General features: G+C 41.9%; 5 protein-coding genes across 6 annotated transcripts; 2 read left to right on the forward strand and 3 right to left on the reverse strand.

The window, feature by feature from the left end:
* Positions 1–1097: 1097 nt before the first annotated feature.
* Positions 1098–4784, forward strand: LOC128708081 (choline transporter-like protein 1). Its single transcript, XM_053803039.1, has 8 exons — positions 1098–1163; positions 1229–1342; positions 2527–2646; positions 2863–2969; positions 3033–3519; positions 3603–3971; positions 4040–4420; positions 4521–4784. Exons 1-8 carry the CDS (start codon positions 1098–1100, stop codon positions 4782–4784), a joined length of 1908 nt encoding a protein of 635 aa, XP_053659014.1.
* A 1839-nt stretch (positions 4785–6623) lies between these two features.
* On the reverse strand, positions 6624–20804 carry LOC128710254 (nucleoprotein TPR). The gene is made up of 8 exons (XM_053805300.1): positions 20639–20804; positions 14524–20315; positions 14261–14425; positions 13243–14168; positions 8191–8555; positions 7106–7512; positions 6850–7015; positions 6624–6784 (listed from the first exon to the last, which is right to left on the reverse strand). The coding sequence occupies exons 1-8, from the start codon at positions 20802–20804 to the stop codon at positions 6624–6626; spliced, it is 8148 nt and encodes a 2715-aa protein (XP_053661275.1).
* A 1099-nt stretch (positions 20805–21903) lies between these two features.
* On the reverse strand, positions 21904–22876 carry LOC128719796 (15-hydroxyprostaglandin dehydrogenase [NAD(+)]-like). The gene is made up of 4 exons (XM_053813433.1): positions 22784–22876; positions 22598–22718; positions 22091–22520; positions 21904–22018 (listed from the first exon to the last, which is right to left on the reverse strand). The coding sequence occupies exons 1-4, from the start codon at positions 22874–22876 to the stop codon at positions 21904–21906; spliced, it is 759 nt and encodes a 252-aa protein (XP_053669408.1).
* A 26608-nt stretch (positions 22877–49484) lies between these two features.
* On the forward strand, positions 49485–55117 carry LOC128718856 (serine/threonine-protein kinase par-1). Its single transcript, XM_053812472.1, has 9 exons — positions 49485–49705; positions 49782–50000; positions 50099–50274; positions 50352–50493; positions 50597–50806; positions 50884–51021; positions 52352–52475; positions 52546–54447; positions 54656–55117. Exons 1-9 carry the CDS (start codon positions 49485–49487, stop codon positions 55115–55117), a joined length of 3594 nt encoding a protein of 1197 aa, XP_053668447.1.
* Positions 55118–67706: 12589 nt separating this feature from the next.
* LOC128719865 (uncharacterized) lies at positions 67707–109058 on the reverse strand. Of its 2 annotated transcripts, XM_053813503.1 has the most exons (18): positions 108208–109058; positions 103488–103559; positions 96779–96885; positions 95581–95874; positions 93070–93997; positions 91925–92549; positions 91713–91858; positions 91093–91227; positions 90176–90315; positions 89076–89111; positions 87933–88095; positions 87689–87830; positions 87542–87598; positions 87164–87241; positions 68856–68977; positions 68623–68782; positions 68356–68525; positions 67707–67842 (listed from the first exon to the last, which is right to left on the reverse strand). In XM_053813503.1, exons 1-18 carry the CDS (start codon positions 109056–109058, stop codon positions 67707–67709), a joined length of 4362 nt encoding a protein of 1453 aa, XP_053669478.1. The 2 variants fall into 2 exon arrangements, with proteins under 2 accessions (XP_053669478.1, XP_053669479.1); XM_053813504.1 differs by lacking the exon at positions 89076–89111.
* Positions 109059–144179: the final 35121 nt, after the last annotated feature.

Consider the following 144179-nt stretch of genomic DNA (forward strand, 5'->3'; position numbering starts at 1 on the left):
GGTAGGATTCTATGTCTCAGAGTCGTGAAAATAGTTAGATGTTAGAAATTTACGAATAAATACAAAATTGTTTAAAATAATTATAGTTTCTTGATGAACAACTACGACCTAGTGTAAGGATTTGTAAGAAACCCAATAGGTTAGAATTTCTTAACTCACTTTTTTTCTCACTTAAAGGGACAGCCAGTAGTCTTCTACAAAAAATAACATTTTAGTACAACATATTTGAAATCCTATGATTGCATTAGGAAATGTATTTTACTACCGAATGTTACTCACACTCACGCATGTGGCAGAATAGTTTCGTACTGGTTCGGAAGTTTCCATACGTACTAGTAACGTCGAAGGGTTTGTTTGAAAGCATTTAAGTACTAGGGTGTTGTCATAATAAAAAGCATTGCCCGCCCCCGGAAGTGTATATCGCTGGAATCAAATTTCGTAGTTATTTCATGCTTTTGTTTGTGCTTAGTCAATCGCGTAGATAGGGATATCGGTTGGGACGGTTGTCCCTTGTTCCTACACCAATGCAACTAGCACCTACAACTACTGAGGGACCAAAGCGAGAGACAATCAGGCAATGTGTGTACGTCCTTAGAAACGCTCATGTTTGTGCCTATATTGTTCTCCGTGCTCATTGATAGTCGCGATTATGGATAGTCACAAGCCATCGTTAGACCTGCGTCAGTCAATTTAGGAATGGTGCATACGATGGTATTTGTGTCCACCGTTATGTTACGCTCGTCGCAACCGCGTACGACGCCCTACCAGTTTTAAATCCCCGAAGGGAACTCGAAAGTCACGATTGGTATCCTTGCAGGAATTAGTTTGCCTTACAGTAGTCGATTCGACACGATGGGTTCGAGTTAGTATACGATGAATCGTTGCAGGTGTATGATCAATGGGTCGCGGCAGAATATGTTCTCCAAGTTGGGTTGATTCACAGAATGTAGTGACTTTTCCTCCAAATTTGTTCATAGTACAGCACATCCAAAATGACAGAGTGAGTGCTCAAATTATCGCTGTAACATTAGAAGAACGTCGTAGAAAGGTTACCAATTCAAGTGTATCGGTAAAACCCTCCACTATTGCCTGAAGAAATGCAACAGTTCTGTTGCTGTTTGACCAGCCGTACGGATAAAGTATCACCCGGCGAATCGTTCGATGTAAGTATTTCGGGATTTCGATAATTGAACAATTTTAACTGAATGTTTTCTCCTTCTTCTTCAAGCATTCTAAATCACCTTCACCAAGCAGCCATGAGTCGATTAATGTATTCCGATCGGAGCGTCAATGTACGGATATACTGTTCATTGCCGTCAAGGCAGCGTTCATTCTGATCTTGGTACGTACAATTCTTGCAGTGCTAATTGGACCTTAAGTATAGAACCTGTGTTTTATTTATTTTTAAATTTCACTTCAATACATTCTTTTAGTAAAAGACCTACTATCTAGTAAAATTGCATTGCACATTCTTCAACGTAGTCATACAATATCTATTCATTCCATGGCATAGCGTATACTATCGTTATTCATCTTCTAAACAATTCACATGTAAGTGTTAGGTTATTTACTTATCAAACACAAAAAAATACTTTGCATTGTTTGTTTGCTGAAGAAGGTACTTCATTTAGAAAAAAAAACAGTTTAGACCCGCTTTAACATCATCAAGCGATTACAAATTGTAACTACCCAACAAACAAACTTTCTCAGTCTATGTGGACGGTTTGATAAAATCGTTCCAATGTGGGTCGTCTGATGACCAATTCTAATAAGGCCAGTCTTCCAAGGGGAGATTTAAACAGAGCCAATGTCCCTATGTCGTATCAATCAGAGCCTCAATACGAATATTTTATATAGCCTGGTAAAATTCATGTTTACATTCAGATCGGCATTATATGACGCTATTTTCTATGAACTATTTATAGTTCAACTAGAAAAACTTAAATATGTCTTCACGTAAAAAAGGTGCTTGAATTTTTTCAATATATAAACAACTACATTGGGATTAGATTTTAAGTCATAAAGCAGTACAGTCTACTGTTGTGTGTTTGATGATTTTTTTAGATGAGTGTCATTCATATGAATCATTACAGGTAATTCAAAACAGAAATCGACTCTCAAAAGATGAATCCTCCGAGCAGTGGTGAATCATGTCCCTTGAAGAAATAAAGTTAAATGGTAGATGGAGGGGAGGGGTCGGACAAACTCATATGTGAAGGTTACACTTGTTGTATGATTGATGAATCTTTGACATAGAGATTCAGATTTCAGTCCAAAGATTCATGGTTCTGAATCAGACTCACTCAACACCAATAAAACTCGGGTTACTTAATGTAAAGGAATTTCACAAATCGTTCGTTTCTAGTACTTTTACACCGAGCATATTTACAACGCGAAGGGCCATAAACGTACTATTTAGTTGAATACATTGTGTGCATAACACCTTTTATCCACTCTCGTTCCTCGTACTACTTTCCTGCTATTTCTCTCATGCTGTATATATATTTGTTATGCCTTTTACCACAGCTGGTACTCATTATCTACTGCATGGCGTTTGGAGATATCTATCGCATAATAAATGGCTACGATGACTGCGCCAATGTCTGTGGTCGCGACAACAAGCCGGACCAGAATCTTCCGTGCAAGGTAACATACATGCATCGTATACAGGCACCGGCAATTGCTAACCTTGGGATTAACACATTCGTTCAACTAAGTGGTTAAAGAAACGGTTAATGACAACGCATCAACTGAAACTTACGTCAACATGTGGGGTGCCACGATAGCGATGGTAATGGTATACCGCGCTGCTCCCGGTACTAATCAATATTTTGTTGTCTATATCTTGTTGGATGTTCACAGGGAGCCGATAGGACGGGCGAGCGATTTTTGCTGGTTGAAGGATCCGGTGTGACGGAAAGCGATCTACACCGCATGTGTGTCGCGAGCTGCGACGAAATCGACGGGTTGTAGGTTACTGTCAACTATTCCCTAGCGACACGATCTCAATATCGGCCTTCCCTTTTCCGCAGTAAACCATTCTTAAATCGTTGCATTCGGAAGCACAACCCAACGGATGAGGTGGCCACACGTACCGGGCTGAAGAACTTCTTCCAAGAAGTATCAGAAGATCTGGAAGCCTGTCATCAGGAAATGCTCTGGCTCGCTGTGATATCGTTCGCGTTTTCCCTTCTCACGCTCTTGATGCTGCGTGTAATACCGGGTCTGATCGTATGGTTGGTACTGTTAGCTGTCGTGCTGGCCTGCACCGCCGGTACCATCTGGCTGTGGTTACGGTGGCAGTACGAATCGGAACAACTGTCAGAAGCCGCGGCTGATTCCGCACGGACGCGAATGAACAGTTGGCTCTACTATGCCATTGCGGCCACTATCGTGACGCTGATCGTGTACCTGGTGATATTGGTGATGCGCAAACGGATCAAACTAGTCGTCCAGCTGTTCAAGGAGGCGGGTAAAGCGATCGCCAGCATGCCATTTCTGTTGGCGGAACCCATTTTGGTACGAGTTTTTTTAAAGATCTAACGCTGTCTAATATCACACCTCGAATGTTACGCTTATTACATCTGCTTTTCTGCCCGCAGACCTTCACGACCATTGCGGTGGTAATTGCCCTGTATGTATACTTTACTGTGTGGATCGAGAGTGCTGGCATGCTGGTAGTAGAAAGCAACAATAGCGCCAAATACGTAAAGGACTCAACCATGCTATTTACACGTTGGTACAACCTGTTTGCCTTCCTGTGGTTTTGCCAGTTCGTTATCGGTTGCCAGCACATGGTGATAGCGGGAGCGGTTGCCGGTTGGTTTTTCACCCGCAACAAGGCTCACTTAAGCAACCCGATCGGACGTAGCTACTGCAATCTGATGCGCTACCATCTCGGCACCGTGGCACTGGGTTCTTTCGTGATTGCACTGGTACAGTTTCTGAGGACGATGCTGAAGCTGTTGATGGTGAGTACACTGCGGCAAATCGGCTCGCATTCACGCATTGATACATCCATCTTGCTTTTTATTTGCAGCACTCGGTACGCAACCCGCAGAACCGTATCACCAGCTTCCTTTTCGACTGTTGCCAGTGTTGCCTGCAGTGCTTCGAGCGGTTTTTGCAGTACCTAACACGCAATGCATACATCCTGACGGCGATGCACGGCGATCCATTTTGTCAGGCCGGCAAAAACGCATTCCGGCTGCTGACCAGTAACGCTTTGCGTGTGTTTGCCATCAACTCGGTCGGCGATTTCGTGCTGGTGCTGGCTAAAGTGTTTGTCGTAGTCGCGACTGGACTGATCGGGGTGGAGCTGATACAGAAAAAGGCAGGCCTGCACCATCCGTACGTGCCGTTGATATTGATCGGTATCTTTGCCTATCTGGTGGCGCATTGCTTTATGACGGTGTATGAGGTAAGCCAATGATCCATAGACCTTGCTAGGTCCCCAATATTATAGCACTTTTCATTGCCTACATGCATGTAAAACATTAATTGTTTCCCTTTTTCGCCAGATGACGGTCGATACCATCTTCCTATGTTTTTGTGAAGATTGTGAGAGCAATGACGGCATAAGCCGCCCATACTATATGTCCCGCGGTCTCATGGAGTTTGTACAGAACTCGAAGAAAGCTCTCGCGGTCGGTGAGAAAGGTTCCAGCAGAACCAAACAGTCGGTACAGGACGGAAAGGCCTGGATGGCCGCAACAAAACCGACCGGCACACCCGGTGGTACGGCTCAACAACGAGCTACGACCATTTCTGAAACGGTAGACTGATCTAGTTGTTTGGCTTACTCGAGCTTAATCGAAGGAGTATCGGGCTGGTTCATCGCGGGATAGTATTTTGTAACGGAGTATGTTTGTGTGACGACCGACTGGATCTCGCCTAGCTAAGTGTTTGCTTTTGCTTTTCCGAAACCTGCACACACACACAATTTTGTAACCATTTTCGAATTTACTTGGCACGTTTTGGAGGAATCAATTTTTGAAACAACATTATTCAATAAAAAGATCGCGTGATGATACAAATTACAATGAATCTTGCCGACTAATGGTTGATTAGAGCACTATACCTGGTTAGTTCACAATTTTCATCCACACCAACTGCCCCATTCATCATTATCTTCTTTGCCTCTGCGAGATTAATGTCCGGCCTTTCCTGGTTACTTCGCTGGTTTCGTTCCACCAGAGACCCTGCTAAAAAATCCTACATCACATGTTATAGATAGGAGATGACCCTTTTGAAGTCGTACAAAATTTCACATCCCTTTGGTCAAAGGTCAACACTGAAAATTACATCCATGATGAGATATGTGCTAGGGTGCTAGCCGTCAATCGATCCTTCTTTACAGTGACTTTCTCACTACAAAACATCTGTCGCAATGGCCAAAACTGGGATTATATATAACCTGTAAAGTCTATTGATGGACGAGGTGTAGTAAGTCCAAATGAAGTGGTTTGATGGTGTTAAGGCGTCTCCCAGTCGTAGTTGTTTATGTTGCCCGAAGAAACGATCGGTGCACGATTCGCTAACCGCCCCGGATATGGCTCCTATCATGTCGATGTCACTCGCGAACCCAAGGAATTTAAGAGAACGGGAGAAATCGTGCCCAGGACCTCGAAGCCTACACTCGCCTCTCACTTTCCAGAGCTATGTTGTGGTCCAAATACAGATGTGAAAAATGCGTCATCGGTTTATCCTAGACACAAATGGAGGGGGGGGGACTTCTACAGGTAAAAGAATCTGTCACGAGTTGTCACCGTAAACAAAATCTTCACCGCTTTGGCAGTGCTAGTCCATTTGCTTATGTAGCTGCTTTCTTAAGCATCAATCTAGGTGGAACTAATAGAAAAGTCCTTCACCATTGCCACGACTTCCATTTTTTTGTAGTCGTTGGATCTGATAATCTAATTCAGGGGTCACCAAATTTTTCTGCCCACGGGCCGCATTGGTTGAAACTACCGTACCATGGGGACCGCTTACATATTAACTTACTAAAGGTGATTTTTGTACCGCAATTTGTAGTGTTTAATGTTTCTAACTAAAACAGTAAATAATATTTTAATTTAAGAACAAATATTATAACTTCACAATCCCTTTATATGGTAGCATTAGCAAAAGTGTCGTGGGCCGCATTGGAGACTTTCTAGGGCCCGCGGGCCGTAGTTTGAAGACCCCTGGTCTAATCGATTGAATAAAATCTATTATAAAGATTACGAAGCCGGGGAGGTATTTTAAACCATGCTTTTTTTCTTTCTCAACTTGTTTGGCACAAATAGATAATTGAGAGTTTGCTTACGCTTCGCATAAAATGTTTTATGATCCAAATATATTTTAAGCGAATCTGATTCTCCATTTTACCATCTAGCAAGTTCATGTATAAGGAAAATAATAAAAATATAATAATGGATCATATAATAAATGTCGAACTAGGAGCTCCTAAGAGAACTAACACTTCTTCTGTGTAATTAGCCGTGATAATCATTCTGATTAGAAAGTGAAAAAGATTTGTCTTTTATTTCGCTTGCTTAATTTCATTTGTGAAAGTTATCCGAGCTCAACATATAATCTTAATTCATATGGTTTGGTGCCTACCTATTGTAGCTGCATTATGCTTATTGATATCGGTACGCGTTATTCATACGTCTTCCACGACCGGTTCGTGGATTCCGGCCTCGACCTTGTTGATGATGTTGTTGTTGCTGTTGTTGCATCATGTGCGGAGGCTGGTAATGCATCGGTCCCGTACTTTGTGAGCCAGGACGGTTGTGTGAGTCTAACAAGAATAAGGATTGATTAGGTAAGCACTGCTTCGAAAAATAATGGTTATACAAAGCTTACCGCTCCCTTCGTTCCACGTTATAGGGGAACGGTTTGCCCCACGATGATTGTAACGTCGACCGGCATGGCGCCCCGAAACATTTGGTGTACCTCGTTGTGTCAAGGTACGCGAACGCGTATTGCTGCTGGGAGTTTCCAATACTTCCGCTTCACTACTCTCTTCCATCTGCAAACAATTTATCAACGCAGTACGATATTAAACTCACGCCACTTACGTTACTTAATATCTCATCATTACTTCAGTCATGTGACTTACCGGTCGGGAAGTGGTAGACAATTTTTCTCCTTCCGAACTGATTCTATCGTCGCCAGTACCTGTATCGGCTTCATTGTTACCGGAACCAGAGGATAATCCACTACCACTGGCGGATCCGGACTGTTGCGCTGTCCGTGACGATGCTCCTGCTATTGCAGTTTCTATATTTCCTGAAGTAGTTGGGGCTGCAGTCGTAGTCTTAGAATCTGCCGTTCTTGTGTCATCGTCCGCTTCAGCATCCATCACTGAAACATCTCCTGCCACACCGTCGTCGACGAGGACATCTTCGTCTTCCCCTAACAGTTCTCGTTCACTACGATCGAGAACTTCCGAACTAGCTGCATCAGTCGCAGCCAGCGCTTCGGAGGAATATGTAGTGCTGGTAGTAGGTTCGGGAATGTAGCCGTCTGCTCGTTTGCCAAGTAAATTGTATCACAGTAATAATTAATTATTAGATAAACACATAGGAAACTAAGGTTCATGTGCTATTTAATGAGTTTTAAGTTACCGTAGAAGGGTAAAAACTGAATTCCGCTTATATCTATCTCTACGAGTACCGGGGAAATGAAAATACGTACTCTTTCCTTCCTTATCAGCCCAACCTAAATCTCATCTTGACCTGCCATTTATGGCTTTCATAGACTTTTTTACCAGTAGCCGGACAATCAATCCTGTGACCGGAGGATTTATCACGATGGGATTTTGGACCATTCCTGTCGTATAAAGATCGGCACCGCTACCAATAAACCACCGGACCATCCCCATGAAAATACGTACTTCTTTAGAAATAATAATTTGTTTTCATTTCTGTAGAAAAAATCGTGAAAAATGCGAAGTATAACGCTACGCTATTCCGTGCATTCGCCAAATTAAAGTTTAAGCGTTGCACGAATAAAAAATCCGTTACTGAAATGAACAAATCATACGACGGATAACCGGACAATCGAGAGGTAAAAGCCGGGAAAGATGGTAGAACCAATAAGGAAATGTATGTACCATTCAAGTTAAATAGAACACCAAATAAAAAGACTGGTTATCGTGTGATATCTAACAGCTAACACTCTTCATTCTACAACATAACTCACCTCCAATACCAGCGCCCGGGACGAGAATATCGGGGACTTGACTTTCGCCACCACCAGGAGATGAACGTTCGATATTATTGGATGGGCCCGCTGCGGCCATTCCTCCCATTGCGATCTGATCGGTACTTGTGGTATGTTGTGGTGTCGTAGGCACACTGCGTCCACCTCCACTACTGCCACCAGCCGTTGCATCTTCGAGCTGTGATAGATCGATTCTGGTGTCATCAATCCCCTCGGGAAGTCCTACACTGCCACTAACCCCACCACTTGTTGGTACCACACCGACTGATTGACGACTGGTGGACGTTTCACTGAATGTAAATCGTGCAGTAGGTACTTGTGGATGGGGCGAACCTACACTGAAACTAAAAACACAAAATGCCGCTGTTAAACATTCACTCAAAGCAGTAAAGCATCGCTATTCACTCAAATGAATAAAACACACAGTAAATAAAATAATTGTAATCTAGATTAAATTAACAAAAAAAAATGCATTCTGCATTGCATTATTACGGCAAGCCGTGCAAAGTCTATAAAAAAACGCATATTAAATATACATTCTCATTCATTTGATTTAGATATTCAGTAAATGGTTTCCTTCATATTCATGGCATTATTATTATCGCATGATCTAAAACATACCCATTATATGGGTTTAAATTAAATTAAAAGTACATTATACCATAATTCTGTTGCTTGGAATGCATTTTCGGTTAAAAGTAAATCGATAAGGCACAATTAACCAATAGCAATAACAATAAATAGTACTACAAAACGGTAAATGACAAGACACAAAAAGAAATAAGACAGCATAATGGAATTATGATTAATAAAGGATGATCATTTTCAAACTTCTCTTGCAAAAGTTAATTGCATGATTACTTGTTGTAAATCTTTGAATCTCTCTCAATCAATGTCTCATGTATATACATGCAAGTTTAAAACAAAGGTTGTAGCAAACAGCCAACATCATAATGCATGCGTTCGGATAACGTTTTTCTTAGACGTTCTGTGGTCAGAAAAACAAAGGACTGTATCATTCATACCTGTCGCGAACGATGCTGTCCGTATACATTTAAGCTATCACACTAATTTTTCTTTCCGTTTCAAAATGTCCCATTTGTATTATTAGAAGCATGACGATTGTTTATGTATATTGTAGCGATTAATTAAACCTGTGTAATGGCCTAACTTAACAAATATATATCTAAAAATATATATACAGGTAGTCCCCGAAATACACTATTATAGTGGAGCGCTATAATCCGTGAAAGATCCGATTCGCTCTAATTTCCGCGTAAGTCGAATCCTGGTGCAATATCGTTTATATTCCATAATTAAAGATTCGACTTTTTTCTCTGCTCTTTATTAATTTGAAAGACTTTTCGAAAAAAAACATTAACAAAAAATAAAATCAAATGCGTTAAATGACGAAGGAAGAAATTTCCAAACAATTTTCTACCTTTTTGCCGGAATTTTGGGCTAAAAACTAACTCAGCTTTCAAATTTCCACAACGCGCGTATCTCCAAATCTGCGTGTAAGAGGAACCGTATATCTCGGAGAATGCCTGTATATATTGCTGCTGTTTGTTCCTGGACTTAGTTCGCACACCGCTCCATCTAACTTTAACAAGATCAGCTATAGACATCTAAAAGAATTAAAATTATGCGCGCCGTTATTTACAGCAATGCGCTTCATTTACTTGAAAGCGCTATGGTAAAACGAAGATTTACTCAAATGTGGATGGTTGAGCGATGAACGTCTGAATAGTTTTTTTTTCTGTGAATAAACTAACTATTTGTTATATACAGTAAACCTAGTATAAACCAATAGTTAATTGAGCTTACGCTTATTTCTTTGAATTATCATTTAAGCCTAAGTTATAAAAACCAAACAAAATAATATACAACAAAAAGACTGTTTGGTAACAGTTTCATTGATTGATAGTTATATATAACAAAAGGTATGAGGTTTAGCCGGAAAAAAAATTCTTCCTGCTCAGACACTCAGTTTAACCAGCCGGCAAGATCACTTTTGTTTTGAAGATTGGATAACATTGATGCCAATACTATTGCCTATCATTGCTGAAATAATCTAAATTTTTCCGCCCAGTTTATCAAGCTTGACTGTTCTAATAGAATTCTCTCTAAAGCTGAGTTGAAATGTTTACATTTCTTTTGCCAGTTAGTATCAAACACTCAGCGTATACTTGGAATGCCAATATCGTTAAGTAATGCCTATTAATCTCAACAATAAAGAGAAACTTTACAATAAGTAACGGCGTTCAGGTTTTCTCAAGTGCGTAAACTATATCAAGTGGCTTATTATAATTTAAAACTACTCTATGGTGTGTTTCCCTCTTTCCCGTGGGCGATGTGCCTTTAACTATGGCCTACGGCGAATGCGAAATTGCGAGAACAGAGAAAGAGAGAGATATATAGTTAGAAAGCAACATATTGATTTAAATAAGATAATGAAAAGAACAGGATATTTTTGAACAGAATCATGATATAATGCATTTTCCATAGAACTATCAGTAAGGTTCTTTAAAACATTCATTTATCGTGGCGTACCGACGATATGGTGACGAGTACAACACGCATTAATTGTAATTAGTTTAATTCATTTTCAATGGGAAATATATGCACTACGGAATCTGTAGTCCATAAAGATGAAGTAACCCTAATTGGGACAAGCAATCATTAAGTCACTATCACATTACATAAACAAGATATTAATAATGTACTGTGTATGTATCGCTAGTGTATTATTGCGCTCCGTGTAAAACTAACCAACATGATGAGGTTTTCACTGCATGCAAAATTTATATAGATTCATTGCCAACTGATTATATTATGCCAAATATACTATGATATTATTCCGATTTTTTTAAACAATAAAAATAATTACTTTAAATTTCAGAAAAATATATAATATATAATTCAATCGTATTGATTATTAATTTTTTTTTTCTGTGCTGCAATCAAGACAAAAAAGCATGAAAGCCTTTTTGCACACGAAGGGCATCTTCATGCTTTCTCATGTCAGCTACAGAGCAAAACAATACAGTCTATTGCGATGAAATTGTAGATGGATGTCGTATTTCTGTAACACTAGCAGACAACGAACCAGTTGTTAAAATACGAATTATAGTTGTTAATTTGTATTTTGAAAAAGGTTTATGTTCACAACGGCTAAACGCAAGTTCATCTTGATTATTGCTGCAACGTATTTTTTGTTTCTTTTCATTTAGTAATGCTCTAAGATTTTGTTGATTGATGAATGATTGTGTTGCCGTAACCGACAGCAGATCTAGTCGTGGTAACATATTGCATATGAAAATATATGAGTGCTTATAGTCCAACATAGTACAACGTTAACAACGTAAATACAAACGTTTGTGATTCGAATGTTCAGATTCCGACACCCAAAAAAAATGTGCTAAAAAACGTATTAACATGTTACATGTTGATAAAACTATTAAAGCGTAAGGATAGCGTATATAAGAAAACAAACCACCCTCGCGATTACCCAAATTGTAATCAACAATTGCATTGAGTCAAAAAAAAACGTCTTGAAAACAAACTAGAAACATTACCACCTCTCGACATTTAACTTTAACGCTAGAAGTATCAGGAATTAGACGCATCCAATTCTCCCATGACCACAAGCAGTCAAAATTATAACCTATTACATAATAAATAAAAAACCTTGGTGAAATGATAATATTTGCAAGAGTATTGAATATATACATAAATATCATGCATTAACTAGAATTACTCAACCAGAAAAAACATTATTGGAACGTACCGGACTAGTCAAAGTGACTATCCCAGTTGGTCTGGTATTAACTACATGTTAATTATCACTCAATAAATCCAATTCCATGCAATAAAAATATCATGAGAAACATTTACCCATTCTTAACAAATAAATAGGCAGATATTGTTGCTTTGTAAAATGAATATTGTATGAATTGAATTTAAATCATTTTATGATTATGGATAAGAAACCCAATTATGACTAGACCCCTAAACATTTTCAGTATTCAGTATTAAAATATCATCTTGGGTAATACTGGGCGATATTATATGTTGTTAACAATCAATCCTACGGGAAATTGATCCGGATGGGATTTTGGACCGGTCCTGTAGTGTCGTGTGCGCTGCAACCAATGCACCACCGGATCGTTCCAATATGACGTTTATAGAACACGTACGTATTTATAAGCATCTAATTTCAAAATTGCGTCAAAAGGTTCCTATAATGGTAATACTGTTCGTAACATTTCGCCGTAAGCGTTCCAATTATGGCTATAGTCTGTTTTCAAAGCAAAAACTTGATTCGTGATTTTTAGTTAACGCAACTCGGCTGTGAGAAATGTATCGTTTCAAGCAAAGCAAAACATGAAGCAATGCCAAACGTCATACCAACTATGCAAATTTCGCATAGTGTCATAAGTGGACCTCCGAAATTAAATTATACCAATTATGAACACACGAAAAAAATGCTCTTTTACGATTGAAGTGTGCATTTTTTTTATGTGAACCGATACCGAGAAAATATAATAATTTACGTCCTGGTGTTCTTTTTAAACCAAAAAAAAAAGATCCAAAATCGCTTGTATTTAACTGTGTTGTTTACAGCAAAAAGTGAAGAATTATCAGTCATTTTGTCGGCAAACATTAAAAGTGGATTATTCTACATATATAAGTGTATAGCGTAGAAATAATGATGCAAAAATGTTAAGAAAAGTCAATACTTTATAATTAAAATGTATCCGTAATTGTAAAATGAGCATTTCTCATTTTAGATGGAATAAAAAGCCCATGTCATACTATTACCATAATTGGATCGCTTACACTAGGCATTTTACACTCCATGACAAAATAAACATCATCAATAGATTCACTTTTCATTAACTAAATAAAATCATACATAAAAAATCAGTGTGTATATATGTGTATAATGAAAGAATATGATCATGGCAAATAGGGTCATGCTGGAGGCTACTAAAAAGTGAATTGAGGCTTACGATTCAGGTGTCTTACCCATCAGTTCGACGAGGAGCATACAATGTCGGTGTACTCGGCACAATACGATCGTCCGCACTTTCGTGATGCTCATAGTTCTGTTGCATCAATATGAGGTGTGACGTCTGCTGCTGCTGGCGACCCAGTGGATTTACTACTTGGCGTGCACTACCACCGACAATACCACTAGCCGCAGCTCCTTGCGATTGGACTGATGCAGTTCCAGTTCCTGACGATGACGCAGCTGTAGATGGCAGTGGTACCGAGGAAGAGGTAGACGATTGTTGACCGGAGGAAGCTTCACTGTGATTAATACCAGTAGTGCTTTGAATCTGTGGCAATTGCTGTGCATCGTTCGATACATTGCCACCGATGCTGGAACTCGTACTTGCGCCGCTCTCAATAGGAGATGACGACGGCATGGATGTGGATGGACCGGCAACAGCAACTGAACTTACTCCGGCAGGCACTGTTGTGCTGCTGGTGCTGCTAGTGTCGACATCTTCCGTCGTATCCATCGGGGTCGTGTGTTGACCTGACGTCTGTTTCGCTGGCTGCGTAGACGATGATGTGGAGGATGTCGACGTAGAAGTGGTAGAAGTTGTGCCACAAGGATTCGGTATTTCATTATCTTCATCCACATCAACCTCATTATTAGCAGACTGAATATTGTTATCCTCGTCAATGTCTGGACCTTCACCCTCGTCGTAGGCTCCAACACCACCGGCAACGCCCAACTCTTCTGTCTCATACACATCGAACGGACCATCGTCCGCTTCTGCCATACCTTCGTCAGCCATGCCGACGTCTTCCTCCTCGTCTTCCTCCTCATCGTCATCGTCATCTTCTCCCTCGGAATCTACCACAATGATGTCGTCCTCTTGATCGCGTTGTGACGATGTGGGTACTTGATATTCAACATCCAACCCAGATTCACTGACACCCTACAATAGGAAATATATTGTATCAATAAATGACTTTGGCCCACCTTAACCTAGAATGATTTTATTCGCCATTTACTTAAGTTTTCCATTACCTGAAAACCATCTACTGCTACTTGCACCATACGGATACGTTTTTTTGCTGGCGTTGGTTTAATAGCCAACTGTTGCCCAGCGTTATCTGTTGAGCTGTCGCCTTCTACATCGCGCGGACGTTTATGGCCGGCCTGCGTAGTGGTTACCGTATTGCTAGATGAAGCCTGATGATAAACGACACGAAAGAAAAAAAAAAACAAATAAGTCCAAGTTTGCTTCTGATATTATTAATGCTTCCGATTATAGTATAATGGCAACTTACTTGAGGAGTTGATTGCAGTTGCTGCTGCTGCAGTGGTTGTAATTGCAGCTGCACATTCGCTTGTTGCTGTTGCTGCGGAAGATGTGGTTGTGGTTGCTGTGGTTGCAGGGATTGTTGCTGGGCAACTCCACCTTCAACATGTGGCAAAACCATGGCTACAGCGGCTAGCTGCACCTGTTGCTGCTGTTGTTGCGGAGCCTGGTCGTTACTACTCATTTGCGGGGTATTTTCTCCCTCTGCGTGGGGGGACGTGCTGGAAGACGATGATGAAGAACTTTCAGCAGTTGAAGTCGAAGCTGTGCCCATCGGAGGCACCGCAGCAACTGCGACACTAGCTGAACTCGTTGCTGGCATGTAGTCCGTATGCGAGCTGGTTGGCGAAGATGCTGTGATCTGTTCGTTTAATCCTAGCACATTGGTAATGCCAGTACCACCACAGGTGCTACTGCTGCTAGTAGCCGTCACACTGTGCACTTGCTGCTGTTGTGGTGGAACAAGAGCCGTTGTGAGGCCACTGGTCGACGGCGTTCCGGACACACTAGCGGATGCGCTGCCTCCGCTGCCTGCTACCGATGATCCGGAGCATCCCGATGAACTGCTTCCTCCTGCAGAAGCAGCGCTGTTGCTCGTCGCTGCTCCAGCAGATACACCAACACCGGGCGCCGGTGATGTTGATACGGATGCCGATGCTGAAGAACCCTGCACTATGGCAACGTTCGTGCTACTGGTTTGGCTAGTTGGTAACACAGCAGCTGTACGACTACCCACAGCCATTGGCCGGATGCTAGCAAGCGGTGTTTCGCTTACTCGGCGTGGTGTGACCGTAGCCGACTGCTGTTGGCTTGGTCCGGCCATTGGTTTAACGTTCGCTGTGCGTAGACTTTCACCTGCGGGTTTCTCCGAAACGCCGGTGCCGCCTGCACTCGTCGTTGGTTTGGCCACAGCCTGTTGCAGTCCTAGCTGTCGATTCAATTGGTTCAGTCGAATCGTAAGCTGCTCGTTTTCTCGAGTCAATCGACTGATTGTATCCTTGCTTTCGCGATCTGCATCTGCAGTCTCTTTTTCACAACGCGTCACACGTCCTTCATACTGTGCCTTCAATATATCTGTTTCCTCGCGCATTTGATCCAATTGCTGTTGCAGCTGGCCCTTCACAGTATTCAACTCGCGTGTCGCATTATTCTTTTGCTCCGTAAGTGTTAGGATACGTGTTTTCGCTTCTTTAACAACGTCCATGCTACGTTCAGCCTTCTCCAGTTTAGCACGCAGCAACTCGTTCTCTTTCTTGAGCGTATCGATTTCTTCTGCAGCCGATTCAACTTGTTTCCGCATATCTTCCACGTCCACAGCATTCTCTTCGGTCGCTTCAGCAGCAACAGCTCCGGATGCGCTTGCATCAAGCGTAGAACTTCTCGAAACATTAGCACTTTCCGCTGTATCCGTTTCCCGTTCATCAACCTGTTTCTTCAACTCGTTAAATGAATCCTTGTAACGTTTGGCAATCTTTCGAATCTGACTTTCCTTGAGTCGCACCTCGCCGAGTTGTTCCTCTGTTGTCTTCAGCTTTGCTTTAAGCGTATCTAATTCAACAGTTTGGGCCGCCGTTGCCTCCAGATCGTCAGTTAACTTCTTCACCTGCACATTGCAAGCGTGCAATTGCTTGCTGACCGAACTCAGTTCACCTTCGAGCCTCGCCCGCTCAACCTTGTGCGTATTTAGTTCTTCGTTGGCGTGCTTGAGCAAATCCTTTTCGGCAACGAGCATTTTGGCGAGATTTTCTCGTTCGGTCTGCATACGTTTCCAATCGTCTGAATTTATTTTTGATGAGCGTTCTACCAGCGACGTCATACGTTGCCGCTGACGGGCAACATCCATTCGAAGGGTCGTGTTTTCATTTGTAGAAGATTCCAGCTTTACTGTCAGCTCTTGCACCTTCTCCTCCAGCGGGAATAACTTATCTTCAGCGTCGAGCAAACGTTGGGATAACTCTCGAACCTTCTGATTAAGACCGTCCCGTTCATCCCGTAGTACCCGATTGCTATCCACTATCGCGTTGTATGTATCGAGCTTGCGCAATATCTCCTCATGTTTGGCCGCTGTCACAGTAACGGTATCTGTTTTCTCTCGCATTTCCTTCAGCTCAGCTTGCACTTCTTCGTACTTCTTTTCTAAGATCATTAGTTCTGACTGTATGCGGACATTCTCCGAGCGTAACATGTCCGACCGCGCTACCGCAATATCCTTTTCTTTACGAAGGTATTTAATAATTTGCAGCAATTGTTCGACGGATTGTTTTTCTTCATCGTTCAACGAACGGTTCAGAATGGAAGCATCTTCACCCACCATAGAATTATCCGCATTCGTTGATTCCGCTTCAGTAAACGTTTGGTTCTGTGATGCTGCGCTGATCGATAAACGAGTACCTAGGTTTTGTATCTGATCGTGCAATGCTGCATTCTGCGAGTTGAGGTTACTGAACTGTTCCTCCAACTGGGATAATTCAGTGCGGAGCTTTTGTTCTCTGTTGTTCCAACATTCTTCGCCTGTTTTCAAGTGTTCTTGTGCTTGATCGCGTTGTTTTTGTAGTTCTTCGAATTGTGTTTGCATCCGCTGCATGTCCTCTTTCAGTTGAGCCAATTGCTGAATATCGCTGGAATGTTCAACCATTTCGCGTGCATACTTTTGTTCCGCTTCGTGCAACTTTTCTGCTAATGCATTGCAATTTTCACGAATCTCACGCAGTTCGCGGGCTTGATCGGCTACCTTTTCCAAGGTAATCTTAAGTTCCAGCTGTACCTTATGCAGCTCGGAATCCTTGTCGCCGGTTGTAAGCTTAGCACCAGTTATTTTTAAAGACAGTTCTGTTTTCAGCTCATCTATTTGGGTGCGCAGATCTGCTTCACTCTTTCGCAAAGCCGATATTTCTTTTTCGCTCGATTCCTTTTGTTGATTGCATAGCTCGGTCAAATCGCTTAGCTCTTTTACTGTGGAATCGGAAAGTTCAGCATACTTTTTAACGTGCTCTTGCGCTGTCGCTAGCTGTGCTTGTAGCGAATTCACTTCCACGGCGCTCTCAGCCAGACTGTTCTCTAGCTCACGAATCTTTCGTTTCGCTTGAGTCACTGGATTGTCTTCGTCGTTCGGAGACAATGATTCCTGAAGCTTGCGCTGAAGATCATCGACTTTACGCGATTTGATTTCTAACTCATTACGCGTGTCACGCAATTCTGCTTGATGTCCCTCTGCGATGGCAATTTCCTCTTCCATTCGTTTCTGCGCCGTTTCCACCTGTCTCTGCAGACAGGCCAATTGCTCACGGTATAGATCTTGCTCCTCTTGCAAGCGTCGACGCAAGGCTGAACACTCGCGGGATGTTTCATCGAGGCGTGACTCCAGCCGCAATCTTCCTTCGTTCTCCGAACGCTCCATGCTGACCTTAATCATTTCGAGATTGTTAAGCAACAGATTTTGGTTGCACCGTTCGCGGTTTAATATTTCACGTTCCGTTCGCAGCCGCGTTTCGCTATCCTTCAGAATTCGACACTCCTGCTTTAGATTTTCCAACTGTACTTCGGCGCGTGCAAGTTTCGTTTGCGCGCTCAACGCTTCTTCCTTTAGGTACATGATAGATGCTTCATGTTTCGCAATAGTGCTTTCATAATTACGATTGCGTTCTTCAAGCGCCGTAATCTGACTTTTATACGTCGTGATATTCTTCGATATTAGTCGATTCTGCTCGGAGTTGAATTCGTTTGTGCCCATCAGCTTCACGTTGTTGGCCGACAGTTCGCGGATTTCAGTGCGCATTTTATCCAGCTGCTGATTTGTTAGCACGTCATTGGAGTGTTTCTCCCGTCGGTATGACTCAAATTCTTGTTTTACAACACTCATTTCGTGCTGCAAATTCTGATTTTTGCTTTCCAGTTCAGCAACCTTACGATCTTTTTCTGCCACGGCTGCGGCTAAACTGCCGCTATTGTTATCGTTTGCTGTACTACTGTTAGCCAAGGGTACCTCATCCAAACCGTCCATTAGCGTATCGCCCTGCAAGTTACTTCCATTCATGCTAGCTGATTTGAACCCAGGATTATAGCTACGCATCGCATCATGATACATTTTCTTGTAACGATCTCGTTGCTGACTGCATTGCTCAAGCAAATGATAATGTTTGTCCACTGTGTCCTTTAGCTCGTGGATCCGATTGTTGCATGCTTCCAATTTTGCCTCATACGTCGCTGCATTCATCGAGTTTTGGACCCTTTCCAGTTCTTCCACTTTTATACCGAAATCTCGAATAATTAACAGCAACCTCATATTGTTACTCTGAAGAGTTTGAATATTGCTAAACGTTATCAGCTCCTTTTCGACGTATGGATTCAGGTTAAAAGTATGATCCGCGTCTTGCGTAGCTACACCATGTTGCATTTTTTCTACTTCGTTCAATAAATGACACACTTGTCGGCTGAGATCGGCGCGTTCTAGGTAGAATTTTTTATTTTCTACCTCCATCACGCGGATCTTATTCCGCAGTGCCGCAATCTCCGCATGTAGCTCTCCGCTTTGCGTGATCAAATTATTGAGTTGTAACGTTATTTCTTCGTTCGCCTCCTTTAAGTTTTGGTTCTCGGTCTGCTGGCGTAAAATTTCCGGTGCGCTTTGTTCCAACTCTTGCAAGATAGTCTGTGTCTGTATTTTCAATTTTTCATGCTCTTTCTCCTCTTGTTGCAGTTTTTCCATGGTGCGCACGTACAAGGTGTAAACTTCCGTCGATGACATTCCGGTCTTCAGCATGCGGCTGGTAGCAGCTGCAGACGGTGCAAGCTTTTCCACGGCGTGTTCCACATTTTCTTCCCGAGCTTCGGCGAGCAACTCGTTAGCATGTTTAAGCTCTTCTCGCATATCGCTAATCGTCTTGTCTCGGTTTGCAAGCTCATCAGCATGTTTCAACTCGAGTTGCTTCTTCTCGGTTTCGATCGTACCGCAGGATTCCGTCGCTTCGTTAAGCATTTGGCGCAGGGCAGTAATTGCGGATTCCAGTTCTTTAGTTTGTTGCATATGGTCGTGTTTGTCCTGCTGCAGTAACTCACACAAGCGGTTCTGAGAATCCAGCTCCTTGCGATAATGCTCCATCATAGTGGACATTTCGTTGCTAAGCTTCATGTTCTTAGTAGCTAATTCCTCGACCTTTGATGACAGCTCCACATTTTGTTCCGAAACAAATGAGTTCGTTTGGTTCGCAATTTTTAACTCTTCATTTTTCTCCGTCAGCTTAGCTTCCATTGTGAGGAAATTTATGTTCTGATCGCGTCGAATAGCTTGTAGTTCGCGTAATGTCTGATCCAGGTCCTGGGTTAGCCGAGCGATCTGATTGTCGCGCATCGACAATTCCTGATCCATACGCTTTTCCTTAAACTCGAGACTGTGTTCTTTGCTTACAATCTCCTCCAATTTGGTTAATGCTTCACATTTGGCCGCGTTGGTGGATTTAATTTTCTTCTCCAGCTCGAGCACGTCATAGTGTAACCTGTCGACTTCTAGCTCTTTGCGCTTTAATGCACTGTCCATGGTGTCACGTTCGGCCAGTGCTTGATTACGCTCCTTTCGGAAACGGTCATTTTCAACTTCATTTGCTAAGAGCTTTTCCTTCGATTTTATAAGCTCTTGTTTTACATCTTCCAGCTCTATGCGCATTTCTTTGACGCTCATCTGCGAGGAATGGTATTTGGCAGATTCATCTTCTACTTTCAACGTCAACTCTTCTATTTTCCTCTCATAGTCGGTTTTCATGATGTCTACAAAAATAAAATCAATTTACACATGCATTAAACGTTTTGTATTGATACAGCATCGTAATATGTACATATTCAGGGTATCATCTAATTGACAGTGTACAAAAATTGGCATACACCAACTTAACCAAACAAATTTGCACACGTCAAAGCGCGTCCATCGCTACGCATTTCTAGCGGGATTGCTTTGACAGTTCAAATAAAGGGAGGAGGTAAGAGGTAGGGGAAGAATTACGATATTATGGGAGTATAATGTGGATGCTGATACCGAAAAAAAAAACCTTTATTCTAGGGCAGACATTACACCCAAACCTACAGTCACTTACCTAAGTCAGTCTTGGTAGTTTCACATATCGCTTTAGCCATGAGGAATTCCTCAAACTTTTTTTCCAACGCGTCTTTGATCTTTTTAGCCGACGCTTCCCCGAGCTGCTCCACCTCTTCGGAGGTCAAAATGGTGTGCAAAACACCTGGTACTTGATCGACTTCCATATTTGCACAGTAAACTGTTGAAATATGGCGTCACTAGGGTACAAAACTATGGAAATATGAAATTCGGATAGAGAAACGATTGTTCGTCGTCACAGTTCTTGCTGCTACTGCCGCGCCGCTTTGACAGCACCAATCACGCACACATTCACACATCGAACGGAAGAACAAAGGTAGCCAGGTTGACCGGCATCTTACCTGGGTTCGTCCCACAGAAAATTTGGTGTCTTTAGGTAAAACTTTTATTGAAACGCTGTTATGTTATGAATCACTTTTCTGAAATTAACACTTTAATACTTTCACCACCAATGGTGCATATTCCGTTTGATGATTCCGCACACACTTACACACATATACAAAACAGTTCATAGGATGCAGGCAGTTTTAATTGGAATCTGTACAAATCGTACTGAAAAACACAAGCGCCGAACCGAACGCTTGCTCCGACGTCTGTCGATGGAATGAACGGATCATTTATTTCCCAGCAGCTCGCAACTGTCAAAATCTTCCGACATCGATCAATCGACGATCGTAAAATCGACGAAAGTGGAGAAAAATTAAAATGTGCGCGGTTCAGTATGCTGGGTAATGTTATGGCTGATTGTAGGTTCAAATAAACGTATATCACATGTTTCGTTAAAGCTAAACTATTTCAAAGAACCTATTCGCAGTTATAATACTAATTACGCATTACACTTTATTTTACGACAATGTTACCGATTGAGTCATATCAATTTTGTCTTACAATATTGAAATTCGTGTCGGTTGTTCGTCTTGCTTGATAAGTATGTATATCAAAAGCGTTAGTTTTTCTTTTCAATAATATCCTGCGCAACATGATAATGCGTTTGAACAGCATTTGTCCCAAATCAATGTTGTTTCGCTACGGATGTATGCGCTAATGTGAGAACTGAATGCACGATGGGTCAATCATCGGTATAAGTACAGTTTGAATGGATGATGCATTAAGGATTTTTTTGTTAATTCGGACTGGAATTGCTTATGATAATATGCTGTCGAGTTTGCCATATGCTGCTTGTAATCATGGTACTGTGATACGAATCGAAAGCGCTAGTACGAAGAATGTGTTGTAGGATGAGCTTTAGATGCTACTGTAAGGAATCTCTTTCGCTGGTTTGCCTCCTGATACCAACCAGATGGAACCGGTAGGTGCATTTTTTAACAACGGTATCAATTCTTTGGCCACATGCTCCATTCTGAAATGTTAGGAACGATTACAAACTGTAGAGTCGAGTTTTAAAGCACTCATCCGTATGGTGTTTACTTACCTTTGTAACTGCACACCATTCATATCCAATTCTTTGGCTTTCTCAAATGCCGGCGACATGAAACGTTTGTTGTGCGATGATGAATTCTCGATTGGTCCTGGACAATAAGCAAACGCTCGCACGTTGGTGTTGCCATAGTGGAATGGATCTCCACACGCCTTGGTCAGACCAAGAATGGCATGCTTAGTTGCGGTATAAATAGGGGTAGATAACTGTGGCTTGACGCTGACTCCAGATCCAATGTTAACCAGGACACCACCCTCTCTACCTCTGCTTTTGCCCATAAACTTTTGGGCTAGAAGTGTGCCTCGGATGGCACCGTTCAGGTTTACATCGACCTCGAGCTCCCAGAAGTTATCATTCATGATTTCTGCGTTGTTTATCACAATGTTGACCTCCTGGAACATGCATACAGTGTACTCGAACGCTTCTGCGGATGGAATGACAAACCCCAAATGTGTTAAGCATTTCATTATCGTGTACTTGTTTCAATATTTAACACCCTACCTTCGAACTGCACATAATCAGTAACGTCGCAATGACAAAATAACACCCTTTCTCCATATTGTTTTTCGAGTTCCTCCACGGTCAATTCGCCGGCGTCAGAGTCCAAGTCACATACAACAACCTGTGCGTAGTAGTATTCATCTGAATGTAGAATATTTCCTAATTAAAAGTGTACGCGTCGTTTACCTTTGCTCCATGCTTTAACAATTCCTCGCTGAACGCTCTTCCGAGCCCGGTGGCAGCACCAGTCACGAGCGCAACTTTATTTTTCAAGTCCATGTCTTCTCAAACGCTGAAATGCACTACTTTCTTTCCACGAATTGTTGCTGCTTGGACTGGTTCACTCAGAACGGAGTGTAGCGACTGTGTAATGATTCACGGAACTGACCCCACTCCCGGGAAAATGTAGACACACCCCACACGGTTTCAGCGCAAACCACACGAAAAAAACCCTTTGATGTGTGTCCGCGTTTTGAACGTATTAAGAAAGATGAATATTGGACACGAAACTTTAGAATGCAATCGGAAGGGCCGAACCGAAACTAGCAGGGAGTGAAATTGGAGAAGGTCGTTTACGGAAGGGTCTAGCAAAAGATATCCTGTGTCGTTCACTCCACACAATGTCTATATACCTGCCGATCCTTGTTCCTGTCGGTTGTGCGAAAAACAACACACACAGAACAATCTACAAGTCGTTTGCCACCCACCAATACCAATGCAGCTAGTTGGGGTAGGATAACGTTTCTAGGATACTGTGCCGCAAGGGGAAATCTTGTAGTGCCTGTGGTGTAAATAAAATTCACTGTAGTGAATTTAATTAACTTTATTTTCCAGAGTAATGCGGATTAAAGTTTGATATGATATTCAGTCACGTATAAAGTTCTTGCATCGGTTGCATATGAGGAACATCGAATTTTTAGTAACATTCATTTTAAACATGTTTATAAATCATTTTGTGTACCAAACACGTTTATTGACGCACACGCATGCGCCTTGATTGTGCAACCATTTCCTTTGAATGTTTAACATTTTTTCCTATTGTCAGTTGGGCATAAGGACAAGAATTGGGCAATGATTCTTTAGCTATAACTACATTTGTATGAGCAAAAACTTATCTTAAATATATTGTAATCAAACATGGAAATCTGAATACAAATTTTCCATGTTTGAAATCTCGGATGCGTTAAATTTGCTTGAATTTTAATCGCGGGCACAAGTTTGCTTTAACGTCGAATAAATCCCGTTGTTTCTCTATGGACAGGATCGGATAGATTCACATTGGATTGTGGTTGGTGGGCATCCGACAGATGGCAATTTCATGTTTTCAATAATTAATTATAACATGCTTTTGCATGTTTCATCGGTTCTGAAGCATCTTTACGTTACATAAATGTGTGTTTTTACGCTTAATCGACTTTTCTACCAAGGGGAACTGATACGCTGATGCTCCGATTGGATCTAATCTGTCAAAATGAATTCAGACAAGTATTGATACAACCTCTGATTTGACAACGCTCGGTGAAAAGCGTCGGAATCCCAAGCAACGACCACACTGTGCGTCAAGTTTCGGCTTTGTCGGTTTGTAGATCAAAAGCGAGAAAACGGTCGTAAATAAAACAATTTCCAGGAGTTTAATAGCGCTATAAGAAAATTAAGCACCTTATCTGCAGTCAAAAGCAATGAATTTGCTCATCATGGAACATGACGAAGAGACGTAAACAGCGCACGAAGCGAACTGTCATGACGGTGAAGCAAAACGCACAGTTCGCTCATTGTGGTCGTTCCCAGACGAGCGATGGTTCATCAACGGAACGCTCGAGCATAGTTTTGTGGCAGACTTGCGTACACACAGTGGCTGAAAATCGGGACACGAAAACAAAAGCGGCTAGCATCAAGCAAACTTCAATCCGGTGGAAGTGATCCTGCTCCGGAATTTATTTTCCTTTACCCTTGAAGATTGCAACGCGTGCATACGTGGTCGTTGGGAGTTTCCCTTTTTTAATGCTAATCTGCATTATTTCGCCAGTAGTTGGTGTTCGAAAGCCAACAGAAAAGTAAAGTGTACGCGTTTGCGCTTCCATTTGGTAGCCAGTTTGGAAATTGGCCTCTAGTGTAAGTGTACATGTGTGTGTGCGTGCGTGTTTTGTGGTGGTTCGCCCTTTTTCCGATTGGAAAATTGCGTTTGTTTTGATCAGTATCACAGGCAAGTGCGAAGGCGAACGTATAAAATTCTTCGTGTGCGTGTGCGAGGGATTGAAACGATCGATGGTGTAGTTGTTTGCATGTGGTGTATACGCGTTCAGCAAAAGAATAGAATTAGCAGCACCTACCGCGTTTTTATGCTGGATCAAACGAAAGGGCGTTTCGACGGAAGTTGTAGGCAAGCTTTCTGCGGCTGGCGTCATCAAACCAAGTGTTGTGCTTTTGTAGTTCCAATCACGAATTTTGCTGGCTGAGAAGTAACACTACGCCCAGGAGCAGAAGATGCTTTCTGTGCATGCCGGAGCATAATGCAGTGCTACTTGGCTTATATAATGCAGTTAAATTAAACTAGTATGTCATGAGAAGGATTACCGACATCAACCAGCTTCGATAAACAAGTGCCTGTAAGCTGGTGGGCGAGAAAGTGTGGAATAACAGCAGCAGCAAATCTAGCTGACGATGGCGCGTGGCCTGTAACAGCGTGTGTGAAGAACCTTTATCGAAACGCGGAAGCACATTTGGGGGTGATCATGAAAATAGCCACAACACGGCAACCGATGACGATGGTTACTTTGATGATGACACTGCGCTCATTGGAGACATCGAAAGCGGCTGTCAACTGGTCCGTTGCTGTTGCTCCCCTACGGAAAAGTTCGCGGTTTTGCTAGTGCGTGAATCTGTGCAGTGCTTGTGTTGTGTGTCAAGAGTTTAGTGCAGAGAGCAGTGGGCTAGCGAAATAGAGTTTGTCTACCGTAGCGCGGGTGTTGTGCATCGAAACACATCCAATATCGTGTGTAATCTTGGTGGTAAAATCAACCTGCCTTCAAGTGAAAAGGTTATAACGTAGAGGAAAAAAAAGGTGGTAACTTCCAAATTGATCTAGTGTGAATGAGATCCCCAAAATCTTCCGAAAAGATAGATGTCGGTGTTGTGTCAGATATTTGTGCTAGGTTAGCTTCAGCATCATTGTACCCCACGTCCGAATTGAATTGATTCTGGGCTGGGCACTGAGCACATTTCAGATTGGGCATTACGGCGATATCTTTATTCGTGTACTGTTGTCATTCGAAGTGGTCGGTGTCCACTGGTGTATGTTTTTTTTCAAGATCTTGACGCCCACGCCAAGAAGAAAAACATAAACCGGCCCCATTCAAGGTAAGCTTGCAACGATGGTACCGGGGAAAGAAAGTACATATCAGTGTGTGTCCTTCGGCCATCTTGTTGCTGCCAAACAGTAAGAAAGCACGCTCTGGTGTAATATTTGTGAATTGTATTATCCCTAGCCTAGAAAGCGTGGCAAGCGCGTTTTACTGTGTGATAGGTGTGTTGCCAGTAGTTATTCTTCCTACGGGGAAAATCGATACGATGAAATAAGGTTTCTAATTTTCTCCCTGCTTTAGACCCTCGCTTGATTCTACGCTCATTCAGGTTGCTCTCTCACTCTCTCAGCTATTTGGTGATCGCCTTTCTTTTGGCCCCAATGTGTGTGAGATGCGGTAGTCTGGACTTCCGTACAGAACAAATGTTAGCAAAGATAATGAAGCTATATTTATTAGTGATAGGAAAGCTATTTGAGTTAGCATCAAAGTTAGATCAAATTTGGCTTATTCTCGTTTGAACCATTCATGCTCGACATGATGATATAAGTTTTGTAATTGAGGTTCTATAAACTGCTTGTTGTCAAACAATAAATTGAGCATTGCACTGTAAAACTATAAAAATAGAGGTTTCAGATAGAATATACATTGTTTAACGGTGTTAAAAATATCTTGAAGATATTAAATCAATGGGAGACAGTATCAGAACTAAGCTCTGCAAATTATCTACCTGGTTCAGTGGATATATGCGTAAAGTGTCTCTTTTACTCTCTGCATTCCCTCGGCGAGGGGAATTGCTGTTACGTGGATTTCAACACAGAATCTCACTCTCATTTTACAAGCACCCTAAGCAAAACTGGGGGAATCGCGCGATTTCGAAATATTGTTGCATGTAGGGCAAAAGTAATGTTTTGCAAAATAATCCAATCCGCACAAGATGGGCATTTGAAGGATCTTTTGGTGGTTGGGAAAAAGTTGTATCTTTGCTTTAAAACATGTTTTGTCCAATATATAACAAGCTTTATTCACAATATGATGTGTTTGCGGTGATTATTAATTATTAATCAGATTATTAACCGCCCTGAAGTGGGCGGTCTGGGTGTGTATTGTGTAGTGACGCTGGTCCCACGCAACAGGACCCAGACAACATCCCATCCGGACCGTTACCTCGTTGAGGATAGAACTTACTATTCGGCTACGTGGTAAAATAGGTTTGGCAAGCCAGAAATGGCAAGCATGATCCGGTAGGGTGTTACGCCAAGAAGTAGTAGCCGAATCATTACAGAGAAAATGTTGAAAATTAAGCTCTGTAATGTTTTTTTTTGACAAAAATCCGAAGATCGCCAGGAATGTATAGCTCGTTGGGACGGCCTGGTGGTGTATTTGATAGAGAAGCGAAGATAGATAGCGAAGGTCCCACACGATAGAGCCGATGCAAAATCCCATCCCAACCGGATCAATTCGCTGTAGGCAGGTTTTGACTATCCAACTACGGGTAAATTAAGTTACAGAAAATCAGAATCAGAAATTGCTGGCCTAGACTTTTTAATTATTTTTGTGCCTATAAAGAAAATGAGAACAATATCGAAAAGTTGAACATAGTTTTACGAAATAAAATAAAAAAACTTTATGTTTACAGACAAGAGCAAATCTCTTCTATAAACATTGCAATATTAATGGAAAGGCGTCACGTTGATATTGCCAGTAGTAACTGTTGGAAAAGATCTGCATATCAATAATTCAGTTAGTTACGGCGAAGGTTTCGAATAGCACCGATCGTCCTACGTCAATGTGTTGCGAGATAAGCCGTTTTGCATAGTAATCTCGTACATCTTTAATGGCATTAGTCACGTTGTGAAAAGGATGACTTTTTATTGCTGTTGATGGGACAGGAGTTCTGCAACTGTTGCAACTGTCATCTTTGTTTGTCATATTTATTTGTAATTTTGCAGGTTTAAGTTGAAGAATAAGTAAGCTTATTTAGATAAGTAAACTTTAAATTCATATATATTTTACACCACCTTGTTCAACGGAATTTAGGTATATTTATATTCATTCATACTCGAAAAGATAATATGTATTAGGAAGTAGTTCATATCCTGCCTATGACAACCCACTGAGGATTCAAAAGTCACGTTACTGAAAACGAAAAGAGAGCGTTCATATGTTTTGCTGTTGCCTGTGGATTCACAAATAAGACAAAAAAATCGCAAAGGTACAGTTTCGCGTGAATCATAATCGACGCCAGTGCCATAGCAATACGACAAACACCTGATTTATTTCATTTGAACCATTGGATGGTGTAGTTTTGTAGCGTCTGGTGAAAACGAATGAAGGCAGCGTGCTAAACGATCGATATCAGATTAAGGGCACCCAGAATAGCCATGTTTAGGTACTTATGGGGAAAGTTTTTTCATCATTTTGGCGTGACAGCTTTGTGATAATTAAGGTTAAAATAAAAGAACTATAAAAAATTTAAAAAAAGGAATCAAAATCAGTAGCGAAGCAAAAATTGTGTAGTGATATGTGTGTATCTGTAGGTATATAAGCGTTTAAAAAAATATTTATTTTATTATTATTATTATTAGTAATTTTATTATTATTAGTAATTATTTGAACAATTTCAGCTATTTAATTATTATTCAAGAATACCTATTCTACATCTTTATTTCATTGGTTCGATTTTTCCGTTTCGTAATGTCCGCTCTACATTCTACACTATGGTAATGTTAGCCCTTTTATCTAAAAATATATCATCATCACCAAGCAGCATTTAGAACTTCTAAAAATATCATAAACATAAAGAATTCATATCCTTCCCATGGATTACCTGCTATCCTCACACCTAATATTCCTGTTTTGGAGGAATGTTCCGTTTGAACAATGTTCCGATTTGTCTCCGACAGGCGTGTGGTTGCAGTTAGTGTGTAGGGTTACTTCCTGGACTTACAGTGGTAATGAACTGCTTTATCGATTGGACGATATTTCGTGTATCGCACCAGAGAGAAACCTCTCCACCGGATACGTTTGACCTAGGGATGAGTTCGTTATCACACTTTCATTCATGCTTCGGAAAATAGTTTCGACTCTAAGCCGTTTGTCGCTTACGTAGCTTACGGTGCGGATCTTTTTTTCTTTGTCCAACTTGTTTCACTGTACTTGCCCTTGGGTTGCCAGCGATGCTCAGGAGAAATGCCAAGGAACCAACGCAGACTTGACATTTAATGAGCCCAAAGCTCTCACGCTTGATAAGAGGATGGCGTGCGTTCCTGCCGACCAGCCACCAAACGCACTTGAAGGTTATTTTTCTGGCACGAAGGTTGTGGTTTGGTCGGTGAGACACCCGCATTTTTACACCATTTGCCCTTTGCGTGAAACAGTGTATTTATGTCCGTATTGTGCTCGGATATGTGACAGGGGTGGAAATGAATATTCCATCCAGTTTTTCAACAAAAAATCCGTTGCTAAGGATAAGTGGATGGTAATTATGTGCCAAAAAGCTACGTTATTGAATGAATTGGGGTCCATTGGTGGTTTACTGTCGCTAGATCGGGTTAAAACCAGCATTATAAGTGTTATTTATAGTTCTTACGGCATATATTGCTTAATAAACGGTTTAAAAATTGATTTATTATGTATGAAAACATAGTTAAAGCAAACTGAAGATTAGATCCAACCAAAACTAAACATAACCTTACGAAAACCTGATCATTCCATCATAAGATCGAATGGGTTGTAAGCGCCAAAACAATCGAAAAAAGAGGTCGATACAACCATGATCGGATCCGACCTTGCTGCCAACACTGTTACTATACAACTTAAAAAATCTTTAATTTTTTACTAATATATTAGATTATTTTAACATTGCAAATACGTGAATATACATTGCGCAAACATGATACCATTATCTTCTGCAGCAAGGTCCAATCTCATTGTGTATCCAGGCTTTGTTTACGGTGATCTTGACCGTATAGGCCTTGTTGCATGCATGTTTGGTGTGACAATGGCATGAATATAATTGTTGTCGATTCATCAAAACATTTGTTATGCAGTTGTGCAGATGGTCCACTTCCTGTCTAGTAAATGTTACTGGTGCGTTGATGCTGATAGAATCCACGTCAACGAAGAGGCTGTCTTTTATTTATTTATTGTCATGTTTAGTTTAAACGCTTCCGTTTGTGAGGTTGAAACCAATGTAGTGTCATCCATTTTATTTTCAAAAGGGATGGTATTTTGTTGGGTCAAGTTCGTCCGCGGTTGGCCAAGTAGCCACAAACGGTTTCGAAATAAAATCAATATTTATCTGTGCACCAAATGCGAACCGGTTTAGATGCTGTCGCATAATTCAATTAACACAATTTTAATTCGACTGCATGCGGCGTAATGGCTTTAATCAAACAAAGCGGACTGTTCATACCTTCGATGTACAGCATCCTCTTCTTGCAAAGTAGCAATGAAAAGTGACGATGCTTCCGTATTTCACTGCTGATGATGTAAAAATACATACACTCTTTCACTCTTTCGACCAGCATACGCGTAATCGCGTAGAAAAAACAACAACATAATAACATAGTGCCATCGGTTCCCACCCATTATCATTGGCTAGTTTGCGGCAGGTCGTGCGGTTTATCATTTCGCTAGAACGTGTCGGAAAATGGAAAAGAGGCATTGGACGCGAATGGGATCGCGCGTAAACGGGGTGTCATTAATTGGCTGTAATTATCTTTCAATTACGCATCTTATCGCGCATCCGCCAGATGCTGGACTGCTGGACGCGAAATCATGTTACATTGTATCCATGTTCACTTTTGCTCCTAGGCTGCATCTGGTGGTGGTGAGCTCTTGGTAGCGACCGTCCAAAATGTGGTTTTCATTTGCACATCGTTGCTGTCTAGTGATATATTCTAAGGTGAGCTTTGAGATGGAGCGTATTCCAATCAATCTTATTATCGAAAAGTTCCTTTTGTTAAACAAAGACATGACAAGTGCTTACGTCTTTATAAATTCTACACTAGTGGTTCCAATAATATAACTAATATTAATCACTAATGGACGCTGCTTAATGTAAAAAAAAACTATACTGATTAATAGGTTGTTCAGTCAAAATTCTGTTAAAATACGGCTTGTTGAAACCGTGCGATTTGGATTTGATTTGGTCAGTCTTGTGTACGGCTGCATCTCTATCCATTGGACCTCTGTACTTCCAGGCGGAAGCAGTCCGTGATGTGTAAGGGGTGTCACGGTTTACTGAAGATTTCAAGCGAGATCTTTACGTTGCGACAATATTTTTTATGAAGCTCATTTTGGTGGGTTGACCGTTACGAGGAATTTTACCGGTGCAGCCATCTGACCGGCCCCCTCGTAACCGGTTATTCAACTGTACGCAGCACGTTACGGACGCAAGCGCGTTCCAAATCAGCACGAAGATAATTACGTGGATCTCAATGGAATCCAATCCCACCCCTTCCGGGTAGTAACAACGATCAGATGGTGGAAAATGAGCGATCGCTTGGGAAAATATGTCTCCTGCCCAACGCTTCTTCAGTGTGGCCATCTTCTATTAGCGGTTTGTGCGTTACGAACGATTTTGTCGATTGCACTAATTAATGCGAATGTGTTACGATTATCAAGTGTTTTATGCTGTGGGATTAACTCTGCTGGGGGAAAACAAAGCCCCTATTTAATATGAATTCACTTTTCTTTTTCTAACTACAAAACTTGTTTTAACTAATTATTTTTGTTTTCTTATCTCCCATAACATCCATCAACTCCCGTTTATCGGAGGTAAACCGCCTTGGAAATTTGCGCCGTTGATCTCTTTGGTTGGATCCCATTTTAATTACAGACCCTCCCCGCGTATCACAGATGCATTAAACATACCATCGAAATTGAAACGTGATGCAGATGCATTATTCACGATAACCGGTGCATTGGTTCCTCTCACTTTTCTTATCAACCGGCTACGGTGCTCGGTTTGCTTTTTCGAGCTTCACTTAGCCGCTGCCTAACTAATCCGCTGTCGTGTATGGAATGCAAAGGGAAAAGTAGTCTACTACAGCCCGTCTCGTAGGCTAGTAGGTGTCTACTACCTTTCTCCTGTTATCCAACGGCAGTGGGTATACCAAGCAGCAAAACCTTCCCAACGTTACGTTCATCCCCGAAAACCGTTGCACGAGCTTCATTCGCTCTTGGCACCCCAAGCACCACGGGTTCAATCAACCTCACCGCCGATACGAGGCGCCGCGCCAGTCGGGTGGGTAGCTGTTTTTGCTCTGACCGCGTTTACTTAGCTGCTGCCTGCGCATATGGTCGGAGAAAAACGGGACCCCCGGGTGTACACACGTGCGTGCACGGAAAAGAGAAACTGTACTTTACAACGCCAAAGTGGCGAACAACCACGCTAACAGTGTTATGTGATAAAATGGAAGAAATGTTTGTGGAAAGCACGAAAATGGATCCCTAACTAACGCATTCTTTGCAGCGGGTTTCGGACAAATTGTTTAAATTAACTTTACCTCGATGCCAACATATTTGCTATTATGCTTACTAACTTCCATACATTTCTGCTTTAATCTCCTTTTTATTAGCTTATGGAGTGCAATTTTAGTGCGCAGCTCGGTGGTATATTGATAGCGGTACCGATCTTCACACGACAGGACCGGTCCAAAATCCCATCCGGAACAATCCCCCGTAGCAAACTGAATGACTGAGCTCGTTACATCAAGATGAGAGAGGAGTGCAAATTTTGGAATTTCAAAGCTTACGGTGGATGCAAAATAATGCAGTTTTTATAGCTCTTTCCAGAGGTTTTGCAAAAACTGAGCGTTGTAAAAATCCTTTGGGACTCTCATGAAAAAGCCCTGCAAAATGCTCTTCATGTGAATTTATATCAGTCCCATGGTTCCATACCGTAAGTGCTAGTATGAGTTACCGCTCGTGCAAAATTTAAGAATCTGGCCACCAACTCTCGCTTGCGAAAGTGATTAGCAAAAGCTTACTATATACAATTTGCACATGCTAATGCCGTCGTGGGCCCGAGAGGCATTAGAATTGTAGAGTTATAATTGTGTGTCATCCAATGGCAGATTGCGAGAATCTTTACGCGACGCATTTACCGATCTGTGTTTGTCTGTGACCTTTTGTGGTCACGTTCCGATGATCACGTTGTGAATGACCGCTTTCGGAGGGGAAAAAAGTGCCACCATGCTGCCATGTGCCGGTGATCGCATTTGTAACGATCCACGAGCATTATCGGCTGTGCTTCGTGCCGCAATCTGTTGGATGCGAGTTCTGGGCGGTTCGAAGCATCGCTTGGTGATTGAGAGTTAAAGGTAGAAAAGTTCAGCCCAAATGGCGTAAATTCGCAAATAAGTGATGTAGCTGAAAAGCATCAAACCATCGAAAAGGGAGAGGAATTTCTTGGGTTTGTGTTTAACATTTTTTCCAGACCATCATGAGTTGATCTTTCTTGCGAATATTTTGTCTATGATATTTACAAACAAAACATACTCAAGAAAACAGATTGGCTATGTGGATAGCAAATGGGGTATGGCAAGCGGTTCGGGGAAGGAGGACAACTGAGACTAATCATCGTCATTATCATTTGAAGAAGCGCTGAAACGTGTCGACGACTGCGATCGCGTCTCAGGCAATGTTAGCGATCGCAAACACGTGTGCCTCTGCGTTGTTGCACCGTGCGTGACCAGGGGAATGCTTTGTTGTGCTTTCTTACCCCCTTCTTTAGATGCACCGACCGATAAGGGTAGATGCATGCATGGCGGATGTTTTTGTTTGTGTGTGTGCTTGTGAGCATTTCATAATTAATTTTATCGTCGTAGCTCTATTATTACCAGTAAAACTGCCCGGCCCCCCACGCTTCCCTCATCTCCCAATGGCGCTAAATGGAGGTAACCTTACGTTTACTGTTGACAGTGGCGAAGGTAAAAACAATGGCTTACGGTACAATTGCACCGAGAATGGGAGCACAGGTGCATACCAATACTGGCAGCAAAAATCCTCTGTAATCCGCGTACATGGATGGCTACGGTCGATTTGTTCATCTGAGTGATCGGATGGTAGGATCAAGTGTATGTATTACCGAACAAACTGTTCTGTGTAATTGCCGTTTAAATAGATTTCAAGTATAAATCAGTGCGCTCGCAGTTGTATGATTGATTTTGTTGTTTAATTGTTTAATTTTTGGATCAAAAGGAATAATTGGTTGAGATCCTATTTATTCGCTTAAATCACTATTGTTCTTTTTGAAACGATTGTGCCATGTACATTACGATATAAATGTATATTTTTCCGAACAGTATTCAAATCGTTAGGTAACATCATGACTGCGATTAGAACTTATGATTTTAGGGTTGTGAAGTATTTTTTGTCCACTTTGGTCAGACCTCAAATTAGACCTTTTTTCAGAGATGGCTTTATAAGGTCGTCTCCGTCGGGACATCCACTGGGCTTAGCATCAACAAACAGGAATCAGCAATACTTTAATTGGAGTCGAGCGAGCTCGGCGCAGACTTTTATCAGTAAGTCAAATCGAACTAGCGATCCAGTTTTTTCGCTAAATTTTGACGTTTATTCCGGTTGTATTGCCCCAAAAGACCAAAGGCCCAAAGGAGCTCAATTTTTAAAATGAATTATACGCTGCCAAAAATGCAAAATGAACTGGCATACATGCGGGCCGTTAGTATGGAAATCCGCGAGCTTTTTGGGTCAATGAGGCCAATGGCCAATTCCAGTTAATTTTGTGAATTAATCCAATGTAGGGTGAGACTGCTGTAATGTTCCAGGAATGTACGATCATGTCCCGATTTATGTGAATAATGCGTGCAAGAGAAATTCGCATACGTCTCTTTTATAACATCGTTTATATTTCATAAATCGGGTTCGAATGCTTATTTTCACCTTACGAAGCACATGCAAATTTGATAGTTATACGTTTGTACCGAAAATTAAAGTAAAATTTTACCAAAAGATATTTTTTATTAATAAACTGAATCTTGTTTTATTCGAATTGAGATCAGGTATTTGAAATTTGACAAATTATAATATTATTACATTATTTATTATTATTTATTAAAAATCAATATTGTTTGCCTCGAGGGCTGTACAATAGCGTCAGAACGGAGAAAAAAAAACAGACAAAAACAAAGACGAGACACACTAGAAAGAGGTAGACATGACGCGGGAGACATGATATAATACATTGTATTATATTATTATATTATTTTATATTATTATTATAATACTATTATAATGTGGATCATATTATATTATATTATTGATATTATAACATTGAAATCTACCGATTGCGTACATCCGGAATAAGTTGCTCTTTAACTGTTCGCAGAAGGAAATGTCTCCAAACTGATATGAATTGTACTTGAGATGAATTTATCAATAGATTTAAGCAGTACTGGCTGGTAATTATTCATGAATGGAAAAAAATTGAATGTTGGGACATTACTCTGGAGACATACAAACATTTTTTTTATTCATTTTGATTCAAATATCCCAGTAGCACCCTTCATATACTGCTACTAGTAAAATTACTGCTCGTTTTGAAAAATCATTATTACCAATCCATCGCACTGGAAGTTCGAGGGAATTCGAGCAGAAGCAGGTCAATAGGATAATCATTCATCATGCACGTACTAGTGCGATCGACCGACCTCCACGAACGAATTAATTCTCCTCCGGAACTGCTCTACTTACGCGTCCGCAATCCGTACAACACTGTGTTATTTTATTTATTTATCTTATTTTTTTTTTCGTTTAATTTTCAATTCCAATTCTGGTGCTTTGAACATCGATCCATCCATGTGACATATTGCGGTAGCGTGCTTGCGTACACAACACTTCTCCTGTTTGGTTCACTGTGGCGGGCTACTGCAGTGCCGCCACAGCTCGCAACGACCGCACCATACGGGGAAGGTTTATTTGTTTTTCTATCCCCTAGTCGCCACGACAATACTGCATCCGACCTGGCTCCAAGTATACACGTTGCTGCAGCGTTCTGCACCGCTCATCGAAGCGATTGAAACATCTTTTCAATTGATGTTGAGCAGCAACGGCAGATGAAAACGCTGCCGGGTCCCAGTCCGCCGGATGCAAGCGATTGGTGGTAACGAGTAATGGCATCGAAGGCACCAGTCCGACGACAGCGTACCCGTGCCATCCCCCGGACATAACATCGTTTGCCAAGACGCATTCCAAACGTGGCGTTTGGTCCACATGGAATGCGGAACTGCTCGTTTTGTTTTCTTCCTTCAGGAGTCTCCCTTAAATCTCCGTCACCGATGGTGTTCTCCAGTATGAAAGCGAATGACAAATCGGGTTACGGCGCACAGTTGCCAAGTTTCGCATCGAAAGAAACTTTATCGAAACGAGCGCTGCAGTTGAATGCATTGTATGGCAACGGAACATGTGATGCGTTGTCCCCGTTGGGACGCATTTGATTGAACATTTTATTAGCATCGAATAGGAACACGACGACGCCGGCTGGACTATGGGCATTGACTGGATAAGTGATGTTCTTATGATAGTATCTAGAGCAATATTCTTTAGGTATTTCGTATAAAAGTAATCCTTTTTTATATTACACTTTTTAAATGAAAAGTGTAATATTTGTCTTTATTTACTTTAAAAAAACCCAAAATTCATTCCTTTTAAGATGGAAAACTCATTTTTCTCATGCATGACCCATCTGCTTCGGCTGCACTGTTTCATTACTACCGCTGCTAGATAAACTGAAAGTAAAGATCTTGATGATGTGAAAGCGGTAGAAACTGGTTGTGTTGTGCCCTTATGTGTCCTAAAATAGATTTCGCAGCACGTTGTTGTTATTTGGCGCTCATTATATGCAGCATTGTAAACTCCTTATGTTGCGTGAGTCGTTAGGCTGCAGTATGATTTGAAGTGATTTTATTTATTAAGATGTGTAAACGTTTTATTTATAGACCAAATCATTAGGCAGGCTCGGACGGAGGTGTGTGATTTGGGCTATTTTCGTTATGACTACAGTCGTTACGGCCTGTATGCCATCGGTGCGGCTGGTGTTGGCGCTTGCGTTGGGTCTACAATACAATCGAATGCAAACAGAAGTTCTTCACGGTGTGAAAAACAAACTCTCCTCTTTCAAGGGCAATTGATAGGGAAGAAAATGATGAACGAGTGGAATAATCATAGCCTAACACGATGGTAAAATCCAAATTCAAACCAGCCCAGTGTGTTTTCATGTTGCTGCTCGTCCGTTTACAATTTATTTATATATTAACGCATTTTTTTTTGTTCTTCCCTGGAACTATTTGGGTATAATGGTATACTTATTTGCACTATAGTTTGAATGTATGAAAAACTACGCGCACAGGGGAAAGGAAGGGACTTTTCAATAAAGGTCCGGGGTATGTAATTTTTATTCCATCATAAACTTAACCCCCGATTCGATCAGAGCCAATCAGTAAAATTAGCGAAAGTGCTAGAAGTGCTTATACTTACATTACGAATAATTTGTTTTTCATCTGTGAGATCGATAAAAAAACATAAAAAGCGTGAGAAATTAAGGTACAGCGATAGAAACATGTTGCTTCGGCGGTAGGCGTCTAAACAAATCCAACATAAAATGTGTAGAACCGCTATTCAACACCATTGGCCCAAGATGGATGGTGCCTTCCCTACTCCATCCTTCTCACCGATCCCGTGAACCGTTCTTCTGCCGGAGGGAGCATAAGTGTAGTATGGCTCAACTTGAAACGCTCATTTATGGACGTTCGGGTAGTGCGGAACCTTATCGAGTCCACGCTTCAAAACAGCTAATGATGATGGGTTTTTACTTGATTAGCGATATCGGGGTCACCAAATGCTGCCCCCGCCGCTCGTCCATTCCATGCCGCTTCTCTCTGTTTATCATGCCATTTAAAGAGCACCCATGTGCACGGTCATCTTTTTTCCTGACCAGCGGCAGTCGTTTGCAGGCTCTTGAATACGCTGCGAATGTGGTGTAGTGATGTGTTACACGTTTAAAGCACATAATTGCCGTTAAAGGGATCCGTTTGATCGACTGACCGGAACTAATTCGGGGCAGCGATCAGCTTACCATGGTTACAGAAATAGCAAATAGGGACCAAAGGCCAGGAATACTCGGGTATGGTTGAAATCGATCAAATCGATTTATTGCTTTTTAAAAGGGTCCCGATAGCACATTATTTAACGCTTTGGAAGTAAAAGTATGCGCACTACAGTGTTTCAATCTTAATTAGCCAGGTAAATTCCCGTATAAACAGTTATTAAGATTCGGTACATAAAAAGGGATACACGCTCTCTGAATCTCTCTGCTATCTGAATAACATTTGTCATGGGGGATCAATACAATTTGTTTGTGACAGATGATTACCACATTAGGAAGGAAATATCGTTATGGTCATTCCTTGAATTAATTGAGAGCCTGAAACTTTTGCACATACGATAACTACTGAATGACTTGGTGAAATATGCATGCAATCCCAAGAGAGAGAGTTCGCGCATGTTGGTTATGGTGTACATACGAGGTACATATCGATGCTCTACTGCACGGCAATTGAGATTACGTGCGTAGTTTCGCGAGGAAGTAAAGTGGATCTTCTAATTAAAAGTTTTCACCAGCTGGTGGGGAGTCTGATGAGCGCAATACATCAACGAGTGGTTTCGATGTTGGTTGGACATATTTTTATGAGTACCTGGAGTTTTTTGTCTCTGTGGTTGTATTTATTTTGTAATTGCAATGGTTTTTTTTCTTTCTATTTAAATTATATTATTTTTTAAGAAACCCGAAATTTCATTGCATTTTTTCATTTACCTTTCATTTCAGATACAGTAATATCTTCTGGACTTGGATGTAGACACATAGAAAGAGAGATTGTGTAAGTAATCATACGATTTGATATGAGTTGAGTGGATTAGTTTTAGTTCAGCTTTCTCCCAAAAAAAAAATAACAGTTTTGCTCTCATTTAATATCACTAGAGTTTGATGTATTAGCCTTCGTTCTTATGAGGTTGAAAGTGATACTCTTTAGCCTTAAAACCATCTTTGTGCAATAGTACTTTGAGGATTGAGCTGTCCAGTGATATTGTAATGACGGAACCATCCTTATAATGTACGCCTATGGTTTCCTACATTTTTGTAAGGTAGTTCTGTCTCATTATTTCAATATAGGATATGATAAAAAGGCTGTCAACAACCATTGTATTACAGTGGAAGTTTATGGTAACCTTGATCTACCGGTAAGAATTTGACGAAAGAGATCATAAACGGGCTTAAAAAAGACACTTCCGGTTTGGAAGTAGAAAAACGTTTCAAAGTGGTCGCAAAACTCAGAGAATAGACAACTAGAGGCAATCCCCGATGAAATTAATTTGCACAAGCATAAGAATAACTCGTACTTTAAGACACTTGGAGTAGCTCAAAACCCCATTTCCCATGGTTTTATGAATGAATCTGAAGGTGAAACATTGAGTTTTCATTAAACCGACATTCATCCAAGCGACATTGAACGCCGTACGTTCACTAACGAGCGACAACTCTACTGGTAGAAACAAAATTGTTTTTATTGGCGGTGAAAAGTGGATCCTTCACGACGTCTTTCAATCCTTTATGACCACAACGTGAGGCAATGTATGGATTTCACGTCTCATCATCGACAGCCAAGCCTAATAGCTGTGTATTGGGTGGGATCAACAGAATGTGGGCAATTATGAGCTGGTTCCACCAAATGAGAAGATCGCCGAGTAGGACTACCGACAATGGTTGATGCATCACATCATATCAATCAATTATTGTTTTAGTACTCAGAATCGTTGAAATGTGAAATTTACTCGCATTACTCCTACTATCTTGAATATCATCTGTTCCCGTCGATGGAGCATAATCTGAGTGAGTAGCATTTTCATAATTATTAAGAAGCGAACAATTGGATGAGTAATTGATGCTTCACGCCGCTATGCTCTTGGGCATCTTGTAAATTGATTCCAAAAAAATCTTAAAATTATTTAAATTTGAACTAATGTATGGTGCTTGAAGTTTGATTCAGGAAGCGATTGTTTTGTTTACGTTTATTACATTATCTTTGGCGTAAATTTTGTCACGAGGATCTTGAAGAAATTTAAAGCAAAACAATAATTTTGAAAAGTACTTCGCAGCAATGAAATTTGATAGCAACTTTCCCTTGAACTCTCCATCACCGTTCAGCCGATGACAAATCGTCTTTAAGCACGTAAAGAGATGCAAAGAAACCCGATATAAATACCCACGGCCCGTTGCTGTGTGCGGTGTGCATGAACTTTGGCATTGACGCAAAGCGCGCGTTGTCTGTTTGCCGTTCCGGCAATGGAGAATGCGAACGGTTATATGTTCTAGGGGGAGGGGAACTAAAAAAAAATGGATCGAAGGCAAAGGTGCTGCGCTTCCTTCCGCCATGATCGGATGACCCGTGCGTTATGGAGCATCGCCGACCGTCTGTGGGTCAGCTGGCTGCTGGCGAAACACTTTCCCGGTGCAGGAATGTCTGTCGCGCTCGGGTAGTGTACGAATGCCACAGCCCAATGTTGGAGGTCGGTGAGGGCGGTTTGTTTATTTTTAAATCTATTTCTCCACCCTCCTTCTGCGTTCGAAATTAAGAAGTGAGAATGACAGTAGCATCTTCTCATACCCGAACACCAGAGCGGAGGGGGTTTTGGGAGCCTAGAGACCAACAAAAAAAAAAATCATAAATGGTGTGCCACACTCACGGCATCGAAATCGTCACGCGCAATCCCGATGTCGTCGTTTGCAGCATTGCATACGCGCGCGGTTGTTGTTTATGTTTGCGTTCATGATGGGGCGTGGGACTCATGGTTCATTGCAGACGGGCAAAAGAAAAGAAAGGCCAGGAAGGAGGTTTCATCTTTGTCGTACGACTTTTTTGTTGTTGCTGTCCATGATCATTGTCCCACTGTTGTCAAGATCAAGTTCGACAAAATCGAACCGTCTGGAGGGCGTCGGGTGTGAAGTGTTACAGCAAGCAAATGTGGCCGCGTCACGGACACCATCAGTCACTTTTTATTTTCGGTAGCTAAAATATGTTTCACGTGCCAGCAGCACCGGATAAGTTTGCTGCTAACGATGCGCTTGCCTTATCATTCGCTCTTCCGTTAGTAATAACTTGTGCGCACATCACATCTTCCGGGTTGTCTAATCGTCACCGACAATGGGTCGGGGATATAATTCACTTCCGGTCACTTGTACAGCGAAGAAAGGTAGTTCCTCCATACTGCCATCATCAATCAATCAAGTAATCAATCAATCAATCAACCCCCCCATCCCCCGCCCCATCTTGCGTTTGTTTCATTCGCAACCGGCCACCGCCCTGATGCGCTATTTCGCCTTACCGGGGGCTGATTGCCATTTTTGTTGTTGTTGTTGTGGTGGTAGGAGTTGGGGTGAAGACTTAGGATGGGATGCACACGCGACTGTCCCACTAGTTACGCCCCGTGGCCAGGAGATGCACATGTTGCTTTTCGCTTATTAACGCTGCGATAGCGTTGTGATCGAAGCGGTTTCACTCCGGACGCCACTTTAAGGTTGGGAATGCTTCCTTCTGTTTCTCGTGGGGATCTAAATAATACCACCCACCTACCGTCCCGAGGACTTTGCTCATCACGTTGCTTAATTCATGTCTCTCCCGAGTTTTGAGTCGTCGAATCAGGCGGGGATGGTTCGTTTGTTAAAGTGAGCTTGCTCGATCGATTCCAAATTTAGAATAATGCTTTCCATCGCGCTAAGTGTATGATGTGAGTGTGTTTACGTGTATAGAGCAGTGTGCACGAGAAGACCCCGCCAGTATCATTTAGTTCATCGAATGTCGTGTACTCTGTCTGCTTTTTTTTTTTAATATATAAGTTGCTTAAACTTGCGTATTTTTACTAGCGCATGGCAAGGCAGACGGCACCGTTGTACAGTTGCTCCATAAAGGCATGAACTGTTAAAGAGGCGTTCGGATTTACCTTAACTGTTATAAGTTCAGTGCTCAAAGTTGCACATTTTCAAATAGCCGATTGTCTATACGGCATTGACTCATCGGTTCCTCCATGCACGAACCGTAGGCAACGGGATGCATGAGGTGTCCGATGAAGCTGCAGAATGCATCCGCACGGTTTTTGCACTTTTCATTGAGCGACGGCAGTCGGTTCATCAACCAGCTACGCCCGACAAATTGAAGGACTTTCAGTCAATTACGGAACAGGGTACAATCAACGGGGATACGCCGATTTCTCCGATAGTTGTGAATTATGGCATTATATTTAAGCATTTAGTCAGATATGTTTATTCACTCGCTATCACGCCCCGGTGAATGTTTGAGGTAATTCACCGAAACGTTTCACATTATTTATTTGCCATCTAAACTCGTCAAACCCCGCGTTGGTAAAGCAGCATTTGGAATGGTTTTTATCAAATAATGCCATATTTTACTGGACGGTGGATTTTATTTGTCACTTATTCTTCCTGTTTGTGAGCATACTAATAGTATCATAAAATATCGGCTTATATGAATAATCGATGACTTGAATGGATCCTCGGGCAAAGCTGTAAAGCTTTTTTTTCGGTATTATTTCTGGAGTAAATGTCAACTCGCGACCCCGACTTTTGCGTGCGGATGCGGATTGGCGGCGTCCAGTGTCCGGTGAGACACCCACATGTGTGTGTGTGTGTGTGTGTTGTATGTGTGCTTGACGTGGCAGGTCCGTGTTTATTCGCGTGCATGTAACCATCAGGAAGGTCAAACGCGTGGGATAGGGATGGTGGGGGTTTTCCTTTCTGCGTCGAACTATTGCAATGCACTTCACTGTCTCTGTTTGTTTTGTGATTGTTTTTATTTTATTAAATTAATAATTTGTTGTCTGCCGCTCGTTTCGTCTTGTAGATGGGGCCATAGCTAGCGAAATTCTGTCTCTAAAATGAATGAAATAGAGCAATGGTGCCTCGCTAAACTGGTACTTCCGTTGTTACGTGCGTGTTTATCAATGAACTTCACGGAGACGACAGACGGTCTTCGTCGAAAATAGATACTGGGTTGTGATTTTGCTTCTACTGGGTGTCTTTTGTAGGTGTTCGTCGGACCATCCAAACAGTGAACGAAACACGTCAGAAGGGGGACGAGCGTGCTTCAGGAAGGATTGATGATTAACGGGAACCACGGAACATGACGCACATTTGGTCGTCGGTCACGCAACAGTCACTCGTTTAGGACGCGGGTTCTATCGATCCATGCCGCTAGAAACATATTTATATATTTTTGTTAAAGTATTTTAGCACACAACACCCGCGCAATTGATGCAAAAATCGATTCGTTTCGGCAGAGATTGGATTTAAAACAACAAAAAAAAAAGGCATCTCGGTGACCAACATACTGGCCCTTTTTGCTTCTTTTAAACGAGCGTATTTTGACGAATGACGTAAATCTGTCGAACAGGCATTATTCGCATGGTTAAGAATTTTGCATTAAAACAGACACATTTGGTTGGGTGGGTCTGCCGTCAGCGATTAAAATTTCAACCAAACCTGTTGAACATTTGCCCGGCTCGTCGCCCCCAGAATGGGAACCGCTCTGCTGGAAGGAACGTGCGGCAATACTACGCACGAATTCGTACCGTCCTCCGAGTGGCTACAGATCTTTATTTTTAAGAATTTGTTTTGATCTTGGGCTGTGAGCACACTTTGGTGCAAGTGGGATTGTGCGAAGATTTAAAGCTTTGCCGTGTGTGCCGCGGATGGGGTGGAAATTAATTGAATCAAATCATATTTACAAACAATTTCACGCCCGCACACGGTGTTCGACATCGTGGTTTTTAGTTTTAGTGCGTACAGTTGGATATGTCGCTCGGCACACACACGGGGCCTATCGGATGAGTCGTTCCGGTAGAGTTTGCTGTAACCCATGTCCATACGAGTGCCGGTGTGTAAAATTTCGGCTCGGAAAATGTGTTAGCTGCATCGTCTCAGGCGGGACCGAAGGATAGATATCGTGTGTTTCTGTGCCACAAAAACGAAACTCTCTTCGTCCTTCGGACAGTGTTGACCTTCGGGTGCCGCCGCCCCTCTTGCCGCCCGTTGCTGTCGGTCGCTTTTCTGTGACAAACTTTGCGGTTCGGCAGTGTCGGATTGCGGGATGGTTTTTATGATTTTATTAGTATAATTTTATTGTACGTTGCGCCACTTTCGTGACTGAAATGTTCCACTTGACGGTACGATGGGCGCGTACTCCGAGGCAAATGTTGATATTGCGTACCTTTTCTTTTTGTTTTTGTTTTTCTCTGAACGGAAAACGGTGGACGGGCAAGCTCGCGTGGAACTAGCATGGAAGGTACGCTTAGCGCTTCACAGGCACAGCAAGTGCGAAAGTCAAGCACTTTGACCTAAATTTGTGGTGGTTACGATTTTCTTTTAGGCTAAAAAGTGTAGCAGGAATGTTTCACTTGCTATATGTTAGTGTAAACGGTGTACGGGAGATGTATAATTGAATGGTTTAATTATTTATTTCAAATGTGTGTTTTTTATTATTATTGTTAATTATACATTAGAAAGATGAATTAGTAACTTTTATATTAATCAAACTCATGAAAACATCCTCCTCGGTTCTGAGATTCTTTAATATATAGCCCCACTTGAAGCTAATGGCTGAAGCAATCATCCACTCGAATGACTTTGTATCTTGTGAAAAAGCTATCCAATTATCTTTACGATAGCTGCATCTTTTTTATCTTCTTAATTTGCAAAAAAATGAATTGCTTCCTTATAAAGTAATTTTTACCCTTAGAACTCCCAAGCGTATTAGTATTTTTTTTGTAATGTAATTATTATTTGTTATTTATTAAACATGTTTTGCCTTAACGGGTTATACAACAAAAACTTAATCTAGTATTACAATTTCAAGCTCGTTGATTTGAAGGAAATTCACACATATTTTTAATACAAAAATAAACCAAATTACCACGCAACAGCTTCAAACCGTACAAATAATGTCCATTGGAATTACTAACCAGTATTTGTTTATTAGATGTTTTCAAAACCCATGTGTACCTCGTCTCTTACTCTTCCTCTTTTGTCATTCTCGCATTCGACCGGTTTAAGTTTTATGAGCAATTCAATTTTGCCCCATTGGAACAAAGAATAGTTGGCGCAGTAAAGAACCTTCCCCTGAATTACAGCCCGATTGTCGATAAATACTTTATTCGCTGTGTACGCCCATACGCCATCATATCGAAAGTCTAATAAGTTATCTTATTGTTTCTTTGATATATTGTTCTGTTTTAGGTTAATTAAAAATTAGCTTAAATTAGCAAGGTCTCTACTCTTTCCTTCTTTTTACGATACATAAGGATATGCCTTCAAATCATAGGTTAATAAGAAAGTATATTCATACCTTTTCCAATGACTAACTTTGACGTGCATATCTGAGTCATTTTCAGAGTTAATTATGTGCACAATATTTAAACGAACGGAAGTCTTGAAATGTTGTAAGTAAATAAAGGGTTTTACAATAGATTGAATATGGCGAGCCAACCTTACTGAATAAGATAGGAAGCGAATGAACGAACAAGGCAAACAAATAAGATAAACGAGGAGGTTGATAGTGAAACACGAAACACTTTACTGACTCACAAAAACTGTGTATGAATTCGCGTGCACAATTTAGTGAATGCCAAATCGCCTAGGCTGTTTACGTGCAGGCGGATTCAAGTGTTGTGATAAAAGATATAACTAAAAGCGAAAGAGATCATTTAAAACATGAAGATACTTTCTGGATAACTTAGTGTAATGGTTTATTAGACTTATTCGGATCGAATCGCTAGATGCTTGGTTTTCTCGGGTGAAGACCAGCGTTAGCGTTACTTACCACAAGTGCAGATTATAACGCGCCCAACCTCATCGTCCGTACAGCTGAGATTTTGCCTTGTATCCCTTATCAGATACGGATAACGCAAGGCAACGCACTGCGTTTGTTTATTAGTTCATGAACCGTGTCAGCAGCTGCTGTATGGATTGGATAGGGAGGCATGGTGAGTTGATAAAGCGTATGAAGGATCTTCTTCAGCGCTCCCGGAAGCATGGAAGCATTGTGCACTTCGGACACCGGCACGGGAGTGATAAAAAAAATACTACAAATTAAACCGTAGGGTCATGTACACCGTTCGGGATGTGTAACTTTCCGGCTTCATTCAGTCATTGCTACGAATTGTGGTGCTTATCGGACGGATAAGCGTGACAGACCCCACTACATGGCTGATGAAGGTCAATGTCTGACGGGCATACGCTCGTGGTTCGAGGCCTTTTCGTTCGACTAAGCGTGTGACTGTTTTATGCAATAAACTGTACAGTGTAGCAGCTAGTATATAAAGCATACAGTTCGCATAACGAGCAAGAAGCCACGAGCGGAACCGCTTACAGAAAGGAACGTATTTTTAGCACTAGAACGATCCATATCCCATCCGGTTTGATGGATGCGAGGAGCTTTCATGATGCGCCGCAAAATGGCAAATTGGATCGAAGTACCGCAGATTCGGCTGTACCAGCAGAGCAGCCCGGTTTGCTGAAGCTCGTGGGTGGACATGGTTCCGTGCTCCTGCACCCTTTTCCGGTTCCCCATTCCTGTCGCTTCATTTCATCCCAGCCGCTAACGTTGGTCCGGAGCCGAAAAACCCTGCGTGTTCGTATTGGCATGAAGTTAATTTTAAAATGGAAAACAAAAACATTTTGTTGCCAAAATTAACCTCAACACACACCCCCCTCCTTCTGTTTCTGCGAAAGGTATCTTCAGTTTTATTTTATCTCTTCGGCCAATATTTACGCCACCGGTACGTAGTGTGGGTATGTGCATCTTACGCCTGTTGGCATGGCAGCGCTATGTGAAGCAAGAGGCCATTAGGCAAGGGAGGAAACGGACGGTTTTGTTGTGGTTGGAAAATGCGAATGAAAATCTTCGAATGAGTGCTATTTTCATTCAGTAGTTCCGTGCCGTGTCGTTATTTTTCCTCTTTGTTGTTATAGCGTGTCGTGTTGTCCAATGTGATCGTGTTTTGTACAGAATTAAACGATCATCTACACTAGTTGTAAGCAGAATGGGAGAAAACGGAATGAAAAGCGAAAGGAGAGCGTTTGTGTTTGCGATAGATTTGAAAGTACTAATTAATGTTTTTAAATAAAGGTTAAATTGTATCATAGCTTCGAAACCATACTTGTAAATTACCACGTTTATAAGGCACGACTTACCATCATGGGAAATTCCTTAAATCTCTTAACTTAACAGTATAGTAAACACACACGACATTTCTTCCTCGATGTGTGGATTGAATACGATCCTCCCCGGGGATAACACAAAACACATAAAACGGCGGTGTGTGTGTGTGTGGGTATGTGTCTCTTGGGGCAGGAAACGCACCGGGATTCCGGCTTTCGGTTGCGTTATTTCGTCAACCGTCATTTTATTATTATACAACGGCAACTCTCCCGGCTCCGCCGGGCCCACACAGCCATCCGTCCTTGTAGAAACGTTGTTCTGTCTCCCTCCTACGCTACATTTGCTTGCGTTCTGTGCCGTGTTTTAACCAAACCGGCGTGCGTCTGTCAACCACCGGGCCAAGAGGTCAAGATGGCGACGGTAGTATCGTCGTGGTTTTGCTCCACATACGTTGGGCCGACACTGACCGACCGATCCGAGGCGACATTGGGAGACGGTTGCGTTTTTCGAGGCCGCGATCCTTTTAGTTGGCCGTTAGCGTTTTTTTGTCTTGCATGGGTAGAAGTATTTGTGGGGAGCAAGTACATCAAACGTATGTATTTTGTCCCGACCTTAAGTCAGCTGTACTGAATACGATCGCTTCGTGTGAGAAAGATACCACACGGGGTTTTCGGGTACCGTGGGATCGACTTTTTGGCAAATGTGTAATTCTGAGGTGTTGCCAAAGAAGACTCGACATCCGTCATCAGATCGGAAGGTTTGGGGCCGAATTGCATTGATTGAGACGACGCTAAAGGTGGAGGTTATGTAATGTTCGTCTCCCTTTTTTTGTTGTTGTAAGTTAATTTAGAATTCCCTCGCACCGTGCAACAGCTGAGAGAATGTGTGAAAACCAGTGATTGGTGGGGTAGAATTAAAAAAAAATGTCTCAAACTTGTAGTACAAGATCATCAGCTACATTGTTGTAGTAAATGATAGTTAGTAGATGGACAATGTGCTCCACCGTTTTCAATATTCTGATCAACAGCATAAAGTTTTCGACCGGAAATACCCAACCAAGGATGGTAGGAACTGGCTTAAGCAGACTAGCTTCAAAGTGCGGTAGGCAATCGAGTGGGCTCAGATCAGTAGGTTTTTGCAGATGCCTATTAGGTGTGTCCAGCATCTGGCAGTGTGGTGGTTGCTACCTACAACGTGTTTTCTGAATATTATGACTATCAAGTTTTGCCGTTCAGCGTCGGACCAGTTTAGCTCGGTAAAGATCTCGTTTGTCTCCGTACGATCCGCGGTACGATGCCCGTGGCCGATGATTATTCCGTAGGTTGCATTTGTTGGACCGATTTGGTATCGAAGAGTTGTGCTAAGGGGCCGGTCTGAACCTGTCTACCTATAAAAGGGTTGCGTAATGCACAAACGTGCCCGGCTTCTATTCGTGTTTCAGCCATTTTACTTCTGCGTAAACACATGGATAAAGGTAGCAAGGATTGTCATGCCACACATGTACTTGTAACATTTGGCGAGTTATGGTGGGCCCCGAGCAGGATGCGCATAACGAGCGCTTCTGTTTAGTTTGGTCAATAAAGTTATGTATTTTTTAAAGTAAAATTTGAATGTTGCTCCAGTAAAACAAAATACAACACAATTCCATCTGCATATGGTTTTCTAGAAAGATAGTAAAAGGAAGGACGGCTTCTTTTCGGCTTCCGTTGGGAGGGTGAAATACTACACCGATGTGCAACTGTGTTCCAGCAGTTCTTGGATACAAATCATCAATTTTGCGCCTCAGGTTCTCAAACAATAATCCCATTTGAGGCGGAAATTTCACACCGCTTGATCGGATCGTATGACGTCGGACCGGGGTCCGTGCCTTCCTTTCGGTAGGTTGCCGGTTGGAGAAAGAAGCCTTTTCAGTAGTGTGAACTTCCGCCACGTGGCGTGTGGCGATTGTTTTCTATTCTATCGCTCACGTGGCTTGGAGTGGGCGCAAACCGATGTACTGGCCGCATTCATGAGTGCAAGCGTAGAGATTTGCCAGAGGATAGGTACCCCTAATATGTAGGTTTACAAGATTTAAGATTCCACAATGATCGAACGAATCGTGTTATTCAGCAAAGTGCATAGTGGAATTCGTTTGAAAGAGTATGCTAACAATCTGTTTTATGTTCTCCTTTTTAATTCACAGTAAATGACGCGATATATTTCACTATTGGCAAATATCGGATGCCGCTACGGAAGGAATATCACACCACAAAGGTGGACGGAAAATATCTAACGCGGTTTCGCTAGTACATCTGCTTAAACAACCATTTGGGACGATAACTCAGCGCTACGATGCAGCGAACGTTTGGTGGCCTTTCGGCGGCTAACCGAGCGGGCGTTTACGATGGCAAAATAGCGGGCTTGTATGATCTGGAGGAAACGCTCGGTTCGGGTCATTTTGCTGTGGTGAAGCTAGCCCGTCACGTGTTTACCGGCGAGAAGGTAGCGGTGAAGGTAATTGAAAAGACGAAACTGGACGACATCTCGCGTGCCCATCTGTTCCAGGAAGTGCGGTAAGTGTAGAGGCTTAGAAGCGAAGAGGGGCAGTTTCTACCATTGATCGTTCCTTTTGCCTTTTTACCGCCGTAGGTGCATGAAACTGGTCCAACATCCAAATGTGGTGCGACTGTACGAGGTTATAGACACGCAGACGAAACTGTACCTCATACTTGAGCTGGGGGATGGCGGCGATCTGTACGATTACATTATGCGTCATGAGAAGGGTCTGTCGGAGAACGTCGCCCGTGAATACTTCCGACAGATTGTGCGAGCCATCTCCTACTGTCATCAGTTGCATGTGGTGCACAGGTTCGTTTCTTGGGTCCAGAATGCACAGCGATGAACGTTGACGAGTCTTCTCTTGATATCTTCCTCTATCTCTTTGTTTTGTTTCTTCCGGCGGATAGAGATCTGAAACCTGAGAATGTGGTGTTCTTTGAAAAGCTGGGCGTTGTCAAGCTAACTGATTTTGGTTTTAGTAATAAGTTCTGTCCGGGCCAGAAACTGGAGACCTCCTGTGGAAGTTTAGCATACTCGGCACCGGAAATTTTACTCGGCGATTCATATGACGCACCGGCAGTTGGTAAGTTGAAGCTATTCCCCTGCCTTGCGTTGGTTCAGTGCGATTTCTAGTGCAAATTTCCTACTGTTTCTTTTTAGATGTGTGGTCGCTGGGTGTGATACTGTTCATGCTGGTTTGTGGACATCCGCCGTTTCAAGAAGCGAACGATTCGGAAACGCTGACCATGATCATGGATTGTAAATACACCATGCCAGCTCACGTGTCGGATGGTTGCCGGAAGTACGTATTGCATGCAATCAATTCGCACAACTCTCGTCGTAATGATGCTGGTGCCATTTGCATACTGATGCGAAATTCTTCCCTGTTGCATGTATGCTTTCAGTCTCATCAGCAAGATGCTTGTGCGGGAACCTGAGAAACGAGCCACACTGCAACAGATCGCCGTAGACGAATGGCTGATGGAGGGTAGCTGTGAAGAAACGCCGGAAAATTTACCCTTGGTCAGCCGGGAGCAAGTGAGCGAGGAGGATCATACACTGATCATTCAGAAGATGATCAATGGCAAAATAGCTACCAAAGAGGAAATTTTAGAGTGAGTAGAGCTCTCGTTTAATCTGATCCTAGTGCGGTGGTTTTCAACGATAGCATTTTGGTTTCCATCAAAAACAGGGCTTTAGATCGTAACGAGTACAATCACATAACGGCGACATACTTTTTGCTGGCGGAGCGGAAACTGCGTGCTCACCGGCAGGAAGAGGCGCAGAAACGGAAACCGGAGCTTACGTTGCCGGTTTCGAACACAGCGCGGTATGTTGTTTTTCTCTTGTTCGTTTTCTACTTTAAACTCATGTTTTAAACGAATACTTTATCAATACATAGTCCATTCACAGTATGTTATCATTTAGTATGTGTATTTGATACTGTTGTGCAATTTTGTATAATTTCATATCGCTTCATTTATTGCACATTATTTTGTTGTACTAATGTATCGTGTATTGTATTTTTTGTTTCATTTACATGTTCAAGTAATGCTGCTTGGTGTTACGCTGGTCTAACGCTTTATTAATTCAATTCAATATGAATAGTTTGAAAATATTTTTTTTTTAATCAGAATTTTAACTAACCTTTTTTACATGATTGACTTAACATGTTTTTGGTTTTGTTGTAATTTTGCATTTAATAGTGATATGTGTTTGAATTTTTTAAGTAGATTGCACTCGGTTTCGACACGGACTTGACTATATGCTGAACATAAGCTTCTAGTCCGTCATTACACTGACGTTAGGGAACGGGAACATTTTAAATGATAAATTGATTAAAACCAACTTATTGGAATTGCATCAAAGCTATTAGAAGGCATTTTATAAAAATAATATTTTACATTTTATATGAACGAATTGCTTCTGGGGTTAATTTTTTTGTATTTTCCATTAGTACGGCCAGACCAAATATACTTGCCAGTACCAAAAGTATCAGTATTAAATTGATATAAAATGAAGTTGAAAATATGTTAAACACATTTTAAATATATCGTAAAGTGTCATTTTGGATGCTTGTCCGTTCGTTGCTCAACGTTGTAAGTGTTAGATCATCGATCATTAAATCGCATGGACGCGGATGCATTATTTCGGAGCTATTGCCATATCGAAATTCATACCCGGTCGTGACTGTCGCTCTGAATAAATCACTAACGAGGTGTTTTCTTTAAACTTTTTAACATTATTTTTCAGGAATCTAACAGTGCTGGGAATGCACGTTTAAAGCACGTTTGCAAGAGGGATAAGTGTGGGCATGTAGTTTGGTGAAGTTCATTGGAATTTGATTGTCTTTATTGAGGGAGCTTTAAGTGGAATTCCTTTTAACATACAATGAGTGTTGTTTGTTGTACGCTGTTTAGCTGATTAAAGCAAAGCAAAACGAAAATTTTGCACGGTGTCTGAATTTGTATTGTTTATGTCGTGTTGTAGTGGAAAGCAACTAATAAAATTTAATTAATGTAAGCGAATGAAAATTGGTGTGCGAGATTATGTTTGCATATTTTGCTAATCTTTATTCGGAAAGGATTTGCTTTTAAATGAGATGGTTGAGACTGGACTGATCGAACGGATCGTGTGTTGATGTCGGTTTTAATTTACAGGTTGCTTCAAAATTATAAGAAAAACGAATCAAACGACGATGAGGATTCACACGATGGACTATTATCAACGCGACTGGGCATGCATTTAAGCGTTCCTAGGACACCGGGCACAGAAACAGGCCAGGTAATCTCACAACAGTGCATGATATTTTGTAGTGCATTATTAACTAATTACTACTGTGTAATGTTTGCAGACTGGTCGTAGCCGAAAGTGTAGTATCGTGCAGGAGGAGGAAGACGACGAGGATGACGTTCATTGTGCTGGCCACGAGGAACTGTCAACGCCTCTGAACAGGAGAGGTTCGCGATCGGAAGGTCGAATCAACGTAACGGTGCAGGATCGAATAGCAGAGTCAGAGCGGTTGAAGCTCGAAGCGAAAAAATATCAACAGTCAGAGCAGCACCAGCATGGACGAATTAGCGTCGGGGATGATCACGCGAAATCACCCCATACGGTTGGTACTGATCAAGTGGATTGTGGCGTTGGTGGGGATCACCAGCGTGGATCGGTGTTGCAAAATCCACAAATTTCGCCTCTTCTCGGTGGCATTGGCAATGTTACGCTAGTGACAAGTGAAAACAGTAGCACGAAAGATCGTCTAGGGATGGCCGGCGGTGGACTGCAACGGAAACCTATGCCGGAGTTGAAGCGACATGTCGGTGGTAGTATCGATTCGAAGAAGTCGTCCATACTGAAACCAACATTGGTAAAAATTACGGACGGTGTTGGCGTTAGGTCGGGATCGTTTGATCAATGCATGCGGGGTATTGCTAGCGGTGGTGCAGGAGAACTAGTAACGACGAAGATAATCACTGACAGCTCGACGATAACGATACCGATTCCGACGCTCAACATCGTTACCTCTTCCACGATACCAAAGTATAAGACAATGCCGTCGCCCACGAGGTCGAACGCGATCCTTACCTCGACGACGAACTGTCTGAATGAAATATTCGAAGAAGGTACAGATGTTGGCAGTTCGGACAGTACGAGTACCACACCGCGACCCGTCATACGCAGCCAGTTTGTGGCGGCTCGCCAACAGAGCCAACCGACGGGAAATGGAAATAGTGCCAGTGTGGGAGGTAGTGTTAGTGCCACGGGTTCGGTGCACCGACGAAGTAAGTTTAACAAATCACGCACGGCGTCCTGTAGCAGCTCTGATGCGTCAGACGATGATTCGGAGAATCGGAAGAAGCGTGCACACAAAATTGTGGACGCTACCATTAAACCGCTGTCACAGCGAAGAGATTCGCATGACGATTCAAGCGACTCCCAAGATCAAGGCAGCAATGTGGCAGGAGGTGGTGCGGGAAAACCACAAATAAAAGGTATATCAGGAGCCACTAATGGTAGCACTAGCAATGGTGGAACGGCTGGTGGTGGTAGCGGTAGCAGAGGTGGTACCGGAGCGCAGACTTCATCGACTGAGGACAAACACGGGTCAAACAGCCGACAGAAAACGTCACAACAGGTTGACTTCCGACGGCACCGTGGTCGAAGACGACCAGTCGAAACGCGATTACGGGAAAGTCAGTCACTCAATCGTATTACGGAGGTGCAGGAATCGGAAGGGGGAGGTGGTGGTCATTCGCTGACACAGCAGGTAGCCAGTAGTACAGTCGTTAGCACACCTTTGGTAACAATGGTTACGTCAAATGGTGCCGTCTCGAAACCAGCAGATCCCTCGACGAATGGAGAATGTAAGGACCAACCAGATGGCATATGTGATATTTCGTCATCAGACCGTACATGTGAAGCAGAACCCGAGACTGTTGTGAATAGGGAAACCAGTACAGCGAGCAGTACGAAAAAGGCACAGTGTGCGAAGGGAACATCGTCGCGGCAGCAGCATCATCACCATGGGTCGTCCAAACCGAAAGGATTGAGTGCGAGAATATTCCACACTTTCAAGAAGCAACCGGCAGCGGCAACTCCCGTCAGTGCGCCCAGCGCAATGGCGGATCCGCCCTCTACCGGATCCGGTGATGACATAGAAATTGTGGTGGAGTTGGCAAAAGCGCTAAATGCATCGGCGGAAAGTGGCAAGACTGGCAACACGAAGAAAATTAAAATACTCGGTCGCTATTTTCAGGTAAGCAACATAATAATATTTAATTGTTTAAGATAAAATCGCTCGAAAATAATGTGGATAACATTATTAAGAACTTTGGTTGTTGAAAAAAAAAGTTTCCAGCCGCCGAAAAAGGGTTCATTCAGATATAACTAACCATAAAAATGTATGTTAAAAACGAAATTTTTTGTGTGTGTTATATGTTTTCTCTTGGTTTTGTCCATTGTAGGTGCACAAGAAAATTTATGTTCCACTATCCGGTTTGTTTCAACGAGGCCGTCTATATAAAGCGCAATCGTGTGGTTCGATCGTCCGTGACAAGGTGAACGTAAACCCGAATGGTCCGGGGGGAGGATCGCATGCGAATACTACCGGCCGTCACTCGACGATATTCAACGAAAAGAATCGTATCATAAAAAATTGTCTCAGCAATACCGGTGAACCAGGCGCTCGGCATCTTGGAAGTGACGGTGACATCAATCACAACGGAGGATCCCACCATCATCATCACAGTAGCAGTGGTTTTCTGGCCTCCCTTTCGGCCAGCGCACCGTCAACGGACGTTATCGTTCGTGGTGCTTCACCGGTCGAGCTAGTGTCGAATGGGCGATCCAGTATCGTCGAACATACGGCCACAGTTCTCAATGCCGCCACCGTTACAACACCGCCTGTTCCAATCAAAACGGCGTAGTAGGTCGGATGGTTGCCGTGGCATGAAACGCAAAATTCTAAAACCCGCACAGCTATTAAGCCAAAGAGATTGTTCCAGGAGGTAGTGCACAATCGGTCCTGCGCGTTTTATTGGTCCGGTATGACAATTAATGCAACTTGTTAGCATAAGAATCACATGCAATGTTAACATTGCTCAGTACTGTTTAATCGAAATCTTTTACTTAATTGTTCCTTCTCGATTCGAAATATTTACATACACATCTAAACAGTCTAGTTGCTTGACCGGAGGGAACCCGATTCTCACAAACATGAAACAGTCGTTTAGTTTATTAATTTGAAGCTAAAGTGTGCAATATTTGGACTATATCATTAACAAGAAGAGCTAAAGCAAATAGCTTATATCCTGACCGTGTTTATGTGCACTTAAAACGGTAACTTGTAACAGGTTTTGTTAAACTACTGACATACTCGAGAATAGCGTAACGAAAATCGAATAAGTATGACATGGAAGTATTAGTTATGTTTTAAGTTATGTATCGTCGCACGGTGTTTGTTAAAAAAATATTGTTTATCTATTTTTGTATCATAAACACATTCGTCCAATCGGCTACGTTTTCCCGCTCGTATACGTATGGGTTGGAATGAATTAATGTTTTATACGATATGTGACACACACGCACTCGCAAACCAAAGTTTGATTGTGACACGGTGTTTAGCTAAAGCTTATGAAACTGATATAATACCGTAAACGGGACTTTACTGGTTGAACTGAGTAAAATAGTACGAAATTGAATGTTAGACACATTAGAACACTCGAAACCATAATACAATAACAGTATATTGCATAGAAGTTAAAACACGGGAGAGAGCATGTGTGTTGGAGGGGAAAGAATTGAATCAGCAGCAGGAAAATGGGGAAATATTTTCCATGCGTGGTCCAGAAACCAAAAGAAGCTAATATATTCACTATGGTAGATGTTTCTGTCCGTAACGGTTTAGGCACATGTGCAAATCTAGACACATAGTCAGAAGACACACACACGCAAACTACAATACTAAAACTATTTTTGTAGATAATTTACCACATTTTAAAGCTATGAGTAACTTTTGATAATAACCTTACCATTTTGTCGATTACTTATACGGTTTGCGTGCGCGCCTGTGTGGGTCCGGGAAATGTAGTTTTCATTTCCGGGTGTTTCCGGGCAGATTGGAGCAGTATGAGTGTGCGTGTGTGTATTGTTGTTGTTTACGTACGATTATATTTTGTGTATGTGCTGTGCACAACCATTTTCGAATCATGCGCCATCCGATTATTAATGTTGAACGGTACAATTCGCCCGAAGCGACCAATCAATGGAAGGTGCTTAACCAACCTTTGGGAATATGATCCATAACTCGGTTTGCGGATCATAGCGTAACGGTTTGTTGGCAAATTTATTTCTCATGCACGGAATGGTGAAGCTTACTAAAATGATACGGATTTGCAAAGTAAAAAAAAAACAAGATGATTTAAACGTTAAGATAATTATGTTTCGCTTCACACTAATCTAAGGCACACATCCATACGCAAAAGGGGCATTTATTAAGCTTAAGGGGAGAGTAGTTGAAGAAATCATACCACAATCGAGAGATTCCGTGGGCTATATTAGGATATTATACACTGCTATACAGGTACGTTAGCTTTGCTTGCATCGTACAATGTGCGGTGCGCCGGTTTTGTCCGTTTTAGCATACAGTTTACGTTTATTCGCTACCAAACTGTTGCTCATTTTTCGGAGCAAACAGAGGCAAACAGCAAAACCGATACCACCGTCTCTGATGCTGCTGCTGCACGCTGCTGATATTTATTGATGGCTGCACTGTGATTATATTTCTGGTGTGTTCCTTGTATCTCGTAGCGCGTCCATGGCGAAACAGTAACCAAACGATGGGGAAAACAGGAAATGGAAGAGATGAAATATTCATTAGCTTAATAACATCAGTCAGACACGTTCAAGGATGGGTGCCGCAACATCTCTACGTTCTTCTTTTATCAATATATTTGTACACGAAGGACCAGTGGGGTTTATTCATGAGAACCAAACAAAGAGAACCAAACAGCACATAACTGGAGACAGTTGGCAGTGCGTTTAGTACTACGGGAAATGGAATCATGTGTCAAATGTAGATCAGGGTCTGATCAATTCGACTGGATCGATCAACTAATCGGCAATGTACAGTGCTTTGGTTTGCATAATGTGTTGATTTTAGATTCCCGGGAACAATCGTATACGGTTGAACCGAACAAGAAGATAACACACCACACCTGATCGTAACCCTCGCAATGGAATTTCGAAACAAACACACAAAAAATTTAGAACTTTGTTTCACGTGGCGTAAGTCGGTACGTTAGAAATGATCGTTTTCCTTTTATTTCAAGGTCCCCTGATGGGACTGTTGAAAAACTGTGAACCAGGATGTGATGCTGTGTGTAGCGCGTGTGTAGAAGATCGATGTGGATAGTTCAATAAGTAGAATCATACAAGCGTATTTGATAGTATTTCTCGAATTTTTCCAGCATGGAATTAAGCGATGGACAGAGAATGGGCAGAATACAGTAAAGGAATAATTTTAGCCCATAAGAGCAACACACTTTCAACACGTTCTGTGCAAGAGAAACCAATGGATGTACCAGTGAATATTAGGCGATCGTGCGAATGTTGTGTGAGGAGTTGATGATGTTTAAATTTATACATAAATATATATTGTCGTGCTCTACAGTGTCTGCTTGTAACAGCAACGGAATCAACAGACATCAGAAACTTTAATTGCGGTAGCGTAAAAAAAAACAAAACAAACAAGCTGGCCTTGTTATGTTATGGTCACGTTACGTTAAGCGCATACAAACAAAACGTGAGCAATGCGGCGTGTGAATGAGATTTATTTTAGGCGAACCATTTGCTTAGGTCCAAATTCGCGTTTCACAGCATGGAAGGAAAGGACATATTGGTCGAATTCTGATCCGTCTTATCAGTGTCTCTAAGCGACACATTATAATTGAGTACAATATCTCTCAACGCTCTGAAGCTTCCTTTCTCGGGGATTTGTTTCCTCTTTTTTCTCTGTCGATTTCTTATGCCGAGTTTTATTTTTTAGATAACACACATCCAATAAATGTTTGATGTCGGAGGTAAAATGAAAAACATAGATTTACGAAATGCATCCCACGGTGGCATTCTACCACACATAGACGGTCAAAAATTACCCATAAAAAGAACAGAAGTTTATAAAACAAAACAAAAAAACAAAGATGTTTTCCTGATACATAAGCAAAGGATGTCCAAACTCACTTCAATCAAATCAATACAATTAATTCATAATCAACTGCTCTGTCCTACAAAGCGGAAACTGACAAAGTAACCAATCGGATTGACCAACTCCTTTTAGTGAAATAATACAACATTAAAATTTTAAGTGTGTCCAAGAAAAAACAAAACAAATTCTGAAACAACCGATTTTCATTAACCTCTCTCTCTTTTCTCTGCGCACGTGTGTGTGTATGTTCTACTTTCTGCAAGTATGTTTCACGCAAGAAAAAGCAGGAAAAATGTTACACCTCTGCACAAAACTCACTAAAAAGCATCACCGTAGAAACCGTGTAGTAGTAACGCGTTGTAAGGGGAAATTCACGCAAACGTCGGGAAGGAAAGGATAATGATTTAGGTGGATCGCAGGCCAGATGACCAGAAAAAAAAATCAAGTAAACACACACACACACACCCAACATCGCCACATCGTTCACAAACATTGTCACAAAAATAAAAATAAAAAACACGTTAGATATAATGATCATCACCGGTCCCTAAAATTTTCCCGTACTCTCGCATACCCGACACGTGTAGGACGAAAGTAATGAATAAATAAGAGAAAACAATAAAAAAAAATACTACAAGAGCTGTTTAAACCTGTTAAGCACTGTGTTGACCTTTATTTGTTGCCACCGAATCTGTACTAAACACAGTGGTCGTTTTAGTACAAGTCTACGGAGCAGTAGTGGTAGTAGTAGTAGTTCAACAGCACGTACGATCAGCGTACGCGGGTGTGTTGGTGAGCGCGTTGCTAGGCAACACTACTAGCGCCGGCAAGCGAACGGTTGACGTTAGCTCCTTGCGATCATGTGTTCCTGTTACTTCAATTCCAAAAACGAACCGCCACGGTACGAACCAAACCGATACCGCTCGCTGGTGTCACAACGGAACAGCACTCTCCTGCGCTGTATGTTCTCCTGTTACTTCGGTTGCCTAGAAACCAGCTGATTGCATTTCGCCACATGGTCGTGTTGTTTTCGCTTCTCGTTCGCAAGCCGAGACTGTTTGAGGAGGATCGATGGTAACAAATTCTTTCTTTCGTTCACCAAGAAACAGCACACGCATAAGCTTTTTTTACATATTTATTCACGTATGTATATGTATATATATACTTTTATTTACTTTTTCTCTTATATTTTCAATAAATTTTAACGTTCTGTTTCTCTGACTATTAACTTTGGATTTTTCTTGTGTTTGCCACTCACACTCACCACCACTAAACAGTGACATTTAATTTTCACTAAACTCTTTTTCTCCTCTTTTGTTTTGTGTGTGTGTGTTTGTTTTTCACAATGCAAACAAATATATGCTACTTATCTTATGTGCAATGATGCTACACGATTTGTTTACTTGCTTCTGACGCCAATTTTTTATGTTTTTTTTATGTTTGTGTGTGTGTGTTTGTATGTTTATGAGTGAAAAAATCCAGCTTTCCATTGGATACTATCTTCGCTCTTCATTTCTGTCGACAAACACACATGCGCACGCACGCACTAATTTAACATCATCATAAACACACGTACACAGAAACATACATACAGATACAGATGCGGATCTGTAGAAAAGGCTAAACATGTGTGTCATGGCTTACTAAACTGGTTGCTGGCATAAAATAAATGTGTTTCTCTGTGTCTGTTTGGTTGGACCATTTTCCTACGGCCTACACATCAACATCAACCTGTCAACAATGTGAGCAGTGCAGTGTTTGTTTGCTTGTCTCTTTTTTTTATATTACAAAATGGTTCAGCGTTTACTACCAGCAGTGAGTGGTACACGTGGTTGAATTCGTAATGTCGCTTGGTACAGAGACCTAGGGTAACTAGATTCTCGTGGATGAGATGAATGCGATAAACGAAAGCAGCATCAAGGCTCCCATAACAGTGCATTTTCGGCCTTCCACTATTTATTGCGTACGAGTAAAAAGCTTCCCAGCTTTTTAAGCGCATATCCTTATGAGCCACCGTTTGTTTCGCCACCAAAAGCAATTGTTTCAAAAATACATCTTTTCTAGCTTTTTTTTCTTGTTGTCCACTTTGCTTCCCAAAACTCTTCACACTCACCGATCCCTGGAACCGGGCGCGAGTGATGAATGATTTACTGTGTGCCTGTTTGGTTCGGTATGCAGCATTGTTATAAATTGTGTTATCATCTTTTACCGAGTGGTGTTCCAGTTTTATGTTTGTCTTTGCCGTTGTAAATAGAGTGCCCATAATTCAAGCGTTAAATGCATCTTTGTTGGTTGGAATGATAGTTTTGCTTTTGTCACATTCGCGGCAACACATGGGATGGGGTCTGTCTCTGATGGTAACAGCAAAACGCTAAACCACGCACAAACAAGAATGTTTCGCTAATCAATAATCAACAATGAGCTAACAACCTGGAGCTAAGAATTGGGAGGCGCATTGTTTTTTTTTTTCTTCTTCTTGTTTGTATCCTCCGGGATGCAAATAGAATCCCGTGGGGATGATGTTGACAGGGTACATCACACCAAACGCATGCTAACTTATTGCAGATTGATAACTATTAAGCGGAAAGCTCTCTCTCTCAACAGTTCTCACCATCAAATCCAGCTAATTAATTGACCGTGATAATTTGATTTTGAGTGTTCGTTCGTAAGTTTATTCGAAGAGATTGAAGCTTTTGAGCGCATTTTTGTTTTTTCTTGGCTTAAAGTGAGAATCGAAAGCATCGTATTTTAAATTAAATGTACCTGGATGTTCTGCACGGTTACAATTTATCGTCGCCGGCATCGTAATTGGGCGTTACAACAATCTCGTAACCTCGTTCAGAGCGCTCCATGCAGAAAAAAACGGGAAGCTCAAAGATCAAACGAACGCTCAAGTTCAAACGAGCGCAGTGAGCGTTGGAGCATGAACGAACGTGAGAGCCCCTTTCCGCTCCTTTGCGCTCAGCTTCGGTGAGCGCGAGCGGTTTGATCGGCTCATTCAAAGAAGCTACTTGACCCAACACTACTCTCGGATCGAGTTCATTGCACTGTGGTAACAACCTCAATCGTTTTTTTCCCTAAATAAATATTTGCAATTTTCTTCCGATTTTTGTTTAAACTTCTTTAAACTTTCTGTTACGCAGCAAACCATGCCATTAGCAGTGTTGTGTCACGCCTCAAAACAAAAAGCGCAATCAGATGCGTTACCAGTGTGTGGTTCCTTGCTGTTTCACTACTATCCTGTCGTGTAGATTTAGTATGAGTTTTATGCTTTAATTTTTTTAACAATTCAACGTTTAGCGTGTCTCGTTCCCCTGTTCGTTTCTCCATTCGAGATCTTTTTTCTTTATCTTTTGTTTGAATCATCCCTTTTCTTCTTTCTTTTGCGCTATTTGAGTGTTTTATAGTTTAGTGATTTTCACTGTGTTTTACTCGCTCGGTTTTTTTGTTTTTTTTTGTTATTTTTAATATTATTATTCCAGTCTCTACGTTTGTAATTGACAGAAGTTTTCTTCTCCGTTCGCGCATACACTTTCGTTTTTCTGCTAGTACTGGGAATGTTTTTATCATGTTAGTTTGTTTTTTTTTGTTTGGTTTTGTTTTAATAGGTTTGTATTTATCGTGTTTTTACTTATTTTTCTCCGTTCGGGTTGCTCTTCCACGTTTTTTGTTCTAGTTCCTTTCTTCGTTTTGTATTGACGAAACATTTCGCTAATATTTGTTAATTTCGTTCCTTCTTTGCTCTCTTACATATTTTTAAACCACTTTGTTTTAGGTGTTTTGTATTAACTTTAGGGCTTGTTTTTTTTGTTGAGTTTTGTCCTATGAAATATATATATATATATATGTATCAGTAGGCTATATCTCAGTAGCACTTCATTAATATTGTTCTATAATATAATTCGCAATATGATTTTACCGTTTTTGTGTGTGGGTGTGTTGTTTCGCTTCTAACAGCTAGCATGCTAGCAGTATTGATACGATATCAACGAACGAATAGTGTCTGTGTGTCTAGAGGTGGTGGTCATAAATTGAGCTACCTGCAACAGCTCTCCGTCACACTAACGTACCGTTACGCTTTCGTAAGCCATCTTTGCGTGTACACTTCAATAGATTTTGCTAGAGAATTTCCGATTCGGTATACGTGTAAGAGGTTTTTTTTTAATGTAGAAAAGAACGCAGTACTTCCGTGGGAAGTGCGTGTTAGTAGAAAAAAAGGGACACAGCTGCCCGTCCTAGTTTCGTTTTTGTAAACGTGAATGTTTTCTGTTGATGAGCGTGTCACTGCCTCTGTACGTTAGTTATGCTAAAATTTGAGATTGTTTTCAAAAAGGTACCTTCCTTCCGGGACGAGGATCAATGGACTCCTGTAGAAATGTTCCGTTCCGACTAAAGCTGTTAGTATTAGCAGTTTGGGGTTATCCTTTTCCGGACTTTTGTTTATTTCAGTAACAAATTTGTTCCTTTCCTGTTGTAACAAGTTGATCGAGTTTGTTTAAGCGGTAAATTCGTTCAGACCGATCCAATTTCTGTGCCAACTCTGTCGTTTCCCTTTCCACTCATTACTGATTTATGCAATTTTGATTCGAGTTTGATCGTGGTGTGGGGTTTCGACTCTCTTTTTAAAATATTATAAAAGCCTCCCAAATAGCACATGCGCTATTCTATTTGCTGTTCTGCGGGTGGTTGTTATCAACCAACCGACACGCATCGTGTTCCAAGCACACTTAGTAGCACACGCGCTGCACAAACGTTCGCCGATGTATGAAGATCATGTATCATAAGTTTAAAGCGTCAGGCGCATTTCCTGTTTCTGTGATTATTGTTGGTTCCGGTGTCGGTCACTTTCTATCTGCCTTAATTGATCCACGCTCTCGATCGCTCTCGTTCGCTCGAACGCATCCTCTGCTTTTGCTTTATCTCGATTAGCGTCTTAACGCCCAGAAATGAGGTACGATAAATGTATCTAAAATTGTTCAAAAACTTCAATTAACGAGAGCATTTGTTATCGATCCTGCTACAGTATGATGTTGTGTATGGTGTGGGTATATCTTTTCGAATTAGTTATAGTTTTTTTTTCTTGTTCAGTAATATCATTATGTATCGTTTGCTCCCGGGGATAGGTTGACGTATTTCGGGTGACTCGGCTATAATACACTACACACTTTCACTAGAAGATCAATTAGGGATTATTATCGTGGCTGCTCTGCGATACGGGTCTCAGCCCTAAGTATTATATTTAATGTTGGGATTAGAACGACAGTAGAAGGATAGACTGGGTGTGTCTAGAAATTTACACCTACCATTTAACAATATACCGATAGCACTAGTACCTAATTCCCCACCAAACAAATGAACAGATGCTCTTTCGTAAAGCGTTACTGTGTGGATATTTTGTTGTGGTGTGTGTAAGGGTTCCAAAGATAACGAGTGTTTTTTGGGTAATTTGTATGCACTATTATGTTGATGGTGGTGTTGGTTGTGTTGGGCTGCAATAGAGTGTAAAAATAATAGATTAAAAAATATAGAAAACTGTGGTAAAAAAACAAAAACTCATAAATACCTTTTCCACGGGCAAGGGTTAAGTTTTGCATTACAAGTGTAATATAAAAAGGAGCAAATAGTGAATAAAATAAAGAAACTGTTAAAAAAATTAAGAACCATACATGATGAGATGATTAGTTAGTCGATGGTAGAAACAAATCTTTCGGCTGTCTCCATTTGAGTTTTGGGACCAGTAATTTGTTCTCGATTCACTTTTGTTTAGTGTGTTGAGTTATTACTTTTGACATAGCTTTATTGTTTCAGCTCATATAAAAACCATTACTCTTCACTCGCGCACACTCTCTCGTTGCTAGTAACATTGTAACACACATACAAAACTAGCATCATGTGCTGCATCTATTTTGTATATTATCAAGTGTAGTATATGCGATCGCTCTGCCTATACCAATAAGGTTTCATCAACAAACAATTTGATTTACGCAGCATTTTGTTATACACCACGTTGTCAATCGTTATGAGGAAAAGCTTCTCCTTGTCCCATGCTTACACAATTTGGGAATGTTAAACTTCATTCCTTTTCAAGTATCGGAAGGATGAACAGAGACATTAAGCGGACATGTTTTGATGAGCTTACATCAATACAAAACAGTCTCTTTACTATGTTTTAAACATATGCGCGATCTTACCGAATGCAGTGTATTTTTTTTAAACGTCCACAGAAACCACAACATTCAAACCATTCAAAAACAAGCAAATAAAAACGAAACAAAAAATATAATTTAAAATAAATGAATTTATTCGTTTGTGTCACATATGCGCGTTATATAGACTCCTGGGTGTTTACTGTCTTAAATATAAATTGTTAAAATATTAACACTGTATGACTCGAGTAACCGGCTATACTAAACGTAACGTAATACGCACACAATATATGAAACGGGAGTTGATGATAAAGGATTGTCAAAAAAAAAGAAAAAAAAAAGATAGTCAGGAATAGTCCAACCACTTTTGCTATGGAGCTTTACGCAAAGAATACAGCAAACGTGTTAAAATAAATAAGAGCTCATTCATCGAGGACAAAAACAAACAACAAGACGAAAAACAAACATTTGCTATCGAACGATGCATAATATATTCAGTGTGTAATGCAAAACGAAAGAAACGTAATATATCACAAAGTGTCGAATAAAAGGGAATGCCGATGTAGCACATCTGAATCAAGCAACGCTATTTACACCGAAGGTAAAGATCTCTTCGCAATAATGCTGATAAAGAAAAGATTTACGATCCCCAACAACATGCATACTCGTACCGTGTGTTGTATGTGTGCTAATGAACTTCGCAACGATCTTAGCCGCAAGATTTGTTTAATTTTAGCATCGTAGCTTTGACCATCCGCTTGATCCGGTTTTTTTTGACAATAAGTACGCAAAGTAGTAAACTTCACTCATGAACGCATGTTCTGATCGGACTTTTGGCGTTTTTTGTACTACGTTTGTTTAGTCGAAATGTAGAATAACAAAAAAAAAACGAAAATCATTGAATACTGTCAACTCCCTTCTGTTTTTTAACTGCCGCAGCGGGAATAGTTTCAAGATGCAAACACTGACCCGGGCCGCAGTAAAATAATAAATAACAAAGCAGTAAATTATATAAAAAACAAAACAGAACAGAACATAAACAGTCTCATTGTACGAAGAACTGCACCAACCCGGAATTCGCAAAGGACTTACGATGTTTTTTTTTTTTATGTTGTTTTTCATTCACTTTTCTTAATCATTTTCGTGGTTCTCTTCGTTTTTTTCCTTGCTTTGTAAATAGTTACTCTCTTTGCTTTGTTAGGTACGGGATTATGCGCAACTTGCGCGATTCCTCAAATAAGAATATTTGTTTCTCTTTTCATGTCTGAAAATTAAAATTATAAGGAGAGTTGACGATGAAATAAACGGATGCGATAATGTGTATTAAATTTTAAAAATTATATCCCAGATGTTTGCTGTGTGCTTGTCAGTGTGGTTCCTTTCCGTATTAGCTTCTGTTTGTCCTATAGTCGACAGTGTTCGCGCATTGCGTATTTATTTAAAGTTCAACAATAGAGAGGCTGTCTGCTGTCGTATAGCACCTCCTCCCGGTGTAGTTCCAGTCGATGCTATCAAAGCTTTACCAGCAGGATAATGCAAACAATGTTTGTGTCCTCTTGTCTGTTGTACATTTTCCATCTCGGAGAGAGGAGAGACACGTAGAATGATCAAGTCGTCCCTAGCTCAATCATGATCAAATTTTACTCATTCGTATGTCTTTACCAACCACCCATCCGTTGCTGAGGGGGGTAGTTTTGCATATGATGCAGCAAGAGTTAGATTTTGCGTTTGAGGATTTTACATTTGTTTTAAGCGTTAATTGATTACATTGTTCCGTCGCCGTATCATGCATTTCACTGCGTACCATATGTCTGCCAGTGTTTTCTGCATTTTCCCTCTGGTAGAAGGCAAAAATAAAAAAAACACAGCAATTCAAGCACACAAACACATTGGGCCTTTCATTCGTCGCCCTCACAGTGTCAGCAGCCGTCTTTGTTTCATATTCTATTAAGCACCATCTAATACAAATGACCTTTGAATGATTTTAAATTTTCCAACTAACGTGGGTGCGTTAATGCACCGTCAATAACGGGTGATGATGATACTGTGTGTTTCGCGGTGTGTATATGGATTCCGAAGGATGCACTTAGAACGTAATCCCATCCTGATCCTTTACATTTTACCATGCAGTTATTTATCTCTCTCTCTCTCTCTCTCTCTCTCTCTCTCTCTCATCAAACGGAAATGCCTACTAAAAGCAAGCCTGCCGCGGCCACATGTTTCTGCAACGTAACAAATGCGCGCGCACGTGCATTTCGCTTCGGTGATCCTTTTGCTTACCGTCAGCAGTACGAAAGGGATAAGAAAATGTTTATAATTCAACTATTATGGTCGTGTGATAATTTTATAGTTAATGCGTGTTTGTGTGTTGCAGCTCTTGTTGCTTTTGCCTACCACGTTTGAATACATCACGCGCGCGCACATATTTGATACTCTTGATTACAATTTTCCTTTATGTTTTTTTTTGTTTGTTAAATATATGTATATACTTCGCCTCGGTTTCCTATAATAGTCTCATTTCTATCGCTTTTACTAATTATATGCTCCATGCTCGCTACATTATAACAACATTTACTTGTGAACAGGGCAAAAGGAAAGGAGGGAAAAAGGGATAGGATTGTGGGGTACGTGTGTGTCCGCCTCGTTTAGTCTCATATTCTACAGATAAACGTCCGTTTTGCTCTGCTCGCTTATTTATCACTATTTTAATTTGAATTTTTGCATTTGCTACCATCGGCACCCGGCGGCCAAAACCTTCGCCACATTAATTTATGCTACACATTTGCGCAAAAGCGACCCTTTGTGATTTTGTCTACGCACAGTAATGCGCCGCTACTCTGACAACACGGTCAAGCGAAGGTGTACGGAAAGTGGCCAATCACCCGTTTTGGCGTCGCCTGTGGGCAATCAGACAGTGCCGCCGATTGCACCATTCCCTTTTTTTGGATGAAATAGAAAAGCAACAGTCGATTCGACCAACACGATTTATACTGCAGCAGTGAGGTTTCTTCAAACGGGCAGTTTTGAAGACAAGCCGCACACGGTTTCTAAATCGTCACGTGTGAAATGGTGACAGCACTGGGCTGGTGGTCTGGAAACAAGTTCATACCACAGTCCGTTCTATTTATCCCGCAGCACATCCTGGAGGGCTAGGGAGGGAAAAGTTTAAACAAAGGCCCAACATTCGAGCGTTTTGATGACGAAATCTTCCTGCGGTGCCAGCGGCTCGTTCGAGTATGTACTGCAGTGCTGCGATCGACCCTGGTTCAGGTCCCCGTCCAGCCAAAGGCCAAATTTTCCACTAAAAGTAAAAGAAAAAACAACAATGATCAGTTAATCGCCAGTGTATGTTTCCACATGCCAGAAAAGATCCCAGTGAACGTCTGCTTATCGAATTGCAGTGCAGCTAGTCATCAACAATCCGCGTGAGTCACAATCACAAAGAATGTGATTGTTTGGAGGCCAGCTCATGGGTAAAATATTCACGCTCAAAACTGGCAGCCTCCAAAACACCTTGACCAGCTCACGCGGTTTTCCTGTTATCAACGTTAAATCATACACAAATCCTATCTCGTGATCCTCGCCGCACCAGCCCGGATCGCGGGCAATACAAACAACAACAACCCGTTTTAACCTGTGCGATTGTCGTCCTCACTACTGTCTATTCTTATCCCTCCTCTCAGCCCGACTGTAATGGCGCCATGGTCTACCTGCACTTATTGCTCTCGTAGAAAGCTGTGCACATTATTTGCTGAAGTTGATTCCGTTCTTATCAACTCACTCGCATAAACGTCTAACGAATGAAGATACTTACTCTCCGGCACCGATCGCCAAGCTTTCCGGGTTGCCCTTGATGAAATACAGATTCTCGCCGCTCCAATGGAACACTTTGAAGTGTGGATTAAATTTGTACAGCAGCGATTCACCTGTGCCGTAGAAATGGTCCGACACATGCAGTGAGCAGGATGTTAGCGCACCAAACACCTACGAAGAGTGAAACGACATTCAGCAAAGATAATAATATTAAACATTTGCTAGTGATCGAATAAGGTGAAGGTTCAAAGGTACAATTGTTACTCACATTATGGTCCGTATCTTCTATCACGATCAGTATGGGGCTCTCTAGCTTGTGCATCTTTCGGTAGAGAGAGTTCAGCGAAAAACCGTGCTGTGAGGTGCTGAACACGAGTGACCAGGAGTATCCTTCAGCACGTGCCGGCAGATGAGCACAAAGCTTTTCCCTGTAAAATTCGATATTTAAATCATACAGATCAGACATCAGACAAGGCATTATTATACGAACAATAGACTTACCTATGCTCCTCGCTGAGGATCTCCGTTTGTCCAATGAGGTCCGGAATCTGGAAGTCCTGATCGAACGAACCAGACGCAAACAGGGTCGCTTTTCTGTAGTCATCTGTGCTCATAGACAGAACCTGTCGGGAGTGGGCAAGATTGGGCGAAAGAATACACATTTAGTACGCGGTTTCAACTAGACCGGTTTCACCTATAGAAGGATGCTGTTCTACACAACAAAGGCTTGCACGGATGGGTGATGGTAGAAGGTGTGGATGATTCATTTCCCTAATCGATGATGAACAACAATGGGGATGGTGTGTATGTGTTTGGTGAGGAGAATCAATAGATGTTGCTACTGTAACGATCTAATAACACTAGAGAGACAAGGCTGCTACATCCCTTTTGTTCAGGGCCATACTCGACAAAGGATACATCGTATATTTCACTACAAACGATAAGAATGGCAAAGAATATACAAACACTTACACTAAAACAACGGTGTTGGGGCAATAGGCGTGTGATTTTTAAGAAGAGATTTTAAATGTGACGTCACGGTACACATTTATCATAGACAATGTATACAACGAAATATTTTCCTACAACAAAAAAAAAAACGGAAGCTGAAGCGATACTGCTGCTGGTGATAGTACACCGCATATGTGTCAGATATGTCTTACAATTCTTGCCTGTCCGGTTACCGGTTTGGATTGTTTGCTTGCTTATAACAAAATAAACCCGCTACTAATCTTGGCAAGGTACGAAGGTACGGATTTTGTCGTTTACCACCCAACCGTTGGATGGAACTGTCCGTCGTAAATCATGAAACACATTTCCATGTTACCACATGCTTCGGTTTTTGTATCAGTTGCTGGTGTAGTTACCAGCGTCCGCCAGACACCTGGGCGGTAATAGTTGTGAGGCTTCTGCCCGTTATATATCATGCAACTTTCAGAGAGTTAAGGTTTGATTTTTCAAAAAGGCTCCAGAAAATAGTGACCAACAATCGAGACGAGACTGACACTTTGGTGTGCAAACTATGAGGTCAAACGAGATCTGGCCTTTGTGTTTCGTGATAAAGGATACTCAAATGTATTTTCAATGTGATGTGTAGAAGCATTTCTGGCTAATGTTTTGCCTTCCAAAAGCAGCAAGCACCTCTATGAATGATGCGTGCCGCTTACGCTTCAGAACACATCATGAACAGAATGAAAACAATAATATCCGACAAACAACCGACTTATCTATTGCATCGCTTTCGGTCACTAATGCTCGATGCGTAATAATAAAAGAACGCGTAGATCGCATTAGATCGTTTCACTCTCTCCTCCCTCGGAAGCTTTTGGGGTGGAGGATAGCGATGCTAGCAAAACAGTCCATTTTCTCCCATTGTTTGTTGAGAGTAGATGAAATGCATCAAAACAACATTACGAAAAAAGCACATGATGCTGTCTCTCACAGAATGCTGTGCTTTAAATTGCTACTTGTATACGTGATGCCAATCTCAATATCAATAAAAAAGCATGTGCTTAGCATTTAACAATCTTCGTATCCAATGGGCGAGACTTCCAGACACAGAGTTCAATTGCATTTTCAATCATTATTCCTGCAACTCCAGTAGAGAAATTATTCGGATCACATTGAAATAGTTTAGTAGTTCAGGTTTTGTTAAATATATTCAGGATATTTGTTAAAGCACTGTTGGACTTCCTGCCAGGTTCTTTACTCGTATCACATGTTCGACTACAATGTACCCGAGTCCTATATTCATCTCTACGTGAGTCCTCGTCCTTCCACCCACATTAGTATTCGGTGTAATAGTAACTTCCTACTGTTCTTCTCACCTCTCTTGTAAAGAAGACAGATTTAGTGTTACGCACGCGGCAGACAAAATGTCTTTGTTGTATACGGCATTCGAGGTCGCCTACCCCTGGACCCGAAGCACTCATTTTCACTCCTACAAGAAAAAAGAACTAACAATCTTAAACAAATAAAATATAAAATTAAAATCCTCCTGCACTAGATGTAGTGCTAAAAAGGAGAAATTTTAGTGCCTTTCGCTCCATTGCCTGGCAGTATTTTTGTCCAAGTATGATCGATCCAAGTATCCAAGTATGTACGATCGATAGAATGTTTAGAATTTTTCTTAATACTCTTGATTTCAGAAAATAAAAAAAAACATTGAAAGGCCCACAACATTCAATTGTTCTTATTTACCGTTCAATTAAATGTGATAGAGCAGTGTTATGCCACATAACATACAATTCATGGCAAACCATGAATATATCCACACACAATGGAATATGTCATTACCACGGCAAACAACAATGCCGACCAGGGCGTAAATGGCGGTTTGGCAAAGTCCGGGCACGTGTGACCGCAATAGGTAGACTCCAAAGCGGCAAAATGTAAAACTGGTTGACTCACACCACCCGTCGTCTATTCTCGATTTTAGAATTATGTCAGTAAAAAAAAAAATAATGTAAAGGTTACACTACAGAAATACATGCCTCAAGATGTACCCTGGTCGTTATTGTGAGTAAAAAAATACTGATGTTCAATAAAGCCAGTAATGGACACGATTATTAAATTTTGTTGATAGAATTTATCCTTGTACACTTCACTATCAAAACGTATAGTGCACGAGATGAAATTCAAACTAGCTTTAAGGTAAATAATTCTTTGTCTCTTAATCTGTGATTATACACGTCCCTGCAGCTATTCCTGCATGAACATTTCTGCCCAAAATTGCATCCAGTTCAATTAGAATGTATCTATCAACTTAACAGAAACTTGAACACATATTGAGTAATGTAACATTTGTGTGTATTCAATTAGGTAAGGCATCACCGGTCCAATATCATATAGTAATACTGTACAAAGTAAAATTTGCGCCAACCTCCGATGTGAGACAGTACATTTTATCGCGCGATCAATTTGTTACGGGCGCCAATGACGCATAAGCTTATGGAGGGCTTTCTAAAATTACGTTTTGTTAGGTGACTGTCATAGTTTTTTTTACCATAGTCCTGACATTTGTCGGATGTAAATAAAAGGTCGTCTCCTCTTAAATTGCTCAATTAAACTCGTGTCGTAGCATACAGAATGTGCAATATAGATAAACAATGGATAGAACTATGGAACTCTGAATGCAGGCAAACGATCGCGATGATGTAACAAATGAGGATGAGTAACAGCTGTTGCAGTTTCTGATCGGAATTTGTTACTACTTAAATCTAACGTTTATGGAGTAAGCACCTTATCGCCATACGGAGCCAAATTGAGTAGTTCACACATGGTTGCCGTTTTTATGGGAATTGGAAAGCGAAGCTGATGCAACAAACGCTAAACCCGCGGAAAAGGTGTCTGTCTTTGAACTAATCAATTACACCTCTTTCTCTAGTCACACTCGTTGCTTTTTGGGGGCAAATACTAAGAGACGGTGGTGATCCACACTGGAGATCCGCTGAAAAGTTCACACAGTTCACAGGAGCGACCGATAAAGGGGCCGTTGCACGTCAGTTTTGCACTAGAGCGCACTTTGTTTTGTTGCGATCTTTCAACCCGAACACAACACCTCTCCTATCAAAACGGGTCTCGCCGGGCAAACTGATGGTGGTTACGTTTAATTGCTCTGTTTACGCACAAAGCAAGATCACACACATCGAGATCATGAAACCGTCGAGGGTTAGATAAATTATGGTGTGTTGTTGCTGTTAGCTGTAACGTTGCGCATTTGATCCGAAGTAATGATACGCACACGTACACACACACACACACAATCTGTGTCACCCACTGTTACAAACTTCTGCGCAACGGAAAGTCTTGTTATTTGTTTTTTTTTTGTTCGATCACCATTCAAAGCACACAAACCGTCGGTAGCGCTTACAGGAAAGACACACAAAAATCAAGGGATCAAACGAACGTAAAACCGTGCACAGTGCGTGTGTCGAATTCACACCTTTGCCGCGAGAGCACGGAACGGATCGCGCCGCTAGTATCACAATGCGTTTCCTCCTAGTATAATGGGAAAAAAAGGCGCGGACGTCGGATTCGCTACTTCCAGTTCGGTGGAAGGCTCGCACAAAACTAACGGCAGCCAACGCTGAATCGCTGTTGTGAGTGCGCGCGCGTAAATGCTTTGTGTGCTGCCATTCGCAAGGGGAAGGCGAGTGGGGGGGAAGGGTTGCTCGCTTCATTGACAACGCGTCCACCACCCGCGATCTCCCATTTGCCGCCGTCTTGCGGTTATGGTCAGATCTAGATCCATCGCCCGTTTTCCTCGCGCGTTGTGTGAGGTCGTGGATGCGCGCGAATGCATGCGCACACATGACCGGGGCGCACAACAGCGAAACATGTTTGCGAGAGTGGAATTATTCTAACGCGCTTCATATAACTTACACGGTCCAAGCTGTACGCCCATAATGGTGGCAATGGAGAGCTACCTTTTGGCATGGCAACGGTATCCGCCCAGCACTGCCGCGAAGGACATGCAGTCCAAAAAATGAACATACTCCGCGATGGAAAACTTCTAACCTCCCTGTTTGATGGTGCTAGATTGAGGATGTGTCGGACACGCGCTACACTTTGCCCTCCCCAGCCACCAGTGTTGCATTTAAAGCATTTCCGTCCGATAGCTCCATTTTCCCGGCCATCGTTTAATTCTTATCTGCTAGTCTAATTAGCTTAAAGTGGCTCATTTCGCTCAATCGCCGCGTATCTTTGGTATAGAATTCGTCAGATGATAAACCTCCGGTGTGTGTGTGTGTGTGTGTGTGTGCGCGAGGAGAGTTGGAGTTGGCGGACGGAAAGACTGTCCATTCAATCAAACTGACGATGTGAACACTAATGGTAAACAGACTGACCGGGCACTGCTTGGTGCTGAGCGCACCAGCAGCGTTAACTGCCCGCTGCTTGACGAGAGCGTACAGGACAGGGCTGTCTATCCGCAACAGGTGATATGTTTGGCATTGACTGAATGAAATAGCCGAACAAAATGAAGCTCGCACCCATCAAGTTGATGTTTTTTTTTTAATTCTGCCCCAGAACACACAATGCAGCTATCGATGGAATGGGTAGGAAAAAGGCAATTTTTGATCTCTGCAGTAACATTAGCTAGTTGGGAAGGCACGAGAACTGGACAAGATGACAACGGCACTGATGGGAATGCCGCTCGGAAAGCGCAAATCTTTCGGCACATGCTTAGCAGATAAGCTAATGCGAATCGATTGACTGGATAGGCCGCCACCTAAGGGAATTGATGCTAAAAATATCTGTTGTTAATTGCAATCGAAATCAACGGATCGTTAATTAATGTCATTCATTTGATCATCCTCGAGTCCCAGAACCAAAACAACGATATGATGCTATAGCTAGAATGTTGCTTAACACATTGAATTAGCTTATAGTGAGTGACTTATTGAGAGACGATTTAATTAGATCGTACGAAACAATCAAACAACTACCTATTCGGGAGGCTACACCACGTCATCGATCGCTGTATGCTGCCGTCGCTGGGTAGCAAAATCCAGCGGAAGTGAGCTAATTGGATGCGGTTTTGTCTGTCCCGGGCAATCTCTATTGCACCATCAAACAAAACTATTACTACAATGCGTCATGCAAGAGTGCGTCACTACGAACCATTAATTGTTCGTGGCTTATCCCGCGGTATTTGCGCGCACTGCCGTGACTAAACTGTGGCAAAATTTAATCCCGATAGTGCGCGCCTCCCAAAGCTTCGCATGATGCACACATTTTATGTACAGCAAAACCGACTGGAGAAGATGCTGATGCGCACGGGTGCGCTTTTGCGTGACATACACGTCACGTCACTGCACAATCGTTCCGGTGGGGCATTGAAATGATCGCCAAACGTGCGCCACTCCCGCTTGGCGTTGGGTCGCTCGTGGGAAAAGGTCTCACGCATACGTGGCGCAATCAACATACGATTCACCCGAACTCAAATGATTCCGATTACAGATGATTTTTTTTTTGTAATACGCTGCATGGTGCCTAGAGATTTAGCTGTTCCGGACATTGAAAACCCGATGAATAAGTAGCTTTCTAGTTGCTACCATTGATCCTGATCTTGGTAACGCTCTCAGATGTGTAACTGCATTTCCCAAAACGCACACGCCACCGAGATTTATACAGCATTTTGTACAGTTCCTATATGTCTGATCACCCAGCACGCTACGCCGGCACCGGTAAACCCCGTAAACGGGTAGTGTGGCGGCTACCGTTGCATTTTATACGGAATATCCTGCTTAGACGAGCATGTGTGTACAGTTACCGTGAAGGCCTTGGGATCTAGACCGATATGAACGATACGGTAGGGGATTTTCCTCTGCACGAATAAAAGTATCCCACCTTTATTCAACCTGTTTGTTCGCAAACTGTTCGGCTTCCACCTAACTGCAACTCAGTTTTAGCAGCTATATTTATGCGCGCAAGACACACACACACCATACGACGTCACAATTTAAGCACTGAACGGTGGTTACAGTTACTTTGTCGTTCATGTGATTTGCAATCGGGGTGCATATGATTAGTGTTGAAACGCCTGTATGTTTCGCATGTAAACGTTCGAAGACGTCGTCATTGCATCACCACCGAAGAGCACTCTTCACTATTGATTCTTCACCCCAAAAGTCGCCATATTTGTCGGATCGTTCGGTACGTGTTACATTATTAATTGGATCCACTCTGTTGTTTTGTTGCACAGTATGGCAAGAACTAATCATGATGCACTATGTGACCCGGCGGCAACTCCATAAATCAAACAGAAACGCGCTTGCAAACGCTCATCCGCGATCGGCAGTCATTAGGAGTTAATTTATCGTCTGTTAGTACTCTGCTGCCTGGGCAAGCATAATCTAGCCAGGCAGCTGGCCCCAGCTAAAGCCAACCTGAGATAATGGACAAGTAGTTGACACTTGGCAAACGCCAAACTGTTCACGTTCACTTGTGGGATATCGTTCAACCTTACCCTACCATAGTCTCTGACCTGTTTGAGGGACGTCGTACAGAACACAAATTCAAGGCAGTACATTCACCTTCTCCCTTACATAACAATGGCCGGGATAGAGAAAGTGAAGAGACAAGAATGCAAATTGCACTATTTGCAAATGCAAATAATTCTCCACCGTTCTACCATCTGCAGTGTTTAATTTTCCACCCTGTCGACTATACAGTCACGACAAGGGTAACGACCGAGGAGGTCATCCAGATGTGAACTAAATCAATCCGACTTTCCCTCCCGCTAATGGTTCAATCATGATTGGCGATCACCATATGGTCCGGTTCTGCTCCATTATCAATAAAGTGATGAGGTCGGTTGAAAATCACACCGTGATGACCTTTAGAATGAAGGGTCATGATCTGCAACATGAGCCACACACAGTAATCTGCTATTCGTTTCTTTTCTAAGAAGCAAGATTACTCCCATTACTCTGGAAGAGGCACGTATAATTGTATGTTCCTGATTACATTTGCTAGTTTGTTTTGCTTATCAATTGAATTAATTTCCGATTGGAATTTTCCGCTGCCGAGTACGATCACGCGGGTGTGATAACGTGATTGAAAAGGCCATGGCAAACTGCAAGACATTGCATAAGGACAGCAAAGGGAGCAATCCTAAAACTAAACTGTTTCCAGGAGATGTAAGGCCATTCGAACTGGAAACAGCAATATACATATCATATACCGCATGGGCCCCAATGTTAGTCTTACACTATCGATTTCCCCTAAATATTATGGGCGCTTCATTCCATTACCGTGTGTAATCGATCATCGTCAAACTCCTCTTTGGTGTTTAGCAACGGGTAACCTTCCTCGCCGGTGCCACTGACACCTCCTGGTACGATGGGCACGGTGGTATCGATGAGTGGTGGTGTCGGAGGCCGTGATTTGTTCACGATCGCTCGCCGGAACGGTATTAGGCGCCCCCATCTATAGTAAAGCTGCCGGCCCCAGCGCTTTGACGCAAAATAAATAGTGGCCGAAACGGCCAGAAGCACAAAGTACCACATCACGATCGTTTGTTGCCCGTTATGCTGCGAGTTGAACGTATCGAAGGGCTATGATGAAACGAATGTTACGGATGCTCCCGCTCGGGTATGCAACTTGTTGCTGGGAAGTTGCTGCAGCCAGGTAACTGCAGATGGTGGGGGCCGGCACTTGCCAGTTTAATTCTTTCCACAAAACGGCCAAACGACATTAGCCTGAACGGCGTTAGGCTATGATGTTTATGTTTATGTTACGCATGAAATGCCGTTTACTGGGGCATTCATTAGGGGGTGGCCGGCAGTGTGGCTGTTTGCGTTGAAGAAATCGCTGCTAGTGGTAGTGGTGTAGTAGCTGTACATAAGGCACATAAGCACACGTGCCCACCATCGTCGTTTACGATTGAATGTGTGTGGGTTTTACAACGTACGCACACACGTTCCCAACCGAACGCCAGTTCTCTGCCAGTGTGTGCGTGTTGGTGCTTAATGGTCAGGTGGTTCCACACCACAGCTGTGTTTGTTGATTTCAGCTCTATATGCTCGCTAAGTTAGCTTAAAATATCGCTGACTATGTGTGGCTCACGTTGTTGTTTTCTTTTCACTGGTTCTTCACCATTTGCCAATGCAATTCACCGGGGGTTTGGGATTGTTCCGGCAGCCAATGAGGGTGTTTCGTGACATGGCCGAATGCAACTGGCTCGTTGATGGTACAACACCTCTGCTTCCGTTCGAAGGTGAATGCAACGACCTCGGCAAATCGGGGCGAAAAGTTGTTTCAGCAAACCGGTATTTCTTCAGTTTGGTTTTAACGATGGCTAGGCGTCGGTTTGGTCGGTATAGAGAAAATGTCAAATTCGTATGGCAGTGAGAACGGTGCTTTCTGAGACACTACTAACACACAACTCAGAGAGTACAGATATTTTGCCTTACAAAAGGCATAACACTGGACCGTTTGTTTCACATAGGATTGCGTAGGTTTAACACAAAAAGGAGATACATTTGCTATCACTGGTTTATGAACACTGATGTTTGTCGATACAAACTTTAATAGCATTCACTTTAAAATCACGGCAAAGACTGCCAAAACCACACTCGCGCACCAAACGTCACCACACGGACTAGAATAGGTGGGCTACTTTTGACAATCTACTGCTCCAGCAGATACCGGGTATAACGAGAACGAGAGCGAGAGAGGGAAAAAGAGAGAAATGTACTACATCGTAAAACCCACACAGAGACATCAGGCGTACGCTTGCTTTCTATACCATCAACTACACGCAAAATCGTTGGAGTATGTATACAGTGTATGATCCATTCCACCATTCCTGGTGTGCATGAGTTGGTGAGCTGCTATGTATGTAAAACATTTTAGGGGAGACAGGAGCACAAATGCAAACTCCAGCACCAGTGTGTATACTCGTGGTTAAGGCGATAATTCACGATACGGGAAAGAGTGTGAAGTTTTTAGCTTTTTCAACAGCTCTGCCGCTTTGCTGGCAAAGTTGATATGTAAGGGTTGCTCTGGACCGGCTGCTGAATACTGAATGCTGTATTACATTCGAATAAGCTTTCTATTTGATTATTTTTTATCTAATCACGACTATTGGTGAACAACAACAATTGAACTATCTCATAAGTTTTGTATTAAATTATTACCTTTGAAGCTTCTTGCGAATTTTTCCATCACACGTATCTAAGCACCTGGACAACTGTTGTGCTTAATGAATCTTGTGCTAAGTACCATTCATATGAATCTTAAGTGAGGAGCCATTGAAATCTATAATCGACTCCTAAAAGATTTGTGAATCCTCTGAGCAGTAGCGGAACACGCCCCTAAAGACCTTCGACGAAATAACAAGGGGGACATTCTCCTAAAATAATTCATGAATCTTTGATATATAGATTCCGATTCATTCAAATTTGCACAAGATTCATCTGAAACAGATTCACCCAACACTAATCTGGACCAGTCCAAGATAAGTCAATGGTCAACTGTTCGCGCGTCACGTAAAACTCTTGCTTTAGAATTCCCCAAGACGTTGATGATCCAGTTTTGGGCGGTTGTATGTTGTCACACTCAAGGACGGGTAATGCGGTGATCGATAACAAATGTTCACTTTCAGCCGCGCTCCGAATGACAAACCCTCCTGGGATCAACCGAAAACACGGCAAACGAGTCGTATCAAGCGCTTTTTAATCGAAATAGATTGAAATAAATTACAAAAAAGGAACTTCGTTCGAGCACGCGTGAGTGTTTCCGTGGCATTCGATTGTTAGTAGGTCGGACGAAATTTTAAAGTTTTAAGAAATGTGTTATTTTCCATTGGGCTTCGTTCGTAAAAAGGTACTTTTAAAGCAAACGATCAAATTGTTCAGCTTTAAATAAAAAAAAATACTCAAAGGACACGTTAGAGAAAGCCAGGAAAATATTAAATAACCAGCTTCAAAGCAAATCAGACGACGTAACGCAACGAAAGTTCATATCACTGCTCATGCACTATCAACCGAAACAAAGTATCCTAGTGTATTACACATTCTCCTAAAGGGGGAAGGACATTGTTTTTATTGATCTGCAACACGAGAAACGTCTTAGTCATTAATCTTAGCCAGGATGTCACCATCACTAGATAATGCACATCTCATAAAAATAACTTTTCGATTCGCCCCCGTGCCGTATTCGATCGATTCCGTGAAGAGATGTGATGCTCGATGGTATGTGAGGTGTGTTTTAAACAGGCTGACCTAACACGATCGCATCAAGGTTCGCCCCGTGTCATGCAAAGTAGTAGAAATGTGACGGGCAAACAAATGAAATGAAATGCATCGGCAAACAAAACAAATGAATATGCAATAGGCACAGGAAGAAGCGAGACGTTCGAGTGCTTCTTGAATTTTATAGGCGATCACCGATCGGGGTGTTGATCGGGAGGACGGTAGTAGTGGTAGTAGTAGTGACAGTTAGGGAAGGTTTAGAGAGGAGATTAATTTGCATGATGAATTAATCGACTAGTTTGAAGCAAAGGTAACCTTTTTTCATACATCCATACCCTAGCAATGTTACAATGTATTGAAGAGTCAAAAATATCGAACGTATGCTCAAAATACCATCTTGCTGATGGACAATCCTGCAACCATAAATGGTTGTGTTTTGGTCAGAAGGCTTTAGCCAGATATGCGGAAGGATTACGAAAAAGGGAAGAGCACCGATTCTACCGAAGGAGACTTCACGTGTTACTCCACGAATTTAAGTAAACGGTTGAAGGTACGTGTGGAAACAAGACAAGGTAGAACAATATCACACATACACTTAATATATGGCACCAATCGGGTCGCCGTTCGGGTTCCTTCATCGGAACGGAACCGGTCAGGGGACCGACCACCTCCGGTCAGGGTCGCTAAAGGTTAGACTGTTCTTCCCTCCCACCTTGCTCAGTTCGCGTTCACGGCGCGTAATGAGACAACGGCCGTGTGCTGGAGGAGCAGCGTATGTTAAGGTATGCAAAAAGTGCCTGAACAACAGAGACAAGTCGGTGCAATTTTGTTTTTTTTTGTTATCCAGCTCTATGGTCAATCACAATTTGCTCCTGTTAGTAAGGGTCGCACACACAATGCAGCAAAATGTGCACAAAAAAAGGGTTCTGCTAGTTTATGGAGGGGGTATAGGTAGGGCTGTGAGTGGGTTGGCAGGCGTCTAATATGCTGCGCTGCAAACATGTGTAAAGAAGGTCTAGGATGATTAGCATTTACTAGGCCCACACGTTGGGTCCGGTTGGGCAGGGAGGAATATCACTTTATTAGCACAGCCGTCCACTATCACCCTTTAAAGGCAAAAGGGGTTAAGCAATGTTATAACACATGGCCGTACGCAGTTTGAGTTTATTGTTGGTGTAGATTGTGTACGTTTAGCTAGAATGTGATAGTTTACCTTCGTCTTCAGGTACTTGGTGAGCTTGTTGATTTTCGATTTCGACATCATTTGTGCTTATGTTTCAATATCAGGAACGATACGGAATATAAAGGAGTTTATCGCTGTGCCACGTCTTGTTCAACAAGAACCTCCAATTCAACACTTTCTGCCGGCAAAGGACAACAGCTCGCGAACGACTTTAATTACGATTAAACTACTCCAAGCAGAGGATATCACAGCACAAGCAGATAGAGAGTATAATGTTTCAATACACACAACCAGGTATGTTTCGCTTCTTTCACGACAGAACCCGCCTGTCATGCAGGAAGCGTACTTAAATTCCACACCGTAGCGCAAGAGAGCATTTGTTACACAAGGGATCGTGTCTGAATCACTGAACAGAGAGCGTAGCACTACTAGGCACACTGGTTTGATACATCGGGAAGAGAAAATTAGGATGAATTGGTATTAATTTCGTAATACACACATGCGCAGACGCACTTGGATCATTACACCCTGGCGGATAATATTGTTTCGCCTCTGAATTGGATGGATCCTCAGCAGATGAAAACTGTACACACAGGAATGGAATTCATCGCAAGATCATGCGATCACTACTAGACGACCAAATCATGGCTTCATCCCGGCCAAGATGTAACTGATCCACCGTTCAAGTTCACGGAGAAAGACGCCACACGACTGTGAACTGATCTCGTACGAAGGTCTGAGAGTTGGCAGGGTTACTCTCATTACTGATGTCTAGAGAGCGTTTCTGCCTTTCACACGTGAAGAAAGTGCAATTCGGGCACGTCCGAATCGAGCAGAGAGTGCGAAATTGAAATGGTTTAGAAAAAAAAGCGATACGATGATCACCCTAATTCGCCGAACGCTAGAGAGAGAGAGATCTCACCGCATGTGAACGCGATGGGGTTCGTGGATCATACTGATCATTCGTCTGATCGAGTGAAACCGCGCAGTACACCAGGCAAAGTGGTTGTTTTTCGGGGTCTGATGAAGAATAGAGCATCAACAACACAAGGAAAAAAAAAGCTAGCGTACATTTACAACTACACTCTTTCGTCATCACTACACCACTTTCGGCGATCGGTATAGGCCAGCTGATGTTGAAATGAAAGCACACAACACTATCAACACACGTTCCTCGCTTACTGTATGTTTCTTGCGCGGTAAACATGAAGAATGTATCACCAGCAAAAAAAACAAACCATACTATTAAAAAAACACAAAATCAGACCGTTGGGAGGGGAAATAGTTGGCTAGCGCTGTAGACTTTTCTGAGGGTAAAGTACGGGATTTTCCTTCCCTAAGACGTGTATTTTGATATCAGCAAAGGAGTGTTGTGTGGTTTTAGGCCACAAAAACACATTTACACTATGAGGGATCAATAGTTACAACAACGGACGCAACACTCAGCATCGACACATTTGCAGGCTTGTAAGAGCATAACAGCACAAACTGACCAGCAGCCAAATTTTTCGATACTACCGATCTATTAGCACGAGAGCAATTAAAACTTGCAAATGATATCCATCGCGTACCCATCAGTGTATTCGTTCAATCGTGTCACATTCACCAAACTGAAGAAATACAACACCGGACACTGCACCATCAGATATAACTTTGCAGCATTTGCTGCCGTACACTTAAATTGTTCCACCTGCGTTGCGAGAAATCCGTTCACTCCTGCACGCGATCGGCAACGGAGATGAAGGCAGAATGAAATGGCCTGGCCAGTGCATAGTGAAGAAGGTGCGCGCGTACCACACTCGATCGTCGATCGTCGGTGGCCATCGATGTAACGCGCCCCACGTTGGTGTGCGAAACCGTACACACACTTGCGTGTGCGCTCTCTTCCGCCGTGTGTACGCATGGTCGCTCTTATTCGCTGCAGAGGAGAAGCGTAGCAGCAGGGCAAGGCGAACTGCCAAATCCGATCCAACGAAAAGGCCAAAAAGGACGGTACGCGTGTGTTTCTTTGGCCAGCCGTAGCATGATTTGTGTACGGGGTTGGTGCGTTATTTCACCCAGAGAAACACAAAGCAAAACGGACGAGTGAGAGTATGTTGCAAAAGTTGACCTCTCCGCCGCATGCTGACCGTACAAAAGTGGCCATTTTGCTCGTTCGTCTATTGGCCACAAAACCCCCCCCCCCCCCCCCCTCCCCCATTATCGTACGACACCTGTATACTCACAAGCTCCGTATGCGTGCGGTGTGAAACCGTGAGTGAAAGACGACAAACATGAGCGAAAACAGTGCGGTGATCTCAAATTACAACGGATTCGAGGTGCCCCAGTTCAAGGTAAAATCGACCGACGTTCGTGCAAACCCCCTTTTTACCACGCGTCGTTGAGCAAAACAAAAACGAAACACTTCGCCAAGCCACATTTTTCGCGCTAGTGGCATGATCCCGAGGGAACAGCGTCTATGATCTCATTGGTAAAGGAGATCGCAACCGTAATGCATTTCCAGTGGCGAAATCTTGCTTTCGTTTGTCAGACTGGTAAGATTTGGTAGATAGATAGCACACCGGTTCGGGGAAATTTCGAGACTGCATCTGTAGCTGCGGGTCGCCGAAACTGCGGATTTCCGATGGAAAAATACAACCCCCTCAGGAGTGGGCCAAAAAGGGACAAAACGGTTGTGACATGCTACGAAAATCCGAATTTTACAAACTTGTTCGGGGTGACCTGTTTTTTCGCGCACCGATTTTCTTATATTTTGGGAATTTTCCTACAACCACATGACATGTGGCTTTAATGGCATAGATGCCCCGGTATTCACACATCAGCTTCTGGCGATCACGCTACTGGCGATCGATAACGTTACGATGATGTACGTGCCAAACCGTAAACCAACGATGATCGATCGCTTACGTTGCAGAGATTTTTATTTATTGTTTTGAAAAATCGCTTGTTATTTTTTTAAAGAGCGATAACACGAAACTCTAGGAATGTGTATCACTAATTCCTGAAAAAATAGCTCAAAGAAAGAAAAAACAGGGGATGCTGCTGTAATATAATACTCCCCACATGTTGCCAGATTTAGCAAAGCAAACACCAATCAACAAAATTACGCCGCACTTAACACTGAGCCTACTCTAGGCAGTTTCCTGTTTCCCGGGTGCCTTTTACTATACGATAGGTTAGCGATGTTTTACGAGAAAACAAACTCCCTGTTTAGCAGTGCGAACCCTTCCAGTTCCTGTGGAACTGACGAGCGGGATAACAGTGAAGGACAGAAAATCAAGGAAGCGTCTGAATTCGAAAAAGCTTCGCTTGGCAGAAACCAAGGATGGTTACTTTCGAACGGCGAGACGTGAACCCGTGCGTGTATGCGGACTTCTTCAAAAGTTCTTCGATTTATTGCACTGTTGGAACATTCGCCGTTCTTGCGATAGCCTTATTTAGCCATTTCTGTCTGCTAAACAGAGAAGCAGCCCAACAGTGAGGCAAGTTTCAAGACGTGAAGATATTAGTGTGGATGTGCCATAGCTCTTTAAAAAAAATAATCCAACACAAAATTACCAGAACATTTTAATGAAAACCGACCGAACGCATAACATTCCGCTTGATCTATTACAGAAGAATTTACCCACAGAATGTTTCCTGCATTTCACACAGCCTCCGGAAGCATCGTAATATCTACGGTGCCACTGATTGCACTTCGAAAACAAAAATCCTTGAGCAAAGATAGCGGAATGGTTCGTGCAGACCAAACTAACCCGCACCACTCACGTGGCACGATTGTACCGCGCGCGAGTCACGCGATCAAATTCAGTTCCTGACCTCCCGGCCAAGATATTCAGCTTCCCGCAGGCAACGTCCTTCTGAAGGTGATGTTACTTTTTGCTGAGCTATTACTTTTATCCGATTTAATTGAAAAAAAAACTTCTCAGCTTGCTGACCGATCATCGTGGCAAGTACTTATAACGCATGTCATTGTAATGTTTGGAAATGAGTCATCAGGATTACTCCACGCTAACTGTGTGAAACATTTATGTTTCCGATTAACATATCATTTCTTAATTTTCTAATTTGCATCTATCTAGAGCATTTAACACATGACGTCGTTGCAGTGACAATTGATTTATTGTTCCCATTGCAGGTTGGTAAGAGTTTCGCAAAGCAAATTGTGTGCGTATGCATGCAGCAAGATGGCAAGAAAACGGTATCCATAAACAGAAGATGCGACAACTGGTTAAAACAACAGCAAAAACTGATGCTCTGTCAAAACCTGTTCTTTATGTGGCTATTTTTAGAACCATAAATTGTGCTGCGATGCTTTTTTAAGCTGTAACGATCACCGCGCTCTGTACTGTTTGATCATCTTTTACCTTCACCAGATGCTTCCAAAAACAGGTTCCGATGCTTCAAAAAATGTACATTTTTTTTGGCAGAACATGCGACACGGCGTACATTGAAATTGATGGGGAATGTTGTTGAGCGCGCAATGCTTATTACTGATAACTTTTGTTTTTGTGGGCTTGGCTACGCTGACATTATATGGCACATCATATTTTTTGCTTCGCGTTTGTTTCTTTTTTGGGTATGCGTTACGTTATGTTATAAGAAAAAAACATAAAAAAATTTCTTCTATAAATTTTTGTGCCAGACATAAATGGCGTGTTTTAGTTATATACACGACTGCTGTTTATTTAGTACATCTTATGCTGTAACATTATTTTTGGTATATTGTTTTGTAACTTAACCAAATCGATTACAGCGCAATTCACCCGAAAAATGTAATACGCATTGTAGGGGCATAAAACAACTTTGATAACCCTTGGTCGATTGTTTACTGCTACTATCAACGATTCGCAAACAAACTGTTAAACAGTGATTATGTCATCGGAAGAGATGATGTTTACAATATTCGAGTCGAATTTTGGCACACTCCGGATGGAAGCATCAGTGGATTTGAGTGTAATATAATACAGTCTATTTTTTTTTACACCGATTATACTTGGCAAACAAAAATGCCATATTCACCTACTCTATCAATTACAAATAAAATGTGTCACTGTGCGTTGCTGTTAACGCACATCTACAACAAAAGCAATTTTACATCCTCGATGATGCAGGCTATAATTTTGTACGGGCTGGGCAAAGAATGGCAATAGTTGCGTTTGTTATTGTAAAATAAATATAACAACACATAAAACTAAACAGTCAAACTAATTTCCATTAATCAGAGCTATACATGGATATACAGACAAGGTAATAGATTTGGCAACAATACATCGAAGTGACATCAAACATACATCTATACGTTCGTCCTTTAACATACCAAACTGATCTATTTAATACTAATCGGTATGATAACTTGAGATAATAAAACAAGAATCGTTTATCTCTGTACGGATTACCAAATCATAAAACTAAGCGATCGGGAAACAGAAGCAACACATAAGCAACCTGCTCAATAGGGCTTTATAGTAGGTGGTCTAAATATAAAAGTAATGCCAAAGGATGCAATTTTGTCACTAATTAACGCTAAAAAACGTACTGATATGCAGTAAAAGTGCTGGTTCTCTAAAAGCTGTGAATAGAAGCTAAGTTGTACTAAGCTTTTTGCTGTCAAGTTCCGTAAAAACGTACACATATTATTTATTAAATAAGACCATTTCTTAGTATTATGTCTAAAATATAAAAAATCAACACGTATTAAGTGTATGTACTTTAATTGGTAGACATACGGCTTAGTCGTGAAAAACGCGAATAAAAAAATGTAACGGAAATTTAAAACGATCATTGTGGCATTACGTTATCATCAGCTATGGAGTTTGTTTGGTATAGGTTACCGTGACAATAATTGTCTATATAAAAACGCAGCATGTTTTGGCAAATACACCCAACAGCGTTTTTCGAACTATGATTTGATCTCACAAAACACAAAACGATAGAAGGTCAAATACGTCACCGTGTGTTGAGTCATACTAAATTTAAACGCTCTTTCATAACTTGTAAGTATAGCGTTTTCCTAAATTGTTCAAACAAGTAGGGTAGAAGTGAATAGTTAGCCGAACGAAAAGAAACTCTAGATTCAAACATAATACAATTACAGTACTATCAGACGATATCTATAGTTTTAACACTACAGTCTAGGTAAGTATGAACGATGCAATATCGGGGAATAAAATAAAGAGAGCAATAGATAGGGGACAGTAAATGGGCGTACGGTATTAAACAGCAATCGTTGAACGTTCACAAATTACATTACTACTACAATATTAAAGGAGTGTTGTTGCAGTGTTCCACATATAGGTATATGATTGTTTAAGAATATATCATTGCATACAGGCATAGTATCTAAAATGCAATTGTGTGACAGTTTTTAGCAGATATACATATCTGTAGTGATGTTCAGTACAAAGTTTGCAAACAATTCTAACCTCACAACCGTCCAAATCGTTAGATCCAGTTTGACTTTTGATTATGTTGTAGGTTTTAACGAACGGAGCCTTTAGCAGCTGTAGTTTTAGCAGTTCAAACCGCATCGAGAACGACGGAGATTTAAACGAACGAATAAACGAAATGGGAAAGATAAACGAAGAAATAAAGACAAATAATTAATCATATGTTGCCTTGCAACAGTTAGGGACATCGTAGGACCTAGTGAAACTGGTGGTGTAGATTTCCGTTTCATTTTTGATCAACACTGTACCTTGAATGCTAAAAAGCATCATTTGTTTAAAGTTTCTTACGCAAAGAGAAATATAAACTTTTGCAATTCTATTTGGTGATCGTGTACTGTTAGATGAACGACTTACCTCCCATGACTCGCGTGTGTACTCGGAGATTTCGCCTTCACTGGCGGAACGACCGTCCTATATAAAAAGATAATTTTGCGACATTAGATCATTTGGATTAATTGGATCATGTGGGTCAAGAATCGTAACTATAATACGTTTAACTACCTTCGACGGGCTGCCAGTTTTTGCTGCCCATTCAGTATCCATCTGGATGAGTTCGAAACCACGTTCCTTAATGGCGGCCTCATCCAGCTCGCCATACAGATGTTGCACCCAGGCATTCAAGAAGCGATACAATTCATCAACCCTAGCGACAGAGGTTTAATAGAAGTGGTTTAGCGTGATGCACTTTTTCGGCATAACACTTTTTCAGTGATGCACATTTAGTTAGATGTAAATAAATACTTACTTATTTTTTGGAATGCTAAACCAATACTCAGGACGTAGCTTGTTTTTGCCGTAGGACATTACCGTCGTCGGAAGGGGAGTGTTCTTGCCGATCTTGCGTCCCATGCGCAACCGAAGGTACATCGGTGGGTCCGGGCAGGCACGGGCCGGTCGTGGAATAAGTTCTATTGCGGAAAAGCGACGAGAGCGTGAAATGATAGCGATGTGTAAAACAGGACAATGTTGATTTGAAGGCTACAGTAGCATCCCTTGTATATAGATCATTCACATGCAGATTGAGAAATGTTAGATCATGCGTAGCTGGAGTGTAAATAAGCAAGAAAAAGTATCCGGACTCGTGCAATAGAACTAGTGAACATTTATCAACATCTTATTCTTAATAGATTATGAAAACGTTTGTTTTTAATAAAATAAAAGGGTCATTAAAAGTTCGAATTGTTTAAAAAAAATAAAAACTTTTAGCTGAAAAAGTATAACATATAAAATGAAAAAAAAAACTTTCCACTAAAATTCATGCATGTGGAATGTAAATTAAAGACGAGGATTACCCAACATGTACACAAGTAATAAAATGCTCATGCATTGAAAAATTTAACGTTTTACATGAGTCATTACGCGTTCCTACGAAATCAAACAGCCAATACTGGAAAAAGTATTCAGACGTGAAACATACCGAAGATGTGAAGACCGAAATACACGGATACACCAATGGAACAAATTAATACCATACAATGGTCTGACAAATGTAAGATAATAGTGTTACAAGTAGAACATGTAGCAATACAGTGCACAATAGACGTAGCGACAGAGGCGGACTGAGTTTACTGAACTGAGTAGGGCGACACGTTCGATGGATGAACACAGATGTTTTTTTTGTTACCCACGAAAAACGAGCGTATTAATATGAACACAATTGTTCATGATACGCAAATTAGTGACATGAATAAAACCAAAATATTACGACAACAATGTGAGGGCAAATATGATCATGACAAATGCAATGTATGATAATAATGTGTAAAACACTCGATCGTCACGGTTTTGTAACGACACAAAAAAATAACTTGACAAAAAATGTAGGATGGCCATAAAGAAAACATAAAAGGACCTTCAGAATGAGAAGCGAATGAGCACTGTAACCTACCAAGTTTCTCAAGCTGAGGAAACAATGGGGCCTTCACTGAAAATTTGTGAACAACGGTTGTTGTAGTTGTGATTGGTTGGTTCATTTGTTGATGTTTGTTGTAGTGATGATGATTGATTTGTAGGTTTGATTTTGTAGAAGTAGCAGTTGTTGGTAGTTTGTGTACAATGGCGTGGGAATGGTTTTGTTCGAAAGCACGCAGTCAGTATCGAAGGGATAAAGGAATGAGCGCAAAAGAGATATGTAAAGAAGAGAGACAAAGAAGAGTGAAAAACTGTCCAAATATACATATTCACGACAATATACTACATTGCAACACACTAACCGTCGTCGAAGTGCAAAACTGCACTTCGATCAATATTTTTTTTCTTCTGTGAAACATTGCACGTTAAATACATTACATGATATTTGATTCGCAATAACACAAAGTCCTGCAGAAATCAGCCTATCAAAAATTCCTAACACACTCACAACTTTGAACATATAGAATAAAAACATCATATTTCATATTGTCTGACTCGCGTTAAAGAATGCTTCTAAACGCCTACAAATGAAATCTATCGAATGAACTGCGGCTACATTAAAGGTGCAATTAATTTAATCAGCAGCGCATTAACTTGCAGGAAGATCTAATATGCATTGGTGCGAATAATCTTAGTGTTAGTTATTAAAAATAATCTATTGTTTATTACTTGAAAAGAGAAAATCATTCAATAAAATTGAAAATATCACAGTGCTTTCAGCAGCTGCACTAAGAACATAGACAACAAACATAAAATGTAGTGATAAATTACATCAATTAAAATAAACGTGAAATTGCAACATATGCATGTGTTATGTTTGCAATCTGCAATATAGTTACATATACTATCGATATTTCGAAGAAAGTAAAAAATAACTAAGAATTAACTATTGTGAACGCTATAAAATTTGCTAGCATCAATTTATGAAAGTTATTTTTCATATCAGTAACAAACGTTCCATTAAAGAACCAACAGTCAAGAAAATAAGTTTAAATAGAAAAAAACATATCGATATTAAACTGCTTCTTAACATTTGGTTACAGCGAACACAATACATGCACCGAATCCAATACTTACTGTCAAAGCTGACAAACAGTGTTGGCATGTCGTCGATGGACACCATCGAACGGTAGTCCAGTTTTGGTGGTGCCGGCTTCTGCTTATTCGCACTACCCTCAGAGGGATGCTGGCGAATGAATGTACCGATGGATGATCGTCTGAAAGTGGAGAACAGTAGATTAGCTTCGGTTCAAATATCAATCCTGCTTTTGTTAGGGAATTTCGCTAGCATACATTCTACAGGCATAACACATTAAAGTGTGGAATACATAGCGGACTATAGTATAACATACACTACACAATAAAAGGTCAACTTTATCCTTGATCCGAACTTTATCCGAACACATGAAGTAAAATGTTTCACTAAATTATTTCACGACCTTGCATCTTCAGCTGCTGCATGTGTATATAATTTTTACAAAAAGGAAATTAAAACACACTCACAGTAAGCTGCTTCGCTCACGGATAAACAGAAAATAAAAACGATCCTATTGATCATAGACAAACAAGCAAACTTAAGAACACGAAGTGTACTGTTGTCATTTCACGGGATGATCGTATTTTCATCCTCTTGACCTCTTACTATAAGCAAGCGGAGAATTGAGATGAAATTATAACATCAATTTGGCTGCAACTGTTATGCTAGAACAAAAGGGACACACATTGTAGATACCTACGAAAGAGGGTGTGAGAGAAATTATAATCTCTGTTGCAATAGGCTTGCTACATTTTGAGTTGAAATACAGCAGCACAACATTTCTATAACATCGCAATATAATGATTAAGAAATATGTACAGACAGAAAGTTCGGTAGAGTGAACAGGGTGAAAATTAAAAAAGAAAAGTACACAGAACGACAGCGAAAGTGTGACAAAAACATATTATCTTTGAGGTATGTGACTGTTATGGGTGTAGGATGTAATACAGATTCTTACCCGGCCGCAACCGGCCCCCCTGCTTGCGCTTCGTGCGGTGTCAGTGGTGGAACAGGTGAGCCTCCGGAGTCTTCCGATGGCGTTTTGGACAAAAACAAATTTCCACCCAGCTCCGAAACCAATGTGATGGGTGAGCTTTTTGGTTTGAAGTTGATTTTTTATGTTGCGTGATTCCCAGCAATAGAAAACGATATGGCGAAGGGGAATTTGGCATCAATTTACAAGAATAGCGTGTAACAAGTTTAGCCATTGTTGCCGGAAAAAAATCATACAAATTCAAACATATATAATTAAACGATAACGCGCCAAGATAATTTAATATATGGGCCGGTAAGGTGCGCTCTTAACAAAATAAAGTGGAATAAATGTGTTCAGTTGATGACAAACATATTGGAACCAAAATATTTGTTGTCATTGGCTGTCATTTAAATGAAGAAACAAGTTTGTGCGGTAGTGTTGCGAGATAATCAAATATGTATGACTGGTATCATTAGTTTTTAAATCCATGTTCTTTTGAAAACCACTCGTAGCGTTTAACAAACAGTGCGTTAAAACCAAATCGTTTAAATTATTGTCAATCATTGGTTGACATTAGCATGGATAGTTTTCACGGTACCTACCTGGAAAATACTTTTGAAAAGACACTCTGGTTAGAGTCACCAGTGTTCGGGGCTGATTCAATTGAATCCGACTTGTGACTGCTGTTGCCTCCTTCACCCGTCAATCCTTCAACCCATGCTAGTGGGTAGGACAGTCGCTTCAGCATCTAAAATAGAAAAATACAACATTAGTGTAAAGGTTTGATGTGAGTTAAACATTATCTGCTACCTACCTTATTCTTTTTCGTTTCGCCACCTTTGTCAAGTGATCCGGAACCGGCCGGAACGGTAGCACCATGAGGATCGTGTTCGTCTACGCTGAAGCTCACACTGGATGTTTTCTTCCGTCCGCCTGCATCAGATGTCAACGTTGACAAGGTGCTCTGATGTGAGGAGGACACTAGCGAGCTACTACTTCTTGGTGAAGTGTCGTGCAAATGTGTCGGTGCAATGGTCAGTGGCGGAACCCAGTCCGCGCTCAATACGATGTCCGCATCGCTGTAGACCTTCTTCGTTGCAATTGGTGCCACTATTGGTATGCTAGCGACTGAGCTAGCCGCACTGCTACCACTACCCCCTGTGGTTCCACCGCCCGTCGTCAGCGATGAACCGTGGGCCGGGTCACGGATGTCGATGCCCGAATCATGACACGATTGCTTTACTAGCTGACCATCACCGCCAGCAGCTTCAGCAATTGGTGGAATTACAACGTGATGTCCACCTGCGCTTCCCATACCACCAATGGAGCTAGCACCAGCAGTCGAGGAAGATGCTGCCGTTGTGCCGCTTCCTGTACTGGCAGCCTCTTCGTCGTCCAGAGATCTTCGAGATGATGATTGATCGCAATAACATTTTAATCTATATACTCTCCGTATAGCAGGAAACATCGAATGATGGTAAAATGATCCAGGAATTTTGGGACATAATGCAGGTTTTAATGCGGGGAAAACGAAAACAAAAGCAGAAACATAAAAATAAAACAATAATGAGTATAGTAAAATTTTAAATAACTTTCATTCCACAAGTTCCACTACGTTAGATCGTAACATTGTAACAGAAACCAAATTCATTGTTAATTCTTTACAAAGTGTGTTTTTGCCGAGTATACTCGGGAAAAGGTGCCCTTTCAATGTTAGGAGAAGGACATATCAACAAACTAATGTGAATTGTACTTTGGATTAAGATTGCAATAGATTTAAGCTCTACGGCCTGGCCGTTCTTCATGAATAGAAAAAACGTACGATGTGTTACCGTGACCTAAAGAAAAATTGTTAGTAAATTTTACCACTCCAACTACGACATGCGGTAAGGACGTGAGTATTGGTGAGTGAATGAGATTGATTACACTACAATGAACCGGTCTTAATGTGACTCTAACCTGTCCTTGCTGGGGATTGCCCAGTGCTGGTCCAGTAGACTTCTCCGTCGCTCCTCCAGGGAGCGCATGGTGGGATCCTCTAAGATATTGTTGGTCTTGTTTTGGTCAGTCTTATCGCCTGCCTGCTTCTGCTGTTGCTCGTTTGAAGCACCGGTACTGTGGTCGAGGGAATTGGGCGTGTGAGACTGCGACGAATCACGATCGTACGACAGGAACATGGGTGGCTCTGTAGATGGCGGTTTCGGTTCCACCGAGCTACCGCCACTTTCGGTCGAATCACCATGCAAACGCTGCAGGTTATTCGGTGTCACGAGATCGCGCTCGAATGCCTTCGGAAAAGCGTCACCGTCCCGCTCGTTACTAGAGCAGATCGATTCCTGATCGTCGCATCCCTCAACCGATCCAACTCCCAGCTCCGGGAACGTTTCGTCCTTAACGAGCAGCGAATCTTTACCGGGTGAATGAGTGTCACAGCGTGAACATGGTTTCTCCACCGGCACAGGGTGATAAATTTCAGCCTTCTCGGCTGTTTCATTGCCGCCGGCCGCACCCTGCACGCGCATGTGTGCAATATCGTTAAATATGGCCGCATTCACGATAAACTCCATCGGTGCAATGACACCGTAGCTTTCCGGACCGTGCTCGATGACTAGTGGATCCGACACATTCGGATCAAACATGACGGCGTTGGGGGTGACAAGCAGTACCCCACCTACTACTCCTTGACCATCGGTGATGTGCCGTACGTTGATCTTTAAGAAACGCTGGATAGTCACAGGATCGTCCTCATCGCCACCGACTGTATTTCCGGTCGTACCACCTCCTCCTCCACCACCACCAGCGCCACCGCCACTTTGTGTGTTCGGTGACGCAACACGCTCGATATGACCGGGTTTTGGTGACCCCGGGCGAAGTCCTTCCAGCAAATCTAAAAACAGGAACAAACATGACCAATTAGTTGCGCCATTGACTACTTTGCGGTAAACATCAAACAGAAATACTTTTGGAAGAAGTTTACGAATTGAATTTGGATCGCAGTAGTGAATGGAAATCAGTTGCCCACCCAAGACCTTCCAAGAGTGTGTGTCAACAAGCAAACCAGGCTAGGGACAATGATAGTGCCGTCACCCAAAAGATAAACATAGTCACCGAACGGACAGTCAACAAACCTGATAACTTTTCTCGCAAAAACGAAGCTCCAAAATCCATTGTCCACGATTGCATTTTTCACTTTTCTATATCACTCACCACCCCATCAATGAGTCATGTGGGAGAGAAACAGATTTTCTGATCGCAGAATCATTAGTCTGCTTTTTAACCAACTATCAGCGCTGTTACTACCGACCCGACAAACCTTGCAGTTGGATCTGGCTAATGAAGTCTGTTGGGCAATATGGACAGGTTAGTGTATGTACGATCTTATCAATGGCTTTACAAACACCATGGGTCGAGACCGACTGCCGGTAGTTGCGCCTACACGGCTTGGTTGCATTTGTATTGCGAGTCACAATTAACACTACCCTCCCAAAGGTTCTTATATTCATGGGTTCAATGTGTGCGTGTGTGCAAGTGGTTCGCTTTTTATCATTGCTGCATGATGAATCCAGTGACAATCACGACGAATTCGTTGATGATAGTAAAAATGTTATCTTAACACATGTTAGAGTTATGTTCCCAACATTATTGAATGATTATTTTCCGGTTGAACCTCACATATAGGTTATATTGCTGTTCTAGGTATCGATTACGGTTCTAGAGATCTTTAGTCATGGGAATTTGCTATCCTTCGCTTCTTTTTATTTATTTGTATTCGGCGACGACGATAAAACGGTCACTGCCTTGTGGGTGCTAGTAAAAATCAATGTTTAGTACAGTGCGACAGCAAGACATTGTCAAATTCACACATGACCATCTAGAACGGATGATGCACTTTAAACTACATTCGATTGTCAGCTGTTTTGCGCATTGCTTCGGTTGTATCGGGCGCTTACCTCCATTTTTGCAAAACACCACCGTTTTCAACATTTGATCAAACATTTACACAACCTGCACTTGCCATGAATTATTCGCTGTGTTGTGGCCACTTGTATTACGATTTGCAGGTAAATACAAATTTATACGCTCATGCCATCACTTCTACAATCTTGCATTCTAGCGGATAAAAGAAGCGAAATTAAATTTACACACTCTTTACACGGCATCAGCTGCACTTTGGTAAACTATTGATCAGGTGCGCGTGTAGAAAAAAAGTTGTGAAAGAAAACAACACAGCAAAACGCTGTTGTTTTGACAGCGTGACGTTTTTCGCCCCGTATTTCGCCCGGCGACAGGTTTTCAATCACAAAAAGCCACAGTATATCGCACTATGGGCTTGATGTGGGCCACAGTTGAACTGTTAGCGAACGATAAATTGACGGTTACAATCGTAGCGAAAATGTGAACACTTTGCTTGTTGCAGCTATTAGAACTACACTTTGCTTGGCTATCTTACTGAATCGTAAATATACATACCCTTTTCGTCCTGAGACAGATCTTCCTGCGAGCCCTTACGGCGGCCATCGGTGGGACTGTTGGAGGAACGTTCCGTGCTAGTGTCGGATTCACCATCGGCGCTCGCTTTGGCATTTTTGTCCGGTACGAGCAACTGCTGACCGGAGTAGATGAACGAACTGGCCAAACGGTTGAGTTGGGTCAATTCTGACGGTGTCGTATCGAAACGGGCAGCCACGGAGGTTAGTGTGTCCCGGTCCTTTACTGTATACGTAATTGTAGGTATCGTGGGCATCGAACGCTTCTTTTCGCCATCTACAACGAGACATCACAAACAGTTTAGACATTTCAAACGTATGGAACAGTTGATAGTATAATATTACGTGCTAGGAAAGCATCGGACCTTGCTGATTGAATTTGTACTGCTGTTTGCGACATTGAAATGTCAACAGCCCGTAAGATGGGTCAATGCACAATGAGGTACAACTCGATAAACTTTTACTATACACTACAATAAACCCATATTTCAGCAAAGGACGTTCACGGCGGCACAATATAAACGCTTTTCTTTGCTGAAACATAAGGCCTTGCTCATCCACTATCGATGAACAAACCATCGTGAGGATTTTCTAAACGTCTGCACTCAACAAACACTTCTGATTATTTGGTAGTCAGGTCAGACCACACTGGAGTCTTCCCTCTGTCAGAGAATATAGACCCTGCGTGTTTGGAGATTTTAACAAATTTGCTGACAAAAGCATAGACTGTCTGCAAAAGAAGCTCATATTTATCCCCAGAGGGGTAGGATGTGCATGAAGACGGAATGTAAACAAAGCTCTTGGAACAACGGACCTCAGGGCTGGTCCTAAGTGCACCATCGCAAAGCTGAAACAGCAGAAACGAGATCATGAAAATAGTCCGTTGCAACTGGTAGACAACAAAGTTGCACTAATCTGTTGAATCTGTTTTATGTTTATTTATTGATTGCACTCAAGTCACATGCAATGAAGAGCGATGGTTGGTGGTTATGCCTTTTCCAGTCGCACCAAAACCAGCCGGTTCAGAATGTTTTGGGTTCTTTAGACTTTGTAGGATACGAATGGTCACATGAACACTGAAGGGATGCATTGTTCTGGTTTCAAGTAAATCTTTAGGTTGGTAAGGATATGGTAATTCTTAAACAGTGTGGTAGTGCCTAACGGAAAACAAGAATTATTACCTTTTGATAGTCGATCGATGCTTTCAAATCTGCCTTCAACCTTCGAGCGCAGCGAGTCTAGATCGAACGGTGCGGCCAGTCCATGATCGACGCTCCTGGATTTGCTCCTGTTGAGATTACGAAAAGAAAAGAAAAAGCAATATATTACTGACGTGCAGGTTGTGAAAAGACCCGGCAATATTTCTCGAATGTCAACAAACAGAAACAAGGCACGTTACTGGCCACAATGTCCAGCCATAAAACTCGTACCATAATTCACTTAAATAGACACTAAACGTACGTATTTTACTATCTGTGGATAGTGATTTGAAATGTTCGATAAGCCAGGTAATATGAGGCTAATAAAATGTAAGCAAGCATAGCAGAAGCATGCACACGCCCTACGGTTATGGCTTATTGTACGTGCTCGGTGCGATATTAACACTTAAGACAGGTAAACACTTTCAGGCAGATGCCACTACTTACGTGGATGGTGGGGAGAGCACAGATGTGCGGTTGCTTTCGGTTCACAGTTAACCAATCTCATGCGGAGTGTTTGATCATGATTTTGATGGTGAATATCAGTTAACAGGTCATTTAAGCACATTAAACATTTTATGGAGCAATACAAGCGTAATGGTTGTGAGAAAGTTATAGTTGCTTGAAATATTTTTTAAAAATAAAAAACATTGGAGAATGATCGTGAATTAATGCAAAAAAAAATTCTAATATTATGGTAAATGATTGATGTTTTAGCGAGAATTATATTTAATCCCTTATTTTTATGGCGTTACAAATTATTTCTCACTTTTATCATCAAAAGCGAACTGACGCCTAGTTTAATGCAGAAAGAATTCGAATTCAACCGAAGAATTAAGATCACACGGAATGTCCATGTCAGGTGCGAAAATGGTCGTTCTTGTACCGTACGTTACACTTGCTAATTGGATAATTACTGTGATCACAGCTGTTGTTGTTCTACGACTTAACACCCTGGCATGGGCGCCTGTGTGTTGTTGGATAAATCTTTATCCTTGCGGTGTATGGAATGCTCGATGCTTGACAAGCATGCTCTTGTATTTTTATTGCAATGGTCCGACTGTTGTTATCTGCTAGAAGAGTCCCAAAGAGACAACTGCATTAACGAGTGAATGGCACCGAAAACCGGAAGCTCAATTAAGAACCCTGTGTAAACTAAATGGATCTGCGACCGGATTCTTCAGTGTTAGCCATGGAAGGTACTATTTTTTTAAGGATATGGTTTGTCCGTTTGCTAACTAACTGATGTAAACGCGTCTTTTGAAGCTTCTACTCGAACGTAGTACAGGTGATGGGGATTTAATTTCGAGTGAACTATCATCACGTGCGTTTGATTTATAGTCGCACACGGTAAAGACATCTCCCGCGGTGGAAGATTACGGCTTTCCTGTGCCTTTCCTTTGCTGTGGTCTTTTTGACACACCTGCCACGGCCTCCACGTTACGTAGGGGGTAAGGAACGATCTTCCTTCGCAATCACACTTCTCCTTGAGCGGCACGATCGAGGTTCATAAATCATGCCATACTTGAAAGTTTTGCCGCGCAAAATTCCATTCATCGCTTTGTGTTCGGATGGAACGAATGGTTCGAATCAACCCTCCTAAACTCATCTCAGTTCAGAGCTAGCTGGTAGGGATATCGGGCCTCTTCGCCTATCCGGTGTACTACCGGTTCCATGGCTCATCGTTTGCCACGATCAACGACGGGAGAGGTAAACAGTGCAGCATCCCCTTTTGCCACAAAGGCATCGTGAGCTAGTGACCTGGTGGTTGACGGCAGGTTCGCGGTCATTTTTTCCAATGAGATGACGGTATTGAGCGTGCGAATGGTAGTGGGGCAAAGAAAACCCCATACGCGCCACCATCAAGGAAAAATTTTGCACCACATTAAACTAGATTTATGCTTCCGGTAGGGCGATTAACTTGCCGTGCACTCTCACTGGGGCCCTCGTGTCTCTACATCCTTCACAGTGTTGTGCGTGTGTTCGTGTGTTTAAGAGTTGCTCGTCGCCAAGGGAGCTCGAGCTCGATTGCGGCTACTACGTGCGAACTCCCTTGGTAGGGCGATTCCTTGGAGTGGGGAGCGATGCGATGAACTCCGCAATGCTGCTGCAGGCAAAGTCCTACCGTAGTGTTTTTAAATGGAATAAATGACAGTAACTGTCGCTATCGCACTACTTTGCCATCTTGCGCGTACCAGTTAACCCGGCCAGGCAGGGCGAGAAGGGCAACAACACCTGACGGCTCTAGCGGGCGGCGTGCATCAAGATAATTATAACACAAATTTGACACGATCAGTAGCTGCGGACTACAGTAAGAGCCGCTGATGTATGGGATTGTCGCAGAATATGGTTGTCTCCATAGACACCCGGCAGGTGTTGCGATACTATCGTTATACCTCCTCGCTGAAGGTTACACACCGAGCGGGCTCTAGAATCTGTATCGGTATCGGTAGTTGATTTAACGCAATCGATAGCACATTAAGGCACTACTACACCCCAGTGTGCTGACCCGTAAAGGAAGCGTAACATCTGGTGCAGAACAGACGGCAAGCGTGGCAGGTAGTTGCGCGCGAAAGGAGGGACAGATGATGAACTATATGGTTGTAGATCGGCGAGATACAGGCAAGAGTCACCGTGTTTGAATGCGTGTTTCATGGGCCACAGTCACCGTAGCGTGCGAGCCAGTGTATTGATCTAGGAGAAAGATCTTATCATCTGACGTTAAAAGCAATCGGGTCGTCAGCTTTGCTAGAGGTCAGAAATCTAAGCGCATGGATTCGTGACGCTGACGTTGACGCGGGTGCCTTATAATTAAATTATGCACGATAAATCTGTCAATCTGCCGTAGCGCACCGCTGTTCGGTGCACATCGATCGCAAAACATGGCGATATCACCTAAAAAGTGAAATGGACCCAGCAGTAGCAACCATCGCCCCATTGCTCACAGCGCCGGATATTATGCCGACTGATATGGGTTTGCGGTGTTACCGATTGTTTCGCATGATTGCAACGCTGGCACGCTACAAATGCTGGGTGCACAATTGCTATTGGATGGCAACCTTTTCAGTAAATGATTATGGCTGAAGAATTTCAAGTTCAAAGCACCCTACAGCGCTGCAATGATTCCAGCAAACGTCCATCGAAACGTGTGTCCCCGGAGTGCCACTGAACGAACGTTGTGCGATTCCATCCGTCTGCCGCTTTGTGGGCTATGGCCGGAAATTGATCCCAATCGGTGCCAATCGAGCATATCGAAAAACCACAATTCGTATGACATTGAACCCATCCGGAAAATCATGGTTGCCCATCATTCTTAACGCTGGGCATGGTATTGGACCACAGGACGTTCTAGGGGTTTTCATGTTTTTGTAACAGAAAAGATGTCTTGCTACTCCCCGTATTTGTCGGGAGGTCTTCGATACATGGTGAAGAGTTGCTGACAAACCGTAGGGTATTTCTACCGTAGGGTATACCTTAACCATGCAGTATAAGAATAAGACTAATTTTACTGCTTCGTAATTTGTAATAATATTATAATATCTGATTATATTGCATTTTTCTACGTGGCTGGAATAATCCAAAGAACCGAATAAGTGACCGTGATTGTTGTGATTTGCTCAAGAAATCGTGGCTTCATCTCATTTTGTCAAGCATATCTGGCTTTCTTTATCTTTTTCATATTGGACTATTGAGTTATCAAATCCTGCGAACAATTCCTGTCCGGATGGGATTTCGTACAGGTCCCATCGTATGAAGACCAGCGACACTATTCACCACGGGAGTGCCATGCATCCGGATATCATACTTAAAACATACTTAAAATCAGGTTGAAATTGCATGTTTTCCGATTCAATTCCGTTTAAAACAAATTGATTGTTTAAACCCCTTGGAAAGCTTAACGGGATAGTGAAAGAGAGCTTTAAACTCCATTCTTTCCTTTGCTTTATTCAACACTACAACTGATTTTATTTTTAGCGCTTCTGTTAATGGTCACTGTACAAACAATTAATTTGAATTGGTTGAAGACTTGCATTATGTTTTAATATGTTTTTGAGTTCATGACGTATTTAAAAGATGGATCGAAGAACTATTAAGCATGATGAAATGCAATAAATTCAAGAATTCAAGAGAAATCCTATGCTAAGTGCATCAGAAAAAAATGCTAATATGGCCTTTTTTTAGATAGGAGAAGACATAAACGAAATCTGATGATCAGACATATCGGGAGAATACGAAGAGTTTGAGTTTGAAGAGTTAAAGTTCGAACAAAACTTCGAGAGCAGTTGCCTTACTATTTTAGTTGTGGCCATTGCGCATTAACTTAAAACATTGTCCAATTTTTGTTGTGCGAATAGAATTGCTAAAAGACATTAAACAGTGTTGAGTTCTGCTCTAGATGACAGGAGATTTGTAGGAAAAATCGCTGAAATTTGTCCTTTTTTATGTGTTACTCCTGCGTTACTCCAGAATTGATGCGTCAAAGTTATGCATCATCTATGGTGGAACAGTTTTACCCCCCTTGTTGAAGTGACTGTTTCGATAGTTCTAGTGTTTTATTCGTTTGCTTGTAAGGTACATCCACCTCTAAATGTCTACTTATTTGTGATTTCCATAAAGTGGTAGTAGTTGTTTGTAACATCCATACGCATACAAAAACCCAACATGAACACGTAATGCAAACACGTATGTCCATCGGAAACTGTTTCTTGCTTTTCTTTATCTACTTGGTAGTGTATGGAGCGGTGTTGAATCTTGTCGCATGTGGAACTTTGAACGCTTTATTGCCAGCGATTCAGACACCACCATCCACAATGGCTACGATCGCGTTCCGCGACATATTATGGCCAGACCATGTAGGTCTCTGCTATGGATCTGCAGAAAAGCTTCGTTCATTCGTAATTGCACATCGTGTTCTTCGTGCCGGATTATGTTTTGCAGAGCTACCGGAAATGCAAATGAAGCTTCCCAATATGAAGGCAACCAACGCGAACGGTACGTCCGCTCTGTGACCTACGCATAATCCACGTGTGCCTTAGGTGCCGAATAATTAGTCACGGGATAATAAAGAATCAGTGGCCACTTTCGGCACACCGTTCACTCCTATCCCTATCCCTCGGTCCATTAAATGGGTAAACAAATTTCGAAGGTTATTGACAGCGTGTGTATGTGACGCCATATCACAAATCGAACGGCACTATTTTACATGCGGCGTATTGCAATTGTTTTCGATTAGCTCCAAGTTACGCACCGCATGCGATGGCCGTATGTCAAGGTGAATGGCGTTGAAAGATTAACGAAAAAAGTATATAGTTTAATGTTGCGTCTTTCATACCATTGTCACTCGAGAAGCACATGGTCATAGGTTTTGGAGTCACTCGTTGAGTCACATTCCACCCTACCGATGACACGCAATGTAACGCACGTTACGAAATGTGGCCTTGAAGGTTACCGTATCGAAAGCACTTGAATTTGGCTAATTAGTACACATGCGCATGGGCATACGAAAGTGGGTTGAATTAGTAACAAAAACAAAACGATTTGTGATAATGGTACGGTTTATCGCGGTTTATCAACCAGACCACGAAAAAAAATCCTTTAGTAATTTCTAGACCCTTCCTCAGGCTTAAAATAACTAGTTTCAGCTTTTCATAGTCTATTTCACCTCAACACTGTCAAACCCATGCAGAACACATATAACTTTGCATCAACCATGAATAACATTTTACAATAGCATTTACATTCGACCATCAACAGCGTCTCGTTTTTCATTTGATTTTGATTCATCTGATTAGCAAAACCAATAAATCGATTGCTGCACCTCTCATGGTCGAAAGTGGCTCCAAAATTAAGAAACACCATAAACTCATCAGAGTTTAGTGCCGTTGGTAGGATTGGTTTGTTTCGAGAGGATGTAGGTATAAGGAAAAAAGCTTGATGATAAATCGTCAAACATCTGCAGGCTACTAGCGAATGAATGATATCGCCCCATCTTAGCGGGAAGCGGTACGTCGAGCCGTACTTCGAGGTGAAGGTCAACACTACAACGCTAAGCTGACCGGTTGTTGTTGTTTGTAGGACCGTTACCATCCATCACCACTTAAAGGGCCGAGTTAAAGGGCCTCTTGGCTTAATTCGGTTGATGAATCATTCCGTTTGTGCAACGGCCGGCAGTAGGACAGATAAAAATAGATTTAAAACAACCGTGATATTTGATGTTTTCCGAAAACAACGGCTCCGGAACGACCTCACGTGAACGACAACAACTCAACGTTCAAGACGGTAAATTGCGTGTTAATGTGCTAACGGAAGCAAAGAATGTTCCGCGTCCGGCGTAAGGCAATGCGAAGCAACGGTCGCGAACAAGTGTATTAGTTGTCGGTATTTTATGTAAGACGTGTTTATGCTCGCACATTATCAAACACCGGTGAGGTAGCGATGCCCTTTTTTGTGGATTCTGCTATTTTAAATCATACATGTTACTGGCAATACCCATCGATCAGACGTGGGACGATACGGGTAATAAAGTCACAAATTATTGATGGGTTAATGAATGATACTGATGATGGGTGGTGATATTAACAAAAAAAATGTAAAAGTAATGAATGTAATGGATGAAACGGAGTATTGATAATTGAAAGCAAATAATTTAAAAAAATATAATCTAAAACGAAAAAAGAAAACAACAACTAACCTTCGGTATGGTGGGCTACTGAGAGTGTCGGAGCTTTTGGACAGTATCACGTCCTGACTAGCCCTACGTGTCCTGTGCAGTGGGATCAACGATCGTAATCATGGAAGGATGATGATGGTGCATGGGTTGTAGCATCAATCGTACACACAAACGGGACGGGATAGTTTACGGATCGTGCCATTAGAGACGGTCGGGCGCCAACCAGTACGGGAGGGATAATTGAATGCAGAAACATACATTTGGGGGAAAAAATAGACAAAAAGAAACGAAACAAAATAAAATAAAATAAAACAAATTCTACACTGTAGAGTTTTTTCTAGCTGTGGAGGAAATTAAAAACATAAATGTGAAATTATGCTAATATGTAAAACATAAAGTAACAATGATTGATTTACGGATTACGTGTTTGAATAGTTGGTTATCATTTGTGCTCTTGTAAGTAAGTTTGTAATTCAATTTATTCTTCAGACAACACTAATCAATATCCTTGTCACCAGAGCTGATCCAGGTGTAGAAATGAAATAAAAAAAACACATTCAATTTGTGTGTCGTAATTATATTTCAGGTTCACCATTTAATCTTTGTGCTACGCTATCAGTTAATGTTTCATTCTTTTTTACGTTCACATTGTGGTTGCGTTGCATCGGCAGAGCCACGCTGATTTCGATTGCGTTGGGCTAGTGATAAGGGAATCCCGAAAACAATGTACATATTCCTGAAGCGCAACAGAATTCAATCAAATTATATTTGTACTGATAGTCGATAGCTAATTACTATCCACAGTTGACTGGACTGGATCGCGGTGTGATTAAAACTCGTGACATGTTCTTTTTGTAAGTAATTTTAAATTTCAGTACATTTTTTCATGGTACAAGCAAAATAGTAAAACTGAAATGGATAATCATTACCAGAAAAAAACAACTTCAAGATTACAAGAAAAAAACCACATCAATTTTCGAGCCCACAGCTACAGCTCAAGATCGTTTTGGTATGGATGAATCATTCAATTAAAAATGAACGGCGACTGCCCACTGGGAAACGGTACACGCATTAAGATAAGGGCGCAATGGATTTCCTTACCAGTAGTGCTCCTTAAATTTAGATAAGTGATTTTTAATCTTCTTTGGCTTTTCCATCGTTTGGTTTTGATACCACTTGTCTCACAATATCACCGTACGCAGACATGCAAGGTCACGCCGAATTTTAACTAGGTGTCGTGTTCAACAACCTACAAACGAACAGCAAACATGCATCAAAACAACATTCAGAAAAGTATGTTGCCGCTCAGCAGAAGACACGTGCAGCGCAGTGAGAGCCACTTGGGATTTTATCGGCCGTAATCACAGCACGCACTTCACGAGCGCTGCTGTTGCACAACGATGCACACTTTTTTTTTTAACCACTGTACAACAAACACTTATTGCATTTTGGGAACGAATAGGACGACAAAAAAAATAACACTCGCACAAACGCACAAAATGTCCTCACGGTATGTAGGCGGTACGCGCGTATAGGATGACCTCCGCGATCGGTATAAGAAACCCAAGTGGTGCAGAATGTAGGTGAGATCGTCCAGCCCGAGCAGCACGAATGCGTCCCCAAACCGATAACGAAACCTTCCGAGGGCGCCCGGCAGCAGAAAGCGACAGACACTCACAAATCGCCGTACACGACGAGTGATGGTCAGCTGATAAGTCTCCTTTTGGGAAGGGTTTGTTTAAGATTTCATAGTCAACACACCCATGGGCTACCTGGTTTGGTGGTCAGAAATGGAGGGCAAGTGGGTTTGCAAGGGATCCCAAATATTGATTCCAGCAGCAGCAGCAGACTGCGGTTGTACCACTTCACTCTAGCCTACCGAACTTGGCCGCTTATCTGTTCCTGGGGGTGAGGAGAACGACACACACACTCATGACGACAAAACGGGCGACGATATGCAATCAACGCTGGATGAAGTGAGAATGAATGCGTCAATTTTTGTGTTTGTTACACTGGTCGGCATATTGCTGTTCTGTTTCACTTGGGCAAAAACCGATGGTACGGCTGTGGGAGCTGTGTGTTTATGGTGGATGAAGTGTTTCCTCCAGAGCACGTGACACCGACAGCCCGATAGTGGATCAAACTCGATGCAGGCGGTTGCTTTAGCCATTCGACGCGGCACATAACCGTGCATTACCGCACAGCTAGGAAACTGTTTACCGAACCAGGCAGACTCCCTCGAGTGATCGTTAATCCCTTTATGAAGGATCAAGTGTTGGACCAACGGATTAACTGGGCAACCGTGGTTTGTTTGTCTTCCCAAATGCTGGCCCGTTGTTGCTCTTCGTGAGGGAATCGAGGCAAACCGAACAATTTTTTCCAATATTTACCAGCCAGTTTCGATTCGACTTCGGTGCAAATTGTGTGTCGGAAGTGGAACTGGCGCGTTTTGGATTTGATCCTTCATCTAACAATCAATTTTGGGAGCTGTTGTCAATGTACCTGGCGATATAACCGCGTACGACAATAGTAACATATGTTACACCGGAAATTATGTGTGATTCATGTCCCTGCCACGTGGCAGTATGTTCAGCGTGGAATGTCTTGAGAGCACTGATTAAAGCAGTTTGGATGGCTGTCCAATCGAACCGAGATAAGTAATGATTTATCGCTGAAGGTTTTTCTTTCCACCCCTTTCGTCTACCCGGTAAAGTTGGTGGCAAAGAAGATAAAGATGGCGCGATGAAAGGATGATTATTTAATATCAACAATTCGCACCGGTTGCATGACAAGCAAGTGGGTGGCATATTGGTCCAAATGTTTATGTTACAAATCATTACAGATGCCATCACTCATTCAATTGAATGGATGTTGTTTTTCTGGTTCGCGAAATTATTGCATCATCTCATTTTATCCCGACTTTTTTCGTTAGCTCTAGGCATCATCAGTAGTTGACTGAATTAATATTATGCTTTTAACAATTAAATGCCAGATTGTTTTGTATTGTTTATGATAAAAATATCAACGCACAGATGCAGAGATAGTTAGACTCAAATTCCTTTGCAACAGCCGGTGATTTCTAAAGACCAGAAGAAGCGCTAGGAAGAATAAGAGCACAGCTCGCAATCTGAAGTGCGCATCGCAAGTGCTCCTCTGACATTATCATCGAGCACCCATCAGCTTCCTAATAATCATAAAAAAAACCTACCGTAAAGCAGTGTCTACTGAAAGACCGAACCGGCAATCTTCACACCGATTCACGTCCGCACACAGTGATGGGTAAGTAGAGTCATATTCTAAAGCCAATCGATTCATCCCTGCTTAACGTCAGAATCAAAATGTCGAGCTTGTTAATAGGATATAGATCACGATTTTATGGTATTTTCTTCATCGTTTGTGCACGACAGAATAATAAGGTTTGAAATACGCGATGGATATAAGGGGGGGTGAGTTTGCTAGCAACGCGGCCATTGACATAAAGTGCTCATCTTCGTCAGGCCGATTGTTTCGCCTAGTTGGGTTCAGCAAATCTACTGGCAGATGGAAACGAGAAGAAAATTTTACATCCACAACTCTGGTACCATGATTCTGCAACATAACATTCAAATTACTCAATGGATCATCGGGCCGGCCTGCAAACGGCGGTGTCAGTAGGACGGTGGCATGATATCACGCATGAAACAAAACGCCTGTCATCAGTCACGTAGCCATGCTCCACCGGGTGGATGGATGGTAGCCTTCACCCGAATGACGGAAAACGGAAGTGAACAAATAGAATCGGTTTCGGTCGATGTCTTAGAAACCAAACAACACGGAAAGAATAACAGCCTCCGACGAAGATAGATTTCAATTGAGATCAATCAAACGATGCTCCCACCCTTACTGCAAAGAGTAGCATTAACTTCTATTGCGGTACAAATATAGGAGGATCACCACGGAACTGCTACCGGGTGTCGAAAATTGACGCAAAAAGTTCCCTACTTCTCTATTTAACGAATTTAAGAATGACTAGTTACGGTCGTAAAGTTACTGATAAGATATCGTAACACAACCATTGTATTAATGTTTTCCATTCCACATCTCTTCATTTAAGCTATCGTTGGTGACGGTGCTTAAAAGGCCTGACGCGGATGACATAAAATATCACGGCAACGCAATGCAACAATGCAGTTTACGCAACGGAAACTAGGTCAGGGTCCGATTGGCAAGTGCAAGCAATGGTGACATGTGCACCTACTTCACGCTTGCTGTAAAACCTAAACACTAGCTTGAAGTGGGTGTAAGCTGTCGTAGGGTATGAAATACAATACTATCGCTAAGATAACAGCATCTATGCTATCTAAAGTCAGCATACGCACGTTATGCTGCTGTGAGAACCGTAACATCGGAAGCAGAGACGTACATCTAGACGTGTTTTGTGTCCAGGAGATGATGGAGACTGTCGACTACCAGTTAGTGTGTATCAGGTGTTGGGTTAAATGTTAGTGGACAAATATTAGTGCTACCCGAATGCTGAACAGTGGAGGTGAAGTATGTACTGCCTTCAACGGTAGTACATTGACCAGGAAGTGTTATTTATGTGTTGATGCGTTTGTATTGTCCATTGTGAAGAAAGTACCAAGGTACGCCGGCCATTAACGAGTTTGCTATTCTTAACGATATATCAGCGTTCGAATATTGATCTTCCGTTCCTGCGGTAGGAAACACAAAGCCACAACCCAATCTGGCACTAGATAATCACCTTTGTTTAAGATTATCCGGCACGAAGATGTTCCACCAAGAGTGACGTTTTTCCCGTCCATATTTGCCCGGACCGTACGGTGACGAATCGAGACCGTGCACCGAGCCAAAGCTGCTGAAACTGGCCGAGTCTTGCTGCATGGTGTCGCTGCCATCGAGTGACGCCATCATGCCCTTGCGGCGTCGCCGTTCAAGTTTAGTTTGCCAGGAGGATGAGCGCCGGCGCTTCTTGTCATATCCTAGCGAACTGCCGGCAGCACCGTAGGAGTCCTGCTGCTGATGGTGAGCGGCATTCGAACCAGCTTCACCCAGCATCACGAACGTATCCGTGTTGGGTGAATCGTTTTCGATATCTGATTCACCCGTCTTGATGTATTTCTCCGGTATGGTACTGATCGAGTGGCCGTTGTGATTGTGATGGCCGTTACCCGCACCGGACGCCGACAGGGAGGACGATTTGGAGTCTTTGCGACCACCGCCAAGAAAAACGACCGCGATCGAGCTGCGTCGCTTGTTGCTTTTTTCTGTACCATTGGAACTGCGCGAACCACCGCCGAGCAGGGCCAAACCTAGCGAACTACGCCGCGGGGGCTTTGTGGTGAGTCCATTTTTGATGTTCATAGTGCTGTTGCTGCTATTACTACTGCTCCCGTTGCTGCCATTGGTGGAGGTAGTGCCAGAACTGCCGGTCGTCCGTAAGCTGTGCAGTAACACGCTATCGCTGCACACCGAGGTCGTTGTCGTTGTCGAGAGACTAGATTCTTCGTCCAGTGATACTAACGTCGGAATTGAGCCGGTGCTGTAGTCCTTCCGCGAACGGTACTTGCCCGGCGCGGTTAGTATGCTGGTCATGGCTGATAGTATATGCGCTGAAGCATAGAAGTGGGAAGATAAGCACAAAAAAAAGCCGATCGAACCGGAACGATGAAACGTTGTGGGTAGGGTTATATTTTTTGCTGAAAATAGTAAACCTTTACAAACAACCATCGATGAAGTTCCCTAAGAAGCAAACGATTGTACTGTGTTTCCTTAAATTTGTTCTACTCGAATATCGAATGACGTACAGCGGAGTGTTTCCAAAAGCCGGAGTTTGGTTGGCTAAGACTTGAGAACCAGTGTTCTGAGCGTGACCCATGTCAGATTATGTTTGCAACGGCTATTAAAAACTCTGCAAATGGGGAAACCGACATTGTTGTTGGGTGGTCACGTTTCGCTGTAGAGTTTGGTAAGTGAAAAAGGAAGAAGCTACTTTTGGAACAAGGTCAAAAGTTGCTTGCGAGTTGAACTCGTTTGGTAAAGTATCAGATCTTATTGTAACAAAAAAGCGTGCATTTGTACATCACCATCACCAAAGACCCTCTCCGCTCCATTACAGTTCGCCTTTGGAGATCGATGTATACTATAAAATTAATTATTTTACACTCTTTGTACGCGTGGCGATGGGCGCAGGCGTATTTGATGTTGATTGAATGTGTTGCTCCGAAACGGCCGCAACGTTAAATGACTTCATCGGAATGACTATAGATTTCGTAAAGTCTATCATGCCTCTGGCATGTTTGTGGCGATATGAAGCTGGACAGCTTTAATCATGGCCTAATGGCTATAGGTTAGCCAATAATGAGAAAGGAAATTAAACTTCTGTTTTCACACGTGTAGATAAATATAAAATACACGTATACAGCTATAGCGGGGTCTTATTATTGAAATAAACCGCTTTTTTATTTATGCATGCTCAATTCATGACGACAGAAGTCAGAAACATTTTTTTTCGTATAACAGTGGTATAACAATTTGCCGCATGAAGTTGTCGATGTGAGTTTAAAATCTGAGTTTAGAAAACTAATTTTTTTTATTTTACCCATAGTTTTTTTTTTATTTTAAATAACTGTCAACAGTAGAACGATGGTGGGTACCAGTTTTGAATGGAAAGGAAATAGAATGTGGCTGCATTGAATTGAAACACGCGTGCTTTCAATGGGGGTTTTGGCTAGAGATTGGCATTCGGGTTTAGAGAGTCTGATAGAATCCTGTTGGGAGGTGGAAACCTGATTTTTTTATGTAAAATACTTGGTAAAACAACTAATCGTTTGGATTACGAATATTTAATTATCGACAGATAATTGACCACCTCAAGCCAATGTAAGGGTTAGTGGGGGGGGGGGGGGGGCAACAGCATCATAATTTGTTATAATATGACTTAAATAAATGGACTTCAATATGTGATCTGATGAATCAATACCACTGCTCGTGCAATACAATTCCAAAGTTGATTCCAATACATTTCGATCATTAACTTTTCATCGAATCGTAAACAAACAGTATCCATCTCTTGTTGGTTACACCATGCCCCGGGGTCGCATTCTGCCTTGTCATAGAGCTGCCATTAAACACATGGCAAATATGTATTTCAATTCTGTCAAACCATTCCGGGAACTTCAATAATTTTCCCATATTTTTCCTTTCCAGCCCTCGGCAATGTGTTTGGTGTGCATATTCGACGCGGGAGCGGACATGTATTGGAATTTTGGGCATCTGGCGGCACGTGTAATTGGAAACCACGACTTTTTCCTCTTTTGTGCGTGTTTTGTTTGCCGCATTCCAACCAACATACCCCTGGCAGTGTCGAATGTATGCAGCCCCGGTGCTGTTTCAATTCTTTCGCTGTAACAACAATGTTACGAAGCTGGTCGCTGTATTTTGACGCTCGAATGCCTCGTCCAACCGGGACAGGCAGGACGGCAAAGCGAATGAAAATGAGCAGCAGTACAATACAAATCAGTAAATCGATCCAAATCAAATCAAAACATTGTGGTAGATTGCATCTAGCTTCAGGGACGGGAAAATGGAACGGGGTATACATTTAAATTCTATTTGATTTTGTGATCTGCACAAGACTTCAATTGTCGAAACTATCGGACGGGTAATGTGATGTGAAGAAGGGGTTGTCAATTCATTAGAATGAATGGGTTTAAAAAAATGTGTAAACAAAAAATTTATAATATTACTTGAAATTTGGTGTAAACATAGAATATCGATGAATAAAATGATGCTGGTTTGAATTTTGATAGAGATTCATTAAATTGCATATCAAAAATATGCATCATTGACGAAAAAAATCCCATAAGAAAAGAAACATATAATTTTTGGCGATAGAGTAGATGATACAGAATAATAAAGAACACTTCCTGGTACTTCTGTACGGAAAAAAATAAAGCTTCCACTGCGTAGCAAATGGCTGATCCATGATGGACCATTTCCTCATTAGTAATGATTAAACGGCGATCGTTTAAAACTGTTGCTAGAACAACGCAAAACGAACGTACGTGTTCATTTGGAAAAGCAACAATTCCCTCGCTTACAGGGCACGAGGTAGCTCGATAATTGTACCACGGGTGCACTTATTTCCGTGATCGATCGATGAAGCGATCAGCTATGGAAATGAACGCAATTTATAAATAATACGGCAAACACACCGATCTAAAAAGCAATAGTTTAATTGCAATCGCAAACGATGTGTCATTTAATTTCCATTTGAGCTCCTGTGGACAATGCGCTTGGCTAAACGCCACTGTATGCAGTACCCAAATGCATCATTTGCACGTTCCGGCACTACTGTGATACATTTATAGTTACAGTGTGACACAACTTTTACAAATTAAATTTTGCTAACAGTATTATTGAAAGTGAATTGAACAGGATCTCTATCGGTTCTTTCGGTTTATGTACGTTAAGTGAATAGAACTGGAACCCTTACATAAACATTCGGTCTCATAACATCGAAGACTGTGGGTTTAATTTCATCTAAAGTGACCATCTCTCGATGCATGGGCTTCATTACGTAGTTAAAATAAGCCTATTTAACCATTATGTGATTATCATGGTCTACTAGGCCGTTAAACTAAGTTATGATCGTAATTGAATAAAAATCGAAAGCAAGACAGCAAAATTAACAAATTATTGGTAATTACGCGTGAAATAGCAGCTAAGATTTAAGATTTTTAATTAAATTTCTTTACACTCGATTGCATTTTGCATCTTTTGGCATTTGGTGGAGGAACATGAAACTAAACGCCATAAAAAAAAGGTTGAATTTAATTTTAATTTTTAATTTTTTTAATTTAATTTTTTTTTTTTTAAATTTGAAAAGTTCCAAATAATGTGACATTCAGTACACAATGTTCGTAGTTCTTTGCGCGCAGTTACGTATAATGTATAATCTCAATTGTATAAAGTTGACATTGACATTAGTCGTTCGGGGGACAAATACTTTCAGCACCTCGAATATGTTTAAGAATTTTAAAAGAAAAACTTCCTCATATATTGGATACGGAATGTTTTTGATTGAAGAATGTCGGATTAGATATTAAGAGAACCAGTAAAAATACTTAAACCTATAAAAAAAACTGTTCTAATAAATCCTTTTTAGAGTCCTCTGAAAAGGACTCATGTTTGCAGAACCTACTGCTGTTATGTCAAATACTTCAAATGGAATCTAAAAATTATTAAAAGACATTGAAAGTCAACTTTACATTAGTACTTTTAGAGCAAGAATTTAATTTCTTTAAACAATTTCATTAAATTATTCAATGAACAAATCAAAAGACTAGATTTGACAAAAAAATTTTAGGAAAAAAACACTTGCCAAGTACTGCTAAATGGTGTAAAGATGTGTTCATCAAGTATTAAATAAAAGTTTTCTTGTCTCTTTGTTGATTCATCTTAGAAGCGTTGAAAAACTAAACAATGAAACTTTCGTTTTTTTTCAAATCTGCTGACTTTTATAGCTTCCCGTTCTTGTATAGTCATTCTCATAAATTTCATTTTGCATGTCGTTGCAAGGCATTGAAATTGGACACCCTAATTAAGCAATGCGTTTTTATTTTACTCAAACATCAAAGCTCCGTCATTCATTTGTTGCTTAATGTCTGCAATTTATGCGTTCCGTATGTGCATCGAAACGTTGCACCGTAGCACGAATGCAATGCAACAAGCCCACCGGCGAACGGCATCCGCTCGATGCCCAGTGACGGGCGCGTTTTGCAAAAGCGCATGTTCGATAAATACACGGATGTTTAGGAAGCTAAAGAACAAGAACGAAATCTGTTCACGATTGACGAAACATCATTGCATCACGCAATACAACCAAGCCACAAAATCGATGTCGACCACAAATGTTCAAAATAAGCAGGAAAATTGTTGGAATGTATGAAAAATCGCGTTGAGAGAACACGCACTTTGTTCTCCCCGCCGTTTTCGATCGTACGGCAATTCCGATCAAATGCTGTCGGACTAGGAAAGAGAAGTAGTATGCGCTAAACCTCGAAAGCACACCGAAAGCCGTCGGACGATGTTATGAACGTGTGTGAAAAAGGAAAATATGAAAATTACGAAATACTGTAAATTGTGTAAGTACTGATTAATCTTAACCCAGGCAGGTGGTGCGCTGACCGGCAGCACGAAACGCGTGTCGATGATGTGTGGTGGTTACCGTTTCGTCGCTTAAGCCGTTGCATCATTGCACATTGGTGCGCGTTTGTACACGCGGGTCTGGACCGCCGGTGCATTCGGTTTGACGAAGGGATCGCGGTTAGACCGGCCATGGTGGGCTCCTCTCTTCGCGGGGTTCGCGAGCGTGGCAATGTAAAGAAAGCAATCAATTCAACAATGGTTCATCGCCAGCCTCATAATGGTCGATCGTATACCGCAGGGCCCGGCGTTAGGACATCGGACCCCGATGATAGTAGTTTGGCTGGCCACAAAAGACTAATGGATCGACTTCGTATGATATATGGCAATCATTAGGCCGCTACACAAGAGACACAAGGGCGCTCTTGACGTTCCCGATGTCCAATTCGATCGATGATTTGCAGTGAAGTTTGTATGCGGAAAGTCTTGAAAACAGTAATGTTGTCTTACTGGCATAAGCTTTGAATATTGGGGCCAGTTATAGCAATCAGACAGCTGAATGGCAGTTCAGATAGACTCACAGTAATAACCGTTGAATTTGTTACTACATAATGATACCTTTTACCTTTTAGGGTAATTTTTCCTCGACCTTCCAATCACTGAAAGGATGTACAATTAAAACAAAATATTTGTTATTATTTTATTTCCCTTACCTTGCCCCACAACGATCAACGGAGAGAAGATATTAATACAGCCGTATCGTGAAATAACAATACGAAAGAGAATAATTAGGGCTTTTAGTAGACAGTCCCGGCTCATTTTGTCACTGAATTTATGATTCAAAATATATCCCCGGTGGGCAAGGACGTATTCTACCCAGGCAGGGCTAAATTAGACGCAACAGCGCAGCTGCTTGGTTGGTGATAATCATATCCCCGAGGCAGTTGATAGAGCAGTCACGTTTAATTGGTAAGTGCCACCAATTAGAACCAGCTTGCCCACGGAAAGACGCATTTTTTCACGAAGCTTTTCACCGAGCGCTTGTGTGATATAAAAAAAATCGGTCACCCTTTGTTCGGACACACCGACTGGGCGCGGACCGCGACTCGGGTGCAATGAAGAATAAAAATAAAATAAAAAATAACGCTGATTACACTATCCGGCTCCAAATGACAGCTCGGGCAATCTGCAAGTAGCTTGCCGACCAGACTTTGTAGTGCGTCTCGTGACATCGACCCATGCAAGGGGACAAAACCCGATCGTGGCACGGCTCGTGACGGTGTCGCACGCAGTGGTCCCTTCATTTCCGTTCCACTTTCGTCGTAACCTTCGGCATAACCCTTCCAAGGATGTTGCAACCGGTCAAAGCCGGCTGGTGTCGAACGGTGTGTTGAGGCACAACATTTCGGCATGCTCAGGTATGTATGTATGCCCTGGTAGTTCGATATCTTTATCGACCGTCGACAGCCACCACCGACGGTGGTGTACTGTGCAGGCCGTAAATTGACAAAAAAACAAATAGTTGACCGATTTATCTCAACCTGCCTTGAAGTGTTTTATTCCCACATAGGTTGCGTGTGTTTTCTTTAATTCAGAAGGAACGGCCAGACAGTTTGTGACAGCATAATTGGGTAATTTCAGCTGATTTTAGGTGTATGTACGAATACTACGAAATAATCAGTACAGGATATACAACAAATCGCTCCATAAGTGTAGAACGAAATGACCTCGGTCTTATACACCCAAGAGTGTGAGACGAATCTCATTTAGTCTTAACCATAGCAACAAGTGCTGATAGTTATCCGTCCATTATATTAGGCCATTATACAGACAGGCATGATCTTGAAGGCCATTAAGCCAAGAACAGAAAGGATACATTTATGTATTTATGGGGATAGTATAGTATTTCAAAAACTGTTTGCATTCGAGTGCCCACTTTACTCTAAACTTTTCAATAAGTTCATGAGAGATTACAAAATTATAAGGCGAAATGTGAAGCAGTGTCTCATTGAGGACTCGAGGACTTAAAACTTCAAACGTGATTATCTCGAAAGCATGTTTTCAAAGTTGTGGGGCATCATCCCTGAAAAACAGCTCGTGCGAATCTAACCCGATTTAAATTCGTCATGCTTTATTGCCGTCGTCGTACGTATTCGAATCTTTAAAATGACCTTTGCCGTGCAAGCCTTTTTATCTATTTTATTTTGATGATTTACCGTCCCAAGACAGAATGTTTTTTTTTGTTATTGAAAAGTTTTTACCAAAACTACCTATGATAGCAGGAAATTTATCGGAAATTAAAGAAAATATCAGCTTGGAAAATATTCGCTATCAGTGGAGCTAGCTTTTACATTGTCCACCAATCAGCAGCTGTCAGACAGATCAGTTGTCCAACATAGACATTTGGTTGTGCTCAGTAAACCGCGTTCCATTTTCATATTCCCCTATATATTTATAGTTATTTTTACACACACTTATTTTACAGGTCAACAGAGTAATAATATATCAGTTTGATTGTTAAAACAAAAAAAAAATGTATAAATAATTCTTACAACAGTAGTATCTTACAATCGATCATCAAATATTCGACAACATCACGTGGTGACACTTTCCCTTTCTAACAGCACTGGCAACTTCCTACTACACTCACGTCTTTAAGCAAGGAAATTTAAAGGAAAAGTTATCACTTTTCACTGTCACAACGGTTTGTGTTTTCGCTTTTGCATTTTCATTCCCTCTGCCGGCGTGACGCGTCTAAACCAGCTCAATGTGGGAAAAGAGCCGCATGTTGTTTTTCGGGCACGATTTCATCATATTTTACTTCGATTCTCGTACAGTGGCAACGGTGGCGATAGATGCATTTGCTACTGGTGCATCGTGTTTGGCCACGGGCCAGAAATGGTTAAAGCACGGGACGATCCTTAGGCGACCCGGAGGGCCGGTGGTTACGTGCGAACGGGCAAACTGGCCGGTGGTATTGCAGCAAGGTGCATTCACACCACGCTACATTCGCGATGTGCATCGGTAAGTGTATTTTTAGTCAGCAAGTTACACGAGATACATAGGCGAACAGGTGAACCGGTGCTTACCGTGCACGGCGACACACGATCGTGAAAGTAAACGTGATGCGCATAGAGTAGGAATGGTTTGGGGTTTCGTTGCTTTCACAGCAATGTTGTGGGAGTAATTGCGCCGTCCTTTGATGCACCACCGATGTACGTTTCGTACGGAGAACGATGAAAACGGCCGAATGGTTCTTATTCGCTGCTCGCGTCTTGTGATTGGAAGCGGAGTGTGGCTTTTATGGAGCATAAAGTGTAACATATTTATTAGCTGCCTTTAACATGTAAGATATCTGAACTCATTCGTTCGTTTAACTTTGGAAGATAAGATTGTGAACCTAAATTGCTGCATACAAATTTTAAAAGCTTTTGGTAAATCTTGGTCTGAATCATTCCCAAAGCCGCCAAATGTGAAGTTAATTTTGCCCATCACGTGTGCTACTTAGCTGCCGATCCACGTGCGGTACTAAAAAGTTGCTATCATTTTAATTGCATACAATTTTATATTCTTATCCAATAAACTCATGCTCCCAGGAGAGTGTAACGATCGGCGTAAACTTCGCGTATACGAATGACGCGATGCATGTTTTGATTTTAAGGCTCAATAAAACCCTTACGGAAGGGGAGCATACTTTAACCGACATTTCAAACAAATGTCTTCCTCTCGAAATACACAGCTACGTCAAAAGGTTAAAACATTGCAAATCAAAAGAGAGGAAAAAAAAATAAATCAAATATAAAGCACCACTACGTGAAAGACACCGACCGCAGAGATATTCTATTCCAGTTTCGATTAGACGACCATGTAAGCTGCTAGCCTTCGCTTCACTTTGTGCCAGTGCCGTTCGGTGGTCCAAACCATGGTAACAACCATTAACGAGCCGGACCGGCTTCTTCTTGCGATTAGTTCTTGAGCACTGGCACTCTTCATATAACTGACTTCGGAACGGTGGGATTATTATTTCCACTCTAAGACACATCGTACACATACATAAAATAAATAGCTTCACATGTGTCGTTTTTGCAAGCTCAAGGTGAGATCACAGTAGATTTCTGAAGGTTGATCGTTTGCAGAAGGTTGCGAGAACAACGGGGACTTCGTAAAGAGCTGGAATGCTATAAGTGTTAAAGTTGATTTAATGGTTTGTCAAAAAATTGTTTTTTTTTTCCTTTTTTACAATACTATCCATCCTTCTAGTCCACATGATTGTGGACGATTAATTTTAGAAGAATTTTCCAAGAACATATGAATAAAGCGCGCCATGCTCGCGAAGCGAATGGCAACGCAAAATGCGCCACGAGGCACGTTTTGAGTTTAATTACCACTTCCAGCCACCGCCATAATCGAGGACATCCCACGTGGGAGCGAACGATCGTAGGGCCATAACAGCCGGCCTTGCACTTGCGTGACAGAGTGATGAAAAGTTCTACAATACCAACACTCGTCATATGTGGCGCAGTCTCGGCTGTGAAAAAATAGCATTAGGTGTGTTGCCGTACGCGTCATAGCATCATCATTCAAACCACTAGGAGGTGTTTCTTCTATTCTGTGAACCCCAAATTATTTGTTTCCCTTAGAACGGCACTGCCGGTATCGACACTGTGAACTCAAAAGATGACTAAGGTAATATTGTTGTGTGGAGTTCTTTTTTAACTGCGTTTTGTTAGTCTGGGAACGGTTCCAAATATTACAGATTTGGAAATCTGAACACACCGACAGCGGACAAACAGGATGAGCTCATCCGGCACTAATTAAACGAACGGGCCCCCGAGCACGAGAACGTAAACAGTTTTTAATGCTGTCATCGGTCCGGAGCCTTCTTGAAGTTGAAGCAGCTAACGAGACGGCCGGCGCGCGGTGGTGTTATTCTTCAAGCTGTTGAATCAACAAAAATATTTGTGAGTTCCTGTACAGCGTGGTAGAAAAGCGGGCAAATTTTGCGATTGAGTTAGTAAGTGAGGGAAGGAGAAAAAAATTACATGTTCCACAATGTATAATAATTGTTAATACTTCCATTGAAAAAGTCATTACTGCTCTTCAAAGAGTATCTTAAATAGTACGATTATAGCAAAGTTCATCAACTGGCACAGAAAGAACACATAACCAGGCGTATTTGGACCAGCACCCAGATACCTCTCCCTGTTTGTGATTTTAATTGTGCTCAATGTTTACCCTTTTCGCCATAATGTAGTACCGAGATACCGGTTTCTTTCGATCTGTTAATGTACGCGTGCTTGTACCACCCTCAGCCACGCTAGAATGAATTTCGTTCATGTGTGAGAATGCGTGTGCTGTTCTGGCGTTGGACCTAGAACCACAGCCAAAGGTAAGCGCTGCCGAGTACCGTCAAGGTCAACCTCTTGTCAGCATGCAACTGCAATCACGGGACTTGAGGTAGCCGGCTGCTGGTTGAGGTTTGCGTTAGTTGCAAAGGTGGTAGTATCAGCAACGCAACACTGTACGCTACCATTAGATAGTATTAGTTAGGCGTGATATCATTACGGGTGCATCGGTTCCGTCTGCACCCAGCTGGTGGTCAATAGCAACGACATTCCACTCTTACTGAGGTGTAACACCTCCGTTGATGCATATGCACACTTTGCAACGAAAGATGCAGTAGTTAAGCGATTCAAATATATATTTATCGTATCCTACTCGTAATACACGATAACCGGATAAGTCAGCAATAGCAGAACCAAGACATTCTGAGCTCGGAATGCCTATAAAAGGCGAAGAATAAGAATTCCTAGAATTCCTGCAGATGGAAAACCATACGATATGGTTGAGATTGTAACTCCCACCGAGCATATCAGTAATTCTACTAGGAACCAAGATCTCATCACGATTACAAACCTATCTTTAATCAAGGGTACACATGCAAGCGAGGCAAGCAATCAAGGGTTATCCATTTTCGTATAACCGCTAACCGGAGGTGTCATTGATGGACGTGACGGAGTGTTTAAAAAAATAACCGCAATATGAAACCACCGGCGCTGGAACGATATTGAAACCTCCCATCGATGGTTTATGAGGTCCCGGTGGCTTATTGGTGTTTCCAGAATCCCGCGATAGGGGGTAAAAGGTAAAACACGAAGCAGTGATTATTTTCGCACCTGACATTGGGGTTAACTGCGGTGCCTATATCGAGTAAGTCCAGGCGAGGTCATGTAACGGCAGAATGACGATACGCCGGCGCAAGTGGAATGTGCAACGAACAGTTCCTTAAGAACCGGCTACGTTTGACTTTTATGTTTACAATATCCGTGAGAATGCACTTTAAAACCATAGTTTACGACTGGTAGCTTGCCAACTGTCGTATGGCCCGATGCAAGCGCAACGCTCAAGTGCACCACTTGTGTACGATCGCTCGAAAAGGGATTGTGAAGGTTCGGGCAGTGGCGCTGCGGAGTTTTTAACTGCTTACGGGCTAGTAAAAATCTCTCTCTCTCATTTATGATGTTTGCCATAATGCGTGGGAACTACGCATTATTTACAATCCCATTACGATCGAAGTGAAAAATCAATCATCTAGCTTGAGCCAAGAAGAATATTATCGAACAAAAGTGAAAAAAAACGTACATACCAGTACTGCGTGTTAAAAGATTTATTGAAAGTAATAAAAGCAAAAAATACGTGTGTTACTCTTGTATAGTACCATTACACTTCACTTGCACATCATTTTTTACATTAATGCACTTTAATAGCCAGCTGTTTTTCCTCTTCGACATTTTACACATCACTTCCATTAACCCGATAGCTTTTTACGTTCGCTCGACAAAGGTAAAGGATGCACGGAACACAAAACCAAATGCCTTCAATCGATCTTAAATAAGCTGCTTAACCTCGGATGAAGATGTTGTTGTCCTTTCGCTTTCGATTGCGCTGGCAAACGTGCGATCGTCTTCTCGTCATATCGTCATCATTGAGTGCAAATACGCCGCACTCGCACGTTGCCCGGGCGCCAAACCCGGGGCGCTTTGTTTCGTGGCACAAGTGCAAATGAGTGTGATATTTTCATTCGGCTACCGTTGACTTTTCGAGTCTTTAAAGCAATCTTGGAGGCCGGTGTCCGCTGGACTCAGGAAGCGATAATTAACGCTAACCGGTGCTAATTAGTGGCCGGTGGTAAAATTTCAGTTTCATCCACCGCCGCCGGCACCACGGATCAGTGGCTCCGTGGCGTACGCACACAGCCAGCATGAATGCAAACCGTGGTGCAGGCAGCTTGATGTCACTAGCCGAAGCCACATTGCTTCACGCAATACGCAAACGATTGAGCACCCTGTAGCGCCCCTTGTCGGTGGTGATTTCTTTTTTTTTTATTTGCTTTTATTCGCTCGTCAAATGCACTAGAACGTGAACGGAGGAGGAATTCCAGTCAGGGTGCAATGGAATCGAACTATTTGAAGGTTGCGCGTGGAGCACTTTACAAAAAAGGGTCAGGAAGGGACATTTTTCACGCGTGCAAATCCTCACACTAATGGGTAATGTGCAGGGTGAGTGAAAACGAAAAAGGCAGGGGAAGGTATGGAAAAGGGAAGCATCATTATGGACATTAGAAGAAGGGTCAATTTGTAGCATTTAACGTGACGCATCGTGTCCGAGAGGTAAGTATGGTTGTGCTGAGGAGAACAAGCTCGAAAAAAGGTGAACAAGCTCGCGGACGTGTAACGATTCTAATTCACGCTCCTAGTGTGAAGTAGATCATCTCCTTGTCCGGTGTGGAATCGAGGTAGGTTCCTGAGCAGTTGTACAAAACAAGAGGAAAACAAAACTTTGACGACAAAGCTATCGCCTGAAATATGCTAATTTTAGGGAATCACCTTTCCCAGGTATCTGGTTTCACCACTTTTGGGGGATTTTCATTGACGCAAATATTGATATTTCATTCACGCATTTGTACTATTGCAAAAAAGAATCTGAAGTGTTATTGGATAAACTGTGGTCAGGTCCTATAATTATCATTAATTTTTTATTTTTTTTAAGTGAGATCACTTTAAAAGTATAGCCTATTGTCAAACTGTGTGAACCTCTCATAAATTTATTGTTGCTCGAATTCAAACATCATCTTGTTATGCAGTTGTGAGCTTAACGCTTCCTGCTGAAGGTGACAAAGCGATTACTATGTTCAAACCAGTTCCCAACATTCAACAACCGCACTCGTGGGTGATGTGTCCACCTTAACGATGAGCGCGAAAAAGAAACCAGCCCTTCAGTCGAGCGTCTCCATTCATACCACAAATCCAAATCTATAGTTTTGAATTCGAAAAGTAAACATATCACTTATCGGTCACTTCTATTCCATTACATGTTGGTAGTGAAGAACAAGCAACGGAACGGTCCCCGTTTACTACTGAGTATTTTCTAACGATCAGTAGCACTATTTCAACCGTACACACTGTTGTGCTATAAGGACTGTGGCCTTCAGCGTGGTGGCGAGATATCTGGTTTGGAGGCATCGATTGCATCCTTACGGCGTCGAAACAGCGCAATACAAAGTTTACCGCCGTGCTCACCTGGCGCGTGCTGGAAAATGGCGGACAAATAATCACTAACACCAGTGCGTCACGGTTGTACGCCAACGGTGGTTAATTTCGTTCGAGAATACTGGTGCAATGAGCAGGTGTCAAAAATATGTCTTCAGAGATACGTGATGAGAAATGTATTTAGGCAAAATATGATTCCAAAGTTCTGTGTAATTGCTAATCTTGGTGTTATTAACAAGTACCGCACCTGTTGGAGGATTTATTTTTATTTGATACGCGCACAAATATCTTATTCTTCCAACTTATGAAAGCTCACAAACTTCACACAATTTTGTATTATATCTCGTTCGAATATTTGATAACCGTGCAAGATATTGGTGCACAGCTCAAGAATGTACCAATACTAGCATAACTTCCTACGCGCTTCAACACAAAGTAAACTTCGTAGCTCCACGTGCTTTCGTAGCATCAAAAGCTTACGCACCACGTTCCAGGCGCACGCTACTCGAGAGATCAGATTTTTTTTTCTTAGCTTTACCTCCCATCAGAAACCGAAAAAAAGAAGTTGCCACGACAGGTTTATGCGGGCCTGACCACTTGGATACTCTCGAGACCGAGAAGGTTACCAATTCGATGAGCCGGTCGGTCGGGTTAGTTGAATCATACGTATGTATGTAGCAGCCCTGCAGCGAAGTAAACAGGAAAGAGGAAAAAAATCAACAATCCGAATCGAATACAAAACCTGCAACCGATCACACAAACACAGCCCAGCATGCGCGGGCAAACTCGCGATCGGTCGCGAGAAAAGCAAATATGACAACAGCGCCCAAGTGCGAAACGGACGGGCGGGCTAGCGGGGTGACTGCCGGGACTGTTGTAAAACCAGATTTGAAATGTTTCCAGCCGTAAACCAACGCTGCGTTAGGTGTGCTGCGGGACCGGTGTCGGCTAACGGCTTCCGAGCCTTGGCTGCGTGCTCTATTGGGCAAGGGAGATACCGGCAGTGAGTTCAAATTTTGGAGCGGACAAGATTTGGAGCTGCTTGGGACTTGGAGCGTCAAACAGATCATTAAAATAATATTGAATGATCGCGGAACTAGTGGATGCAGTTCCTGTATGTTCACTGTTCCTATAGTGTATTGTGTACTAAACTCTTCAGCACAGGTATCACGAACTCGTTTGCTTCGGTTACTTTGGTTTCTGAGCTGCTTAGACCACATGAAGAACTCGGTCATTTTCCGGTCCCGCATTTAGCGCAAATTAGTGCTAATAATGAGTTCACTTTCGAACATTTACTTGCAACCACTTCATTCAACATGTGTATCCGTCTAGACGTCACAACGGAAACGATCCGACCAAACGAGACTTTCTTCGCGCCGATCATCCGCTCATCATCACTTCCCAAAAATGGAACGGAATGGTCGGACAGCAGAAACAAAAAAAATCGGTCATGATTATTAACGGCCACGGTGCATAGCCAAACCCGTTCGGATTATTCCCTGTGCGTGATTCGGCCGGTGTATGATGGTACTTCTAACAATTGCGAGGTCACTTTGTTCTGCATCCCTTCTGTGATGTGGCTGAGGTGCACATCACGGGACGAGAGTCTCGTGCCGTTCAAAAAAAGAAAGGCAACAACCGCAAACCAGACCTCATTTGTCCTGGTATTCACCATTTAACCAACGAGCGCTTGGCCCTAGGAGTCATTGTGTGCTGTGTGTTAGTATGCGACACGCGGAACACACTGGCACTGGTTGGCTTTCTAAGCGGTTTTGGGTTTGATCGTAGCAGCAACATCAAACCGATCAGATGTTTTCCGCGCATGTCGTGGTGAGTGAACAGCTGGAATGTCTCAAATGTAGAAAAATGTTCTTGCTTTGCACAAGTGTCGAATGCTATGACGCCATGCCTGCAGTATTTCGGAACTCCAAATGGTTCACTTCAGGCAAAACATTCTTTTGCGGTTTCGAAGATCCAGAACAGAACAGAACAAATAACTCGATCAGGATATACCAACCATCTACTACACAAATTGCATTTGAAATCGTAACAGTACAATCGTTTGCCATTTGAAACCTTTAGGAACATTATCGATGGTTGAAAACAAAAAACTCATATAACTTACTTCAGTACAGCAAAAACAAACTGAAACAGTCGAAACTAGCTAATGGAAATTTCACAAAATCACGACGAATTTAAGTGCATCAAATAATGCACCTTCTTGTTCGATTTTAGGGTGTTATGGCACACGGAAGCAGCAAACGTTAGTCAGGTCGCGTTGAATGTTATCCACATTTACACCCGGGTCGGAGTCTTCGGTCGTCGGATGCTGGATGTGTAAGTATTGATTCGCAACTGATGATCTTTTATTTTCCGTTTGTTGATGTATAGGTATGTTCTGATCAGCTTCCTTATCCTCTACAATAGATGGACAGCAAGTGACAGAAATGGCGATTCGGGCAAGATTATTTTTAGTAACATCTGCTCGTGTACGGATTTGAAGACAGGTAACTTGGTAATTTCAAAGGTTCGATTTTCAACTTCAGGACTGCCCGGTTAGTGCCGAAGAGCCTACGAAAGATTCTTGGTTTGCACTTTATAATGCGAGCATATCTATCTCTTCCTCGCATAAAGCACTTCGACTCACATACACAAACACACTCGGTAGGTCATGAAGATGTACGGTACACACTGGAGCGGATACACAACATTGAACTACCGAACAGGACACACTGAACGCAAGTGTCAGCCACAACACCCGCACTCACACGCACTCTTATACGCACTATACTATGGCAGAGAAGCAGAAATGAAGGATACAGGATACGTGGTAATTGGAATTGGTAATTTTGCTTTCAAACTTTGCAGTCACATCGCACTGGGACACTTTTTATGCTGCTTAGCTATTAGGACAGGGAAATTGAAGAAGTTATACACTAAAATTCTCGTTAAATATTTTCACTAGACTAGGTCTTTCGAGTTTAAGAAGTTACTGATCTAAGGATCTATGAATAACTTATGTATTGGTGAGGGACCTTTTGGACTCGAGAGCACATCACGAACGGTCTAAAATAATTCTGAACCTCGCTGCTCATTTCTGAGGTTTGATGAGAGATGCACTTTTATAAAAAGATTAAAAAAGAAAGAATATCTTGCGCACTATACTATTCACCTCCAACTGGGTATGAACTGTTGAGTAAGAAAATGGTTTTGTAGCGTTCAGCACACAACACACCCCGGAGCACATTGCGTGTCCACAATGTGCGTTTTAAACAACCGGTAAATCGTCACCTGTGTGTACGTGTTGTTATCTCGGCTTTGCACAAAGGGAAACGACGAAAAAAAAACAGACATCAATGCCGATCACCAGCCCCAACGGCATTACCCTGCTACAAAAGCACGGCTTCGACCAGACAGAGAAAGAGGAGCAATCGTCTAACTTTCACTTGCAAAAAGAGCGTTACCGAGGGTGTATATATGCTCACGGTGCCAAACGCTCTCGTTGTTCCGCCGTACGATAACGCAGACGATGCGCCACCGTCAGGTCTGCAGAAATAGCAACACTGTCGTCATCAGTTGTTGACTCGATCGCATGCAACCGACAGCAAACAAACCGTTAGCCTAGACCAAGAAATGCGATCCAACGGCGTGGAAAGAGAAACCCCACCCGGACGGACGGGGTGTGGACGTTGGAAAACAAAGTATAAGAGGTGGCATCGAAGCAAAAAAAAAGCTGATGGTAACGACCCGCGCCTAGACGCAACGCACACACCGAACACCGTTGAATACGAAAAGAGGAAAAACAGCTCAGGGAAGTAGTGGCGAGCGACCGAAAACTGCATCGGTATCTGCAGATGCGTTTTAAATCCTTGCTTCCACGGGCACTAATTAGTTCAGAGTGTGAACAACACCATTTGATACGGATGCGAATTTCGACGACACTGTCTGTACGCAGCACAACCATCGGGACAGGTGTTACTCGATAGTTCACGCACACTTCCGTCCGGACAGAAGAAACGCACTCCGGTAAACTATACACATTGCGGTGCGAAAGATTCTGCAGACGGGTTTGTGGCCACGCAGCCTCTTAACGCTTGACCCCACAACGAACCGCACAACATTTCACACATTCCACTCTTCCTCACTTAATCGGCCCGGTTGTCAGCTTTATAAATGCAGATAATTCCGTACGGCAGAGGTCCGGATCCGGATTTCAGCACAAAGAAAGAAACACATTAAAAAATGATCATACGAAAACCGCGAAAGAAATAGCGAGCCTTCGCACGAGGCACTAGCGTACGTTGGAGCAACTGGTTTGAGACTAAAATGCGTGTCTGCCGTTCGACAAATGTTTAATAGCTCCGAACGGTCGGTTGGTAGTAGCACGATCGCCAAAGACACACGATCGTACGCTCATCGGTTACAATCGGACGTCAAGCTGAGGCCCGAACGATGTAAAAGCTTGCGCTCGGTAAATCGTTTTTGTTGCGTGTGCTTCACGATCGCGAAGCTTTCAACTGAGATCGGGTGCACTCGCGGGCACCATTTGTATTGCTGTGGATGCTTTTTATCCACCACTGAGTTACTTAAGATCGAGCGAAGCTTTTTACCATGTGATTCGCTGCCACTCAAGCGGAACGAATGCGATCGTGAGGCTATGGGAAAATATCAATGATGCGCTTGTTTAAACACAAAAGACAAATAATGCAGTATGAGATTTATTATATTTAATATGCTAAATTATATAAAAAAAAAACAAATATTTCAAATAATGTTTCATTGTATTACATCAATGTATCATGAGTTTGTATTGAAGAATACATTTTGGTACACACCGAACGTTTTGTATATGGTGTTACTTGGGTTGGTGTGACTGTAAACCATGTGCCTACTTTTTTGTCTGTTTCGCAGATTAACCGTCACCTTGCCGGGTTAAGAAAATTCAATCAGCAAACACTATCACAAAACCTAATCAAAAGTCAACCTACATTAGACCCAAACGGTTGAACTGTTCAAAATTGTTAAGTTGCATGGCAGGTGCGCCTCCACCAGGTTGGCCGTTGATTAACGAAGCAGTACATTCTAGCAGCAGTGCCTTAGAAACTCTATCGACTCGACAACTGGTTAGCCCAGTGTGGCCAACGGAAAGTGAAAGGTAATTCACGTGAGGCAGGTCACAACCAAACGGTCACTCGATGCCGGTCTAGCGCCACCACTCCATCGGAACACGCGGCAGCATAAAACGGTAGGACCGAGTAGAAAAATCTATTCCAGTCACAAACACATACACGACTGGCATATCGCTCCTCTGATGTTTCGCCTCAAATCACATTGCAAACGGTGTCGGTTATGGCCCCATAATGCAGCCACCTAGATAGAGTGTTGTTCTCACGCAAATTTGTGCAATTTGTTCAACTCGATCGTGAGCTTCAATCTCAGTGGGTCGATAGGGCTTGTGTATATGTGTGTGTATGCATGGGTGGGGAATGGTGTGTACGGGGGCCTTAAATCTTACAAAGTGAACAGATTAGCTTCACGCTGGATCAGCACCCGAGCGCGTGCGCGTAGGTATGTAATTTTATTTAACTTAAAATCTTACCAACTATTCACAGCCAACTGTCACGCTCTGACATGCGCAAAACTTTGACAAATGGACGATTAAAGCGCTGTTAGCAAATGTTGTCAAGATAAACGGACAGCTTCGCTCGGACAGCGCCATACCGTTTCGTTGGGTCATGAGAATGCTCATATGATTCGGCATCTACGGAACTTTTGAATTATATTGTATGCTTTCCAAGCAAAAGCGAAGGGATTCAAAATGTAAGAGAAATGATCTTCACGATTTTGATTGACAGCCTGCACTGAAAATAGAATAGCTGACCAAAATTGAAACGCATGACATGCATATATTGGATTGAAATAAATATGCAGATTGTACACCGATAAGAAAAAGAGATCCGTCATGGTTTGCTGAAGGAAACTGGGCGATTTGAATGCATTAGTTTTGTTAGATTAAATGAAGCTTTTTACAGACACAAGGGTAATTCTCTAGGATTTTATAAATTGTTGGGGCGCACACCACCGGGCGTGTATTGTTAGCCGGGGCAGTCGTCACCCGACAGGACCGGTCCAAAATCCAATCCGGACGAATCTTCCGTATGCCAGACTGACTATCCGACTACGTGTAAACAAAGTCAAAGAAAGCCAAAAATGGCAGAGTTAGACTTCTTGAGGTTGTTGTGCCGGTGAAGAAAAGAAGAGAGAATAACGGTCAGGTAGTGTCAAGGTTTTAAAAACAACCTGAATGTAGAAAACATAATTTAATTGAAGTTCACTGCAATAAAATTAATAACAACCATAAATCGCGGTCCATTTATTTTTATCGATACCTCTATGCTGCAGGAATAATTATGGTGAAAATAATATTGCAGTGCGCAATAATACAGTCATCTATTTAATTGTTTGTTTTCATCGGCTATAAACAACGACATTAAAATGATGCAGCTCTGGCAAAGTGTGTGAGCATGAGCAAGACGCCCAGTACGATAAATGCAAAACGTGGCATCATCCGGTGATTAATTCTCGCACTTACACCATGGACTTGCTGGACAAACCGTTTATGTTGCGGAAAATTGGGTAGATCGGTACTGGTGGTTGATCGCGAGCCCTTGATCCTTGAACGATAAATAACTTCTCCCTCCCCTTATACTCCTCTCCGCCGGGTGCTGGGCCAACATCATCCACCACGCTCCAAATGTTAATCATATCAACAATGTACACCACCACTGCCGCCCGTAAGTATCCGTCTCCGAGTAAGTTGATGATTATTTTTCTTCTGTTTTTTCATATTTTTGTTGTTTCTTCTCTAGAAACTCACAAAAGGTCATGTTCGTAGCAAAGTACCGCTCAGGAAGCGCACGAGGGCATTCAGCGTGACTTCGGTGCGCGAAAAGCAACCGAATGGATAAAGCATCCCTTTTGAGCGCATCGACGCCAAATACGCGAAGGCAACGCACGATTCGAAGAGCTTGGCACGCGCACGCTGGCACCTTCACCGCGCCGTGATTAATCATTTTCCAGTGCAAACGGTTACGGGAGGACGGTTCAGCATTTACGAGCTGTTGATCGGATGCGGTTTGATATATTGACAGTTGGTGGTAATTAATCAAGCGATTGCAACTGTCTTTCAATCAGCGCTTGATAATATTAGAACCTTTCTGACTACAGTAGATCGAACCATTTATTTATTGTGTACAGTTACAGCAGTGTACAATATTGTAGATAATGTAACTGCAACAACCCAATGAACTTTGTAAATAACAAATGATGCTACTAATGTGAAGATCAAGCCAAAATAATGTCACCTGTGGGCCCGTTCATTTTGATGCTCATGGTAGAATAAATGAAGATGGAAATATCAACAGCGAAACACACTTCTAAAGCGATCGAAATTTTGTACCATCGTTTCCGGAATCAGAAATTTCAACTACTAGCCGTTGCATGTCTGTTGGAAATGCATGTGCTCATTCAAAAAAAAAAAACGACTCATTGCATGCACATTGCCAATAGCAAGCAATAAATCGTTCGCATCTGACAGGTACAACAGTGCAATAAAGTAGCCCTCTTCGCACGGGGAAAGGTCCCGACGGAGAATTTGGAAGTGTAGTTCCGAATAGCACACAACTGTATCCTTTTCAGTTGTAGATACGGCACGCTACGGCACGTAGTTCATCTACATGGCGCTTCAGGAGAGGCAGACACATACCAACAGCAACAAAAAAAAAAAAATTCACACAAACAATTCACAAAACAATGGACTTCCAGTAAGCTCTTCTCCAAGAACCGTGTGCATGTCGGTTGTTGCTACTCATAATCGCTCGTCTGCAGTGGATCAACCAAAACACCAACAAAACGGACCATGGAGCTTTATTTCCACCCGATAGCCTCAAAAACCCATTCATACCAGCGAACCGCATTAAGCGTGGCTTTTATGGGAATTTTCACACCATAAACAAACGTGCCAATGGGTTGCAATGGTGCATCTACCCATGCGCCCCGGGCACCCCCGGCCATGGCAAAAACGGTCCCATTCCGTTGTTGCAAACAGAATGCAACTGGACGACAATGAGCTGCGCTCAGTTACATGTGACCCGCTGTGGTTATCGATGATGGGTAGAAGGGTACGTTATATCGTAAAAGGTCCGCTCATCCATCTTCCTCTCTTTCTCGAATTCCCGTTGACCCTGAGTTGTATGGTCGAAGGTATCTCAGGAGGAACACACATCCCTTTGCCATGCGCGAATATGGCCCCCGGGTGCAGTGCATGGGGAAGAATTTTCGGTATGCTACCGTCGCCATTTACGAGCTACAGTTCCGGCAGCTTTGGTCGCTTTTGTTTTTGTTTTTCATCGATTTCGGCCACTTGCTACTGTTATTCAGTGGTGCTGCTTCTGCTCAGCTTGTAGCGTTCCTATTTCTACATATTCGTGTTTGTTTTGTTCATTCTCTTGCTGCATTGCATACGCTCCATCCATCGTCAGATGCAATTCGACATGTGTACGGACACCGAAACTGGGGGCTTTGCTTTACAGTCAGTTACATCGTGAAGTTTCTTCGTTTATGATGGCCTTTACATGATTCTTTATGTGGTTTTTTTTTATGTGTTGCTTTCGCATCGGTTGGCTTCTTGTTGTTCGCACACTGAATTTCACCCCATTACCGTGCGCTGCCGCTATGCACCAGACAACCGATCGATCGGGGTCAGTCTAGCTTTTGGATTTCGCATACCGAAACCCGTTGGTGCATAGTTGTTTGTGCAATTTTATTAAATGCTATTCGAAGAATGTGAAATAGTTTTGTGTAAGGGGTGTCTCGTTTGTTTTTCTTTTAAATATTGTTTTCTTATGTACGTCATGGAAATGTGAGCAAATGTGTATTTATTTCTTGTAATAATATGATGTAATTTATCTCACAAAACATATAGCTTTATTATTAATAATTTATTATAATAAATTATTTCTTCTAAAGCGGCTTGTGACACGGATTACCTACCCATTTTTAAGCAATCAGTTCTGTGTTTAGAATACCTGGGCCAGTTAAATTTGCGATTGGGGCCGTGTTAGTGTTTAAAAAAACCTGCAGAATCAATGCTTGCTGCGGAAAAACAGTACGGATGATATTCAATCAACCATCTACATTGTCACGGGTCGAAAGTTGAGACACAAATCAACGAGAGAACCTCGATCGTGCATTAGCAACTTTATTGCTTGATCGGTACACATCAGTTACTGTTATTATCTTGCTGTACACGACTAAGATGCCTCGACGATAACATACAAATACATTATATTCATGAGTTTGATAATAAAAGTTAAAAGATTTTAAGGTTGAATCACATTCTCAATCAATATGTTCCAGAGTGTTACCATCACTTTATAAACGATCTTTGCATGATACATTATTGTTACATCGTATTAAGTTCATGTGATATAACGAATACTGTCAAAATGTTAAATAATCATATTCCATTAGATATTTGTTTCATATTTCATTAGATCCAGGCATCCGAGCAGAAGCATTCTTACTACCAAAAAGCGCATTATGCCTACCACGCCAAAGGTTAAGCAGTTACACAACCATGAATTAAGTTGGTAACAGGCTTTTTGTTTGTTTTTTTTTTTGGTGTCTATTTTAACAAAATGAAAAGAAACCTCACGCTGGTAGTTTAACTCACGTTCCAAGCAAGGAACAAACGTTACTATGTTTATATCTCTCTCATGGAGCACATTCACGAGCAGCTTTGCGAATTACTAATGCCTGCCGGTATGCCTGCATGGAAACATGACAACAGGGATCCAAAGACCGTGATAGTGTTGGCTGCAGTTTTGCATTACGTTGGGGATGGATTTAAAAAGCTACCAGCAGTACATTAGAACAGTCCGTGTGTCTTGAGGGACCCACTTGAGACTGTGTTACGGGTACAGAACACAACAAGGCTTCCGTTTGCACGAGAGGGGTTTACATGTTTTCCCCGAGTTCTCCAGACAGCTTAGCGACCACATTCTAAGTCTGTTTGCAATTTTTATGGTTTGGAAAAAAAATCCCTGTGGTGAACATACAATGGTTTGATCATCTGTCGTTCCATTGGCTGGATGGTGAATGGCGAAAGATAATGATGATGAAGGAAAATAAAAGCAAAACACATGACTATACTTTGGAGAGCTACATGTACCACCTTTAAAGCGAAATTATGTAATGGTTACCGTAGAATCATGAAACATAGTAAACATTTTAAACATCTTTCAATATCTTCATTATGATAGGTGTTTCTTTTAAATTCCAGTTTTCTCATGAATGCTTATACGAGGCCGGATACGCATCGTATGTTAACCGCTTATATTGATACAAATAGTGCACCTCGCAATGTGAGGAATAATGCAGCGAATGATTATTGCATCGCTTAGCGACGACCAGAGGATATGGCCTTCACCTCCAACGTACCGATGAATGAGGCACCGCTGCAAAGGGCATGCGCGAGCTAGAGCGAAATCCCCCGGTGCTGAAACCGAGCCGAAAGGATGGAAAAAGATAGCGATATGGCATCCGTGCACAGTCTGGGCTTGCGACAGGTCGGTCATAAGGTCACCGGGCGGAACACGTTGCTTCCACCGCCGCGGTCTATTTTCTGCGGCACCGTGCGACGCTTTGCCCACTCTAATGGACGCGTCACACAGTGCAACTTGCCGCTGGAGAGTGCGCTTTAGGTTGTTTGTTCCTATCCCGTTTGCACCCTAGACCCTACGCGGCTGGCAGCATCCACAGCCATCGTCAGCAAACCGAGCGAGTGAGATATGCATTCGCAATACGGCTGGGAGGAGCGCAAATGCCTTTCCGAGGACATGTGTGCAACGCACCGTACCCGTGGATTACATCGCGCCGCAAACGGAACACTGCACTCCGGGACCGGAAACCTTGATACATGACTGTTTGCTTCGCTACAGGAAGAACGAACCGATAGTTCCGTGCCGCTTTTCGATGGGTGGCACACGAACGCGATCTATTTTTACAATCATTCACACGTATCGTAAAGGTTGGCAATGGGTGAAAACGCCGAAACAAAGTATACAGCGGAAGTTAGCTAAGTCCAGAGTCGTATGACGTAGTCATGGACATGAGCTTCAAAATAACACTCCGACCGAAAGCGGGTGATTTGTGTTGGAAGATTAATGCTCGCATGTAGCCAGTTACATTCCACCGCACCAAGAACTGTCCGTAGCCAGTCTCTGCCAGCGAGGACATTAATAACATAAATTAAGTTACCATTTACAACGCCGCCTGCACCGAAATCGCAATGAGCGCCTGTTTAGTGCAGACGCCGCCACTAGGCTGTTGGGTAGGGACGACAGCAAAGGAGGGAAATTTATAGAATATATGATCAAATTATCAATTATGGTAATGTGCGAGCAATCAGTCAAACTGACGATTACAGACGGACGGTAATGACACGATGCTTGATGATGCTGGAAGCGCTCCCTCCGTTGGGCGAAGGGATTTCTGGTTGCTTTAATGTAGTCATGCCCGTTCTTGGTTTGCGGTCCAACATGCGGCGTGATCCACATCACGCACTCGATGCTTGATGATTATGTTGTTAACATTGGGGAGTGCTGCCGGTTGGCTCGTGTCTCGAATACGCACCTTAATGTTTCAGAGATCTACCTCCGTCGTACCGCTTCAGCACTTGTACCGATTCCTTTGCCCTTGTGCACGAGCTAGAACTGAACGCAGGGATCCTGCAACGGGCCAAGAACTTCGACGTGCGCACGGTGCGTTGATTGCGATCGCAGATAGTTCGCAAAGGTCAATTGAGGTTTGGATCAAGGATCGGATTGGCGTGCTGAAGGGTGAGAACGTGCGTTTGGTTAATTGTCGGAACTCGGAGTAAGGAACTTCTTTTTTTTTGCATCGGAGTGCTGATGAGTTCAGGCACGGAACAGTTGGAAATGCAAGGAAAGCATCTTTTCAAGCGCAATTGCTTCGATGCTAATGGTTCTAAGTCAAAACTCTTAAAGCTTTAAACGCTATGGTAATGAGTTCCAGAAGAATAATAATTTCTAACATTAATTAAACTGAAAATTGAAGCACGTTCTTTGCCTTGTTAGATTATTCTAGAGATATGCACATGCACAATAATAATTTCTAACATTAATTAAATTGAAAATTGAAGCACGTTCTTTGCCTTGTTAGATTATTCTAGAGATATGCACATGCACCCTGTGTTAGGGTCGAAGGAAGTACTAGTGGTATGTTTATTTGGAGACCATACTCAGATACTATTTGTATCTTGAACTGAGCGTATACCCTCCTCAAATGTGTTTAAGTTGAACCTCGAAGTTAATAGAGCACACATTACGAGGTTAAGACTATATAACCGTATCCTGCAACCTGCAAGATATGTATGTATGATATATATATATAGATATTCTGGAGTTAATTTACTGTTAATTCAATTACCGCGAAGGAGCAGTGGAAAGTGCTGTCGAAAATTTCTTTCTGACGAAAACTTGATGTCGAGGTTTTGGTGCCAGACAAGGTTTGACTCTGAGTAGAAACGACGTGGGGCCATGTACATGTACGTCCTTCACTAGGAAGACAAGCATTGGCGTTTCCCACAACATATTCCTGAATAAGGATAACAATCATCGAATAGAATCGAAGAAAGAACACTTATCCTTTAGAACGTACGTTGATTTGGGATATGGTCACCTAGTGTCTTCCCGAAGTTATTGCTTTCATATGTAAGCAAGACGCAAAGCATACGAAATTTAGAAAAAAACCTCATCATGGCCTCATCATTGATGCCAAGAAATACCTGGAGCGTATGGGCTGTTTAGAGATAAAGGGTATCATAGGATTCAAGGAATCTTTTAGGCATTCAACCTCGTTAGGTTTTTTTCATCACCATTCGAAATTTGTACTTTTATTATATTTTGACTTTCACTGATTAATTAACGGTTCATACAATATTGATAACGCAAATACCAAAAATGGATAATTTCTTCTTCTATCTATATCGCTTGTTTAAGAACATAACTTTATCGAGTCGGCATGCAAACATACTCCACGTGTAGCATTAAGATGCGACCAAGTTCAATATTTTGCTAACATCTACGAAGTATGTAACAATAATCTTCTGTGCGTCACACTATTCGCAACTTCTCCACAGCCCCAACGAATCGACACGAAAGCTTTTCCGTCCTACCATTGACGATTGCAATTTCCCGGCAAGTACGTCTTATTTGCTAGTGCGAGCTCGAAGATGAAAACAAATACAATTGCCGTACCTTCTTCGATGGTTCATCAGTCAACATCTCGTTGGCCAATCAATCATTCCAATCAACCCAGCGTACAGAAAACAGAACCAGGAAGCAGGAAAGGTACGCCGAACCTCGTGGCGTTGGAGCAAGGGTTGTGTGATGACGATATTCATAAACGTAGCAATGTTACGAATGGCAAATGGAATCGATTGCAGCAGCTTCAATAGCAGGGCAGCTGTGCAAACATTGCGCACAGGATGATGTTTTTCTGTCCCCGTTTCTCGTTCCACAGGCACTTTTTGCATTGTGAAGTTGTTTGCGTAGATTTCGGTACGTCTTCCGTATAGTTTTAGCGAGCTCTTGCATGACAGTTACAAATGAATGCTTGCATACAATTTGATACATATACGTTTTACCGTTTTCTGAACGTTTGGTTTTGGGCAAAAATTTGTGACAATTATTCAAACTTGATTCTCGAAATATAAAGACATATTAATTGTCAGCGACGCGGCCCGGTGGCATATAGATAGTAGCGCCGGTCTTCACACAGCAGGACCGGTCCAAAATCCCATTCGGACCAACGCTCCGTACGCTGGACTAACTATCCGGCTACACGTAAATAAAATCAAAGAAAGCTAGAATTGGCAATACTAACCCTCTTGAGGTTGTTGTGTCGATAAAGAAGAAGAAGAAGAAATCATTATCAGCACACACAATTTTAGATATATTCAAAATAATATTTGAAAAAACGGTGCGAATTAACGGATGTTGATTGTTTACTGAGTTCAAAGTCTCTGCTACTTACCCGTTCAATGTCTTTGCAGAATTATTAAATTTGCCACCAAGAGGAGCATGGTAATAAAATCCAAGCTTTTATAGCAGTTTCATAAGTTAGGTTTTGTCACCCAAACCAACAATCTAGACTAAAGTTAATATATTCAATTAAGCTTTGGTAAAGACTAAACTTCCAAGAAGCAATCAACTCAAAATATACAAAATGAAGTCCGATGCTTACTACCTTACATTCACTGTTAGTTGTTGTGTGTCAGGGATTAAATTTGTCGTAAAGAAAATGGAAACTGCACCACTGTACCGGGAACCGTTAATAATTGTGTCGATCGTAATTATGTCAGCCGGTTCAATAGAGTAACGGACACACATCGCCAACAAGACCATAAAAAATCGAAGTCAAAACCAATTCACCCATTGCGTCGTGAGCTGTCTATTTTGCAATGGCAGTACAACACGATAGCGATGGCAAAACTGTTTCTAATTTGGTCTGGTAGTTAATGGCTTTCTTGTTGCTAACGGCATTGTGTGTGTTTGTGGTTTACGAGTGCTCGGACAAGATTCTCGTATCGCACGCTGCAAAGCACATTAAAATGCGTTTCATGAAATAGCATGAAACATGACACTTTCTGATGTAATTTACTTGTTAGAATTTTGGAATATAACATATAATCACATATAACATAATTTAATAATGTAACATATATCAGGGTCATTCTACTAAGTTGTAAGCACACTTAAAAATAATAGAGGATTGTTCTGAAACCAACCTAATTATTTGCTCCATTGGGATCTGCGTACAAAATGCATCATAAATTCAATTTAGATAGTTTTGAAAATTATCGATTGATTTTATTAACGTGTCGTTATATACACCAACAACATATTCAGCGTTAGCTTAGGAAGACACTAAGCAATATGAGGTAAACATCGATGGTAGGTTGTAATTAAACAGTTTTTACCTAGCAACGATAGTGCTCAAAACTAACAAGACAATAATCAAATTTGAACCACAGAAGACTTTCGGATTCGTGGTAAAACCGGACGCCAGAAGTTGTGTAAAATATTAAACCACATTATTGATCAAATTATGACAGCATTCAATGTGACATGGCCTAGAAATACAGTCAACATTTTAGACCATTACCAGTAGGGTTGAATGGAACCACGATTGTGAATGCCTTTTGCTTGTTCGCCTACGCAAGACCTCCAGTGTCGTGGCCGCCCGGAAAGCCTTCGGTTCACTTCGTACCCTGAGATTTGCATCTATAGACATGACTTCATCATTGGTACAGATCCAGACTTCTAGTTGAACCTTACAATCAAAACACTTGCAACGAAGTCCGGTGATCGATAGCAGAACGTAACAACTGCAGCATCATTTCCGAAGTCGGTCAAGAACCCGACAAAGAGATGTAATGCCCTGAGGGGTGAGGAAAAGACATTGCCAGAGGACGCAGCCTCCACTAGACAATGCAGAATCCTGTGCGCCACGGTTCCCGCTGGCTGATGATTAATTGCTGTGACATTAAAATCTGTCGATCCATATCTTGTCTGGTAGATAGTCCAATGGGTCACCTCATAGTTGCCGCGGACAGAGGAATGCATTTTGGAGGATATCCGTACATATTCTGGGAAAAATTTACGTACGTACGTACAGTAGACATCTACATAGACAGCATACTGCTTTAAACAGACAAGAGGAAACTTGTATGCATCCTTGAACGATGGCACATGGTGTTACGCGAGTAAAAGGTCGTTTCGATTGTTGTAAATGAGTAATCCCACTATTGGACGGACGGCATGCATTTCTGGCTGCATATGCAAGGCTTGAAGAAATGGACCACCTACTACCAACCTCGGTCAGGTGGTACGTTATCAATTTCAACAACTTATTCAATTAAATCTTACATCGAAAGTACATTTAAGAAAATGTTATTACCTCTAGCTAAGTGGAGCTCCATTTTCAACGTAGCACGTAAAATATATGTACAAAAAAGTAAGAGGCCTAACAGTTCTTTAGAATTTCCCTGTTACCAGCATAAAAACCTGAAACCGTCTTCTATTAATGGGATAATCGTGATCGGAAAGTTCATGATATAAGGTCACTCACTCAGCACGGTATGCATGATTCAGGGTTAGACGAGTTTGTATTACTTTATCTTGATAGTCCTGGAATGAGAAAACAAACTTTTTCGCCCTTATTCAAGACATTCGAGCTTCTTATTCCTCCTCGCAAAATTGTTTGTTACCGAACGGATCATGCGACCGTTGCCAGGGTCACGCATGAGCGAGTTAAATTTCTCGGAACTGGTAGAAACGTTACAACTCGTTTGTCTAGGTTTTTGCACGGTTTGAGCAATTGCTCGTCCAGCATCTCGCACTACTGAATGCTTACGGAGCTTTCTGGTACGCACCGACGTGTGTGCCGACATCCGTGGACAAATCGATTTATTAATGTATGCTAAAGTGTGTGTCACTCGCGCCGGAACGGATGTATACGATTTGCATATGATTATTCTGCCACCTTGCCAAACAATAGTATTCGTGCCCCTTTCCCAACCACTACCGGGCCAGATTCAATGAAGACTTCTCCTATAAAATGCCCTCCCTCCCCCAGACACCGGGGCTTTGTACGGAATGTGGGAAAAGGAACCACTGACTTTGGATTGCGGTTAAATCTCTCGTTCGTCTCTTCGATTGCTCTGCCTTCCTGCTTCAGATGGTGGAGTTCGGAAATGGTAGTCAGAGTGTACCCGGAAGCAACACATGCGGCTTTTGATCAGTGCGCTTTTTGAATGGACGTTTTCTGTCGTTTGGAGACGTTGATTTTTTTTATTATTCATTACTGCGTTCATTTTATGTTTATTTACTTTGATGCAATGCTTACAATGTTCCAGCAGAATCATATTTGATTGGTACATATATTCTTACGCCCACGGTAATGCTTGCCCTTCAAAGTGTAAAGAATTCTGTCTATTCGGTTAATTATGCGTAATTAGTTATGTGTGCAACAATCAATTCCACTATTGGTTTCGCCACAGGACTTTCTATTTAGTAATTGCGAAGAATTATGTAGACAAACTAGACCAAGTTCGATAATAAAGGATTGCAAATCATTTGAAAAATATCTAACTCTAAACATTCAGCACTATCATAACATCACAAAACCGAGTATTATAAATGTTACACTAAGTGAATAACCCATAAACCAATCAGTGATAAACGATGGATTAACGGGCGCTAACAGTTTGCCTTCGTCGTTGTGTTGTCCATTGCGTCACCTTCTGTTAGTCAGTGGCCAGTTTGTGATTGTCAAAATAATGTTGCTTCAATTAATCGTTTCCACCAACCAAACGGAGAGTCCCTGAACGTCACATGAAAACCTTCCGGTCGGTCATTATTCATACAAATCTTACATTGTCACCGCTGTCGATGACAACGTCGTTGGTGATGATGAACGCGGGTACTGGTGGTCACGAAGAAAAGCAACCCAAGTTCAAGGCATCAAGCCTGCCGACCACAATCCACCGGCTCCAGAACCCGATGCAAAGTTTAAAAGATTGCCACAAGTAATCCCCAGACGACCGACATTGAAGTTTCCGACATCTGTCTGGGGCGACTTCTAGCGTATTGGCCGTGCACGTCGGCTAGATCTCCCCACGTGACTATAGCAGCTTCGAGACGTTTCCTTCCGCAGCGACGTAGTGAATTTGATCAAGTCGCGAAAGGGATGACTGAAAAATGAGCAAAAAAATAAATCATGTCCAGCTTCGTCTGGTCCTGGGTTTGAAGTTCAACATTTGACATTGACTTTTGCTCTATTTTTTAATGGGTTCGTGTATCCTCTGCCAACACGAACGGCAGTTAAGGGCTATTTTCCATCGGCACGTTTCACTCTCCACGCTCGCTCCCACATTAATATGAAGGTTCGAAATTAATTGAACGGAAATCATAAACGGGGTCCTGCTGCTGGAGCATAATTCTTGCATGCAGTACAAACGATCGGTACGATTTGCGAACACCCAAAACGGAGAGATTTGTTCTACAATGGGTCGATAAAAACCGATCGGAGCGAGAAATCACTCCAGTGCACTGTACGATTTACGATCGCGTGAACCTTGCGTACGATCATCGAGCAAACACACCGCTCGAACGTAACCCATGGCACTCTATGCGCTGACAACAGCGCTTGCTTGTTCGCTGTCAACGGTACGTTTGCAAGGAGCGCTTCGCCACCACGATCGTACACTACGGTGATCAACATCCACCGTGTGCGTTGTACAGTGCAAAAAACTGTTCCCGCAAGACATTCTACGCTCTACGCACTACGACTTCGCATCATTTCGTTGCTCGGTGGTCTCACTTGTTGTTACCGATCAATTTCAATTCATGTCGATCTAGATTGGTTTGAGACTGGGGCCAGTGGGGTTTGCATGTTGCCATGTACGAGCGACAATGTTATTGCCAACAAAAATTTTAACAACATTCGGTCAGTCGAAGGAAAGTTACATGAAATAGGCAGAAACTGGGGTACTACAAACGAATGAAAAAAAAATAAATGAATAACATTAAAATTAAATGCTTCGTTGATGAAAATTTCGATCCAGACAGCCTATGGCATTATAGTAACACAAATTCCAATTTGATTGTATATATTAACACACAGGAATTAATTTTTATATAATTAAAATGTTTTTTTTTTGTATCTGTTCCTAATATGGTATTTCTTTAATTAACAAATATACAAACTTTAGGTTTTATTGGATTCATTCGAATAATTTTAAACACAGCAAATCCCGAAGGATTGTCGTACGACTGTAATTAAATTTGCCAGGAACTGGATACATAAAATGTAATCATCGTCCTACTGAATTTGCCATCAATTATTAAACTCGGATTAATCACGCCTCGTTACGGAACCAACACTGATGTTTTTATTGCTCCCGAGTGTAGCAAGCAGGACAATAAAATTCATGCGTATATTCCCAGCAACAACACTGAACTGGAAAAAATCCAGCTACTCTGTCGTGTTGGTTGTTGACATACACATAACTATCAAGGAAGAATGAAAACAAGATTCAACCCTTCATTGCAACAGCAGCAAGCAATTTTTCGCATACTACTTTCGATTGTATTTTACAACGCGAGAAATACAAAAACAGCGTATTCGTTTTCGTAAAAAAAAGTCATTTAGACAAACAAATAGTTCGTTCAAAACCTGTAACATGACATACACAATAAATTTGTGCTTAAGCTTGAACCTATCTTTCTACATGCAAATGTTCCACCTAAACACGATAGGGTTATCATTTGCCATCGAGTTACCATTGGCAGCCAACAGCAAAAGAACAAATGATCAGTTCAATCGGACATATTGAGTACCAGATCGACATTATTGTAGAAAACATTATTGATTTTTGTTCATTCAATTAATTATTTTCCGGATGTAAACTTCGACGTAAAGAATTCTCACATGGCAACGCATTGTTTTTTCTATTTTCTTAGCACGTCAACCATTGTAATTTCAACGTAATTAACTACATGAAAAACCAACGACTACTTTAGGCCAATTTACATCCAACAAAGAACCTTCATTTTAAGAATACTAATTATTCATTAGTCAGATGAAATTAAAGGTAAACAAGTAAAAAATGAAGCAAGTAAACCTGTACCAGTGATGCGATTTTTTCATGGTTCATCGACATACCCTTTGCTGCATGATCATGTAGGGTGAACGACATCTGGGATCGGTTCGAATCGGTTTCAACTTGTTTTTGAGCGTTTTCCCTCTTATGCTCTAAGAGGAAGAGAGATCTCTCCCCGCTGCCCCAAAGTGGTTAGTATACGCAGGCAAGCGGAGAACCTTTTAGTTGTATCACGAAGCAACTGAAGCGCCTTCAAGGGCAATTAGCCACGATAAGTTAGGCAATCGATATAGAATTTCTTCAATGCCCTTGGGCGATCGGATAGCGTTTGCGGTCTAATGTGCCGATTTATATAGCACTATCGAGCGAGATCACAACGGTCGTGCAATATAGTAAGCTTAGGTTAATTTAGAATATTTCTGTAAAATAATGTAATGAACTTGAAATTTATTACAACTTGCACAACTATTTAAACTATTTATAAGACTCTCAGATGAGAGACCACCGAGTCGATTTGTTGGTAAAGGGACTAAAACGGTACTAAATCTCTGTAGCACCGTGTAAAAAATAAAAAAAAGGTTAGACCTCCAAGTTCTTCTACAATTACATGTGGAAACATGTGTCAGTCTTCTGTTAGCATTAATAATTGAAAAACCAATTACATAGTTTTAAGCCCAAGCTCAAAATTAAATTCCCTTAAAAATAATAATTATAATTTTAATTTTTGATTGAAGAATCACGTGCTTACACAAAAAATACTTTCAAAGGTTTCTTTCTCTCTGTAGCGATAAAATTCTCCGATATGAAAGAAATATTCAGTGGCACGTGGAGCATTCATACGATATCCTAGAAATGCATTGCGCAAAAATTATGTTTTCCGCTACTCGTTTTTCAGCTTGACCTTCGCGCCAATATAACATGCTTGGCCTTAACACAAACGAAGAGAATAATTACGCTTGCCTGCCAGAAAAACTACCAAGTTACGTATGCAAACCGCTACAACGGTTCCAAAAAACAAAAAACAATCTCACTCATCCCCGTCAACAGTCAGCGCGTGCAGATTACGGAGATGCAATTAGAATTCCACTCTGCCCGCAGAGGTGGGGGGACGAGTCAACGCGGAAGATAAAGAGCCGCCCAAATGATCATTCTATTCGTCATTAGACGGTGGGTGTGTCCACCATCGACACCTCTGCCTGTTCCGCTTATTTGTGCCTGTTTACGACGCTAAACAACGCTAGGCTCGTAGTACGCGCGCGAGCATAAACCGATGCTCGGTTGCTTTACGCGTGGCGTTTATCTGACGGCGTACCAGAATTACAATTCGGTTACGTGCCTGATGAGATGCAAATATATTCGTGGCAAACGTTCACGTTATCACGAAAGCCCGGACAGAATTAAAAAAAAAATGACGCCTCCACTAAAATACAAAGCAAAACCATCCCACACACATGCACGCCATCCATAGTCTGGCCTGTGTGCTAAAAACATTTCGAAGCTTACGAGCAAACAAAGGCAAACGGTGAGGTGAATGGTGGTATTGCTTGATTTGATTTTAAAATTTTCATTATCCTGCTTACGGAATGGGGCACGTCCAAACTGATTTCAGTCACTCTTGGTTTGCTAATGCGAAGTAATGCGGCCTTGAGAATATGGTTTTTGCTATCTAAACTGAGGAATCTGCTTGGAAAAAAGAACTTGAATAATCTGAAGCAAAGGATGAGCATGCTCGAACGATGTGTTATTTGCACCTGTTACACTAAACAAAATATATCAGAATGATGTTCAATGTACAAAACTAATACAAAAATACAAAACAACTGTAACAAATTCAGTTGTCACGCTTCTTAATTAAATTGTAATATCACAAAAATTTAGTTCTCTCGATCCAATAAATTTCAATATAAAATATTTAGGAATATGCTAAATTCTTTAGATAAAATGCACAACATGTATGCCACTCAAACATTCGAACGTCGGACGCAACGGCGTACTGTAGTAATGAAACAACGGCACAAATTTAACGTGAAAAATGAACGACATAATTGAATCTGACGGCGGCATTATTTGGTGCACGAGATGTTGACGGGTTTCGCCAGCAAGTGGAAGGCTATCACGATAACGCAACACAACATAGCATCCGGAACTGAGTTGCTCCTTTGCGTATGGTTGCATTTGCATCCCGAGCTGCAGTGCTATGGCAATGCATGCTCGGCCCACAGTGAAATCGTCAGGGAAAACCATCTTGTTCGAGTCATCTAATTTGAT

Source organism: Anopheles marshallii, chromosome 2 (assembly GCF_943734725.1).
Source record: "Anopheles marshallii chromosome 2, idAnoMarsDA_429_01, whole genome shotgun sequence".
Classification (NCBI taxonomy): Eukaryota; Metazoa; Arthropoda; class Insecta; order Diptera; family Culicidae; genus Anopheles; species Anopheles marshallii.

Excerpts from the sequence above, each read along its gene's own strand:
- LOC128708081 (XM_053803039.1), top strand. The coding sequence starts at position 1,098 with ATGCAACAGTTCTGTTGCTGTTTGACCAGCCGTACGGATAAAGTATCA. Across the intron at positions 1,164-1,228 it reads CACCCGGCGAATCGTTCGAT|CATTCTAAATCACCTTCACC; the intron begins GTAAGTATTTCG and ends TTCTTCTTCAAG. Across the intron at positions 3,972-4,039 it reads CGATGCTGAAGCTGTTGATG|CACTCGGTACGCAACCCGCA; the intron begins GTGAGTACACTG and ends TTTTATTTGCAG.
- LOC128710254 (XM_053805300.1), bottom strand. The coding sequence starts at position 20,804 with ATGGAAGTCGATCAAGTACCAGGTGTTTTGCACACCATTTTGACCTCC. Across the intron at positions 14,169-14,260 it reads TAGCAGTAGATGGTTTTCAG|GGTGTCAGTGAATCTGGGTT; the intron begins GTAATGGAAAAC and ends TTCCTATTGTAG. Across the intron at positions 6,785-6,849 it reads AACGTGGAACGAAGGGAGCG|ACTCACACAACCGTCCTGGC; the intron begins GTAAGCTTTGTA and ends TATTCTTGTTAG.
- LOC128719796 (XM_053813433.1), bottom strand. The coding sequence starts at position 22,876 with ATGGACTTGAAAAATAAAGTTGCGCTCGTGACTGGTGCTGCCACCGGG. Across the intron at positions 22,719-22,783 it reads TGTTAAAGCATGGAGCAAAG|GTTGTTGTATGTGACTTGGA; the intron begins GTAAACGACGCG and ends TACTACGCACAG. Across the intron at positions 22,521-22,597 it reads TGATTATGTGCAGTTCGAAG|AAGCGTTCGAGTACACTGTA; the intron begins GTAGGGTGTTAA and ends TTCCATCCGCAG.
- LOC128718856 (XM_053812472.1), top strand. The coding sequence starts at position 49,485 with ATGCAGCGAACGTTTGGTGGCCTTTCGGCGGCTAACCGAGCGGGCGTT. Across the intron at positions 50,494-50,596 it reads GTGTCGGATGGTTGCCGGAA|TCTCATCAGCAAGATGCTTG; the intron begins GTACGTATTGCA and ends GTATGCTTTCAG. Across the intron at positions 50,807-50,883 it reads ACCAAAGAGGAAATTTTAGA|GGCTTTAGATCGTAACGAGT; the intron begins GTGAGTAGAGCT and ends CATCAAAAACAG.
- LOC128719865 (XM_053813503.1), bottom strand. The coding sequence starts at position 109,058 with ATGACCAGCATACTAACCGCGCCGGGCAAGTACCGTTCGCGGAAGGAC. Across the intron at positions 88,096-89,075 it reads TCCTCAGCTTGAGAAACTTG|AACTTATTCCACGACCGGCC; the intron begins GTAGGTTACAGT and ends TTTCCGCAATAG. Across the intron at positions 87,599-87,688 it reads AAACTGGCAGCCCGTCGAAG|GACGGTCGTTCCGCCAGTGA; the intron begins GTAGTTAAACGT and ends CTTTTTATATAG.